At 42.2% G+C, this 144,179-nt stretch overlaps 1 protein-coding gene across 2 annotated transcripts; it reads right to left on the reverse strand.

Moving 5' to 3' along the window:
- Window positions 1-12,741: 12,741 nt before the first annotated feature.
- Window positions 12,742-85,006, reverse strand: nphs1 (NPHS1 adhesion molecule, nephrin). Of its 2 annotated transcripts, XM_013139446.4 has the most exons (30): window positions 84,957-85,006; window positions 78,317-78,423; window positions 67,384-67,587; window positions 64,835-64,957; window positions 57,265-57,387; window positions 56,798-56,879; window positions 54,529-54,632; window positions 52,924-53,048; window positions 52,661-52,832; window positions 51,132-51,289; window positions 40,132-40,273; window positions 39,443-39,567; window positions 39,147-39,315; window positions 38,829-38,958; window positions 38,121-38,293; window positions 36,009-36,149; window positions 33,820-33,960; window positions 32,518-32,642; window positions 31,918-32,080; window positions 31,202-31,358; window positions 26,189-26,340; window positions 24,542-24,653; window positions 19,021-19,202; window positions 18,750-18,785; window positions 18,382-18,504; window positions 17,833-17,878; window positions 15,637-15,769; window positions 14,981-15,050; window positions 14,713-14,885; window positions 12,742-14,478 (listed from the first exon to the last, which is right to left on the reverse strand). In XM_013139446.4, exons 2-30 carry the CDS (start codon window positions 78,375-78,377, stop codon window positions 14,356-14,358), a joined length of 3,768 nt encoding a protein of 1,255 aa, XP_012994900.2. In that variant the 5' UTR covers window positions 78,378-78,423; window positions 84,957-85,006; the 3' UTR covers window positions 12,742-14,355. The 2 variants fall into 2 exon arrangements, with proteins under 2 accessions (XP_012994900.2, XP_012994901.2); XM_013139447.4 differs by lacking the exons at window positions 12,742-14,478; window positions 14,713-14,885; window positions 14,981-15,050 and having other exon boundaries at window positions 15,685-15,769; window positions 17,811-17,878.
- Between the last annotated feature and the right edge of the window lie 59,173 nt (window positions 85,007-144,179).

Below are 144,179 nucleotides of genomic sequence, written 5' to 3' on the forward strand. Positions count from 1 at the left end.
TGCAAAACAATCAACAGAGTGGGAACTGTCCTTCACATTCATAATCACTTATATTTTTCTAGAACCTACAAAAAGAAAATGCTCTGATGAAACACCTTGGGCTCAATTCAATCAAACCTGTGTGGCAGTACTATGGCACTAGATATTTTTCCAAAGGTCAAATTCACAGACTAGTTTTGGGTAGTTTATAAAACCCTACAACAAATAACAGGGGTGTGAAATAAACCCAGTAGCAAGAGTGCCTCATGTATTCTAAAAGTAATATAAAAATCCACATGTGCTCTTGGGAGGGAACAGCAGACAAAAATGCAAAGGAAACATTATAACCACAAAAGGTATTAAAGATCCAAAGGAAGGCACTTGATTTTTGTCAAATTAAAAGGCCTTTATTGTATGGGTTAAGAACATGGTATACACTAACGTGTTTTGGCCACTGCCTTTGTCAGAATGTTTGGAACACAGCCAAAGATAGACTCTTATATAATAATTGAACACCTGTGTTAAAATGATTGGTTCGCATTGTCCCTCTCCACCCCTACAAAACCGAATTACAACAATAATCAACAGTATTTATTTTTTATTAATACAAAACTTCAAGAACATCTCCATCTATATAAAATCACATTTAACACAGTGCAGAAAACATTTACAAAGTTTTAGAAAAGGAGATAAATCTATGGCCTCATTTAGACCAGGATAACAGGGGTGTTGGCACGTGTCCCGATGTGTTAAGCAAAGAATCTGCGTAAACATGGCTTTGGCAGGTTTGAATGAATCCCAACTGTAGCTCAAAGAGAACACTATAAGAAGGACAATACTCTTAAAAAGTTGTGAGAACAGCCTCTGCACCCACTACAACATTACAAAACTGCAAGACACCAAATCAGGTCGATCACAATGAACAAAGGGGCCATGTGAGGCCCCCAAACAGAGAAGACAGTCTTTGCTGCAGTATTCACGGCTGGCTTAGGACTGGCCCCATGTAGTCACGTTTCTACTCCTCAGCCTACTTTTCCACCTCTCAAGACATATCACTGACAACATTGCATTTGTTTTATTACATTAACAACTGCATTCAAACCAACTCTCTGGTTGTAGTGCCCTCATTAGCAAATTTGACTTTCACTTTTGATTGAACAGCTTTTGAAATAAAATAGAAAATATATAAAAAAGGCATTTTAGATGGCACAATAATTTGAATAATTACAATATTAAGCACATGTATTTGGAGAGGAACTCCCTTTCTTCTTTGCAGATCCACTCAAAAATTGACAGGCTGAATGAAAAATGTTGCTACACAGCCATTTATAGGTCTCTCCAGAGATATTTGATCAAAGCTCTGACTGGGCCAGTCCAGGACTTTGACAGACTTGTACCGAAGCCACTTGTGCGTTGGCTTGGCTGTGTGCCTCGGGTCATTGTCCTGTTGTAATTGGAACTTTCACCCCAGTCTGAGGTCTTAAGGGCTCTGGAGCAGGTTTTCACTGTGGATCTGTCTGTACATGGCTCCATTCATCTTTCTAGTCTCCCAGTCCCTGCCAGTGATGAACATCCCCACAGCATTATGCTGCCTCCACCATGCTTCACCATAGGAATGGCATTAGCCAGGTAATGAGCAGGGCCTGGTTTCCTCCAGACGTGATGCTTGGCTTTCAGGCCAAACAGTTTTAATCAGACAATCAATCTTGTGGCTCACGCATCCAGGCAAACAAGTTTATTTATATAGCACAATTCATACACAGAAGTAATTCAATGTGCTTTACAATGAAAAAGAGAAATATACAAATACAATAAAACATTATTAAGTTTAAGCGCTCAGTCATAGGTACATTCTAAGATCCTCAGGTAGTTTATTCCAGTTATGTGCAGCATAACTGCTAAACGCAGCATAACTACTAAACTTTGCCATGTTTAGTTTGGACTCTGGGCTCTACTACTGTAGCTGACTGGAGTTTATAGATCTAAGAGCCCTGCTCGGTTTATACTCTTCAAACATTTCAGAAATGTATTCTGGCCTAAACCATTCAGTGATTTATAGACTAAAAGCACCACTTTAAAATCTATTCTGTAACTGACTGGAAGCCAATGCAAAAGATCTAAGAACCGGAGTGATGTGCTCTGTTCTCTTGGTCCTAGTTAACATTCTAGCAGCAGCATTCTGAATGAGCTGCAGCTGTTTTACAGTCTTTTTGGGGAGTCCAGTTTAGAGGCCTGAGGTCTGAGTCTATCAGAACACCAAGATTACACACTTGGTCCCTGGTTTTTAGGGCCCGAGTATCCAGCTCTTACTACTAATACCACTTCTCTTATTTTTGTTGCCAAACACAATAATCTCTGTTTTATCTTGATTTAATTGTATACAATTTTGGTTCATCCAGGTATCTGTGTGCTCTATGCAGTGACATAGTGAGTCAATTGAGCTGTTGTCATATGGTTCGAGTGCCATATATATTTGATATATCATCTGCATAGCTATGGTAGTTCATGTTATTATTTTGTAGAATTTGGCCCAGAGGTAGCATACAATATAGAGATTGAACAGAAGCGGTCTGAAAACTGATCCCTGGGGAACTCCACATGTCATAGCCAATCAGATTCATGATTGCTCATGGTCTTGGAGTCATTTAGGTGCCTTTTGCCAAACTCAAATTGGGCTGTCATATGTCTTTTGCTGAGGAGTGGCTTCTGATTGGCCATTCTACCATCAATGCCTTTTTGGTGGAGTGCTGTAGACATGGTTCTCCCATTTCCAAACAGAAACTCTATCAGAGTGGACATCTGGTTCTAGGTCACCTCCCTGACATAGGCCCTTATCCCCGATTGTTCAGTTTGGCCAGGTGGTAATTCCAGATATGTTCAATTTATGAATTAGGGAGACCACTGTGTGGCTAGATCTACAATGCTACAGAAGAGGCCATTGAATTCGAAATGGCTAACTGCTCCTGATGGGGCACCGCTGCAACCACTTCAGCCTCATCAGAGACTGCATAAAAGGGCCCCTGAGTAGAAAAGCATGGCAGATGAGAAGGAGAAGCATGTAGCATGTTAATGCTGCTGACTGCTTGAAAACCTGCAACCAACATATCAAAGCTTCAGGGAAGCCAAGGACTTTGCTGCTTCACATTCCCAGGTTCCATCTTCAAGTTTTGATTAATTCTTTTTTCTAATGAATACCCTCCAGGATTTAACCACTTACCCATTGTCTAATGTAACAATAATATACTATTATAATGTCCACCAGGCACAGCCAGAAGAAGGCGGGTCACACCCCAGAGTTTTCAGTTGATTGACAATCAGTATAGGAACCGTAACTCAGCACAATCTTTGAAGTTGTTGCATGTTGCGTTATATTTTTATGTAGTGTAGAATCAGTCAGGTTGTTAGCTTAGTTGTCGGCAAAGCCTTTATTACCTTTATTTAGTAATTATTTATACTTCGCCTATATAGTGCAGTATTTGAACAGTGACACAAGTTTGTTGCTTTGGCTCTGTACTCCAGCACATTGGATTTGAAATTAGATAAACCCTAAAGGGCAGACTATCATCTTTAAATTCAGGGTGTCTAGAATCATGAAAAAAGTGATTGTATTTAGCTCATGGTTGAAAATACTTTGCATTTGATGAATGCCTGAAGTCTGAGACATACAGCAGATATCACCAGACACTGGATATCTTCCCTGGTGATGCCCTGCCAGGCCTGTAATGCAGACGTCTTCAGTTCCTGTTTGTTTCTTCTGTCTCTTCTACAGCAAGTTAAACACATGCTCATTTGGATTCAGGTCAGGTAATTGACTTGGCCAGTCAAGAACATTCCACATTTCGGCCCTAAAAAACTCAGTAGTTTGCTTTAGCATTATGTTTGGTCATTGTTCTGTTTCAAGGTTAAATTCTGTCCAAAGGGTTTTGAGGCATTTGGTTTTATCATAGTAGACAAGCTGTGAAGCTCAAAACCAACTCCTATGCCCTACGCACTTGGGACATTTGTATACGTTACATCATCAATAAAGACAAGTGAGTGAGCTCTAGGGGAAGACATACATGACCAAAAAAATACATTTTAAAATGTACAATGGTCGTTCCAATATAACAAAGCAGGAACACATTTACCTTTGTCAACTACACTCACCTAAAGGATTATTAGGAACACCTGTTCAATTTCTCATTAATGCAATTATCTAATCAACCAATCACATGGCAGTTGCTTCAATGCATTTAGGGGTGTGGTCCTGGTCAACACAATCTCCTGAACTTCAAACTGAATGTCAGAATGGGAAAGAAAGGTGATTTAAGCAATTTTGAGCGTGGCATGGTTGTTGGTGCCAGACGGGCCGGTCTGAGTATTTCACAATCTGCTCAGTTACTGGGATTTTCACGCACAACCATTTCTAGGGTTTACAAAGAATGGTGTGAAAAGGGAAAAACATCCAGTATGCGGCAGTCCTGTGGGCGAAAATGCCTTGTTGATGCTAGAGGTCAGAGGAGAATGGGCCGACTGATTCAAGCTGACAGAAGAGCAACTTTGACTGAAATAACCACTCATTACAACCAAGGTATGCAGCAAAGCATTTGTGAAGCCACAACACACACAACCTTGAGGAGGATGGGCTACAACAGCAGAAGACCCCACCGGGTACCACTCATCTCCACTACAAATAGAAAAAAGAGGCTACAATTTGCACGAGCTCACCAAAATTGGACAGTTGAAGACTGGAAGAATGTTGCCTGGTTTGATGAGTCTCGATTTCTGTTGAGACATTCAGAGGGTAGAGTCAGAATTTGACGTAAACAGAATGAGAACATGGATCCATCATGCCTTGTTACCACTGTGCAGGCTGGTGGTGGTGGTGTAATGGTGTGAGGGATGTTTTCTTGGCACACTTTAGGCCCCTTAGTGCCAATTGGGCATTGTTTAAATGCCACGGCCTACCTGAGCATTGTTTCTGACCATGTCCATCCCTTTATGACCACCATGTACCCATCCTCTGATTGGCTACTTCCAGCAGGATAATGCACCATGTCACAAAGCTCGAATCATTTCAAATTGGTTTCTTGAACATGACAATGAGTTCACTGTACTGAAATGGACCCCACAGTCACCAGATCTCAACCCAATAGAGCATCTTTGGGATGTGGTGGAACGGGAGCTTCGTGCCCTGGATGTGCATCCCACAAATCTCCATCAACTGAAAGATGCTATCCTACCAATATGGGCCAACATTTCTAAAGAAGGCTTTCAGCACCTTGTTGAATCAATAGCACGTAGAATTAAGGCAGTTCTGAAGGCGAAAGGGGGTCAAACACAGTATTAGTATGGTGTTCCTAATAATCCTTTAGGTGAGTGTAAACAGTAGTCAGTCGCAAATTCATGTCTAATTACATGTTCTGTTTAGAACTGTTTCTACATTTTTGTGAATCATAAAAAAATACAGTATGTAGTCATTATTTCCCTCTGAATAAAGTCATGAAAAGCTCAAGATTATACTTTAGACAACCCCATTTAATAACCAGAGATCTCTTCATGTTAACATGATATGTTGAAGACTTCAAACCCAAACAAACATGTTTCTGTAAAACATTCAACGTTTTGTTACAGTGTTCCATTGTAACAGAATAACTGAATGTAGCAAAATCACCTAATGGTAACTCCCTCTCAGACAAACATGCTATGCTTAAGACATCAAACACAACCAAACATGTTGGCAATAAAACAAGACATTATACAATTTCTATACAATTTGTGGTGAAATTTTGAATGTAGAGTTGGCATTCTTTGGCCATAATTGACTTCAAGCGTTCTCTTCAGAGCAGCCAAGGCATCTCCAAGGCACGTTTATCATCGGTGTAACACCTCCTCCACCTTGTTTAAGAGATACAGTAGGGGGAAAACAAGTATTTGATACACTGCCGATTTGGCAGGTTTTCCCACTTACAAAGCATGTAGAAGTCTGTATTTTTATCATAGGTACTCTTCAACTATGAGTGACGGAATCTAAAACAAATATCCAGAAAATCACATTGTATGATTTGCAAGTAATTCATTTGCATTTTATTGCATGACATAAGTATTTGTTACATTAGAAAAGCAGAACTTAATATTTGGTACAGAAACCTTTGTTTGCAATTACAGAGATCATATGTTTCCTGTAGTTCTTGACCAGGTTTGCACACACTGCAGCAGGGATTTTGGCCCACTCCTCCATACAGACCTTCTCCAGATCCTTCAGGTTTCGGGGCTGTCACTGGGCAATACAGACTTTCAGCTCCCTCCAAAGAATTTCTATTGGGTTCAGGTCTGGAGACTGGCTAGGCCACTCCAGGACCTTGAGATGCTTCTCACGGAGCCACTCCTTAGTTGCCCTGGCTGTGTGTTTCGGGTCGTTGTCATGCTGGAAGACCCAGCCACGAACCATCTTCAATGCTCTTACTGAGGGAAGGAGGTTGTTGGCCAAGATCTCGCGATACATGGCCCATCAGAAAAGCATCCCCAAGGAATGATGCTTCCACCTCCATGCTTCACGGTTGGGATGGTGTTCTTGGGGTTGTACTCATCCTTCTTCTTCCTCCATACACGGCGAGTGGAGTTTAGACCAAAAAAGCTCGATTTTTGTCTCATCAGACCACATGACCTTCTCCCATTCCTCCTCTGGATCATCCAGATGGTCATTGGCAAACTTAAAATGGGCCTGGAGATGCGCTGGCTTGAGCAGGGGGATCTTGCGTGTGCTGCAGGATTTTAATCCATGATGGCGTAGTGTGTTACTAATGGTTTTCTTTGAGACTGTGGTCCCAGCTCTCTTCAGGTCATTGACCAGGTCATGCCATGTAGTTCTGAACTGATCCCTCACCTTCCTCATGATGACTGATGCCCCACGAGGTGAGATCTTGCATGGAGCCCCAGACTGAGGGAGATTGACCGTCATCTTGAACTTCTTCCATTTTCTAATAATTGCGCCAACAGTTGTTGCCTTCTCACCAAGCTGCTTGCCTATTGTCCTGTAGCCCATCTCAGCCTTGTGCAGGTCTACAATTTTATCCCTGATGTCCTTACACAGCTCTCCGTGGAGAGGTTGGAGTCTGTTTGACTGAGTGTGTGGACAGGTGTCTTTTATACAGGTAACCAGTTCAAACAGGTGCAGTTAATACAGGTAATGAGTGGAGAACAGCAGGGCTTCTTAAAGAAAAACTAACAGGTCTGTGAGAGTCAGAATTCTTACTGGTTGGTAGGTGATCAAATACTTATCCCATGCAATAAAATGCAAATTAATTATAAAAAAATCATACAATGTGATTTTCTGGATTTTTGTTTTAGATTCCGTCTCTCACAGTTGAAGTGTACCTATGATAAACAATACAGACCTCTACATGCTTTGTAAGTAGGAAAACCTGCAAAGTTGGCAGTGTATCAAATACTTGTTCTCCCCACTGAAGATATGCCACAATTTCCCTTTGCCATCACTCTGTTACATTAGTTGTGGATTGCATTGTAACTACAAAGGAATTCTTTGTTTAAATAAACTTATGAAGTAGGTATTTGCCATCTAAAATTAACAGAGGTATATTAAACTTTTTTCTAACAATGAGTAAAAATGCAAAAAAAATTTGTTTATTACCATGAAAAAACACATCTTATTAAGCTAATTAAATTCACCATTGGTATTTCACTCTATGAAGCAGTGCGCTCAGCCAGAACGTGTGTTCCTATTCGTACCACTGGGACCTTCTTCTGCACATAATACATCAAACCGCCCATGATATAAGAGAAGACAAATGGACGTTGACGTGGTGTATTGAGCTGTCAAACCTTCAATTTAGCAGATTACAGTTCCTCCCTACGCTTCGATGATGCATCGGCAGCAGGAGAGAACAGGCTTTTATTTGAATACCATCTTGTCACTTTGACAGGAACTTAAACAATTGTTCAGTAATGAGACAAACGTGTCTTGACAGTCCATGATGGAAAATAGCACATCTAATTGAGAGACAGCACCAGCCGGCTGGTGAATCATTGGGATTAATCTTTCTCATATCTGGGTAACAGGGTAGAGACAACTTCAGATGTCTGGCAGTGTGGGGAAATGTAGACTGTAGAGAAACAAAGATACTTGATCATTATCAATCGTGTGCATGATCTCAAATAGTCCCTCATTGTAAATATTTTCACAACTGTGTTCACAACAGTTATGCTTTCAGGCCAATTTGATGAGGATTTTCACAATACAGAATAGTAATGATACGCAATATCTGGGATCTCATGGGAGACCTCCAGAAATAGAATACATCCTAAAGCGGGCACAATGATCCTCATTAAAACAGGAACCAGTGGCTTATACTATTCCCATTAGAATGAATAAATAAAGAGTGATTTCTGTCTGTGCATATGTGTGTTTATATAGTATATATGCCTGAACTCGACTCATATGACAAATCAAGCTTGAGAGAGAATGAGGCTGTTGATTGTGTGTCTGTGTCTGTGTAGTATTGTAATGCATTTGTGGTAGTAAGTATGAGTGAGTTCAATGCAATTATCAGAAGGAACTAGCATCTACAACATCCTTTCAATAATTATATATATTTATTTTGAGTTATTATTAAATTGAGATATTGATCAATTACATTTTTCAACCACTTAAAAAGACACCCATTTTTTTGTTTTATTATTCATCAATGTGTTGCCACTGATATCAACCATCTGAAAGCACAATCAAATTCCAGCCAAAAAATATTGTTGATTAAGCTGTCATTTATGTTATTAGTCAATGCTTTTTGAGATTCTGCAAACACCACAGATCTGCAACATTTTCATCCATTTTTAAATATGAATGATTTTTATGATTTGTCGTTATGAGATTTTTATGGTTATAGTACAGTAAATGTGCATGTGTTTCAAATTTTTTGGTTGAATGACTGTTACATTTGTTTGTAAAATAGCCTTAACTTAAGGCTATTATCTGGAAAACAAAAGTAATACTGAATATGTTTAGTTGTCAAAGGTGCTACATAAACATGTAAAGGATATTTATGGCTGGTAATGACTGATCTTGATTTTTTAATACAGGTCAAGGATTAATGTGTCCGCGATGTCCTGTCCAGTTGAGCAGGACAAAAGATGAGCGACCTCTGGCAGGACCAACCCAGAGGCAGCCTATCCATAGAGAAAAGCAGGAAGTGTTTTCTGTATTTCCTCTTTTCCAACTGTGCCAGACACTGCCTCTCAAAAGTATTCAGCCCCTTGGATATTCCCACATTTTGTTGAGTGACAACATTAAATCAAAATATAATTTGGTGTTTTTACCACTGATCAACCCAAAGAAGTCAATAATGTCAAAATACAAAAGAATGTCTGTAAATTGTTGTAAATGAATTACAAACATAAAACCAATTGATTGCATATTTTGCAACAATTACAGCATCAAGTCTATCTGGGAAAGTATTTTTTTGCATATTAGTTAAAGTAATGTCATGTTAGATGGGACATTTGTGGAACAGCAATTTTCACAGCAGTTTCCTCATTTGGATTGAGGTCTGGGCTTTTACTGGGCCACTACTGGGCCAAAGGACATTTAAAGAATGGTCCCAAAGCCACTCCAGCATTGTTGCGCTATAAGATGAATCTAGTCTAAGTGTCCTGTGTGCTTTTGATCAGGTTTTCTTGAAGGACCTTACTGTAATTTGCTCAGTTCATCCTTTCCTCAATTCAGACTATTCCCATAGGCCTGCCACTGAGGAACATCCCCATAATGCTGCCATGACCATGCTTCAAAGAAGGGATGGTGTTCTCAGGATGATGTGTGGTGTTTAGAGTTGAGAACAGAATGGTCTTTTTTGGCCACTCTTCCATGTAGGCCACTTTTCATAACCATCTGGACTGTTGTTGCAGAATGCACATTATCTCAGAGTTACAATCATAGGCCTGTTGGTGGCCTCCCTTACAATTCCCCTTTTTGCCCAGATGGCCTGTTCAAGACAGATTCACAGTTGTGGCATATTCCCATTTTTTTATAATCTCCATTTTGAAATCCTTAATAATGGAATTTACTCCGCTCCAGGGTATATCCAATATCTTGGAAATGTTCTTATATCCAACATCTGATTGGTGCTTTATTCCGGATTTGCATTGAATATTCCTTCATATTCATGATTTCATTTTCGTTAGTAATTGTACTAACAGTGAGACCTCCCAGTGACAGGATATTTGACCTGAAATCATCTGAAACACCTTAATTGCACACAGGTGGACTCTATTTAACTAATTAAATGACAACTGGTTGCACCACAGCTCATTCAGGTGTGTCAATGAAAAGGAGGGGAATACTTTTTCAAATTATTTTCTGTTTTATTTTTGTTTAGTGTCTATACAATATTGAAATTTGAAAGCATCTACAGCATGGTAAACGTCTATCATTTAACAACTACAGCATGGAAAACGTCTATCATTTAACAACTACAGCATGGTAAACGTCTATCATTTAACAACTACAGCATGGTAAACGTCTATCATTTAACAACTACAGCATGGTAAACGTCTATCATTTAACAACTAAAGCACGGTAAACGTCTATCATTTAACAACTACAGCATGGTAAACGTCTATCATTTAACAACTACAGCATGGTAAACGTCTATCATTTAACAACTACAGCATGGTAAACGTCTATCATTTAACAACTAAAGCACGGTAAACGTCTATCATTTAACAAGCGTGGCTGACAGACTGTGATGTATTATAACTGAACAAGAAGAAATGCATGAAATGTTGTTTCTTTATCAAGGATTAATTTTGGGTAAATTGTTCTTTTTGGTTCTCAACACTTTTGTTTGTGAAGGGTACCCAAACCTCTGCGTAAAGTTGTGTGTTTCATTGGAATGACTGTCTGCGGGTCATTTTGGTTATTTTTGTATCTCTTTGGAAAGGTTAACTTCAACTGCCAATCAGGCATTTGCTATGCTACTGTAAGTTTAGCTACATCCAGATTTGTACCGCAACAGCACAAGGGGTTCTAATACTTTCTAGCAACATTGTATAGCTTTGCATTACACATGCAACAGTACCGGTACCTTGCACCTTAAATTTACCTTCATTGCACATTTAGTTTTGGCATTTGTACTTGCATTTGCCTTCATTGCACATCTATACATCCCACTTGTAACATACATTATACTTAATTGTTTCACTTGTAAATGTTCTGCCCTCTTATATTTGCACTTCTGGTTAGATGCTAACTGCATTTCGTTGTACTGTACTTGACTATAAAGTTGAATCTAATCAAATCTAATATCATAGATGATTTAGGGGGCTACCCTGGAGGTGTCCTAACTAGTATTTGGACTAATAATCAGACTCACCATTAATTGACTGTGACAGTTAAATGCTATTGGCCCTTATACTAGCGATATCCCTATGTAGATGCTGCACAGTTTCTCTAGTGCATAAGAGATACCAACTAGCATCAAAAGCCTTTCATAATGCAACCTGGCAGTATGACTGTGCAGCAACAAATTGGCCTCCGATGCTTACTCCTTGGGTGCTTTTCACCAACCATCTCCACATTTAAACATGTAGTGCCCTCTGCTAATATTGGCACCCTTGGTAAATATGAGCCAAATGGGATGTAAAAAATTGCTATTGGTGTTTATCATCTTATCATAAATCAAACATTCAATTGAAGTACAAATTCATTCCCATTCATAATTCTGAACACAGCCACATCCCCAGTTATAAGAGGGTGTGCACACATATGCAACCAGGTTATTTTAAGGTTTTAATCCCCCCCCCCCTCAAAGATTTCAGTTTGTTTTTCAACTGAATTGTCCATGTTATAGGTCACATTAAATCACAAGAACCTCACATTTTAACAGGGGTGTGTAGACTTTAAATCCACTGTATATATAACAGCCTTATCACGTTATTTTTTTCCCATCCTTGCCTTGACATAACATGGTTTGTCTCCCTCCCTCGACTAAAGCAGGAATTAAATATGTTAATTCTGTATTTTTTTACACTGTAAATTGCATAAATAGCCTAATGTTTTTGGTAACAGTACATACCCTAATCTGATGTCCTTTTCACCAGTCATTTTTATTTGTCTCCCGATCTCTTTAAATAAATCTATAATTCTAGGCTACTAGAAGTCACCTGAAACATGCGGATTGGATGGAGTTTGAGGTTATTACGTTTTGACTAAATATTTTGACATGCTTGGGTGCCAAAGAACTAGGATACACTTATTTTTTTATAACGTTACTCATCTCCGTGACGTTGGGACCTGTTTGGTCCTGCATGCAAGGTTGCCAGATTTCATTGCCAGTAAACATACATTCTCCTAAAGACTCCAGAGAAAATCAGCCAGCCCAAGCCCATTAAAAATAGCCCAATTGAGTGTAGAAAACACCCCATTTGGCAGGTGGGCGGGTGCTAATGTCAAGCCCTGACTACTGTACCTTTCAAAGGTTTGGTGTCCCTTCAAAATGTTTTCAAAAGAAAAGGAGATTTTTTGTCCATTGAAATAATATCAAATTGATCAAAATGGAAATGACACATTTTCAATGGAATACCTACAGTGGGGAGAACAAGTATTTGATACACTGCTGATTTTGCAGGTTTCCCCACTTACAAACCATGTAGAAGTCTGTAATTTGTATCATAGGTACTCTTCAACTGTGAGCAATGGAATCTAAAACAAAAATACAGAAAATCACATTGTATGGTTTGTAAGTAATTAATTTGCATTTTATTGTATGACGTAAGTATTGGTGGTGTCCTGTACACACACACACACACACACACACACACAGATATTACGGGAAATGGCACAAGGAACAACCCTGTGTGTTTTTATAGAGGCTGTCAGGACAATGTTTTTACTTTCAACCATTTCTAAATGCGGAAAAATGTAATAATTAAATGCATCTAAACAGAGCAAGGAGCAATGAACTTGAATGAGCTTGAGCTATCCAACTGACTCAGTAAAGCCAAAATAGAGGAATATCTGAGGATAGACTTAATACCTAAAGTTTAAACTGCATATTTCAGCCTCTCTCTCTTTTCTCTCACTCCTCTCACATCACACAGTAGGAGTAAATGTCTGCATGGTCTCTCTAACATATCCAGATGAAATGTAAAAGACAACTGGATTAGTGGGATAGAGGTCGCCTGTAGAGATGGTAGTTTTATCTTCTCAACACATTACCACACTCAATTACTGCCTTTATCATAGCCTTCAGATGCTCACCTTCTGCTGCAGGGGCAAGCTGTGAGGGCTCAGTACCTTATTTTCAGAGGCTGAGGAGGAAGTTGGGGGAAGGGTACGGAAAGGGGGAAGTTGAGGGAGAGAAGCTGGGAGGTGGAGGACGTTTTGGCAATGACCATGGGTTTTAATAATCCCACGCTTCATCTGTTGCTGTGAGGGACATGTGCCACAAAACAGTAGATTGTTCAAAAGGGTAAGCTGCCTTTGGCAAACAAATGCCTTGACGATGGTTTCCGCTTGGACAGCACCACAATTCCTGCTTCACGGCGCCAGCAGATGTCTATCTACCTTAACTCTGTGTCTTTCTGCCTGTCTGAGAGTAGAGTCTGTGCAAGATATACTGCAGTACTGGGTTAAGGGGTATTGAGGTAGGGAAAGTGTTTGGGGGAGGAAGGAAAACCTGCACACCCACTAAATGAAACACCTCTTTAAGTTTAATTTTTATTGTCATTTCTTCCCATCCACTTCTCCATCTCTCTTATTGCTTGAGTGACATTTATAGCAAAGGATTTTTTTTAGATAAATGTTTTGGATATAGAATGTATCTTGTTTATTTTTTTATGTAGGCATATTTGTATCTGCTGTAGGCCTAGTCATGGAGTATTATTGATTTTATTATAATCAACAGTGGACATCTAAGAAAAAACGTTATGATGAACTTCATTCTTTGGATAGAATATTAAATGCATGTACAGACATGGCATAAAAGCCCCTGGAGACAGCTGGGTAAGACATCGATGCAGAGATTATCTCACAAAGGGACTGACAGGTGCATCCTAGCGCTGGAGTGCAATGATTGAGAAACCAGGGTGGAGAGTCCCCCTGGAGGGTGGTTAGAGAACTGTAACAATCTGACTGTTCTTTATTCTATTGCATTTTTATATTTTTCTTTTCATTGTAATTTCATGGATTTAATTGTTTCTATATATGAACTGTGCTCTTTAAATAAACTTGCTTGTTTGCTTGCTAGATGGTAAGTCACTTTGTGTTGCTTGACATAAATACTGTAGTCAGTTGAAGGCTTATTCAAATAGTACCCAAAACCAGAACAGCAATTTGCAAATACGGTCTGAGGTTTGTCAACATACTTGAATCAAGGCCTAAGCTTTCTAAACTAACTCTCCTCTGAGCTCAAAAGGTAATTCGTAATCATTTTTCTGCGGGCGTTGCACAACAACTGGATCCATCCTTTTGCCTGGCTGCTGCAAGGTTGATATGCACGTCCCAATTCCCTGTAGGAGATTAATAATTTGCCATGAAGGTGAGAGACATGACAACAATCTATAGCAGTGTGGGCCACATCCTAACCTTAACCAACTGTATGGCACTCAAATTCCCATAACTTCCCATTCACATATTCTTTTTTTGCCAATGAAATAACTCAAGCTGATAAAACACATCCAAACCAAGGGGCCATCTCACAGATGTTCCATTCTATATACTTTGTCTTCTTTGTTTATGCTCACCTCTTGGTGAATGGGTGGTTGTGATTTCCAGAATTCGATTTGCCGTGGTAACCTGTGGCCGAACTGGGATCGGGGCAGTTGGACAGATGAGCCCAGTACATCCTGGTACATATACCAGTCCCTTACTTCTTCATACTCATGGTCTATGGGCTCCAGTGCGTTGAGACGGCCATCTTAAAAAAAAAAACGTATTTTAAAGTTCAATAGGGAGATGTCTCTGTGTTTGCTCTGGCACATTTTTCTTAGGTAATATTTTGATCTTTTTCACCTTGCCCTTCTGGGTGAGTGCAGAGAGATGGACGGTAATCACTGGTGGGGTAATAATAGTGGGAGCTCTCCTAGGTAAAAAACAGAGACAGATGTTGCACTGTACGCATGTACCCTGTACTGCCTGGTGAGATACCTGAAAAACATTATTTGATGTAGCCTGGACTACATGTATTGTTTTAGCTAACTGCAAATATACATATGGGAGGAGAATGTGTTTGAATTAGGGCATACTTTAACCACACTCAAGGGTTTGGTTTTGTTATAGTCTAAAGGAACATTTTTCTGCAGGGTTCAAAGCCTTGTTGGCCTTTTGTGTATTTTGCATGCTAATGTTGTGGTATCGATCTCCCTTTCATACCCCAAGAAAGTTAATCGTGTTTATTCGTTGAAATATTTTGTTTCCCTTGTTATTCCTGAATCCTCTGGTTCCCCTCTTCTCCCCCTCTTCAACAGATCTCACTCTCACTTCATCCTTGTCTACTTAACCTCTTTTCGCTTATCTCTTTCTTTCTTACTTAATTGTTCTCATATTCCTCTATAAACCCCTTCTTTACCCACCTTTATTTTGTCAACCACCAATATAACTTGTTTCTTCCTCTTTTTAATTTTGCCATTTATCTCCACCTCTCAACTCTTCTCCCCTGCTTCTCTCACCCCAGCATAGCTCTCATAGATGCTGCTGTCTGGTTCTGATCCGTTGTCAATGAGGAGGGTACGCTGGGCCGCAGGGTTCAGATGCTCTCTGACCTCATACCTGGTGGAGCTGCTCTCAGTGGACAGAGTGGACCTGGGTATGGATAAAACAGACAGAGGAATGATTAACCTCCAACGTTATATTTCATTTTTTGTTTCTTCCAGTTAAAAAACACAATATCACTATTCCAACTGCTAAACCACCCACATCCTCCCATCTCACTGTAATATCTTTATATTACAATTTTTAAATTAAGGCATATCAAAATCATCCAAACAACACCCACCAACCTCGAAATCGGGACCGATAATTATGAGTAGAGGGGCATCTGATTTTCCAGAAGGGGCACACATTGTGATAGGTACATTCATGCATTATGACAATCCAGCACATAATCAAAGAGCAAAAGCATAACTTCAACATTTGATGACTGACTTAGGGCTACGTTTAGTTTGTGTTTTCAACACAGTCAGGAGGTGAGTTTGCACCCCGGTCCAGGGGATGGCGGTGGTGGTTCTTGTGCCGCCACACTAACATTATGAAAACCTGCTCAAATAGGCTCTGTGCACGAGCGTAGTAACGAACATACGCTTTTGTCTAGAAGTCGGCATTGCAGTTTCCGGTTTACTTACTAATACTCATCCGCATTAGTAAACACCTAAACTAACAACAAGATGAGTGATGCTGTTGTACGGAAAAAAATATATATATAATGTACGTGACTCATTTAAGTTTCAAGGTACAAGTGGGGCATCATTTCAATCAGGAGAATGTCCTCTTTTTAATAAAATATGTCTTGCGCCATTCAATGACTTCAAATGCTAGACTAGAAATTGTCAGAAAAGGTGATTTTTTATATACTTCCACGTAACGCAGGTTTAAGCGCAACTAATACCATATAGGACCAGATGTTTACTTCCTATGCCAGTTGTTATTTTTCAGTTTTGTTGTGAAATGAGGTTACAGTAGTAAAATAAAAGAGGAGACCTGTTTTGGTGCTTTTTTGAGGCTATGGAATTTTAAGCTTCATTCAGGTTAGAAGAGGCTAAACGAAGGTTCGTTTCAATTCACTTACTATGACGCGCTAGCGTTCCAGCTCAGCCAGCGCTATTTTGCCATTTTGAGGCTAGGGTGAATTTTTATGCATTCTATTGTCCTGCCTAATACTACACTAAAAAGGAACACATCGCTAACTAGCTTACAGCATAGTAAACTACTTACCCTTGTAGTTGTGCAGATAACTCGATACGTAGAGTTTGAATCCCTTGTTCCGCTTGCTTGTTGGAGCATGGGACCAGGCATCAACAATTCGATGGACATCACTAATGCTTATTTTAGGCAGGTCTTGGAGACATCTATTAAAAACTGACATTTTGGGGGAAGCGTTTGATCGATTTAAGTAAACCAGAAACTGATATGCCGACATCTGGCTAAAGCGGAACTTCTTCCATACGCTTGTGCAATGAGCCTATTTTGGTCACTTCTCTCCTCCCACTTCTACAGCACTTCTCCACTCACATACTCGTGCAGACACATGAAATACCCCTCAGATATATCCACAGCATTTTTTAAACACACAGGAGCACATCACTTTTCCTTCCTAAAAGCATAAAGGCAATGGGACAACGGCACAATCGTACCCTAATCATATTATGATTCTATAATCAACTAGCTGCCCTCCCTCCCCTTCAAATGTCTCATGTTTTTTTTTTAATACGCTCTAGCCCAGGCAGTCTCTGACTTGGACCAATAAAAAGAAACTAGACTACACATTGACTACAGTATTGGCTACAATATTGGTTACCATGGTTTGGCTAGTACTATGGTTAGAATGGTAAAAGTAAGGGACAACTGGTTTACTGATGCCTTGTTTCCCATCAGTGCCAAACGGCATATTATATTTAAAATATTATAGTGGCACCTGTGTTTGTTCTGTTTGTTTGCTCCATAACTGCATTAATATTGTGATTGATTGGAGGGTCGGCTACATTACATGATCTACTCTCTATGTTTTGGTGCTGGGTGTGGTCTGTAATTAAGGCAGGGTTTCAGCTGCAACCTCTACCAGGGATCGGACGAACAGCCATTTGTCTCCACCCACAGGACTGAACTCACTACTGGGTACTGGACTCACACAGATTAGGATGATGACTCACCCATCTCCTTCACTCTTCTTCCCATCCACAACACCCTCTTTACTCTCTAGAGGAGACAGGGAGGGAGGCAGAGAGAGAGAGTAGGGATTAGAAATGGGAGAGGGGTAATTTAAAGAATTAAAAGAGGCCACAGAAATGAAGAGGCCTGAGAGTGGAAGAATGGAGAGGAGAGAGATGTGAGGTAAAGAGATCGGCAACCTGACAGTTTAGGAAAAGGACATTTAGGGAGACAGATGGAGAGAGGGATAAAATAAAGGAGATAAAGGAGAAGATGCAAGGAAGAAAGACGTGACATCCTTAAAGAATGGTTCCAGAGGGAGGTTGTTCAAGATAGAGGCAGATGGAGATATATTTAAAAGGAAAGGAAGAAGCGAAATGCTAAGTGAGACACAAAAAGAAATATAGAAAGTGAGAAGAATAAAAGCAGAAATGACAGCTCCATTAAGATGTCAGGTCATCTCTTTGGTAACCAAAAGGGTAGAGATTCCTAAGACAGTACTGACAAAGAAAACAGTCAAACAGGCTTGACAATGGTATTGGCTCATTTACCTGTCTGGCCCTGCTTCTTCTTCCATCTCAGACCCAGAAAACTTAGCCAGTTGAGGGCCAACAGCAGTGCCCCGCCAACCACTGCCAATATCACAGTCTGATACAGTGACAATCCACTCAATTCTGGGTTGGAAAGAGACTAAATCAGGAACGGAACACGTATGTTGGTCCACAATGCAAGATAAGGGATTACAAATATGAAAGCTGAAAATTATACTCCATCTGTCACTTATTCCCTCTCATTTCCTTAATTGATAAAAGACTAACACAAAGAAAGGAGATATCATTTAAGAACATGGCCATTACAGCTGCATACCCCCCCCCCCCCCCACACACACACACACACAAAAATGAAATGATAAACTTACCCGTAGTATCCACTTCTTGGAATGTTTCTTCCCACTCTGAGTTATATAACCATGAAAAAAAGGAAAACAATCCATGAATTTGGTTGTTGTACAGATAAAGCTGGGTTAAATCTCAAATTACATCCTATTCCACCTGTACCAATAGAATTTCTGTTTTACAAAATGAGGTCGGATTTCAATACCAGCTGAAGAAGTGTCCAAACCAAAGAATTCTGAAAGCTGTCCATCTCCTAAACACACAGGTCATTTTGTGAACCTGCTCTAAACTGACCCTCAGTGGTGACGGTGAGTACTGTGTTGTTGTCTGCATAGCTGCTCTCCCCAAGTGAGTTGAGTGCGTTGACAGAAAAGGTATATGTGGTGGCAGGGAACAGGCCGGTCACAGTGAAGATATTCGCTGTTGGGGGGAACACATCTATGTAGAGGAAACTCACAGAGCCAGTCCAATGGTACCTGTTAATCAATAGTATCTTAGTCCTTGGATTGTCTCAAACATGATTGGAGTGAAATATAATTGAACAATGATTTAGTCTTCTTCATACAATGTCTATAAAGACCAATATACACATGGGTTCCTAACAATCGCAAAACAATCACATTATTCTAAGATGAGTAATTAAGTTAATCACAGAATTTGCTTTAATGGAGCTGTTAATGTAATATACAGTTTTAATTTCATACAAGAGCATTACAGATAAAGAACACTTTCTTTAAGCTCAATATGGACTTGACGTGACATCACATTATTTTTAGTAGAATTTGTACATTGCTTTAGATATTTACAGTGTATTTTGAATGTTTTCAGTCCCACTTTCAAAAAAAGTTACTAGGCTGGCACCAAGCATAAGCAAAACATTTTGCAACTGAGTCCCAGTCTTAAGTTTCTGTTGAGAATAAGAAATAAAAATCTGGAAATGTAGTGGTGCATCAGCGGTGTTTATAATTTTATTTGTAAATGTTATTTATTTACCAGACACTCTTATCAGATTAACTGAGTGCATATATTTTTTGTAATGGTCTAAATATATTAAATAAGTACCTCATTAAATATAATCAATTATTCTGTTTCATATTTTGTATTAATTTAGAAAAAAATGCCAGATTATCATCACTTTGACATAATCTACTTTTATGTATTGGTCAGTGGCAAAAAAACCCTGATTACATGCACATTGATTAAATGCTGTAACACAATCAAATCTGGAAAAGTCCAAGGGGATGAATACTTTTGAGAGTCACAGTATATACAGTGCCTTAGGAAAGAATTCAGACCCCATCACATTTTTCATATTTTTTTGTGTTATACACAGAATTAATTTTTTTGAAATAATTTTTTTGCTATCTACAGTGGGGAGAACAAGTATTTGATACACTGCTGATTTTGCAGGTTTTCCCACTTACAAAGCATGTAGAAGTCTGTAATTTTTTATCATAGGTACTCTTCAAATGTGAGTGACAGAATCAAAAAGAAATTATCCAGAAAATCTCATTGTATGATTTTTAAGTAATTAATGTGCATTTCATTGCATGACATAAGTATTTGATACATCAGAAAAGCAGAACTTAATATTTGGTACAGAAACGTTTGTTTGCAATTACAGAGATCAAAAGTTTCCTGTAGTTCTTGACCAGGTTTGCACACACTGCAGCAGGGATTTTGGCCCACTCCTCCATACAGACCTTCTCCAGATCCTTCAGGTTTCGGGTCTGTCGCTGAGCAATACAGACTTTCAGCTCCCTCCAAAGATGTTATTTTGGGTTCAGGTCTGGAGACTGGCTAGGCCACTCCAGGACCTTGAGATTACAGAGCCACTCCTTAGTTGCCCTGGATGTGTGTTTTGGGTCATTGTCATGCTGGAAGACCCAGCCACGACCCATCTTCAATGCTCTTACTGAGGGAAGGAGGTTGTTGGCCAAGATCTCGCGATACATGGCCCCATCCATCCTCCCCTCAATACGGTGCAGTCGTCCAGTCCCCTCTGCAGAAAAGCATCCCCAAAGAATGATGTTTCCACCTCCATGCTTCAAGGTTGGGATGATGTTCTTGGGGTTGTACTCATCCTTCTTCTTCCTCCAAACACAGCGAGTGGAGTTTAGACCAAAAAGCAAAATCAGTCTCATCAGACTGCATGACCTTCTCCCATTCCTCCTCTGGATCATCCAGATGGTCACTGGCAAACTTCAGACGGGCCTGGACATGCGCTGGCTTGAGCAGGGGGACCTTGCGTGCGCTGCAGGATTTTAATCCATGATGGCGTAGTGTGTTATTAATGGTTTTCTTTGAGACTGTGGTCCCAGCTCTCTTCAGGTCATTGACCAGGTCCTGCCGTGTAGTTTTGGGCTGATCCCTCACCTTCCTCATGATGACTGATGCCCCACGAGGTGAGATCTTGCATGGAGCCCCAGACCGAGGGAGATTGACCGTCATCTTGAACTTCTTCCATTTTCTAATAATTGCGCCAACAGTTGTTGCCTTCTCCCCAAGCTGCTTGCCTATTGTCCTGTAGCCCATCCCAGCCTTGTGCAGGTCTACAATTGTATCCCTGATGTCCTTACACAGATCATTGTGGAGAGGTTGGAGTCTGATTGATTGAGTGTGTGGACAGGTGTCTTTTATACAGGTAACGATTTCAAACAGGTAATGAGTGGAGAACAGGAGGGCTTCTTAAAGAAAAACTAACCGGTCTGTGAGAGTCGGAATTCTTAATGGTTGGTAGGTGATCAAATACTTATCATGCAATAAAATGCAAATTAATTATTTAAAAATCATACAATGTGATTTTCTGGATTTTAGTTTTAGATTCCGTCTCTCACAGTTGAAGTGTACCTATGATAAAAACTACAGACCTCTACATGCTTTGTAAGTGCTTTGCAACAATAGGTGTCGGGTATACATGTGTCCATATACATGTGTTAATGTCGTGCATAAACAAGTGTGAATGATTGGAGTGTGAGCAAGTGTGTCAGCAAAGTCAAGGTTTTGGAAGTAGACACACTCTGTAGCTCTCCACGCTCCACTTCAACCTCCCCTTTCCTGTTACCCACAATTAGTTATTTAGTTTTACTGACATTGAGAGAGACATTGTTTTCCTGGCGTCACATTGCAGTGGGCCCGGACCTCCACCTTACAAGCTGTCTCATTGCAATCAATGATCAGGGCCACCATCGTTGTTGTCAGCAAACGTGATTATGGTGTTGGAGTTGGGCGTGGCAGCCGTGGGTGAACAAGGGGTACAGGAGGGGACTTAGCGTGAACCACGGAGAGGCCCTTGTGTTGAGAGTAAGCAGGGCAGAAGCATCCCCATCTGTAGCTGGCCCGTGAGGAAGTCCGGGATGAGGATGTTGAGGGTACGCCATGACTAGCCTTTTAAACAGAAATTATGTCTGCTCTGAATGTCTATCTGCAACCTTCAATAACATTGTACTAGAGAACCTCCCTCCCTCAGTCCTGAAAAATACAGTTTTCAGCAGCTTTAGTTATGTTCTCCACAGTTTTATAGCTGTCCACAACTTTATGTACAATAGTGTTTTTTTGCACCACTACACTGCAGTATGACCAAGCTAAATGCAGATCATTAGACAGCAACCCTATGAAAATATAATACTAACGTTGGATACAATTAATTACGTTCATTATAGCAATTTAGGAAAGTGATTCACATTCCTTGCTAGCAGGCTAACCTAAAGCCACCCTGCTTATGTACGCTGTAATTGCTGGAAGATTTCTCAGCATAGGGGCTAATCCATATCTAGATTTATGGTAACCACTGAAAAATTATACGGGACTGGTAAATAGAAGCCCATCCAAATTACATCCTCCATATTGCTATGTATTAAATATATTTTTTTCTCTACACTCTCAGGAGGATGAGCTCTTTCAATTTAAAATATTCTATATTTTGGGTAAAAACTGATTAAATACATGTTGGAAAGTCCACACAATTACACTAGCGAAGACGTTATTAAATCTGTAGTATTTTTTGTATTCTGTATTCTACTTAGAGAGCTATTGATGTCGATACTGCACCGTTATAATGGATTATTTTGTACTTGGTTAGACAAGCTGATTTTTATGGACATAATATTAGTGACGTAACTGTGAGGGTCATTTGGCCAGTATTACTTGTTAAGCCCATTCATAAGACTTGCTGCTCCATGGTGACATTTCCCTCTACATCGACATTCGGTTATGAACAAACAGGTTTGGGTTTTTATTATGCATGCATATATGATCAGGTGGGAATGAAGTGGGTTTATTTCAGAATGTGCTAAGTTTCAGGACCCGTAAAGACATGTACTCCACATAGCTAGAACGTTGTCAAGGTTGTGTAATATTTAGAAGGGGAGGATCAAGTGGAAATATTGTTTACGTTGGGGAGGTTGGTGATTTTATTGATACCTCTTTCAATAAATAACTACTCCCCGGCAGGTATCTTTTGTATTACTGGGCACAGCAACTATGGTGGTCTGCTTGATGCTAGTAGTTGTTGTGATGGACTGGTCCAGGGAGAGGCTGAAAATCTCTGTGAAGACACTTCCCCGCTGGTCTGTGCATGCTTTGAATATGTGACCTGGTTCAGGCATCTGTTCAACAGCCCTTCATATGATGCGCTGTTTATAGGTGTTACTCACATCAGCAACAGAGAATGAGATAACCTAGTCACAGTTGTTCTCAATTAAGGATCAGTGATATTTGCCTCAATGCTAGCATATAGCTCACCTGTTAGATCTGTGTCAATGGGCAGTTTGTGGCTGAGGCCCTTTTTAGCTTGCAAATCTGAGTCAGGTACTGACAGTTTTATGGATTGCCAGTACGTCTTATGAGATTTCTTGTAAGCCATCAGATTTTTAACTGCTTCTTAACAGCAGCTGCTCTGACATTTAGCTCAGTGTCGATGATGTTGCTTTTAATGTAAGGCTTTTGGTTCCGGTAAGTATGTATTGTCACCATGGGGTCATGACTTCTCATTCACATTTTTAATAAAGCCACTGATTGCTCTTGTAATCTCATCTGGAAGGACACTGGAACATTATTCACTTTGTGTTCTCAAATCAGTTTGATCTGACCGTGTATTTATTGACAATAACACCAGTACGTCCTTCTTGAGTTTTTGCTTTGAGGCAGACATCAGAAGAAAATAGTTGTGGTAAGATTTCCTGAAGGGACTGTGGGAAATGTCTTCCCATACATTTTTGTGAGTGAAGTAAAAATTATAGTCTTTTATCACCTCTGGTTGCACCATTAATATGTAAAAATGAGGGCAAACAGATTTTCAGTTTTCTTGCATCAAAGTCATTGGCTGCTAGGAATTTTATCTATGACGCACAAAAGCTTCAGAGAAGCTTTATGGAGGTAGGCATGTCCTGTCATTTTTCAATAAAGTGTTTGAACACTGATTATAGCATGGAAATTACTGATTAAAGCATAGAAATAGGAATGTGGTCAAATATGGGTCTAACAATATGGGTCTCTTATTTTTACACAGAAGGAAAGATATTTCCCAACCTTGATTTTTTTCACCTTAAAGATTTGTATGTCTTTTGCCTTTTTCCAAATGCTTTCTAACTTCTCATTATATTCACCTTTTCTATACACATCATGGCAAATGGGTATAATTGCTACAAATGTACTGTAACACATCACCACAACGAATCAACTAAGATGTCCACCCCCCCCAAACAAATCTAGCCTGGGGCCCGCAATTGCCAAGGGACAGCCCATTGGTTTACTGATTGACAACCATGTATTTTGCACATCATTTCTGGCCACATTGTAGTCAATACTCAATCACCTCACACGGAATCTCTGCACCAACCCTCCATCGAAGCCTGGGATCCATTGTAGAGTTACAGAGGCATGGCTGAAGCCGACCACACGGAACTCTGAGGGAGGGTCTGGGTGATCTGTGTGTTAAAGAGAGAGATGGAAGGATTGAGAGAGGGAGGGGGAGAGGGAATAAGTTGTAGAGGCAGAAAGAGGGAGAGTTCGGAGGAGAGGGGTTATAAATTATCGAGTAAACAATAAAGAAAGAACAAAGGAGAAAGAGAGTTCACCACTAGATGAAAAAGTGAAGCTAGGCTTGCAGGCAAGCAGGCAGCTTGGTTTGCCGAGTAAATCATTTCCATTATCAGTTCCGCTCATAAGATATGAGGGCAGAGGGGTCAGTCTTATTTGGATCTCTGTCTCCTTTAAATGCAAACTGCTGTAGCAAGCCGAATAGGGAAAGAAAACCTTTTCTTCCCCGCCCGGCCTTCTGATGATAAGAAAGAAAGTATTATCACAACCGCTGCGTCAGATTAATTATGAATATTCAAGGCAGTAAAGAAAAGGAGGGACAGAAAAAATGCTGTGAATATTGGATTGTATTTCACACTTTATTGTAAACATTAAATGTGTCCAATGTTGGCCGGGGGGCAACTACACTTGGTGGCTACCCAGAGCATGAGCATGCAGAGAAGGAAGTGCCACGCTGCAGTGTTATCTGATTGATAGAGAAGGATAAAGGGGATAAAAGAAAGATACTCCCTGGTAATAAACAAGGTAAGGGATGTCTGACTCTGAGGACTAACTCTTTCAATGGTGGAAGGAGATGATTTCCTCTAAAAGCTGAAGGGTTCATCCAGACCATTAGAAGGCTGTTGGAAAGGACTAATAAAGTATTGGGTAAGAGTGACCACGCACAAAAACATACAAACTCGGGGGAGGGAAGCTAAGTTGGTCTGTTGGTGAGCTAAATGAGACTAGTCTGTAAGATATGTGCTTTACGCCACAGCAACTGTCCTGGACCCTGTTGTCTGACCTAACCTCTGGCCTTTGACTAAAATCCTATGTATTCTTCACATTAAAGGCCTCAAAAGGGGTATATTTTCAAGCACTAAACATAATTTGGTTTATTTTAGTTCATTTTAGTACTAGCAACTATGTAGTCACCAACAAAAAATTAATTTGCCATAATTTCTTGCGTTCATAAGGAGGATCGAAAAATAATATATTTTGTACATTATTGGTCTCAAAGATAAAAAGTAACACATTTGGTACTGAGAATGTATGTACCCTGACAAAATACAGATACTGACCCAGCCCGGAATTTGCCCATGGCAGAGGCTATAACTAAAGAAGAATATCAAAACATTCATATAAATATTTACTGTGCCCTCCTCAATCCCACAGCATGATACTGCAACCACCATACTTGGTAACACTGTAGGGATAGAATGTCTTGTGGCATGAACAGTGTTAGGTTTGGTTTTTTGAGTAACAGCTTCTATCTTGACACCCTCCATTACAGGCCAATTTAATGAACTCTTGATATAATTGATTGGTGCGATATATAAATATTATCATAAAATCAGTTCACCAATTCACCAATAATTCATTTAGTTTTTTCATTTTGTTGTTAATTTAGTTTTAATGTTTTAAACGGAAAAAACTAACATACTGGTGCTGAGCAGTTGAATGTCGAGTGTGTCTTCTCCCAGAGAGTTGCGAGCTGTGCAGGTAAATACTGCGTAGTCCAGCGCTGCACTCACATTAACCACGGTAATGGTGCTGGTGTGTAATAAACCCTTCCTCACTGTCTTCTCCTGGTACCTGCAGTACACACACACACACATTCAATCAATAGCTATAGGCAGACAGCAGTCACTGTGATGACCTGCAGATGTGGACTAAGCTATCCAATTTCACACATCCAAGCAACATTATACATGGTATTTGCATAGTTTTAGGGTAAACCCAACATTAACTTAGAATGGTGAAATACTGAATGAAAGTAGTATGGAAACAAATCTAATTATCCACCATCATGAGTATTCTGCCACATTGTCATGATACAGTAATTTAAGTTCTAAATTGTTAGACATGCTTGCTTAAGGGATGTGTGCATGCATCTGGTGTGCATGTGCCTGGTGTACATGCGACTGGTGTGCATGCGTCTGGTGTTCATGTGTCTGGTGTGCATGCATCTGGTGTTAGTGAACTAGTCACATGAGTGTGTGTGTGTGTGTGTGTGTGTGCGTGTGAAAAATAAATAAAAAGATGCATTGTTTTCAGACCTCAAATAATGCATAGAAAACAAATTCATATTCATTTTTCAACAACAAATACTAATGTTTTAACTTAGGAAGAGTTCAGAAATCAATATTTGGTGGAATAACCCTGATTTTTTTATCACAGCTCTCATGCGTCTTGGCATGCTCTCCACTAGTCTGTCACATTGCTGTTGGGTGAATTTATGCCACTCCTGGCACAAAAATTAAAGTAACTCGGCTTTGTTTGATGGCTTGTGACCATCCATCTTCCTCTTGATCAAATTCCAGAGGTTTTCAGTGGGGTTCAGGTCTGGAGATCGGGCTGGCCATGACAGGGTCTTGATCTGGTGGTCCTCCATCCACACCTTGATTGACCTGGCTGTGTGGCATGGAGCATTGTCCCGCTGGAAAAAACAATTCTCAGATTTGGGAAATAGGTGTTATTCCAGAATAACCTTGTACTTGGCTTGATTCATTCATCCTTACAAAGACAAATCTGCCCGATTCCAGACTTGCTAAAGTATCCCCAGATCATCACCGATCCTCCACCAAATTTCACGGTGGGTGCGAGACACTGTGGCTTGTAGGCCTCTCCAGGTCTCCGCCTAACCATTTGACGACCAGGTGTTTGACTCGTCAGAGAAGATGACCTTACTTCATTCCTTTACGGTCCAATCCTTATGGTCTTTTGCAAACTTCAGCCTGGCTTTTCTTTGCTTCTCAATGATGAAGGGCGTTTTTCTAGCTTTGCACGACTTAATTCCTGCCCCTAGGAGCCTATTTCAAACCGTCCTCGCAGTGACACTTGTGGTGTTCGATGGGTGATCTGTAGTGTTGTTTGTGCGCCAGACATACTTTTTGGAATTATGGCCAAAATTTCAACCTTGGTTTCATCAGAACATAACACATTTTCCCACATGCTTTTGGGGGACTTGATGTTTGTTTTTGCAAACATCAGCTAGGCTTGGATGTTTTTCTTTGTAAGAAAAGGCTTCCCTACCCCATAGCCCATTTATATGAAGAATACAGGAGATTGTTGTCACATGTAGCACACAGCCAGTACTTGCCAGAAATTCCTGCAGTTCCTTTAATGTTGCTGTAGGCCACTTGGAAGCCTCCCTGACCAGTTTTCTTCTCATCTTTTCATACATTTTGGTGGGACTTCCAGTTCCATATTTTCTCCATTTGATGATGACTTCACTGTGTTCCATGGTATATCTAATGCTTTGGAAATTATTTTGTACCCATCTCCTGACTGATATCTTTCAACAATGAGATCCCTCTGATGCTTTGGAAGCTCTCTGCGGACCATGGCTTTTGCATGGAGATGCAACTAAGAAAATGTCAGGAAGATCCTACTAGAACAGCTGAACTTGATTTGTGATTAATCAGAGACACATTACATGATGCAAGGCGAAGCTCTCGATTTACCGGTCAATCTACGTTCCTACTCTCACCTATGGTCATGAGCTTCGGGTCATGACCGAAAGGACAAGATCCCGGATACAGGCGGCCGAAATGAGCTTTCTCCGCAGGGTGGCTGGGCGATCCCTTAGAGATAGGGTGAGAAGCTCGGTCACCCGGGAGGAGCTCAGAGTAGAGCCGCTGCTCCTCCACATCGAGAGGGGTCAGCTGAGGTGGCTTGGGCATCTGTTTTGGATGCCTCCGGAACGCCTTCCTGGGAAGGTGTTCCGGTCCCGTCTCACCGCTGGAGGGACTATGTCTCCCGGCTGGCCTGGGAACGCCTCTGTGTCCCCCCGGAAGAGCTGGAGGAAGTTTCTGGGGAGAGGGAAGTCTGGGCATCTCCGCTTAGACTGCTGCCTCTGCGACCCGGCCCCGGATGAAGCGGAAGAAGATGTATGTATGTATGTACATTACATGATGGCAGGTGTTTAATGACTTCTATTTAACATGATTTTGAATGTGATTGGTTATTTCTGAACACAGCCACATCCCCAGTTATAATAGGGTGTACACACTTATGCAACCAGGTTATTGTAAGGTTTTTATTTTTCATTTTTCCCCCTCAAAGATTTCAGTTTGTTTTTCAATTGAATTGTTCACATTAAAAGTGCTGTTCTGACGTGATTTATCTTTGTGTCATTCTTTTACATCACAAAAACCTGGCATTTTAACAGGGGTGTGTAGACTTTTTATATCCACTGTAAATAGAAAGACATCTGAGCCTTTGGAATGTTAATGTGAACAATATGATCAAAGATCAGTGTTGCTGGTTAAAAAGCCTTATGGCCTGAGGAAAAAAAACTGTTTGTGAGTCTGGAAGTGCATGCTCTGATGCTCCTTTAGCATTTACCAGACGGCAGCAGTGTGAAGAGACCATAGCCGGGGTGGCTGTAGTCTTTGATGATGTTCTATGCTTTCCTCAGGCATCGTGTATGGTAGATGCTTTGCACGGAGGGGAGATGGCAGCCGATGACGTGCCCTGCAGACTTCATCACCTTCTGGAGGGCCTTGCGGTCAGCAGTCTTCACCACCCTCTGGAGGGCCTTGCGGTCAACAGACTTCCCCACCCTCTGAAGGGCCTTGCGGTCCGCAGACTTCACCACCCACTGGAGAGCCTTGCGGTCCGCAGACTTCACCACCCACTGGAGGGCCTTGCGGTCAGCAGTCCTCATCACCCTCTGGAGTGCCTTGCGGTCAGCAGTCTTCACCACCCTCTGGAGGGCCTTGCGGTCAACAGACTTCCCCACCCTCTGAAGGGCCTTGCGGTCCGCAGACTTCACCACCCTCTGGAGGGCCTTGCGGTCAACAGACTTTACCACCCACTGGAGGGCCTTGCGGTCAGCAGTCCTCACCACCCTCTGGAGTGCCTTGCGGTCCGCAGACTCCCCCACCAGTCCTGGAAAGTGGTCATGCATTCCTCATTCCAGGGTTGAACTAGCTGAACATTTGGTTTATCCTGTTTTAGGCATTGTCTGTAGGAAGGGAGAATGTGTGATCTGTGTGATCAGGGGGGTTTGTAGCTGTTCTGTATTTGTTTATAACAACGGTCAAAAGTCTGATTCCCATGGGTAGGAAAGTTAATGTGCTGGTGGTATTTCGGCAAAACTTATTACATATTTGCCCTGTTGAAGTCACCAACAACAATAGAGGCTGCCTCAGGGTGAGCGTCCTCTAGTCCATTTATTACTCTGTATAAGTCCTCCAGTACACGCGTTTTATCCGCCTGTGGGGGTATGTAGACTGCTGTGATTATAGCGGATCTGAATTCCTGCGGAAAGTGGAAGGGCCGTATTTTATAGTTAGGAGCACCAGGTCTGGTGAGCAGTGTGTTGAAAGTAATGCAACAGCTGAACCCCAGCGAGAGTTCACCATAAAGCAGACCCCTCCGCATTTACATTTACCTGACTTGGGAGTTCTGTCCTGCCGAAAGATGGAAAAACCAGCTGGGGTAATGGCCGTGTCAGGCACCATAGGGACTAGCCAGTCTCAACAAAAACCAGCACACAGCAGTTCACAATGTCCCGTTGAAAATCTATCTGTGCGTATAGTTCATCCGTTATTCCATTATTCCCTCCATTATATCCATTATTGTCCAGGGATTTAACATTTGCGAGTAAAATGCTTGGTAATGGCAGACTGCAGTAACTTGTCCGAGATCTACATAGGATACCAGCACATTTGCATTTCTTCTGTATTGGTAAATAAATTGGCGGCAGGACAAAGGAATCAATGCAAGCACTCCGGTAAGTATTGAAAAAGTCTGTATTCAGTGATTAACACATACAAAAGTGTTAATCGATCATACTGTATGAGCAACAGTGCAGCATGAACAATAATAAAAACAAAATAAACAGTAATAAGCAAAAAACTACGTAGTGAATGCGGGGCCATTGTGCGACCTTTCTCTACGGCCATAATTAAATGTGAATCCACTATATTAATTATGGGACAGGTTGAAGCACGCATGAAACATTCACAGAGATTAAGATATGAAATTACCAGGAAATAAACACTGCATTGTAATTTTTTACCTGAAATGCACAGTCCTATTTTTGTACTGGAAGTTGACTAGGAGTATTAATCAGAGGATTAATCTACAGATTAAATGGACATCAAGGTGTTTTTTTTGTACGTATCTTTGAATAGTCCCTCCATGCTCATATTTGGGTTAGAATGCTGGTGGAAGGGAGACGTGGGACTCATGCATCTCAAATAGAATCCTATTCTATTTCAGTGCCTGGCAGAATAGACACTTGTTGACTCATGCAAGCAGATTAGATTACTGAACAGTGGTTGATCAGCATGTACGTGTACATTTATTTTGCAACACCCATGCATGCAAGATATCTTGTCATTTTTATGTGTAAGTGTGCGTGGGTCTGTGTGTGTCTGCATGCCTGTGTATGTACGTGTGTATGTAACCAGTAGAATGTGAAAACCAGATGGAAAGTTTTCACCTTGGGTCTGTGAAGTCCATGGGCACACCATTTTTTGTCCAGGAGAAGTCAATCCGCGGGATACCCTCTCCCTGACACACTACCTCAGCTGTTCCAGTGCCATCACCTCTGCTCGCCACCTTATTCCACTGAGCCCCTTTGTGTAGCTCTGGCCTAACTACACAAGACAAGACAGACACACTTCCAGATATCACACTGTACATGTACAAACAAAAGGATTGACAGATACAGGGTAATGTTGAAAAGTATAATGTTGTGGGGATGATTTTCAGCAGCTGGAACTGGTAGGCTAGTCAGGATCCAGGGAAATGTGAACGGAGCAAAGTAGAGATGGATCCTAGATGAAAATCTTTACCAGAGCACTCGGAACCTCAGACTGGGGTGAGGGTTCACCTTCTGACAGGACAACGTTTTGAGTCCTTTTGCAAATGTGATATTCTTGGCTATTTTTGCTTTTTCATCATGGGTTAGTTATTAATACAAATCCATTTTAGTCGGTAATGTAACAAAATGTGGAAAAAGTGAAAGAGCCTGAACACCTTTCAAATGCAATGTATACCACATATGCAAATGCCACAGATCTACACAGAAACAATTCCTTGGGACACAGGAACCAATAGTTAAGAATCCCTTTGCAGCCCTTTTCCACCCAATCGCAGGGTTAATTTTTTCACACCGTGCGAGAAATAAATCTCGGTAGAGCTTCCTAGACTCACAGTGTACCACCAGCAGGACGTCCGTGCTGGCGGGGGGTGCTATGTTGTTGTCGGCTGTACACTGGTAGCGTCCTGCGTGAGCTCGACTTGCCCCTTGGATGGTCAGGAGTCCGGTGGCCTCGTCTTGGCTCTGCTCCCCGATCTCCTCCATCTCCCCATCGCCCTGAGGAAGACAGAGGAGTGAATGAGAGGAGGACGGGAGGATGAGAACAACATAAGGACAGCCAGCATGCCTTTATACACCCCCAAACCCTCAAGTGCAAATCCAGTAAAGATGTACAGTCCCAGAAGACGGATAAATAGAAAGTTAAAGAGTAAAAGAGAAGTGAGGGCAGTAGATACGGGACACAGAGCGTACATTGACAAATGTGCCCTTTATGCACTGGTCGGTAATGGAAGCTATATTTCTGTTTTCGGGCCCAATGTGGAGCTGGAAGCCAGTAGAGGTAGGGTGAAAGAATCGTTAGAGCTGGTGAAATACGCACACCGCTGCTTTTAAGAACGGTATTGATAAACGGTAAGAAAGGCTCAAATAAAAGAAAGCAGTCCAGGTGAAGGGAAATAAAAACAGGAGTAATATGCTTATGTGGAGGCTCTCACCAGCCATTTCCAGGAAAACATGCCATCCTCAACTATGGGGTTGGCGTCTGCAACACATAACAGGTCTGCAGTCTCCCCTACCACCACATACACTGGGTTCACCTCCATCTTCACACTAGGTGCATCTGTGGGAGTAAGCAAAAGAAAGAAGAACTTCAAGGAAGACAATTCTACTTTAGAACTTAAGTCACCACTCACTGACTCCCAAATCTCTCTTAAATTATGTGTTAATATACTCTATGCATCACGGATCCTACTAAGACATCACGACTAATTACCTTTCTCTAAGTGAACCAACAAAATATGCTATGATCACCCATCAAATTAAATCACGGTATGCTTTTTTTACCGTCTATTTTACTGTCCTGACTCCCTACTGTTACCCGCCTCTGCCGAACATTGAGTCCCCACATAAACTTTAAGAGGGACTGAAGTCGGCAGGCATGGCTTACTTTTCCTAATTTATTATATCCTGGATATAGCTGCACTGTGACATTCCACCAACATACTGTACTATAATGCCTCCTTATCTAACTGGCTTTGTGCTCTTCTCTTCCTCTCTGTATAATGTAATTACAGCTATAGCAGCATTAGTGCCCCAACGTCCATGTTCATACCTAGCACACTGGTGCAATCACCAGAGTCACTTAATGTCTTCTCACATACCCCTGAGTCATCTGGCATTTAACCAGAAACGACACTGTTAAGTGGGCTACAGCGCCACCCATAAAAGGTATTACAGCCCTCCATACATTATGGATACCTCCAACTGTCAGGTTCCATCAGATCAGGAGAGAGCCGTCTGTACATTAGACTTGTACTGCACTGTGGGTTTCAGTGGAACATTCAGACCTACATTCAGAACACGGCTATTATTTAGTCATTAAAAGTGGAAGCAGCCCTAAGGGGACTGGGATTTGTCAGGCGGTTGGTTCCGGGCTGACATGACCGCCGTGGTATAAAGTATAGTGTATAAAACGCTTTTGTGTAACATTGGTGACTCTGTGAATCACATTTTGTGTGGGGCCAAAAAATGTCCTGAACCCTGAAGACGTTTGGTTCACTTGCAATTGTTGAGACCTGAACTAGTTAAAAATAAGCAGACCTTAGGCAACACAGGGACTAGGTTCTGGTTTCAATAATGAGGTCTTTAGAAAACTTTGATAAGTTTCCATCATTAAAACCGCACCTTACAATCACTGTTGCCGAGGGTTGTGTTTTGAGTCTACACCTGAGCTTAGTGGGCTAACAGTACTGAGTGGCCTTGAAAGACCAGATTCAATGGCAGTGGATCAGACTTACACTGTACGTCAAGAGTGATGGTGGTATTTTCGGACCCAACCTCATTGGTACACACCACAATGTATACCCCAGAGTCTCTCCTTGTCACATTCCAGACCTCAAATGCTGTGTTCTCAATAAAGTGGTAACGTGGATCCCTTTCTGGAACACACAAGCCCACACAGACATTGAACACACCCATGCATATTTTAAATGCATAAACCACATGTCCTTAAGCATCTCATGACCTATAAGTAACATCTAATGGTGTTTTATTGACTAGCCCAGCGGTTTTCCTGCAGAAACAATAGCCCATATTGTCAGACCAACACTGTGCTGCAACAATGACTGGATAACCTTTCCAGACAGTATGTGTGCTGGGAGGGGTTAAGGTGAGGGTTTAGGGCCGGGAACGTGATTGCAGTGGCTTAGAGAGGACTAGAGACACACACAAAAAAGACAAGCTATCTTAAATTAAAATTGCCATCTTGAATAAAAATAGCGCCATTAGGGCAGGGGTGTCTAAACAATGTTGCCTTGAGGGCTGCTTTTGGCCTTTAACAACGTCCAGGTTTTTCACATTAAAAATTTACAAAAATGTTCCTATATTCATCCAGTATTTGGAACTGGCTGTTTTATATTTAGCTGATAATCAGCATTATGGATACATTTTAATATTTTTGTCATTCAGCCCACAAATTCAAGACTAATGAAGTGACATAATGGCAGGTGAATTACTGACTCCATGCTCTTGACCATTAGGCTCCTGCCAAAAACTCTAGGAATGTTGTGTAATGTCCATTATAGTTTCTTTACAGTTTTGATTATTTATTTTCATTTATCAACATATTTGAGATTCACCCACAATCAGATTCTCTCCATTAAAATGACTAAATTCTTTCATTATACCACACCATTTTTTTGGGATTTGCAAACAAAAAGCACAATCCTTTGGCTAGAAAGCTGAAAATCAGAGTAATCAAATAATCCACAGGGACAGAGCAGTGAATAGGGAATGTCTTTGAAGGACATTAATGAGATATTCCATCAGTTTTACGATTTATTCTCTATATAGTCTAAAGCAAACCCTAGCCCTTTAAAGATGCAGAAATTCATAGAGAAATGCAGTGATCTCCCTGGTCAAAATACAAGGAGCAAGACTCTTGATCCAGTGCATTTTATAAAACATTGTGTGACCTTCTGTTGCCCTACGAAGAATGTTTGAGAGATCTGGAAGAGGTAAGGTCATAAAGGTCAGTTTCTTTCCTTAACACGGATCAAAAGGTCTGTGGCCAAACGACATACAACTGTGGGAAATCTATTCCACACAACCCAGATTGGCTTCATACCCAACCGTTATTTATTTTTCAATCTTAGACTTTTGTATATACTTCACTCTCCAAGGTTAGCTAATGTGGATCTTGTTGTTATATTTCTTTAAATGGAAAATTATTTTGATCAAGTACAATGGCTCCAACTTGTTGTGGTACTTTCAAGGTGACACTGGGGATTGGTTTATTAAATGCATCCAACATCTATACAGGAAAATCAAAACCAAACAGAAACTTGTCAAATTGGTCCAAAAAAAAAAGTGTCAAACTGCAGAGTGCTCTCTGCTCCATTTCTTTGTCATGTGTTCTAACCTGCAAAGCTATTGGTCTGGAATTTTTGAGTTCCTCTTTGATGTCCTTGAGACTGGACTTGAAGTATTAGGATGGAGGAAAGGTAGCGAGGGAGGAGGAAAGATGATGGAGGGTTTTTGTCAGAGATGGGGCTTATCTGGCTGTTTTTATTTCAGTTGTAAACCAACAAACACCTAAGTCTGTTTGTGTGTACCGTACAAAACATTTGTGAAAGATTGGAGTTGTTTGGAATTGTTTTAAAGTATTTTGAGTTTGTTACCCACCTCCCCACCCCATCACCCAATGAGGTCAAAAACAGTCCCTGGTGTGGAACAGTAGTGTAGCCTAATGGTCAAAAGAGTTGGGTCAGTACATGAAAAAACTGGAAACAATTTCCCCTAGCCGACAAGGTACACAGATCTGTAGTTTTGTCCCCTGAGCAAGACAGCTAACCCTAATTGTTCCCAGGTCATTGCTGTAAATAAGAGTATGTTTTTAGCATACTTACCTGGTAAAATAATGGTAAAAAATGTACAGTTGTTGGCTTTGCTCTACAGAGTCCGTATGCTGGCTGTATAAAGACATCACCTTTGTGCAATTCCTCCTTGTGGAACAGCCATTTGCAGGAGATGTCGTCTGGATTGCCAGAAACCAGTAAGGGTAGGAGCGCTGCTTCATCCTCCACTACCTGGATATTCTTTGGCTGGTCCGGGCTGAACTCGGGGGGATCTGACACACACACACACAGAAAAAGGCAGGAAAAAAAACACTAGACTTAAAGAAAGCATGTCAGCCATGAAAAGCAGTGCAAATTAAAGAGAGAAGAGAATCAGTGTACTCGACAAACTGACTGAATTCACACAGGAGGCCGTATTTTGGTTGGGAGGGAGTGTGTAAGGGAGGGGGGGGTGTAGAGAATGAGGCAGTGAGCAAAAGGGACACACATTAAAACAACGAGTGACAGTAGTGTTGTCCAGCAGCAGCTGCAGACAAACACAGTGACATCCCTTCATGCTCATATTGAGCAGTAGGCTTTGAAAAGCTGTCTGCAGCAGGCAAAACAGAATCAAAGAACAACATGGCTGTGCTGCAAAGTACACCACCAATTAGGACCCACTGCCACAGAACCTAACACAGCAACAGTAACAGCAAAGGAATACAGTAACACACAATCATCCCCACAAGCAAACAGCACAAACAAAACTGCCTGCCATGCACACTGCCGTGTCACATCACAATCAAACTTCCAGCCACACACACCAGCACAGATTTTCTTTTTCTCCTACTCATAACTGTACAGAAACATTCTGAATACTTTAAATGAAAAGTTACAAAATTGTCTGGACTAAATACGACAGGAGTTTACCTGGCATGTTTGCTAAAAACTAGCACACATCCCATCCACATCAAGAGACGAGCACAAACCCCATCCAAATGATCCAAAAAAATGTAACCCACTTAGCTCGATTGTTAGATGCTTCATTCTTCTTCCACGTTAATATGGATATTCTGCTGCAAATAACAACGTCTCGTTTGTGTACTTTCATCAACCGGAAGCCCTACAATCGCGATCACAAAACCTCTAGTTGACGCGCCGGCGCGTCCAGGTCACACATTTTAATTAATTGCTCTGGAACGGTAGTAGTTAGAGGCTTCATTTCTTTTCCAGAGAAAAATAAATGGCCAAACAACGAAAGAAGTGTAATAAATTATTATGGAGAGCGAGGATAGTGAAAATGGGTCTGAACATTCAGACGACGAAAAGTGTCAGGATGGAATCGACCCATTTGTACAATAGGGTAAGTGTAGGCTAAATGCTATTCCATGATAATGTTTATTATTATTTTGCATTGTTTTAGTGGAATTACTAGGCCTATATGATAACTTGAAATAACGGTACAGTAGCCAGTTGCTCAAATGTGCACCTATGTTGTGTTGTGTAGAGTTTCACCTGTGGATATAACCATCCAAAGGAAGACAGGACACATTCCTGTTCTAATCTCCACCACTTCCAGATATGGCACATTTAGGGATTTCCAAAGGCACCCGCTATTCAAGACACCCCATAAAAAAATAAATGACAAAAAAGAAAATTCTGAATATCTCACATTATTACTCATGTAAGTGTCTCAGAAAATGTATTTTCAATACATCCTTCATGTAGCTGAGGGACTGTAGAAACCCAGAATATAAAGCCCTTCCTTCTACTATAAAGGATGACAGTTTTAGAAGCCAAAATGTCAAGATAATGACAGGCGGATTTTAAAACCCTAGCTCTCAGAGAGTTAAATGTATTGTGAATCTCAACAGATGATTATAATATCATATACATGATGAAAAAATAATAATATTGGTAGCATGATTATATAGGATTTGTAAAAAAAAAAATATTCTTCACATATAATGTTCCAATAATTTTTATAACATAAATGCTAATATATTTATTTGGATTTGGCAAGTATTTGTGCAATACATGCCTAAGAGCTAGCATATATTCTTGTCAAACCTTTCCCTAGACTTCTTACAGGTTAAGACACCAATGTGCCATTTTGTTACTTGGGTGTATTTTTTTCTTTAACTGGATCCCCAGTGGAACAATGGAAGTATTCACAGCAAAAATTTGTCTTCAAAAATTGTGTACAACACAAAGAAAGAAACGTATGTATGCAGCCCACATCAAACATACTCAATCCTACTCACATAGGACGTTGAGCTTGTAGAAGGTGTTGACTCCCTCAGACAGCAGAGAGCTGTAAGCCTGACAAGTGACTCTCTGTCCATGGTGTTGGGAGGACAGGGGGTGTGACAGAGTACTGCGCACTAACACGCCCCCAAAACTTGCAGCCACAGGAGCCTGATCCACCCCTTTCAATCTAAAAAGGCCAAATAAGTGGTGAACATTTGACAGTATAAAGTCAGCATTCAGGTTGCAATCTAAAACATGTAATGTTAATCATGATGACAAAATAACAACTTTCGCTTTTTTAGTATGCCTAGCTAGGACAGCTAACTGTTGTCTTTTAAACTGGCCCTCCAGGGGCTCCACATTGATTTAGGTGGTAATTCTCCTCAGATGTCATTACAGTAGTATAAGTCATGGCAGAATGGGTAGAATGGTAAGAAATAAGCTGGAAAACTGCACAGAATATATCTTCCTTGTGTTAAAACAGGTAGAATTACATTAATAATTTTTTTTATAAAATGGCAAAATGTGTCAATGCTTCAAACTGCAGAAAACACATTGAAAAAAGGAAAGGTGGGGGCACTAATTTGTTTGCCCCAAAACCAAAGTCCCCCAACCAAATCTCATTTAGTGCCTTAAAAAGGCTAAAGGTGGATAGTGCAGACAGCAGAGCGCAGACTGTAATAAATTGCCCACAGTCCGGCTGCCGTTTATCCTGCCCTCACCTGGTCGGGCCCAGGCTCCAAGAGATATTGACCTCGGGGTTGCTGATCCCAGACAAGCATTCCAGACTAAGGTTCTGGCCACGATGAAGCTCCTTCTGCTGGGCGATGATGATCACTCTCATCGGAGGAACTGGGCAGGGTTAAAGAAGGCACAAGAAGGCACATTACCAGCTTCGAAGCTACTGAAGCTGGTAATTACATTTCTTTGAATCTACCTATTGTCTTGAATGTACCTAATGTTTTCTTCCTCCACTATTCAGGACCATAAGGGGCTGGTGACAAAACACTTAAACCTGCAACCTTGCATGTCAAACTTACACTGGACCATGAGATTGACACTGGCAGAGAGGATCTTTTCTGCCTTATTAGTGGCATCACAGCGGTAGGTAGCCATGTTGTCACTGGGCTCGAGGATTCGGACCAGTTCCTTGGACACGCCCTTATCAAAGGGCATCTGTTTTGGGTTGTCTGGTAATGCCCTACCATTCTGCCGGGTGATGAGAAACGTATGGAGGACATGAAGTTGTACAGACCAAGGGCATGGTTGACTGCTACAACGTGTTATAATTTACACAATCAACTGTCTGGTATAGTATTTTCACACATGTACACACCTTGTACCAAGTCAGGTTTCCTTTGGGGCTACCACCGCTAGAGAAGCAGATGAGGCGAACAGTAATTCCAGATCTCAAAGGAACCTTTGGAGGCGGAGTATCCAACCACACCTTCTGAGGAGGGTCTGAAGGGGGCGGGAGGGTTGTATAAAGCACAAACTGACATTGTTACTGTACAGGGCATCATTGTGTCTAGCTGTGCAATGTTTGTTAAAGGTTGTACTTGATAGCAGCTAACAATGTGGTTACCAAGCTCTTTCAACTCTTTTGTTGAGCCTATTGCCTAAGGGTCAGCTCTTGATACTGGCCTGGAAGTGGCTAGAAGTGTACATATAACCAGTACTAGGAAAAGGTTATTTAGTGTATTGTCAGAGAAACACCCCTTCTCGAATTCTATAGCCTACTTGAAACACCATACTGTGTTTCAAAGGTTATAATATTGCCATAGTTCTTTCAAGAATTAGCATTTAGCCCAATATAAAAATGAACAATTTATCACTTCCCAGCTGGACAATTTAAAGTGAAACAAATTATGCTTATTTAAAGTAAAACAAATTATGCTTATTTAAAGTGAAACAAAAAATGCTTATTTAGTTGAAATAATTAGACTTTTTGAAGAACTATAGTTTTTTTGTGGGATTATCATTGCAGTTATTTGTTTGATATCACAGTTCTACTAAGAGACTTACAGAAAACAACAAGGTTGGAGTACTGGCTTTTGGAGAAGCGTGTGCCCATGTTGAAGGCTTCACAGGTAAGAGGCAGCCCGTTCTCCTCCCGTGACACAAAATGGGTTAGGTTAGACATGGTTGTCTTTCCTCCGTGGTTTCCCTGGGAAAAGGGCAGAACACATCACAATGTTCCGAAAGTAACTACTGTCCTTGTACATTTTCTCTGGAGATAAATACACACTGAGCAGCTCACAGGAAATGCAATAATAATATTGTTTTGGGGATGGAAATGAGCTCTGTGTCTATTTAACTCTAGTGCATTACACAGTGCCTGGTCGCTGATAATTAGCAAAACCTGTTCAAAATGTAATCAAACACCCATTTGAACCTCTGTGATGCGAAGTCATGCCCCCTAGGTTTATCAAGGTTATTATTGAGATCATAAGTGCAAAAACCTTTTGCAGAGAGACACAAGAAGGAACGCTTTAACAAAGAACCACGGCTGATGTGTCACTCTTTATAAACCCTCAGACATATTCTAACACATTAAAGCTGGATAGTATATAGCTGTAAATTCTTGATCAAATGAAAATGCATTCTTCAAATGAACAAAAAGCTGGGATAATGGTTTTCTCAACTCCCATGTCAGCTTTTATTCACTTGTATCTCATTAACATACGCAAAAACTGAGAGAAAATAATACAGGAAAAATTTTCAAGGCACCACTTCTTTGCGGTACCTACAATATGTCCTCTCAGCCCTATGTTCTCTTAACCCTGTGTTCCCCCAGTGATTATTACATTTCAGAATATCCTTCATTTGCAAGGTAAATTGTGCTGCTACTACAAACTTAATACACAGACTGTTCAGGTGGCAGATATCCTTGTGGTTAGAGCATCTGACCAGTAAATGAAAAGTACATATATTGAGTCACTGAGCCGACATGGCAAAAAACCTGTAATCTCTTAATGAGCAAGACAAATAACCTTAATTGCTAAAAGGGTTGCGGTAAAAAATGCCTGAGGCACTGGCTGGGCCGTGACCCAAATCTATGAAGGTTTCTCAGGGAGAGTGGGATATTCTCAGATAAAGCATCTATACACAAATATACTTTATGTGATGTATATATAGTGTAAATACAGTTATGTCCAGAAATATTTTGACAATTTTCATCATTTTGTCTCTGTACGTCACCACAATGGATTTGAAATGAAACAACCGCTATGCAATTGAAGTGCAGACTTTCAGCTGTAATTCAAGGGGTTGAACAAAAATATTGTATGAAACTTTAAGGAATTGCAAACATTTTCATACAGAGTCCCATTATTTCATGGGCTCAAAAGTAATTGGACAAATGAACACAATCATATATAACATTTTCATTTTTAATACTTTGTCGAGAATCCTCTGCAGGCAATGAATGCTTGAAGTCTGGAACGTATGGACATAACCAAACGCTGGGTTTCTAGCTTGTTGATACTTTGCCAGGCCTTTACTGCAGCTGTCTCCAGTTGTTGTTTGCCCGTGGGTCGTTCTGCCTTAAGTTTTGCTTTCAGCAAGTGAAATGCATGCTCAATCGGGTTGAGATCAGGTGATTGACTCGGCCATTGCAGAATATTCCAATTCCTTGCTTTAAAAACTCCTGGGTCGCTTTCGCAGTATGTTTTGGGTCATTGTCCATCTCTAAAGGGAAATGCCATCCAATCAATTTCACTGAATTTGGCTGAATCTGAGCAGACAATATACACTTCAGAATTCATCTGGCTGCTTCTGTCTCCTGTCACATCATCAATAAATACTAGTGACCCAGTGCCATTGGGAGCCATGCATTGCCATGCCATCACACTGTCTCCACCATGTTTTACAGACGATGTGGTATGCTTCAGATTATGAGACGTTCTAAGCATTCTCCATAAATTTTCTTCCCATCATTCTGGTACAGGTTGGTCTTAGTTCCATCCGTCCAATGAATGCTGTTCTAGATCTGGGCTGGCATTTATACATGTTTTTTAGCAATGTACCATTAAGGCTACGATGAGTTCTGAGGTATTGTAGGAGATTCTTGAACAGAACTTCAGGATATAAGCCAAGGGGCTTGATCGAAAATTTATCTTCCAAAAAGACAAATTGTCCCAAAGCATTCAAGTAAATCTACCAAAGAATGGCTCAGGAGAACAAATAATTGTGTTTTGATTTGGATAACTCAAAGTCCTTACTAAAATCAAATTAAGATGCTGTGGAAGGAACTGAAACCAGCAGTACATTCCAGGCACCCCTAAACCATCACTCAATTGTCTGTAAGGAGTTCTGTAAGGAGGAGTGGCCAAAATTCCCTTAAAAAAACTGGCAATAGGAGATGGCTCCTAAGGGAGGTGCCACAAATTATTGAATGAAGGGGTTAACACCTTTTTGCACATATGAAATCTATGTTTTTGTTAAGCAAACCACTTTTGTTTGAACAATGAACATGTTTCATATGTTTTCATATGTGTCCTTTAATTGTAATGTCTTGATTATGAATTGGGGTTTGTGAGTTTATTATAATATTTTATACCAAAATAATGACCATCCCTGTAAGGTTCACATACATTTAAGCAGCATTGTAGGTTTGCAGGATCATATGGAAGAGGGTACATTTCCACATTGGAGTGAGGCAGGGAGCTCCAATGCTGAATATTTGCTCATGGACAGAACAACAAATTTTTCACCTTGCAGGCTCTGATTTCATCCAGAGTCAAGTGGAGCAACACATAGTGCATCCAGAGTCAAGTGAAACAACACATAGTGGAGCAACACAATGCATACAGAGTCAAGGGGAGCAACACATTGTGGAGCAACACAGTGCATCCAGGGTCCAGTGGAGCAACACATAGTGGAGCAACACATAGTGAATCCTGAGTCAAGTGGAGCAACACATAGTGGAGCAACACAGCAAATCCATAGCCAAGTGGAGCAACACATAGTGGAGCAACACAGTGCATCCAGGGTCATGTGGAGCAACACATAGTGGAGCAACACAGTGCATCCAGAGTCAAGTGGAGCAACACATAGTGGAGCAACACAGTGCATCCAGAGTCAAGGGGAGCAACACATAATGGAGCAACACAATGCATCCAAAGTCAAGGGGAGTAACACATAGTGGAGCAACACAGTGCATCCAGAGTCAATGGGAGCAACATATAGTGGAGCAACACGGTGCATCCAGGGTCAAGTGGAGCAACACATAGTGGAGCAACACAGTGCATCCAGGGTCAAGTGGAGCAACACATAGTGGAGCAACACAGTGCATCCAGGGTCAAGTGGAGCAACACATAGTGGAGCAACACAGTGCATACAGGGTCATATGGAGCAACACAAAGTGGAGCAACACAGTGCATCCAGAGTCAAGTGGAGCAACACATAGTGGAGCAACACAGTGCATCCAGGGTCAAGTGGAGCAACACATAGTGGAGCAACACAGTGCATACAGAGTCAAGTGAAGAAACACGAAGTGGAGCAACACAGTGCATCCAGGGTCAAGTGGAGCAACACATAGTGGAGCAACACAGTACATCCAGGGTCAAGTGGAGCAACACAGTGCATCCAGAGTCAAGGGGAGCAACACATAGTGGAGTAACACAGTGCATCCAGGGTCAGGTGGAGCAACACATAGTGGAGCAACACAGTGCATACAGAGTCAAGTGAAGAAACACATAGTGGAGCAACACAGTGCATCCAGAGTCAATGGGAGCAACATATAGTGGAGCAACACGGTGCATCCAGGGTCAAGTGGAGCAACACATAGTGGAGCAACACAGTGCATCCAGGGTCAAGTGGAGCAACACATAGTGGAGCAACACAGTGCATAGAATCAAGTGGAGCAACACATAGTGGAGCAACACAGTGCATCCAGGGTCAAGTGGAGCAACACATAGTGGAGCAACACAGTGCATCCAGAGTCAAGGGGAGCAACACATAGTGGATCAACACAGTGCATCCAGGGTTAAGTGGAGCAACACGTAGTGGAGCAACACAGTGCATCCAGAGTCAAGTGGAGCAACCAAGGTGGAGCAACACAGTGCATCCATAGTCAAGTGGAGCAACACATAGTGGAGCAACATATAGTGCATCCAGAGTCCAGTGGAGCAACACATAGTGGAGCAACACAGTGCATCCAGGGTCATATGGAGCAACACATAGTGGAGCAACACAGTGCATCCAGAGTCAAGTGGAGCAACACAGTGCATCCAGGGTCAAGTGGAGCAACACATAGTGGAGCAACACAGTGCATCCAGGGTCAAGTGGAGCAACACATAGTGGAGCAACACAGTGCATCCAGAGTCAAGGGGAGCAACACATAGTGGATCAACACAGTGCATCCAGGGTCAAGTGGAGCAACCAAGGTGGAGCAACACAGTGCATCCATAGTCAAGTGGAGCAACACATAGTGGAGCAACACAGTGCATCCAGAGTCAAGTGGAGCAACACATAGTGGATCAACATATAGTGCATCCAGAGTCCAGTGGAGCAACATATAGTGCATTTAGAGTCAAGTGGAGCAACACATAGTGCATCTGGAGTCAAGTCCCTCACAAACCGTACCACTGAGTATGTGGTCCTGGGGTCGCCCCATCAATTCCCACCGGACAAACTGAAATTGCAGACAGTTATGCTTTAAATGTGGCGAATAAATCTCCCAACGAAAGGAGCTCTTGTATGTATGTCAAAACATCCGTAGACAAGTACTGAAAACGGTTCATTCTCATGTGTCTGCACAAGATTAAAATCTCTGTTTCTTGAACATGAGAAAGGTGAACTGAGGTGTGCATCGCCGCCTGTACGCATAATTTTACCACCACCCGTCAACTATATGTCACTGACAGTTTAGTTGTAGCAAGCAACCTAACTATTCTGTGGAAGATCTTTTTTTTTTACAGAAATCTTACATCACAAACATTCTGGGGTTTTTGGCTGTGGGAAAAAGACTGGGAGCCCTGCTTTAGGTTGTATTGCAGTAGATGCAGGAGAATTCTAGTAGTTGGCAGACTGTGAGCATCTTAACCTCTTAAATGTGTAAACATAGAATCTATAATGTGCATATCATTAGGGGATTCTTCGATTAATACGGACGTACTGTATCCCATCATAGTAGTTAAGTATACCGGTTACTGCCAGAGACAGCTCCATGATATTGGATATTTCCTTCCTTCCTCATAAGTGTAACCGCTTATTCAGACAAAACGGAAGACGCGGGAAGGCAGAGATCCATGCCGGTGTTTAACTTTGTTACATCCCTTTTCAACTTGTTACATCCCTCTCAGCTGTACCGTTTTTCAATACTTAATCTATCCTCAGGGATATGGTTTTATTAGAGTTATTTTCTTCATGAATGCATGCTTATCATTAACGGTAGAAGCAATTTCATGAGCGCTTCAAGTACAGCTTGGGGTTGTTTCTCAATATGCACATCAGATAAACATGTTTTTTCAACTGAGGAGTCATAACAAAACCTCTTATATTATGGTAAGTACCCACAAGCCAATGAATAAGCATACTTAAAGAGTATTGTTTTAGAACACTTTATGTTGTACGTTAGTACACTAAATAGTATTACAATAGCATTTCCGTACTATTTAAATAGTAGTAAGCACAGTGTAATATATGATTTGAAATATAATTTCAGCACACCTAAAATTCACTTAGAATCTATTACCGTAATTAAGAAATTCCAAATGCACTTTGTTAGAATATAGTTCCTTATGGATCAACATAACAAATTTGAGTAACTGAATATCATATTTAAATACTTGAGGAATTTCAATATACAGCTTTGGAAAAAAATAAGAGACCACTGCACCTTTTTCTTTCCTTTCCAAAAAAGTCTAAAAAAGTAAGAGACCACAGCAAATTGAACGCTTCTGTTCATCAATCTAAACTTTACTTTTCAACTTTTTTGGAAAGGAAAGAAAAAGATGCAACAGTCTCTTATTTTTTTCCGGAGCTGTATATTGGACAGAGCAAGTTAAAATTAAATTCTTTTTACTATGGTTGACAGAGTTGAAATGAACCAATTCAATAAGTAATGTTGGTTTTCAGAAAAAGTTTTGAAAAAAAACCTGTTCCTTTAAATGGTCAGTTGATACCTCTACTTACATATGTATTTAAAAAGCACAAAATATGACATTAAAAATAATATGTTTTGTCTCATCTCTCAAGAATCAGTGATATATATGTTCAGTGCACTAAAATACAATTTGCAAACATGCATTATAAATATAATAAAGAAAAAAGTTAGTCCATTTTAACATTACTATGTCAATAGTGCTTAAATACTACTTCTAATGTACAACATATACTAGAGTTCAGAAGTTTGGGGTCACTCAGAAATGTCCTTGTTTTCCATGAAAACATACATAGAATGAGGTTGAATAGCAAATATAGCAAAATCAATAAGAAATATAGTCATTGACAAGTTTTATTGAAATAATAACTATGTCCTACATACTTTGCTTTCGTCAAAGAATGCTCATTTGCAGCAAATACAGCCTTGTAGAACTTTGTTATTCTAGTTGTAAATTTCTTGAGTTAATTTGATGAACACAATTCCCATGCTACCTCCCACACATTGAATTGGCTTGATGGGCACTTCTTACTGACCATACGGTCAAGCGGCTCCCACAACAGCTCAATAGGTTTAAGAATCCGATTACTGTGCTGGCCACTCCATTATAGACAGAATACCAGCTGACTGCATCTTCCCTAAATAGTTCTTGCATAGTTTGGAGCTGTGCTTTGGGTCATTATCCTGTTGTAGAAGAAAACTGGCTGCAGTCAAGAGCTGTCCACAGGGGATGGTGTTGCAAAGTGAGTTTGAGTGATAGCCTTTCTTCATCAAGATCCATTTTACCCTGTGCAAATATTTCACTTTACCACCACCAAAGCACCCCTAGACAATCACATTGCCTCCACCATGCTGGACAGATGGCGTCAAGCACTCCTCCAGCATCTTTTCCTATGGTCTGGGTCTTGCGAATGTTCCTCTTTGTGATCTGAACACCACAAACTTAAAATCATCTGTTGATCTTATTTTTTCAATCTTCCTCTGTCCAGTGTCTGTGTTCTTTTGCCCATCTAAATCTTTTTCTTTCATTGGCCCGTGTTTTTTGTGAGTACTATTTAATGAAGATGCCAGTTGAGGACTTGTGAGGCGTCTGTTTCTCAAACTAAACACTCTAATGTATTTGTCCTCTTGCTCAGTTGTGCACTGGGGCCTCCTAAAACTATTTCTATTCTGGTTAGAGACAGTTTGTGCTGTTCTGTGAAGGGAGTAGTATACAGCGGTGTACGAGATCTTTGGTTTTTGGCAATTTCTCGCATAGAATAGCTTTCATTTATCAGAACAAGTTTAGACAGATGAGTTTCAGAAAGAAAGTTATTTGTTTCTGGCAATTTTTTGCCTGTAATCAAACCCACAATTGCTAATGCTCTAGATACTCAACTAGTCTAAAGAAGCCCAGTTTTATTGGTTCTTTAATCAGCACAACAGTTTTCAGCTGTGCTGAGATAATTGCAAAAGAGTTTTGTAATTATCAATTAGCCTTTTATTATGATAATCTTGGATTAGCAAACACAACGTGACACTGGAACACTGGAGTGATGGTTGCTGATAATTGGCCTCTGTAGGCCTACATAGATTTTCCATAAAAAATCTGCCGTTTCCAACTACAATAGTAATTTATACAACATTAACAATATCTTAACTGTATTTCTGATTTGATGTTATTATAGTGGACAAACAATTTGCTTTTCTTTCAAAATCAAGGGCATTTCTAAGTGACCCCAAACGACAGTGTCTGTTTAACTACAATATTGTATTGGACGGTGTTATAGTATGACATGACCAGTCCTGCGTTCTCAATATATGAGAAAAGTTGAGAAAACATTTTATACTGTATCTAAATTTGGTCCTTAAAACATTAAATTCAATAACACTTTGAAAGAAATTATGAGCAGACAAAAACAAGAAAAGCAGTGGAACTAAGTAGAGATTACTTAAAACACCTGGACATTTTCTACTGTGTAATTCAATCACAATATGCATATTGATCATTCATTATTGGACAGTGTGGTACGAACACACCCGAATCTTGTGCATCAGTATCAGAAGACAGCCAGGACAGCATGTATGTTTTCCTACCAAATGCCATCGGAAGACTGCCCTGGTCAGTCATTGGTTGCTTTTGATTATCTTCTTTCCTCCTCTGACACCTACTTTAATAAAAAACCCTCCTTGGCCCTATACACCTACAATGTGTCCATTACCTGTGTCCTACCGCATTACAATAGATATTATGAAGTCAATGTTAAATCAATGACTTGTAGAATATGTACACTCAGTTTATTAATTGTTTTGATCTGTTTGGACATAATGCATGTGTAAGATCAACACAAGCTGGAAGATGACAGACATTCAAAAAAGCTTTAAAGTTTGTATCTAATTTGTTTCAAGCAACTAACACAAGAACATTACTTGTAAAAAGTGTGTAGAGATAGCAAAACATAATTTATAACAGTGGGTGTCAAACTCATTCCACAGAGGGCCTATATTGGGGTAGGCAAACCAATTGGTTTCATATTAAGACAGGCAACGTGAGCAGAGTTCCAAACTTATAAGTGACCTCAATTAATCAAACAAAAAAGTACACACACGTGAAGACTGAAAATCCAGAAACTTGGACCTCCGGAGAATGAATATGACACTTGTGATTTACAGATTCTATATAGCCTTAGCAACTCTCAAGACACAACTACCTACTATAGCTTGTTTATCTAGCTAACATGGCCCAAGACACGGAAGCCTTATTAGCTAGCAACTTAACCGCTAGCTAGCATTCTAGGTTGGAATTTCCAGCTATATATTCTGTCTGATAAAAATATGTTATTAAATGTCCTAGGCTAGTGGCACCGGAGCATGATGTGGGTAACACCAAGTAAGTTAACCATAATAGTGAAATTCTAGTTTCAACTTCTAAATAAAAAATCTCACATGCTACTTGGATGTATATCTGTCGTGTCATGGAGAAATGTGGCCAACCACTTTTTTCATCTCTCCATGTCAGCCAGTGTATACCCACATCATTAAAAAGTGGTGTCAATATTTGAGTTTTCTCCAGTGCTCCACACAGTATCCACATTTGCTATGAATAGCATTCAATAGCAACAATGTTTTGTGAAACAATAGGCTCCATTTCTAGTTTGACAGTCATTGAAATTATAATGCAAGCTAACAATGTAGCTGAACCAGCCAGTCAAACATTCCTAACTTCATTAAAATATTACAGTTTCTGCATTTCACTGGTAGAAGTCTACACCTACATTTCTTGGTTGTAAGAAAACTATAATATCCGGAATTCATAGTGATGCCCAGGTCTTCTTGTAATCAGGAATAATCAGAAGCAGCCATTGTTTAGCAACATTAAAAAGACTAGCTAGCTAGCCAACACTGGAAATTCTGTAACAAGAATAGGAACCTGCCAGCCCACGATTAAAAGGGATGAACATTGTTGTCCCTGGCTGGATTCAATCCGCTGTCTTTAACCACTACAAAATGTAAACAGCGTGTAGTAATGCAAATGATACATAGGTAGAGATGGGGTGTCCGTTTACTTTGGCACTGTCAAACCAATTTGTTGAAACTTCAGGGTTCTCAAAACTAGTTCCCTATATTATTAACTGACATCCAAACCAACAATAGGTATAACAGGGTCGCTACACTACATTCAACACATTAAATTAGAAAGAGATCACTGTAGATGACTAGATAATAGCTATACAGAACCTAAAATGAAAACAATTGCAGTTGAATAGCTAAACTCTACGCTATGTGAACTAAGCTATGTAAATCAAACCCAGAGAAATATGTTCATTGTCGTTGCAGTTCCTCCATTGCAAAATCACCATAAACCTGTTTTACTTCAAGCTTACTATAATGTAGCTTTTAAAGCTAGTAGCCAGTGAAGTTTTAGACTATCCTGAACAAATCCTAATACCCACTTTGTTTTGTCTATGGTAAGGATCAAACCCTGGTTGACTATGTTATAGTCTGCGTCTCTTATCACTACGCTATTTAACAATGGTTAATTAGTCAGTTAGTCAAGCACTCACTCACTCAGTAAGAGACATTTGCTTCTCTTGGCCGTCTCCGCTTACGCGGTTGGGCAAAAACTACCACCCTTATTTTGAAAAGCCATCATTCAAAGTTGGGAACAGGCTGGCAACAGGGGAATAGGGGGAAGAATGTTACTAACCAGTGAAGCAATCATAATGTATAATATGATCCACCAAATACTAGCTGACTAGCTACTGTTGCAGAGCTAGAAACTAGCTGTAGGTTTTCATGAATTAGCACCTGCTCCTGCAACATGTTCTTGTTAAGAACAAGAAACGCCTTTTGACTTCCTACGTCATGTGTCCACATCACACACCCAGCCACAAAGTGTTTTCACACTGCAGCAAGCATTGGCAGAAGTGTCTACGTAACCTAGGAAGGTGTGTGTAGACGATGCAAATCTGGTTGACAAGTCTTGTTAATCTAATTTAAACTGTCATGCATGAGTTGGCCCTAACACAGCCATCAGTACTAATGGGGTGATGCAGCTCACTTGGAAATAGATTACATATTTAAGCATCACTCCAGTTGTGAGGATATCTATGGAGTGCAATAGGAACTGCACATGGTTCAGGTGGAACCTATTGCTGTTGGACTCAAAAGGCTTTTCTCAAATGTTGCTGAATATCTACAAGTCAGTGTCTGAAATCAGAGTATTTCGATTTTGGGTTGATTTTCAAAGTAGTTTTGAATTCAAAGTATGAAATGTCTCCACTAAATACTTTTTGTATGTTACTTTGTTTAAAATGTTAGTTGTAGTTGCCTTACAAGATCTTCATTTCACAGAAATATATACAGAATATTTCCTTTGCATGCAAAAACTCTTACAGTGTAACAGTGTATGTGTGTGTCAGTAAATGCTGTACCCTACCTCTGACACGGTGACAGTGTAGTTATTGAGTTCCTTGAAGCCCAGCCACCAACGTATTTGTACAGGCGGATTACTGGAGGACGTGTAGCAGGACAGGGTCACCTCCTCCCCCTCTTTTGCCTCAAATTTCCCCAGCACCTTGACATTCTCTGGTTCAACTGACATATGCAGACGCACACACACACACACACACACACACACACACACACACATACACACACACACACACAGTATAGAATGTCAATACAATGCTATGTGTCATGATTCATGTTTTATTGCATGAATAGAAGTCCACCAACATCACTGTAAGAAGTCTTGTCCTCTGAGGCTTTCCACTCATTCCAAGCCCATACTAGTAACCAAACCATGACTAGAGCAAGCTATACTGTGAGAGATCCTAACTGGCACAGAGGATGTGCAGCTGAGTAATTAGGCCTGAAGGGATGCAGTAAGAAATATGAATGACTAAGCAGGCAGACATGTTATCAGAATATTATATAGAATTGTACATTATATTACACACTGAAGATATTCACTGGAGATATACATTAACCCTATACATTGTACTCAAAGACAGACAATGGTTCTCCAACATCTCCTGGGAATGCTCCACCCGTATCACTATTTTGTTATTAGATTCCTAAGCTACCACCCAGAACTAGCTCTTCTGAATAAAGTAGCCAGGGTCTTGATCATTATTAAACAAGTTTATTCAGGTGTGCTAGCTTTGGAATAAATGTAATGCATGGAATGATTGGAGATGTTTGAGAACCACTGTGTTAGTTTACACACACCTTAAAGCAATGCATCATATTCAAAACACACCAGTTCAAATTATCTCTGCTCCCCAGATAAAAACTAAACTGGCAGGAAAAGGAGAGATACTGTTTTTGAAATATAGGTTGATAGATGCTCTGCAATTCGTTTCAAATGTGTATTGGAATAGCGAGTAAAATGGCTTTGGCAAGGGATAAGAGAAGAGAGCAGTTGAGATGGTTGACTGACGTCATGAGACAGCAAGCGTTGGGGGAAAATAATAGTTGTGTGAGGCAAAGGAAGCTTAATTCTCTGTTTGTTTTCCATTTGGCAGAGAAAATAAATCTCCAATGCAGTGAAGTAAAAATGTATAATTTATTACCTGTTGGCAATATTATCACCACACAAAGTGCAGGTTTTATTGCCTTGGGATTGTGCAATGAAGTGATTCTGCTAAATTAGCTCACTGTAAAAAAAAAACATAGCTGGGACTCAAATCTGTTTCTGTGTGAAACATGGGCCTGGGTCATAATTGGCATTGGTTTCATCAATGATATTGGCCTTCAAATTTGTGTTATTGTAGTGGTTTGGTATTAAGACTGGAACAATGTTAATGTCATTGTTTTAGGAATTAATTTAATTGCTAACTGGAAATATTAGGTTAACACCCGAAGGAATTAACAAAAATATTCCATTACTTTTTTGCAGGTAGGTCTGTGTGTCGTCTCGCATTTAAGTTAATGTACAGCACGTCTAAACTGTAGGTGACTCACAGAGAACGGTGATCTTGCGGCTGTCGAACAAAGGGCCAGGGGACACATAGTTGACGCTCTCACAGCGCAGCTCGGCCTGGTTGTCCTGTGGTTCAACATGCAGGCTCAAGTGGCTGCTGGCCTTCTGCAAGTCTGTGTCCACCTGCCAGCTGGTAGACAACACCTCCCCATTCTGAGAGGAAATATAACGACGGTAGAGCATGAAGAGTACAGCAAAAAGGACTGGTTGTAAGCCTACACTAAGCAGGGCATTATCTCTGTACCTTGGTCCAGTGGAGAGTGGCCAGTGGGTTTCCTCCCTGGGACACACAATCCAGCCTCAGTGTGGTCCCTCTCTTCACCATGTCTTTACTGTTAAGGCCCTGGATAACTGGAGGCTGGGGTGGGACTGATGGTGAGAGGAAAAGAGAGAGATGAAGCAACATATTGGGAGAGGATGACAGTGAGGAGGGAGTGTGAAAGAGAGAGGGAGACAGAGAAGGAAGAGAGATGAAGCACCAGAAACAAAGAAGATGACAGAAAGAGAGGGGAGAGAGAAAGAGTGAAAGAAATGCATTGGGATGAGTGGACACTTGGCTCTATAAACAAGGGAGGATCCTCTCTATTTGTCAAGACAGGGACGATAAATCGGCCACATTTAACCCTGACTGCATGATAAGAGCTCTAGCTCTGATGAAAGCATTAAGTATTAAGGGAGCAGTCCGCTAGATCAACTCCATAAAGCAAAATAACAGATGTTTAAACAGTAAGAAGGCAACGTTTGGAAATATGAATAAATTACAGCCCCCCTGAATAAAATATAGGCCGTAAAATAAATGATGGGAGGACTGGCCTTTGTTATTGCTGCAATCAGTTTGGGAGCGGCAGCAGCGTGTGCGGCGGTACGCGGACCCTGGTCCGGCATGACAAATTGCCACCTCGCTAACAATTTGGCTGGCTGGAAATGGCCACAGCGCTCCCGGCTCTGATGGGCTGGCATGCTGAGTAAGGACTACTGCTATGGTGGCCGACGGGTTCTGCTACATTAGCACTTACAGTGGAGGGACGTTGTTTACAGAGTGGATGGATATATAAAGATGGCAACAGAGAGACAGGCAGGCAGACAGGGAGAGAGAAAGGCTAGGAGCATTTACAGTTATGGGCAGTAGTTAAAGTGTAAAAGATAGTACAGGATGGCGTCTAATAGGGGAGGCTGATTGACAGAGGTATGAGTTTTGTCGACAGTAATAGCTAATCAACAGGGAATCTAGACCTGGGAGAGAAGCAGGTGGGTGGACATCAGGACAATCAGTAACTCAAATGGATTACCAGTTTTGAGGAAAAACTAGAACAATAGTAAGGGTTACCAAATGGTTTCAAGCTATGCTGTTTCCCCAAATAGAATGAAAAGTATTAGACTTCTACAAAAAGTAAACAAACACCAAGCCTTTAAACTATTTGGTGTAGGTTGTTTTTACAATATTCCTGACAATTATATTCATCGGTAGCAAAAGCCCAGTGTTTAGATTTTGGGCTTAGTCTTCACTCCCAGGCTCTGATGATGTCTTGGAGTTTGGACTGCACTGATGCCAGTAGAAGTGACAGGGAGTGGGTTGGCTGCAACAGAAAAGACATTGATGCTTTCATGTCAAACCCTAACACTCCAGGGTGCACAAAAGAGAAATGAGAAGACCCCAGTATATGCGAGTTTGCCTGCAGTGAAAATCTGCTTAGAATAAAGTGGAGCAGAGGATATTTTCCCTAAGGCCAGCCCTAGGGTTCATCTCTACATTAAAAGGGTGTGGCTGGTGAAGGGGTGACGGGAAGCAAATGATGGAAAAGATGGTGGTGGTTGGGAGTCCATAAGGATGGGAATGACACATACTCACAGAGTACATTCATCACCAGGCTGGTCTCGAGGGCCTGAGTAAGAGCTGGGTTCTTCGTACGACACACCAGCTCCTTCCCATTGTCTGAACTGAAGACCATAAACCTGCAGCGAATGGGGAGCGTGTGTACGTGTGTGTGTGTGATGGAGGGGTGTGTAAGGAGGGGTGTGTGATGGAGGGGTGAGTGATGGAGGGGGTGTAAGGAGGTGTGTGTGTGTGATGGAGGGAAGTGTGATGGAGGGGTGTGTAAGGAGGGGTATGTGAGGAGGGGTGTGTGATGGAGGTTTGTGTGAGGAGGGGTGTGTAAGGAGGGGTGTGTGATGGAGTGGTGTGTAAGGATGGGTGTGTGATGGAGGGGTGTGTGATGGAGGGGTGTGTAAGGAGGGGTGTGTGATGGATGGGTATGTGATGGAGGTTTGTGTGAGGAGGAGTGTGTGAGGAGGGGTGTGTGATGGAGGTTTGTGTGAGGAGGTTTGTGTGATGGATGGAGGTTTGTGTGAGGAGGGGTGTGTGAGGAGGGGTGTGTGATGGAGGGGTGTGTGATGGATGGGTGTGTGATGGAGGTTTGTGTGAGGAGGGGTGTGTGATGGATGGGTGTGTGATGGAGGTTTGTGTGAGGAGGGGTGTGTGATGGAGGGTTGTGTGATGGAGGGGTGTGTGATGGAGGGTTGTGTGATGGAGGGGTGTGTGATGGAGGAGTGTGTGATGGAGGAGTGTGTTAGGAGGTGTGTGTGATGGAGGGGTGTGTTAGGAGGTGTGTGTGATGGAGGGGTGTGTGATGGAGGTTTATGTGGGGAGGGGTGTGTGATGGAGGTTTATGTGAGGAGGTTTGTGTGATGGATGGGTGTGTGATGGAGGTTTGTGTGAGGAGGAGTGTGTTTGGAGGGGTGTGTGATGGATGGAGGTTTGTGTGAGGAGGGGTGTGTGAGGAGGGGCGTGTGATGGATGGAGGTTTGTGTGAGGAGTGTGTGAGGAGGGGTGTGTGATGGAGGGGTGTGTGAGGAGGGGTGTTTGAGGAGGGGTGTGTGATGGAGGGGTGTGTGATGGAGGTTTGTGTGAGAAGGGGTGTGTGATGGAGGGGTGTGTGATGGATGGGTGTGTGATGGATGGGTGTGTGATGGAGGTTTGTGTGATGGAGGTTTGTGTGAGGAGGGGTGTGTGAGGAGGGGCGTGTGATGGATGGAGGTTTGTGTGAGGAGTGTGTGAGGAGGGGTGTGTGATGGAGGGGTGTGTGAGGAGGGGTGTTTGAGGAGGGGTGTGTGATGGAGGGGTGTGTGATGGAGGTTTGTGTGAGAAGGGGTGTGTGATGGAGGGGTGTGTGATGGATGGGTGTGTGATGGATGGGTGTGTGATGGAGGTTTGTGTGATGGAGGTTTGTGTGAGGAGGGGTGTGTGATGGAGGGGTGTGTGATGGAGGGGTGTGTGATGGATGGGTGTGTGATGGAGGTTTGTGTGATGGAGGTTTGTGTGAGGAGGGGTGTGTGATGGAGGGGTGTGTGATGGAGGGGTGTGTGATGGATGGGTGTGTGATGGATGGGTGTGTGATGGAGTTTGAGGAACAGAAAGACATGAGGTAGCATTGTATAATGGAAATGAATGTGGAATGAGGTGGTGGTTGATAAGGAACAAGGCTATGGGTTAACATCAGCACCTCAAAGTTGACCTCTTAAGACTCTTAACTGTGCTGTTGAGCCTTCTATAAAAACAGACAGACAGAATTTTAACCCCTAAATATAATAAGAAATGCTGGGTTTTTTTCCCCCAAACCCTTAACAAACCACCCTGGCCTAACATTGTTATCTAGTGGAAACTCCAGATGTAAATGCTTCTGTACAGTATATTAGTACAATTATAAGTACTATAATCTATACAAATAGAATAGCAAAAGGGTTTAGTTTAGAAACCAGGCTATTCTGTGATGTAGCTGAAGTATATACTTAATTCCAACTACATCACTGTTATCTCTGCAGACGACATGGGGTTATTATCTCTGGAATAGAATTCGGGAGCTGGATTAGATTCTTATGCAGTGGCAGTGGATGTATGTACCGCCACCAGGTGAATCAGATAGGATTAGATCTGTCTAGCATCTGATGTGTAATTCTGTGTTTATGACAAAAGCAAAAGCATCGAGTAACAGTTCACATTCGGCACCAATGCATTACACTACACTGTATCTCTGTGGGAATACAGAGTTATTTAATCAGGGATTACTCACAAACTCTCTCACACACACAGACACTGGAGACAGAACGACAGGAACACATACTCTTTTCTAGCGTGCGTGTTCTGGAGCTTATCCTCGGAGCCAGGCATAGTGAAAGACTCTGCACCTGTCAGCTCAACTCCATCTGAGAGAGACAGAGAGGATGAGGAAGAGGAGGAGAGAGAGACAGAGAGGATGAGGAAGAGGAGGAGAGAGAGACAGAGAGGATGAGGAAGAGGAGGAGAGAGAGACAGAGAGGATGAGGAAGAGGAGGAGAGAGACATAGAGACAGAGAGGACGAGGAAGAGGAGAGACACAAAAAGACAGGGAGGGAGAGTGGCGTATGTTCAAGACAAGGAGATGGTTTAAACTGTGATTGCAAAAACAGATGCACAAGCCACTCATGCTGTTGGTTGAAACATGTCCATTGCAAACACGTTTCCAACTCCGTGCCGATGATGTAAGACCAAGTCTCCTCTTTCCCTATGGGAAATGATAGCGTTATGATGCAGGTGTGCTCGATGACTAACCTTTAAACAGATGGAGGACTGCCTCTGGTTTGACGTCCGGAGTAATGCATGTCACTGTGTAGCTCATCCCTGCTACCCATGGCTCTGGGGTCTCCAGCTCAAAATAAAGCTTAGAGGGAGGAACTGAGGGGAGAACAGAAGACTGTTGACCAACACCGTTGTTCTGGGTCACCACCAGATATGCAACATAAATACATACTGGGATGGGCCGAACCTGTGTTTACAGAGTGGGTAATTAATGCATTCAAACATTGGAGACCATTGGAGGAAGACAGTTGTATGAAACTCAGTTTGTTATATTCTTGGAAAATCAGTGGCTCCATATCATTAGCATAGTGCATAGTAGATAAGACCGTAATGTGCATACAGAGATGGGTTGGTGATGAAACGAGGCAGATGCTAATCTGTTATAGCACCAAACTGTTCTCAGATCACCCCCCAGCTGAATACGTGCTTACACAGCAGATCAAAGCACTTTCCAATACTTTTCTCTTCTCTCTGTCTTTCCGTTCTTTGTGGTCATGGAGGGAATCCAGATAAAGAAAACTTTGTTGAAGAGAGTGAAAATTATGGAGTGGAATTCTGAGGGAAACTAACACCAGATTTGCCAATCGACAAACAGGCTTAAACCCCAATAAAGCGTAACCAGTTCACATATAAAACCTGAGATGTGTCACAGACTCATCAGTAAGGCCACACCAATCAGATTCTTTAAACTCTTTCCACTTTAATTGGCTTTTTTTTGATGATCACTTACACTCACATCTTATCTGCTTTTCACTACTGCAGCTGCTTCCTGTTATGTTTTGGACTGTTTTGCCCCCATCCTAGCCTTCACCTGTTTAGGTGTTGTTTTCCTTTCTACTAGGGGCAGGGGTCTCAAACCGGTTCCACGGAGGGCCGAGTGTCTGCAAGTTTTTAGTTTTTCCCTTAAATTGGTTCCCAGTTCAGACCTAAACAACCAGGTGAGGGAAGAAACTAAAGAATTAGTGACTTAATTAATCAATCAAGCACAAGATGAGAGCAAAAACCTGCAGACACTCGGCCCTCCATGGAACCAGTTTGACACCTCTGTACTAGGGTAATTGGTAAAGCATACCATGCACAATGAAGATGGTCACCAGAGCTATCCAGAAGTATTTTGTTATATTCTGATAAATGGTTAAATGAATGTTCAAACTGCCTGCATATACTCCAATACACAAACTATCAGGATAGGATAAAAACACAGAATGAAAGAGGGAGATTGAAATATTAGAGGACAGAGATCTTTTAACAGTTATTTTACCAAGCTGTACACTTTATGTGAGTGGGTGAGAGCTAACCGAGCCCACAGGAAACAAAGGCCATTTTTACTTCTCAACTGATATCAACTGGCAGCATGACTCAGTGAGGATATATAGAAGAGAATGACAAGAAACATACAGAGAGAAATATATATTTAAGAGGAAAAAAGACAAAACAGAGCAGTAGACAGAACTACAATGAATCTGCTTTTGTTTGTTTAAGTAAGTCATTCAGGGGAAGAGCTATCTGTTTCATCAAGGAGTAATTCCCATCACCACCGCTGAATGCAGACATGAATGCAACGCTTATGCCTGGCTACACAGAACACGAGCTAGTCAGTCATTCAGTCAGCCAGCCAGGCGGTTTGCTCTGACTCGGGGTAATTAATCTAGTGCCACTGGGAGGAGCTGTTGCCACTGGGAGGAGCTGTTGCAGTGTAAAGTAGAGTAGCCCTATTGGCTCCAGCCCCGCTATTGAGACAGATGAGATGTGGCTGCAGCTTCAAACTGATTTAAAGGAAGCAATTGGATCTGTGTGGACTGTGATGGGTTACCCAGAGCACTGCAGAGGCACACGCTGAAATAATGACATGCATTTATTTGTGTGTTTTTTTTTCCCCTCCCTCTCCAGTCTCCACTTCTCGGGACGCCGAGCCAATGATTGGGCCGTGCTTTTATTGACAGGCCCCTGCACTCTCAATCCCATGTGATTCACGCCGCCGCATCACTTGTTGTGCTCCAGGAGTGTCTTGCCGGCTAACAAATCTCCTTAAATAAGAATAATGATACGTTGGCAAACGAGCTGGGCAGGTATCTAATTTTTCCCCTCTCCCTTTTCTCGTGCTCGCCTCCTCTTCCGATCTCTCATTCACTCCGTCATCCCCTTATCCCCCATCTTCTCGGAGCCCTACTCCCCCCCTCCCTTTCTCATTCTCTATCACTGCGGTTAAATCTGCGGAGGGAGGGGCAGCGTGGCGTGTTGGGATTTAGAGTGCTGTATCCAACACAGCCACTCAGGCGGACCATGTGACCCCAATGAGCCCCACCTGAGTTCCCCCATAGCTTTTACTAACACACACACATAAACACACAAATCCACACACGCATACACACTAACACACGCTTATTCACTTTTGCACACACAAATACATATGTGCACACACACAGACACAGACACAGACACACACACATAGACAGAGATGCACTACTCTTTGTTCCCATCAAGGCAAGAGACTGCGAGCTGCAATGTTTGATCCATTAGATAAATACAGACAAATGAATTTGATAAGGTAGATAAGAAGGTGATTGGCAGACACACTGACATGCACACGCACCCACTTCAATGTGTCTAAAACACAAACGGTGGCCCAACCAGGAATCTACATTGCCAAGCTTTCTAGAACTGATTGCTCTGTAAGTTATCTGAACAAGTTGTCTTGAAAAGGAGGTGGGGATGACAAGAAGGTAACTTCATAGAGAACCCAAAAGATCCAGTGACCTGTATGATTAAGTGTATAACAAAAAAAAACAAGAGAAACACAGTTTGGAGAGTCATCCTTGACTGTCACACACACACACACACACGACACAGATTGACTCTTCTGAGGACATGTGCCTGTGTTGACTCACTAGCTCAAACCAGACATACATGCATTTATACACGGGTATGTACATATGAGCAAGCAACACACACGCACACACACACACACACACGAACACAATGGACTCAGGTGTGGGAGCTCTGAGGCTGAAAGACATTGGAGCAGTCCCCTTTCATCCTCTTCCCTTGTTCCTCATCCCTCTCTCCCCTTCTCTGTTCTCCCCAGTGCAGAGCAGGAAGTGGAGCAGGTGTCCAGGACTGAAATAGCTCCTCAGTCAATCTTTCTCTCCTTCATCTTTTAGGCACATTACATAACAAGGAACATCTTACTCAACAACCACCCCCCCCAAAAAAAGAAATCCCCTATCTCTTGTCACACAGAAACATAAATGGCACCAGAGACATAAAACAACAACATGGCCTAAACTCCTTCTCATTCTGGAAGCAAGACACATACTGTACCTAACTAAGGCCTTACTGCCTCGGGCAGCTATACCCATTTGCTCACTGTGTTGACATAGACGGGCTTTCGCACAGGCAGATAGAGCAAACTTATACCTATTGAACAAAGTGACTCTGCCCTCAATTTTGCTTTTGTAAGTTCCACCATTTACGAGTTATTACATTATTCATTACAGTGGCAAAATAGAAAGCTCATTATATATACTTTTCTAGCGCTAAACTCGTTAGCCAACAGCCAGAACCTCACCCCTTTACCATGGCAGCGTTTGTTGTGCACCTCTTTAACCTCCAACTAACACTGATAACAAGCTTAACAACTCCCTTTGCCCCAATCCTCATATCCACTCCCACAGAAATACCTTAACGCAGCTTATGTATGAGTAATACATTCTTAAAAATGAGGACACATCAAACAAATATATTTTGAATAATATTTGCAGGATCTGGTTACAGGGAGGCCTGCGCTTAAAGGGAGAGAGAGAGAGAGAAAAGGGAAAGAATGACTTGTTAATTAATAGGATTAAATGGTAAAACTAATGGTTTCAAACAGGAGACAGTGGCTGTGTCAGGTGTTGGGGTATTCTGACAGGCGCGTGGGTTGGGGATGGGGCTATACATTACAGGAGGAGGATGCTGGGTTGGCGGAGGGGTTGTTATTGTGCTGGATTACTAGCTGCCACTCGATTTGCCTATTGCCATAATCCTCTATCTAAACTCGGCAGGAAGGGAAAACACACAGGAGTTATGTCTCCCCTGGTAGAAATGTCTCAAAAGTGTCTCTTTGTTAGCACCAGCGCGAGGACTTAATGACATTGGTGTGCTTCCCTTTCAGCTGTTAGCTGCCTGCAGTAATCCATCTTCAATTAACTGGTCTTGATACCCAAAACCCACTATTCTGACGTGAAGAATCCAAACAGAGGGCAAGGCTTGGTTTTTCTTTCTGTTTTAAATTGTCTTTATCTTTCTTTCTCTCTCTATTTCACGTGTCTACTCTGGTCCCCATTCGCACTATTTCTCTCTGTCTCTCCCTTTCCCTCCCCCCTCATAAATGGTCATATAGTGTGTTATAATTGTGTTATATTGTTTTGATGTGTGTGTTGATTGGAAAGTGTAATCACAGGAGCTTTAGCAGTCTGGAGGAAGTCTTAGCTCATTGTAAGGCTTATTTCACTCATGGGTTGTATAATTCTGGCTTTGCTTCTAACCCAGTATACTCATAAACTTACCATAGTCGGGAATGTGATTAGGTCTCAGCATTACACAGGGCACATCAGTTCATTTCAGCTTGGATGGTTGGATAATTTAGCTGAGATATTGAAATAGGAGATTTCTAAAATGTTCAACCTTTTAAAAGGACAACGTGTTTTACACTGCAACTTAATAAACCATCAAAATTGTGTGAATAAAAGTTGTATTTATGTAAATAGCTTTACAACTGTGATTCCAGTTGATTTTATTAAAAGTACATAGTGCAGTTTTAGATATAACATGTGTGCATGTTAGCAATTGTGAAAGGTCTTCACAATTACTATAATAATCTGTGTGATGTTGAGCCTACATAAGACAATCTTACAGTTGATATTTGCAATGGATATTCAACCTAATTTTAAGGTTGAATGAATATGTTGCATTAGTTTTTGAAAGACATAACTTTTGGCTAATAATTGTATAGCAAAAGTGATATTGAATTGTGTTTCTGTAACATAGCCTGGGGGCAGGACACAGGAGCAGGGAGAACTTTTAATAAATGAATTAAGACATAACAAAATTACATCAGACCAACACTACATAAGGAACGGAATCCAAATAATGACCAACAGGATACATTAGGAAAGGAGGAACTTAAATAGGGACAGTGATCAGGAACCAGGTGAGGGCGATAACAACAAAATCAGGGACAGAAGGTGTTGGATTTCACTGTTTTGTTTGGCATCACAACTAAACTGGAAGGAGATTAATCTAATGCATGGATAGATACATTTGAGCCACTGGCTTATAATTCTATTCTTTTGACTACTTCTGGTTTAGTGGGAGACAGGAATCTAACAAATTATTAACTTCTTTTAGGCACTTTACTGTATTGCAAAATTGATATTGAATTGTGTTTGGATGTCAAAACACTCCCTACTTTTGAAGATCGTCTGTGCCCCTGACCTTTTACAAATGAATTATTTATAAGTTGGATTCACATCACCATCTCAACCAAAGACTGATAAAAATTGTAGATTATACTTTACATTAACAAACCCAAGCCTAGGTATTTTAACTTTTCTGTTGAACCCTGGCTTAAACTGAAACAATAGATTTTTATGACTTTGCAAATGCTACAGTATATAGGCCAAAATACCAGATGTATGTTGTTACAATGTATATTATATTTGCTCTGTTGTTTCTACCCTTAAAAATGTAATAGAATAGCAAAAATGTTATTGTTTGAAACACTGCCAACATTTTCAACACACATTCTCTACAAGATATGCCAGTGTTGAAAATTGGTTGCCGTGACGTCATCATGAGGTCAAACGTTCACCCTTGAAACAAAATATAATGCTGATAACCTTTTTCAAAACAAATGTATTTTCCATAAACGTTAGATACCATCTCACAATATGTTGAGGAATTAAGCTGAAACACTGATTCATAAGTTTGTCAGGATGTTAGAGTGGTGCTGAACCAGACCATGTGGGTCCCCAGGACCACGACTGAGGACCACTGCTGTAAAGCCAGGCCTCAGGTCTGTGGACTCAGGAGAGAGGTCTGTATGTCCGTCGTTCTATTTGAGTGTTTGGGTAAATCTATTTGTCAGGGAATGTCAGGTGCTGGATACATTCCATGTTCCCGCGAAGTAACATGCAGGGATAGAAGCTGTGAAGTGTGGGATTGTTTGGATCTGAGCATGTTGGACAGACAGAAGAGCTAAAGGTCTTGATGAGTTCAGTACCCTCCAGCCAAACGACTACAAATGCATTCTCCTGACACCCTGACCTCTCTGATCTGAGTCTGGTACCTCATTGGAATCTGTGTGGATTGTCTTAACACACTCTGAGTGAGAGTGTGGATTGTCTTTACACACCACAGACTTCTAGTCACAACAGTGATAAATGTGTGACTGAGTCCTGCTGTAGCTGCAGGTGTACAAAGGGAGAGCCTGCTGAAACATGGGGGAGTGAAGAAAGCAGGGGTTCAGGCTTCCATCCTTTCTCACTCAAACTATTCCATTGATGTCAGAAAAAACTGCTCCCTTCCCAGGAGAGAAAGGCAGCAAGAGTCACCAAGGCAACCACCCCCCAAGTAAACACACTTCTCCATGGTCACCAAGAAGAAAGACACACAGAGGGAGGAAAGGAGAGAATGGAGAGAATGGAGAAGAGGGAAACTGAATACACTGTGGAGGGAGAAGAAAAGCTTTTCCAGAGTCACTGCACTCTCCACATATGGCCTGGCTCCCACAAGCAAGAAGCCAGAGAGCCAGCGCTGGGAGAGAGAGGGAAAACAGAGTGAGAAAGGAGAGATGAGCGAATGAGAGAGTGTGCTGTTCATCATAAAATGACAACAGGCGGCCTGGTGTACTCGCACAATTACATCCATTCCTGCCCACGTCTGTGTGGGAACTTTTCATTCACTCCCATTCTCTTATGATTTACTTCGCCAGGAACCACTGACACACAGCAATATTAGTGGCTGTTAGGGACATGAAGTGTGTATATGCGTGTGAATGTTTGAGTGTGTGTGTGTGTGTGTGTTTGTTGTTGTGAGCGGACCCTTGTGTTAGTACTCTTTTATGTCCATTTTAATATTTTATTAACAGATTCTAAAAGGTATTATTGAGATTATAAGAGATTATGAATTTTTTAATATTATATATATATATATTATTTTTTATTTTTTTAATGAACACCTTCATTTTATTTAAATAAGCCTATTGGCTGATGATAGTCTCCATGTGAATAGCAAAAAAGACCACAACTCCATATTGGAGGACCTTCCAGTAAGTGCTGCTGCAACAGTTCCTGTCTTTACTGGATTAAAGCTGCCTATCAATAGTGAATGAATATTTAACAAATCACCTCTTTAAATGTAGATTACAGGTCAAGAGGTCCAGTGTGTGGCTCAGCCTCCGAAGATTTGCATACATACTGTACATTATTGGCATGCTTTGTCTTGAATAATATGACCCACCACCCATTGTGCCCACCCGTGGAGTAGCAGTGGTTTTGCTCACTTTGCACATTGATCCACACTGTATGGGAGATGATCGCCCGGCTACTATCGGACTGGCCCACTTGGCATTCGTAGGGGCCGTCATCCTCCAGTTTAGCGTTCTCAATCTGGAGATGGTACTGTCCTGGAGAATGAAGAGACACAAAGACACAATGACAAGTGTCATTCATGTAGTAATGACACATTATCTTGTAATTGCAAGGCTTTATACAATGAACTGTAATTACAATGAGAGGTGGTCCATTTAGTCTCTCCACCACTCACTCTTCATCTGAAATTGCTCTCATTGTGCACATCCAATGCACATCTATGGACATTTACTTACTAAGCCCCTTGTATCTATGGGGCACTCTTTCTAAAAACCACTGTGCTTTGTGATGTGGATTACTTTCAACTGAGAAAATATGGTTGAATAAACACAGATGTTTTGTTTGTGAAATGAAAGACTTGAATATCAGTAATTCTGACAGATTGTGTGGTTGGTAGTGAGCTGTAATAACTCTGCGGCATAATGGCTCCCTGCCCTATTGTTTCCTACAGTACGCAGGCTGGTAGGATTCTAATGTATCTGGCACCAAGACAAAACACAGTGAAAAGAGGACAGAGAGATTCAAGTATTGACATCTGACTGCAATGGGAGAGCAACAAATACAGTACCGAGGAGGATTTTAACCTAAGTTACAGACCGGAATCTACTATGTTTATACTACAAGAGGATTCAATTAATTAAATATTATATTTGGCATTGGATACTCAAGTTCTGGGACTTTTGGCGTGCAACTTGTTCTCACGCCTTGTTGGTTTGCCATTAGGCCACGTTAAGATTGAGAAATGTTTTCTCATAAACACAAACAGTGAAGTGGGATATACTGGCTTGTGTAGTGGGTGAAGGATGGTTCCTGTAGATCTGTGTTGAAGGGAATATGGTGTGTATTGATTTGGACAAACAAAGAGCCTCTCCATCTTTATTTCCCTCTTGATAGTGTCTCGCAATCCAAGGGTTAATTTGTTTGACTGATATCATAAAATGTGTGGATTATAGGATGTTATGGGTCCGGGAATCTTTTTTTCCTTCTCTGACTCACAATGAACTAAGAAAAAAAAAGCATATTGGTGCTAGAAAAGGATGTGTAAACCGAGCTGGCAAGATAAAACCAAACAGCAGCACAATCCACATCTATGCAATCATACTGCGGGGAGGGAAGACTTTCTATTACAAATAATTAGACATCTTTCCTGAAATGACTTACCCCAAAATGCAGCAATCAGCTATGTGTGCATGGGAGCATGCACGAGTGATGGTGACAATCAGGGAGAAGTGTTGTCAAGTGGCGTCAAATGTTAATTCTTGTATATTTGGAATCCATAGTTGAGTACATGTATGAGAAACACTTTTCTTACAGTGTATGTGTGTGCGTTGTTTATGTGTGTGTGTGTGTGTGTGTGTGTGTGGGTATATGCCTATGCCAGTCTGCCAGTCTGCCAGTCTGTACCTAGATGTCTGTAAGCTCTGATGTGCCACTCTGCTTGTGGCACCGTGGAAACACATCATGTGTCTCGGGGCTGGTTGATCATGAGCAGATGTTATGATCTTATTTGGGATTGACTTCTAATTTTTGATTACTTTTTATAGACGCTGTGTGCAGATCCGGCTGCACGTTTTATTCTCATCCACATTACACTGAGCCAAATGCTCTCTGTTCCATCAATTCCCCTTTATTTACTTCTAAGGAGGACAATAGTGGTACATGGAAGCCACATCTCAGTCTTTGCCAGGTCCCTGTAGTAAATTCATTCATGCCTATCACTGTGTCTTATGTATATATCAAAACAATTAGAGTTTAGGGCTTACTGTGATTGTCTGTCATGTATCCACTATTCAGAGCAAGCATGTAAATGGTCATTCTCTTAGGGAACAACCAATCATTTGAAAACCATGAAATTAATTTAGTAGTTAGAGCAATGACACAATGTGGGGACTTTTGGCCCCTTCGTACTGTTTGTGTGCATTGTTAAATGTGTAGCCTGCATTCTGTGACTACGGTCTCCGTGAGCCTAAAGACTTTTCTGAATAACATTTATTTTGAATAAATCTCCCATTTTGGTCTGGATGTGTTATCTTCTGGATATTTGCATGATTTAGAAGTAGAATCAGTATCATTCTCCAGTCAGACATTGCTTTGATGACATGGTTCATTTGTCTGCATATAAAGTACATGATACATGACAGCACCCTATACAACCAGTGGCCAAAAATCTAAGTCAAACAAAGAGATTTCTCTTGGTTATATCATCATCTACATATCAGTGTTTTTACTTGATAGCTTGTGTGCATCTGCTCAAACTATAAAAGCTCATTTGTCCTTGGGCTACTACCGGTTCATTGAAGAACATCATAAAAAATAATTTTACAACCCATTTCTTCTATGCTAATGAAATGTTCTTACTTTCTCATCAGTCCTGATGTCAACTCTAAACTTAGCTGTATGTCGGCATCGTAGTTCAACTATAGCGGTACCTCCAGGTCCATAGTCCAGGCCAGGGTCTCACCTCTATTAGGGTCCCCCACCATGCTGTAGCGAGGGAAACCCGGAAGTCTCCGCTCGGGCCCCAGTACAAGGCCCTCCTTCACCCACTGGACAGTCCCTGAGGGTCTCAGGACCTCACATCTCAGCACCACCTTTCCCCCTGCACGCACTGTAATGTTCTTGGGCTGGATCCTGAATGCCTGCTGGGCCTCCACCTTTACCACACCTAGAGAAGAGACAGACAGTGAGAAAGAAACGGCTAGCAGAATGATGAGAAAAGACAGAGGGATGGGTTTTGGGAATGGACCTTTCTCTGTATTTATTAATAAGAGGGAGAAAGTGAAAAGATGAGGAGGAAGATGGGACAGTTTGGAGTGTAGTGGATCAGGGCTCACACACTCGGTAAACACTCAGCTGCACAATGCTATGACTGAGGAGGCCACACAGTAGTCAGGCCCCATTATTCATCACTGCATGCATTTTATAGATGGGAAATTGGAGCAATTCTGTCAATAGTGTAATTACCGCGAATTAAGCCCCTACTCACCCCAGGAGACAAAGATTGGAAAGAAGACAGGGGGAAAAGGGAGGAGAAAGGAGGAGGGGGGATTCACTGTAGTCTCGTCAGCTAATTCTTACAGATGAGACTAATGTTATTTGGTTTAATCCCATCGTTTATTATAAGTGGTGTTGGGGGGGTCCACCCTTCCCCTTATGAAGTTATAAGCTAAAGTACTCTATGCTGCTGGCAGGAAGGGAACAGTGGTGGTCAGCCAGCCTGTGGAAGATAGAAGACAGACTGAAGTGAAACAAGACCATAAGTTAATTAGTAAGGTTTTCTTACTACTACTGTGTCTGGTTGTCCCACCTACCTCTCGTAAGATAAATGCAGTAACTCTATGTTGCTTAGGATAATAGCATCTGCTAAATGACTCAAATGCAGCTTTTCATGCAAATTGCTTTTTGTAATTTGAGGCTCTAATGTCTAAGTGTGCACTCTCAGAATCAAAGTTCCAAAAGGGTTATTTGAAAAAGTATAGGGTTCTACCAAAGATATTCAAACTGGTAGAGCCATGAGAGATGTTTTTAGAAGACAAGGTTCTTGTAAGGAAAACAAAAAAAAACTGTTTTGAATATTTTGTAGGTAAGAAAGATTCCTTGGAAGGCATGAATATATTTCCCAGCATGCTCTATTGCATTGTGATTTGCAGAATAATTTGCTGTGTTAAGTGCTTTTACATGTACAACCCCGTTTCCAAAAAAGTTTGACCCTATATTTAATTGATAATAGTACAAAAACAACATATCAAATGTTGAAACCGAGAACTTTTACTGTTTTTGGAAAAATACATGTCCATTTTGAGTTGGATGCCAGCAATATGTTTTAAAACAAAGTTGGGACAGGGGCATGTTTACCAGTGTGTTGCATCACCTCTTTTAACAGTACTGTGTAAGCATTTGGGAACTGAGGAGACCAACTGCTGTAGTTTTGAAAGTGGAGTGTTGTCCCATTCCTGCTTGATGTAGTATTTCAGCTGCTCAACAGTTTGTGGTCACATTTGCTGTATGTCATTTCATAATGCGCCAAATGGTGTCAAAAAGGGACAGGTCTGGAGTGCAGGCTGGCCAGTTTAGCACCCAGACTCTTTTACTACAGAGTAATGCTGTTGTAATATGTGCAGAATGTGGTTTGGCATTGTCTTCCCTGAAAAATACATTGTATGGGTGGCAGCATATGTTGTGAAGTGCATGTCACCCATGCCATGTGCACAAATGCATGCCCATACCATTACGGATGCTGGCTATTACGCTGTGCACTGATAACAAGCTAGATGGTCCTTCTCCTCTTTAGCTCAGAGGAATGCGCCGTCCATGATAACTGAAAATAACCTCAAATTCTGATTCGTCAGACCATAGGAAGGTTTTCCACTTCACCTCAGTCCATCTAAAATTAGCCAGATTTATTTGGGGGGGTGGGGGGGGGGGGGGGTAAAACATTGTCTTTGTACTATTTTTAATTAAATATAGCGAAAAATGACAGTCCCAACATTTTGGGAAATGGGGTTGTATGAAAGGATAGTGATGTGGATGCTGCCCACAGCTATACATGGATATAGCTAACTAGAGAGAGACCATACCTCATACAAAGCAACCAACCATCCTTTTTCTGGAAGTTGACATACAGTTAGGTCTGGAAATAATTGAACACTGACACAAGTTTTGTGATTTTGTCTGTTTACCAAAGTATATTCAGGTTACAGTTATATAATGAATATGGGCTTAAAGTGCAGTCTCTCAGCTTTATTTTGAGGGTATTCACATCCAAATTGGAGGAAGGCTTTAGGAATTGCAGTGCTTAAATATGTAGGCACCTCTTTTTCAAAGGACTAAAAGTAATTAGACAAATGACTCAAAAGCTGTTTAATGGATGGGTGTGTGCTATTCCTCCATTATTTCTTTAACAGTTAAGCAGGTGAAAGGTCTGGAGTTGATTCCAGGTGTGGCATTCGCATTTGGAAGCCGTTGTTGTAACCCCACAACATGCAGTCAAAGGAGCTCTCAATGCAAGTGAAACAACCAATCCTTAGGCTGCAAAAAAAAACTAAAAAAACATCAGAGAGATAGCAGGAACATTAGGAGAGGCGAAATCAACAGTTTGGTACACTCTGAGGAAAGAAAAAAGCATTGGTGAGATCTGCAACACAAAAAGGCCTGGATGTCCACAGAAGACCACAGTGGTGGATGATCATAGGATCCTTTCCATGGTAAAGAAAAACCCCTTCAGAACATCCAGCCAAGTGAAGAACACTATCCAGGAGGTAGGCATATCATTATCCAAGTCTACCATAAAGATAAGACTTCACAAGGTGCAAACCATTCATAAGCCTTGATAATAAAATGGCCAGATTAGACTTTGCCAAAAAAAAACAAAAGTATGGAGAAGGCTTGGAACGCTCATGATCCGAAGCCTACCACATCATCTGTAAAACACGGTGGAGACAGGGTGGTGCCTTATCACTGTAATTTATGCTGTATCACTGTAATTGTTGTAGCTACAACACGGAGAACTATCGTCTTCAGCAGAGTTAGAGGCTCGGATTCAGACGCAAATGTCAGGCAAGAACTATGTTAGTGTAGAACTGGAAAAAACTGCGTTTGTGCCAACAGGAAGAAATTACAGTGTTGTTAGACGGGCACAGCTCCTGCAGCCGGGCAAGAACATTCTCTTGGTCACCGAGAAGAAATGCCGTCGACCAGTTAAACCTGTGTCGCTACAAGAGCCGACTGACATTTTCAACAGGTTTTCCTCCCTGGAGTCGGAGTCAAGCCGTCTTCGGATGGGATTGGCAAGCATTTTCTACAGGTGGCTCGGAAATATTTTGTCATCGGAGATTCCATTACCCGCAGTATTAGACTAAAGAATCAGCCGGCGATCGTACACTGTATCGTGGGCATAGTCACCGACGTAACCGCAAATCTGGGGTTGGTGCTAGCGAAGTCTAAAACTGGCAAGTATAGAGAGTACAGAGATATGGTTATTCATGTTGGCACCAACGACGTTAGGATGAAGAAGTTAAGAACCAGAACATAGCATCAGCGTGTAAACTAGCTAGAAAGATGTGTCGGCAACGAGTAATTCTCTCTGGCCCCCTCCTAGCTAGGGGTAGTGACGAGCTCTACAGCAGACTTGCGCAACTCAATCGCTGGCTGAAAACTGAGTTCTGCCCATCGCAGGAGGTAGAGTTTGTAGATAACTGGCTCTCTTTTTGGGACTCTCCCAGAAATTAGATCAGGCCTGATCTGCTGAAGAGCGACGGACTCAACCCTAGCTGGAGTGGTGCTCTTCTTTTATCTAGGAACATTGACAGGAGTCTCACTCCTATAGCCTCACTATGAGTGGAGTCTGTCTGATAGCATAGCCAGAGTAGTTGGTACAGTTTTACCTATTTCCAATGTGATTCGTTCCAGGCTGAGAAAAGTTAAACAAGGTAGTGCTAACAATAGCAACCATATTAAGATTTCCTCCACCTCGGTCACAAATAAAAATGACTGTATCACTCACATGTCTCAGGTCCAATGCACTGCCACAATCATACCTTAGATTTAGTCCATTCACGAGAAATAGATATTGTAGATCTAATTATTTCCCCCACAAATCCGGGATTATCGGATCACTGTCTTATTACATTTACCGTTAAAACAAGTAATCCACTTCCTCCGCAAACCATGAGTTTCAAAAGCCGTACTATAAATTATCGGACTACAAATAGATTTCTTGCTGTGGGGATTTCTTTAAGACTGCAAGGGAAGCTCCACTTCCCCTATAATGTCAAAAAAAATTATGGTCAAATATGTACTATTGTGTAAACATTTTATTAACAAAAAATGCGTTAAAACACGTTCATCTCTAAAACTAGTTAGTTCAGATTCAGCTACAGGTCGGCTGACTCGATTTTGTTCTCATATAATCCGGCAGCGTCACAGTGCATTTCCCTGTTGAAGCCGAGCGTCCATTGACTTCAATGGGGCTGCTTAGAACAGTTTTTTTCAGTACTCCGAAAGTAGACGGTGATTGGATAAATGCTGCGATTATGACCCGCTCACGGATGCTCAGCGTCTCTGGGGGTGAATGAGGAGTGGGCTGGCCCGGACTCCGGGCTTCTGCGTGATGATTGGAGGATCTGACGATCTGTCAAACTGCATCTCCTTTTGACTGACAGCGGTCTGTACTATAAGAAGTCACTGAAGCAATTTCGCGCTCAGTCCCATCGCAGATTTCTCCAGTGTATTCGAAAGACAAACTGCTGCAATATTTCTTGATATTTGTTTGGCAAAATTGCTAGCCGATTTGCATCATACATTTCACACAATTATAGGCTACACCACAATCCTTGTTTCAGTTTTGCAGAGTTTAATATATATTTTTTAGATCATTCATTCATATACAGTAGTAGGCTAGGCTAGCATCGTACACGGGTGAAACTGCGCCCGATGGCAGACAGTGCTAATATTGTCGACCTGATTTTAGCGAAGAAAATTATATTTGTAAAAAAAAAATATATATATTGTTCTGTTACAAAATTAAATGTTATTGTCTGGGGTCAAAAAGACCCCAAAGATCCCGAGTTTCACTACAAATGAAGACCATCAGAGGGTTATAATTTAGGCCAAAAATGAACTTTCCCTCTTTGAAAGACCAGCAGCCGCCACTGATTTCTTGATATTCTTACAAGCTCGCTCATCAACAGAGTAAATAATTCCACAAACGATCTAATCGAGGATCTAAACTCAACACATCAAAATACTTTAGATACGGTCGCACCACTGAAAACAAAAGAAATACGCAACAAGAAACTTGTTCCCTGATACACAACCAATACTAGAGCACTCAAGCAAGCCTCCAGAAAATTGGGGCGAAAGTGGCGCTCCACAAGTTGGAAGTATTCAGACTAGCCTGGATAGACAGTACACCACAATAAGGAAAAGCACTCACATCTGCTCGATCATCGTATTTTTCCAACCTGACTGAGGTGAACAAAAACACTATCAAAAATGTCTCTCCGATACATGCAGTTGCAATATAACAAAAAAGCAAAGTTCAACAAGTGAAGTCGGTCTTCACTTTAGCTGTAATGAATACAAGAACTACTTTGATGAAAAGATCATCATCATTAGAAAACAAATAACTGACTCCTCCTTAAATAATTATAGTCCCCAAAGTCTCAGTTGTCCTGAGAATGTCCTGAACCTCCCTTACCTGGTGTCAATGGGGGCACTTGAATATTTTGATCCTGTATCGCTCGACTCATTCACTTAATTAATAATGAGTTCTAAACCCACAAATTGTTAGCTAGACCCGATTCCAACAAAATTACTTAAGGAGCTATTTCCTGTGCTAGGTCGGCCAGTTTTCAACATAATAAATTGCTCCCTTTCCCCCGGAAATATCAAACCTCCCGTTCCTCTCAAAAATCTTAGAAAAATGTGTTTCCCAACAACTGAATGCCTTCCTGAAAACAAATAACATTTATGAAATGCTCTGGTCCGGTTTCAGACCCCATCATAATACTGAGACTGCTCTCATGGAGGTAACAAATTACCTGCTTCCGTCCTGTTGCTTCTTGATCTTAGTGCTGCTTTTGACACTGTTGATCACTCCCTTCTCTTAGAGAGATTTTAGGACCCAAGAAACAAAGAGTGTTGTTAGCAGATCTCACTGTGAACCTCGACGGCTGCATGGTCGTATCCCAAAAAACTGTAAGAAACCTTGGCGTTACCCTTGTCCCTGAACTTTCCTTTGATGAACATATAAAATATGTGTCAAGATTTGCTTATTTTCATCTTCAAACCTTGCAAAATTCAGAAACTTTCTATTAAAAACAGATGCAGAAATACGAATCCATGCTTTTGTTACTTCCAGATTAGATTACTGCAATGCTCTTCTTTCCAGTTACCCTGACAAAACAATAATTAAACTGCAATTACTGCTGCACACGGCTGCTCGAATCCTAACTAGAACAATAACATTTGAACACATTACTCCAGTACTAGCCTCTTTACACTGGCTGCCTGTTAGGGTTCGGGCTGATTTTAAGGTTTTATTGTTAACCTATAAATTAATACATGGACTTGCTCCTACTTACCTCGCTGAAATGATCCAGTCATACATACCTACACGTAACCTACGCAAGATGCAGGCCTTTTAATTGTACCTCGAATTTTGAAACAAACAGCCGGAGGCAGGGCCTTTGCTCATAGAGCTCCACTACTGTTGAATGATTTGCCAACTAAGGTTAGAAATCTCAAACTCAGTGCAAACTTTCAAGTGTATACTAAAGACTCATCTCTACAGCATGGTCTATGATTAAGTGTAGTCTGGCCCAGGGGCGTGAAGGTGACCAGAAAGGCTTGATACTGTCCACCCTTACTGTCTTGCCAGGTGGGCTCTCATGGCCATTGGGATGCCCTCCCTCCAATGCCAATCGGGGGCGGAGTCACTGGCTTGTTTTTGTCTCTCTGTTGTGTACTTGTGCAATTGGGCTGTACTCTGCTGGCAATACCCTGCCCTCTTTCAGGGTGGATGCGGTTGGTGGAGGTCCCTTTGATTGATGTTTGGCAATGTGGGTGGATTGATTTCCTGCCTGTTGGGCCCTGTCCAGGGCCTCCCCCGGATAGGGCCACAGTGTCACTGGACCCCCCTGTCTCAACCCCAAGGTCTTACGCTGCTATATTATTGTACTGGGGGAGTAGGGTCAGTTCTCCTTCTCCACTATAAATCCCTGTAGATCTAAGGAATGCATTTTCTAAATGTTCCTGTCTCCTGCCGTTTTAAACTTAGGAGGAAATGATGTTTTGGCCCACAACTGAGGAGTACCAGGCTTGAAAGACCAATTTCTGTCCCTGTCCAAAGTCCTCCTGGTTGTGTTGCAGATCAAGACGATACCTGATGATTTCAGCTGCCACTGTGCTGATACCACCCTCTCCCCCGCGTTGTCTGTCTCCTTGTCCATCTGGTCATGCTTCTGACCTGTACTAAATTTAAATAGACTCAGCCCACATGCATTTATTAATAATTACAATTTGTACTCTTAATATGTTTGCTCAGCATAGCCAGAAGAGGACTGGCCACACCTCTGAGTCTGGGTCCTCTCTAGGTTTTTCCTAAATTTGATTGATTGATTGGTGGCATAGGCATGCATGGCTTCCAATGGCACTGGGTCACTAGTGTTTATTGATGATGTGACAGAAGACAAAAGCAGCTGGATTAATTTTGAAGTGTATAAAGATATATTGTCTGCTCAGATTCAGCCAAATTCAGGAAAGTTGATTGGATGGCACCTCACTTTACAGGTGGACAATGTCCCAAAACATACTGCAAAAACAACCCAGGGGTTTTTTAGGCAAACATTTGGAATATTCTGCAATGACCGAGTAAATCACCTGATCTCAATCCAATCGAGCATGCATTTCACTTGCTAAAGACAAAAGACCCACAAACAAACAACAACTGAAGACAGCTGCAGTAAAGGCCTGGCAAAGAATCACAAAGGAGGAAACCCTGCATCCATATGTTCCAGACTTCAAGCAGTCATTGCCTGCAAAGTATTAAACATTTACATTTTAATTACGATGGTGTTAATTTGTCCAATTACATTTGAGCCCCTGAAATAAGGAGATGAAAATGGTTGCAATTCCTAAAAGTTTCATATGATGTTTTTGTTCAACCCCTTGAATTAAAGCTGGAAGTCTGTAATTCAATTGAATCTCAGTTGTTTCATTTCAAATCCATTGTGTGTAATTGTGTCAGTGTCCAAATATATCCGGACCTGACTGTAGATAACTGGAGAGTTAATCACCTGGCAAACCAACAATCTTTTGTTCAAACATGAACATAGGTAACTCGAGTGTAACCATTTCCATGTTAATCTCAGGTGGGACTAATAAAACCCTGGAGGACTTGTAGCAGGATCAAATGTTTTGAAAATGAATTAGCCAATCATAAAGCGGTTTTGTGAACTGAATACACAACAACGCCAGTCATGAGTAAGAAGGAGCATTCTCAAATCAAGGCAACATCAGTCACATTGTGTCAAATTTGAAGGGCAGAACTGGCCATTGTAGATGATGCAAACATACTGTACAAACAATCAGACACAACAAATCTATTTACATGTCAGTTTAAATAAATGGATACACAGCAATACATTGTTCCAACGACTGGAAAAATACAGTTTAAAAAGAAAAAGGAACAATATGAATTATTCTCTTCTGCATGGGTGAAAAATACTGTAGGCCAGACAGGTAAAAACTCTTTAAGCCATTGATTTTCTTTCCCCATGCACGTAGTTGGCATGAGGTTGACCTTGATAATGGCTTGGGATTATGCTATGGATCTGATGCTACCCACACAACAACATGGCCTCCGCTTTTAGGATGAGAACATGACAGCAGAAGAGAATGATACTCTCTGTAATAATTGCATGTTTAAATTATTAGCATCAAAACATTCAGCAATGTTGAGAAAAGGCAGGTGTAGGTTATGAGATGAGGACACTGATGCTTGGTTAACATAAATGCCTGTGGGTTTCTCTGTGAAGCTCTCCAATTGAGGAGAGTGAAGACCTCTTTAACTATTTGTTAAATTACAGACATCTACATGCTTTGTAAGTGGGAAAACCTGCAAAATCGGCAATGTATCAAATACTTGTTCTCCCCACTGTATTTTTCATTAAAGAAAATCTATGTTACATTATATTGCAAGATTAGCTTGGATAATGTCATTTGGTGTTATTAGTTATATCTTACCAATGTGACGTAACTGCATAATAATAATAATAATGATCTTTCATAATAAGGCCAGTATTCGTTTTACTGAGCAAAGTACAGTTCAATTACAATAAATAGTGGCATTCATGATTTTTTTTGACAAAAGTAAATCCAAAATGAGGTCAGCCAAACAACTTCAAAACAACCCAGTGAAGCAAGCCTTTTCTGTATTGTGCTTGTTATGTTGGTAAAAAGGAACATTTTTAGAAAGTTTAATAAGCACAATTTTGACATAACAGTGTACAGTGGATATCAGAAATCTACACAAGGTCAGTGAGATACAACACCGTGATTTCCACGACACTACCTCCTTTAGAGCACAGACACCAGTTTTGTTGTTATTACCCTGTGTTCCTTATCCCTGTCCCTATTTAAGTTCTATCTTACCCATTTTATCTTATCTGTCATTTTTTTGGATTGCCTGTTTTTGTAACATTGTTCTGTCCATGTCTGGTTTTAGTTCTGTTGCATCTTAGTTCTTTTATTGAAAGTCCTCCATTTTCCCTGCGCGTGTGCCCTGCCTCCTACCTACAAAGTTACAGTCACATTCCAACTCATGTACAAAGTATATTTTGCCATCAGTTGACCAACTGTTCCTGTAGGATTTCCTCCTTGGTTGCATATTGCAGAGACAGAACTAGGGAACCTACTTTTGAAAGCTATACATCAAGAGTGAAATACTTATGGTTGCAAAGGCATTACATGTATCATGGAACAGTGTGAAAACCATCATTAGGAAGCAGGATGGCACAACCAGGAGATGACAAATTAATAAGACAAAATATATGATTGGACAAGGAGAAATCTGCACAGGGAGGCTACAAATAACCCAATGGCAACCTAAAAACAGCTTCAAGAATTTCGGTCAGGAGCCCACACTGCATATTATTATCATTTGGGACTGCTTCTCTTTGGCTGACACAGAGGTCTGGTCAGAATAGAGGAGACAATGAACCCCTTCCAATATCAAGATAATTTGGCCTGAACCCTGCCAAAAATTTCACCTTTCAACATGACAATGATCCAAAGCCCAATAAAACAACGAATGGCTTGCTAAAAGGAAGATCAATGTCTGGGAATTGCCCAGTCAGAGCCCTGACCTCAAAGCTGTAGAAAATCTGTAGATTAACTTAAAGACGGCTGTGCACAGGCTATCCTCTAACAATTTTACTGAGCTTAAAAATGTCTGCAAAGAACAGCGAGATAAATTGCTAGATCCAGTTTTGCTAGGTTGATATATATATATATATTTTTTTTTTTAGGCGGGACATGTATGTCTTTGCAACCAAGTTGCATGTGCAAGGCATTCTTTTTCACTTGAATACAGATGATTTCAAGAGCTTATAATAGTTGTATTCGCCTGCCATTATTTGTCTTGATTTCAGCCTTTACAAAAGCTGCATTTTCAATTAAGGTGTGTACACTTGAATGTTTTAGTCGGGTTTAAAATCCAGGAAACACTGTCGCATCATTGGTATTGACATGATTTAGGGAAAAAGCAGAAGATATGTAATAGTCTTAGGAATTCCATTAGCAATGTCTGAAAATGCCACATTGGTGTGTTACTCAAAATTAGGCCTTGCTGAATTAGAAAGGAAAAATAAGTCTAATGTGGTCAGTCATCTTACCCCATAGCAGAATGAGGACAAGAAGTGGACTAGGCTTGCAAGTGGTTGACAACAAACCCATCTTCAACCGCAGACTCCAATCATCCAATTGCTGCTCTTCCAGAATCCTAAATAACAGAGAAGACAGGTAGTTCTCAGTCAATTTTATTAGGTTCAAAGTTAGGTTATTGAAAGTTATTTCATACAATTACAGAGCAAATTAAAACTATTCCCAAAGCCATAGATACATATTGTGTCAGAAAATTCTGTGTCAAAACATATTATATCCATATTGTGTCTGAACCTTCTTTACTATTGTTGTTAAAGATATACTTTTTATTGAGTTTCATTTTAATTAATACATATAAAATTAACTGAGACCTAGGACTCTTTTGTAGTTCAGTCCTAATTTTCAACAATAATAAAAATATATACAAAAACCTGTACAGTGTCTTTGGAATGTATCCAGATCTCTTCACTTTCTCCATATTTGTATGTGTTATGGACTTATTATACTAATTTATATTTAATTATATTTATTTATGTTTTGCCAATCTATACAGCATACCGAATAATGACATGGTGAAAAAAAAATCTTTTAGCCAATTGAAAAAAAAGATTAACTGAATTATCTCATAGTATTAAGACCATTTATTCATTACTGAAGCGCCTTTGGCAGGATCACAGCTTTGAGTTTTCTTGGGTATGCCTTTACCAGCTTTGCATAACCTGGTTTTGGACCAGACATAGCCCTTGGCATTCAGGCTTAATAATTAATTATTTCTCTCATCAAACCAGCTAAACTTTTTAGAATCATCAGATTGACTATTGGGTTTTTGGTCTCCTTCCTGACCAAGGGCATTCTAGCCTGGTTAATTAGTTTGGCCAGGCCGCCAGCTATTGGAAGGGCCTTGGTGGTTCCAAACCTATTCCATTTCATAATGATGGAGCCCACTGTGCTCCTGGGAAGTCTCATTGCATTTTATTACCTTCCACAGATCTATGCTTGGACATCTCAGAGGACTGCAGAGAGTCCCTTGAACTTTATAGTTTGGTTTTTGCTGTGATATGCACTATTTTTTCAAATCTCATATGCTGGCAATACATTTGGATGTCTGTATTGTATCAGAAAGAAGGGATTACAGTGGATATAAAAAGTCTACACACCCCTGTGAAAATACCAGGTTTTTGTGATGTAAAAGAATGAGACATAGATATATTGTGTAAGAAACTTTTCCATTTTTAATGTGACTTATAATGTGAAGAATTCTATTTAAAACAAAAAAAATCTATATGAAAAAGAAAAACCTTACAATAAACTGGTTGCATAAGTGTGCACACCCTCTTATAACTGGGGATGTGGCTGTGTTCAGAAATAACAAATCACATTCAAACTGATGATGAATAGAAGTCATTATACACCTGCCATCATTTGAAGTGACTCTGATTAATCACACATTCAGCTGTTCTAGTAGGAATTTCCTGACATTTTCTTAGTTGCATCTCAGAGCAAAATCCATGGTCCACAGACAGCTTCCAAAGAATCAGAGGGATCTCATTGTTGAAAGATATCAGTCAGGAGAAGGCTACAAAAGTATTTCCAAAACATTAGATATACCATGGAACACAGTGAAGACAGTCATCATCAAGTGGAGAAAATATGGCACAACAGAGACATTACCAACTGGACATCCCTCCAAAATTGATGAAAAGACGAGAAGAAAGCTGGTCAGGGAGGCTTCCAAGAGGCCTACAGCAACATTAAAGGAACTGCAGGAATTTCTGGCAAGTACTGGCTGTGTGCTACATGTGACAACAATCTCCCGTATTCTTCATATGAATGGGGCTATAGGGTAGGGTGGCAAGACAGAAGCCTTTTCTTACAAAGAAAAACATCCAAGCCTGGCTGAAGTTTGCAAAAACAAACATCAAGTCCCCCAAAAGCACGTGGGAAAATGTGTTATGGTCTGATGAAACCAAGTTTGAACTTTTTGGCCACAATTCCAAAAGGTATGTTTGGCGCAAATGCAACACTGCACATCACCCAAAGAATAATATACCCACAGTGAAGCATGGTGGTGGCAGCATCATGCTTTGGGGCTGTTTTTCTTAGTCAGGGTGGAGGAATTCCAAATACCAGGCAATTTTGGCACAAAACCTTCAAGCATCCGTTAGAAAGCTAAAGATGAAGAGGATGTTCACCTTTCAGCACAACAACGACCCAAAGCGCACATCCAAATACACAAAAGCATGGCTTCACCAGAAGAAGATTAATGTTTTGGAATGGCCCAGCCAGAGCCCAGACCTGAATCCAATTGAACATATGTGGGGTGATCTGAAGAGGGCTGTGCACAGGAGATGTCCTTGCAATCTGACAGATTTGGAGCGCTTTTGCAAAGAAGAGTGGGCAAATATTGCCACATCAAGATTTGCCATGCTGATAAACTCCTACCCAAAAAAACTGAGTGCTGTAAGAAAATCAAAAGGTGCGTCAACAAGGTATGGTTTAAGGGTGTGCACACTTATGCAACCAGGTTATTGTGGTAATTTTTTATTTTTCCCCCTCAAAGATTTCAGTTTGTTTTTCAATTCAATTGTTCACGTTATAGGTCACATTAAAGGTGGAAAAAGTTCTGCCATGATTTATCTTTGTCTCATTCTTTTACATCACAAGAACCTGGCATTTTAACAGGGGTGTGCAGACTTTTTATATCCACTGTATCATGTCCAAACCAGTCAAAATGGTGTGGGGAGGCATGGGAACAATGAAATGGGAAAATCTTTCACACAGTATTGAACACAAAAATAGAAGATCAAGCGTCCATTAACACCATCAAAGTTCCCATCAGACTGCAAGGCTCATCGTGGGTGCACTAGTGTTTTCCCTAACACAAATTCCAGTAGTTACCTCTCCGGAAGGAACAGAGTGACATTCCATCCCCTCAGTTCCGTCCTCTCAGAATCTTATGTTCAGGGCTGTAGTACGCAATAATACATCCAATAACAGGCTCTATGGTGATCTCAAATCCAATATTACTTGCTTCTCTTGAAAAGGGTCCCTATGTGCATGTTAAGTTAGTTTGCAATCCCTTCAATTTATCTGCCTTGGTGGAACAAATAATAGAGATTTACTTAATTGAAAACTAAAACATTTCTCATCTGAATAAACAAAATGAATTAAAAGCAATGGCTTTTAGAGGCATCTCCCCTTGGTCGATTAGTTTCACTCCAACAGGCTTTGATAAGAATTAGCTCACACAATTAGGTCTGGCTCCTAGAAACATTGGTGCATTTCAGAGCCCCCCAACATACACTTTGAACACACAAAAGCAATTTCCTCCCTCTTCTCAACATTAGACCCCTTTACTGAGCTCTCAAAAACTCATCTTCCATTTCTTTCTCTCTCTGAGTTTAGTCTTTGCCTGCATCCAACTGCACCATAAGCATTTCAGCCTCATATAATTTTCCAGCCCAGCCTGTTTCTCAAATCTGAGCTCTAACGAGCGAGAGTTGAGTGCTTGCTGGTTTCTATTTGCGTAATGAAAGCTCACCATGCCTTCCTTCATGGTAAAAGCCAGTGTGTCAGAACTGCAGGGCCCCAAATGGGATGGGAGACAAAGAGTTGAAATGGGTTAGGAGAGGAAGGTCAGCTCGGGACACATTACTCAGCGCTTTTCTACTGTACATCTTAATGAGAAGAGCCTCAGCCTACTACCTCTGACCTCATTTTACGTCCCCCACACAAACACCACCCTGCTATCCCAAGTTCTTGGTTTAATTACTGGGGAACTAAAGCGAATCTTAACAACAACAAAAAAGCTTCATATTAGGGGTATGGTATTTAGCCAGTAAGAGCTGTTCTTGTTGAAGACTCATCACAGAGTGCCAGTACAAAGCACAAACCATGGCATATTGGTAACATACCATAAACCCATGACATGCCTTATGGCTATTGCAAACCAGGTACTGACACTGTGAATAGAGATGTACCACAAAATATATACACTACCATTCAAAATGTTGGGGTCATTTACAAATGTCCTTGCTTTCCATGAAAACATTCTATGAAATGAGTTTGAATAGCAAATATAGCAAAATGAATAGGATAGTCATTGAAATGTTAGAAATAAGTATTTATTTAAATAATAATAATCTTAATTTAAATAATAATTGTTTCTTTCAAACTTTGCTTTCTTCAAAGAATCCTTTAATTGTAGCCGTTGCATATTTGCAGACCTTTTGGATTCAAATTGTCAATTTGTTGAGGTGACCTGAAGAGATTTCACCCCATGCTTCCTGAAGCACCTCCCACAAGTTGGATTGGCTTGATGGGCACTTCTTACGTACCATATGGTCAAGCTGTTCCACAACAGCTCAGTAGATTTGAGATCCGGTGACTGTGCTGGCCACTCCATTATAGACAGAATACCAGCATCTTTTAAATTGTTCTGGGTCTCACAAATGTTCTTTTTTGTGATCCAAACAATTCAAACTTAGATTTTTCTCTCCATAACACATTTTTTCAAATCTTCCTTCCATCCTAAGGTCAGCATCCTAAAGTTGCCTCTTCACTATTGACATTTTGACTGGTGTTTAGTGAGTACTATTTAATGAAACTGCCAGTTGTGGCACTGTGAGACGTCTGTTTCTCAAACTAGACACTCTAATGTATTTGCTGTTTTGCTCAGTTGTACACTGGGGCCTCCCACTCCTCTTTCTATTCTGGTTAGAAACAGTTTGCGTTGTTCTGTGAATGAAGTAATACACAGCATTATAAGAGGTCTTCAGTTTCTTGGCAATTTCTCGCATTGAATAGATTTCATTTCTAAGAATAAGGATAGACTGATGAGTCTCAGAAGAAAGTTGTTGGTTTTTGGCCTGTAATCGAACCCACAATTGCTGATGCTCCAAACACTCAACTAGTCCAAAGAAGACCAGTTTTATTGCTTCTTTAACCAGCACAACCATTTCCAGCTGTGCTAACATAATTGCAAAAGGGTTTTTGTATTGATCAATTATCTTTTTAAAATGATAATCTTGTATTCGAAAACATTCGAAAACAGGTGCCATTATGCCACGGTAGTGTACATTTTCTTGGTTGGTTCTGGGCACAGGTATTTGTAGTGCTGTTTCAGTTGGATTAAGTCTGATTAACTCATGTTCATGTGAATTCATTCAGGAAAAGGTTATCAATGCACTTGCATAGAGACAACAATACATTTGCATGTGCACACAAACAAACACGCACTCACACACACAATCAAAATTCACAATGAAACACAAACAGACAGCTTCCGGCTGTTGGCTAATCAAACTCTGTATTCTTCATTATTATCAATGATTAAATATATAACACAAAGCTTGCAAATGCATGCAAGTAGGCAGTACAATGGAATACATTAACAATTACTAATCTGTCTTCAATCTTAACTGAAATCTACTTTTTTACATTTACAAACTTTATCTACCATCTATATTTCACTGAGAACAACAGAGTTCGTAAAAGTTAATGTAAGCCTCTTGTGCTCACCAAAATGGTAATCATTGTGGTAACTTTTCCTGTATAACAGATAGAACATACAGTATACTCACACTGCCATAGTTTTTGACCTTGTAACTTTCCACAGATGCAAATGAGAAAATTTGATTTGAAATTTGATTCGCTTTCTGAGACAAGCCAGCCGTTCTCCTCAACAGGGAATTGGAGAGAGCAGGGGCATTGAGCGTGACCCCGACAGGTAGATTTTTAATGGCTTCTTTCATAACATCATCAAACGACTCAATACACTCAATCCTGGACCAATTTGATGCGAAACCCCATGAAATCACTCAACGTGCAGAAAATGGAGCCTCAACCTCGTGCAACCATGCAACTGAGATAGGGTCCTACATCTTAATGCCAGCTCGCCCACACACCACCAATCTCACCATTAGCCTGTGGGCCCAATTACAGGGCCTCATAGGGGAGGTGTGTTGTGAACCCATTACACCACCAACAATCTGCAGCAGAATCAGTTATAGGCCTGCCCCGACCCAAAGATGCAGATTAGGTTATCCGCATGGCTTAATCGAATCCAAATCATTAATTGTGCATGAAAACATGTTGGTCCTCTGACAGTTTGATTAGCGTTGCTGTGTGAGCTTTGCGTGCCTGCCTGTTTGTCCAGATGCAAATAGACAGAGCAAACCTCAAGCCAAGCCAAAGATGGACAGGCAGGCGGGCCAGATTGCATCAGCCTTGTCCAGCAATTTACCATGGCAGCTCGACAGCATGTCTCAGGGAAGCTCTTCTCACCAACCTGAGATTCGTATTTGTCTGTCTGTCTGCTTGACTTGGTTTCTGTTTCTGCTCTGTGGAGTCGTCAACTTCAACTCACTGTGCTTCTCTCTCTACCTCCGCCACATGCACTCTCACTCTCTCTTAGAGAAAGTTGAACCTCTAGAAGTGATGGGAATAGAGAAATAGAAAAAAAAAGAGACAGAAGGAGAGAAGACCTCCTTTCAAACCTGCACCAACTGACTCATCCTTATCTGTCTGCTGGGAGCTCATAGAGGCTGTGAGAAAAGTGTAAGAGAGACAGTGCATCTCATAAAAAAAGCCAATAGTCTTTGAATAGGCAAAGGGATTTGCATGAGAGAGAAAGGGAAGAACTGTGCTTACCTTTTGAGCAATGCCGAGGCTTCTGTTTGTCTCTTCTGATCTCAAGATGCGCAGCGTTGAAATGAAAAAATGTCAATGGAACTCCCTCACTTCCTGACTTTCCATGCATCTCCCTTTTCTTAGACAGTGAAAGACACTGGAGGAAGAGGGAGAGGAGTGTGAGCGTGGGGGGTTCATCTTAAGGGAAAATAGATTACAAGAAAACAGCTGACAGCAAAAAAAAGCCTTCCTTTTAGATGTACTACTTAGGCTAAAGGTTGGAAGTAAGGAAATAATAAAATTTCATGTCTGGAACGATATTTAACATTTATAGTAAAAAGCTTCAATATGCTTAAACCAGAGCTGTAATAAGCAGCTAAAGACTCAGCGGCGAATGTGATTCCCCTGCTCTTCCTATTCTGAAGAAGATTACAGAACTTCCAGAGTCTGGGGTTTGAGGGAGCATGGGAACCCTCAAAGATACAACAGCAACATGGATGTTTCAGCTGCTGCCGTTTTGTAACATTTATGCTCATACATAATGAATGGGACAGCGAGTATCCACTTTACTTTATATACTGAATACTCCTGGGGGTATTCCACTGCGCTGCTGCAGAGAAGTAGATGTTATACAGAATTTATTTTCCACTGCAGAATTTTAGATTTTTGGTGGAAATATTCAAGGCACATGTATATACACACAGCTCCGGAACAAATTAAGAGACCATTGCACCTTTTTCTTTCCTTTCCAAAAAAGTTGAAAAGGAATGTTTTCAGTGAGGAACAGAAGCATTCAATTTTCAGTGGTCTCTTAATTTTAACCCTTCTGTTTCTCACTCAAAACTTTCCTTTTCGACTTTTCTTGGAAAGGAAAGAAAAAGGTACAGTGGTCTCTTAATTTATTCCGGAGCTGTATATATATTTCAGGGGTCTTTCAAAAATGTACATATAGTTTTTTTCTATAAACTATATTCACTGCTCGTTCATTCACAGCCAACTGTTAGGAACATAAACCATATACAGCAACCATTGACTGTGGTGTAAATATGATTTCCACCCCTTCTACAGGCATGCAGCAGGGAGGGCAGCAGCACAAAGCCCTTGCAATGTGTGTGTGTGTGTTCTGTGCTGTTGTAGGGGGTTGGGTTGGAGGGACAGATGCTAACAGCTGGGCCTTGTAGTTAGAACTGGCCCCTCAGACAGTCATTAAATACAGCATCCTTGGGCTGAAAGGTTAATTCCCCTTCTTGGAGGGGGAGGCCCAGAGGGAGGCAGGGTGGAAGGCAGGGAGGCTACGGGAGGTGAGTGGAGACAGGGGAGCCATGGAGTACCACACTGCTCACACAAAAAGCACTGTCAGCGCCATGGCTACTGCAGGAGAAAAATATAGATAGAGAGAGAGTGAAAGATAGATAGAGAAAGATATGTAACGAGGGTGGTAGTTGGGAAGATACAGATGAGAGATATTGAGAGAGATGAGAAAATCAGGGGGAAACACAACTGCACTAACCTGTGTCTGTTATAAGTTATAAATGTTTTCCATTTAGTATTTTCTTTATTTTCATGTATTTTTTTTACACTTGCTTTAGAAGAAAAATGAATAGAAAGACATGGAGACCAAGACAAATGGATAGATAGAGTGTGTGAGAGAGAGAGGGTGAAGGGCAAAACGGGAGACAGAGATTGAATCAGTAAAGTGTTGGGAAGTGACGAACTACAGACATCTGAAGTAAAATACCATGGTTGAATTGGAGTTGATAACAGAAATGTAGGACAGGTAGGGGGAAAAATAGTCAATTATGAAAGGAAAACTAATTAAATGAAAGATAGGGAATGGAGAGATGGTTATAAGGAAATAAGGAATGGAGAGTGACAGAGATAAATTAGCAGAAAAAGGGAGGACAGAAGGAGTGAAAGTGAATGTGAGAGTGTACATAACTGAGCTGGACTGGGATCTTGTGTGGAAAAGACTCGATGTGGTTGTGTTCCTGAAATTCCTTGGTCAATTGCAAAAAAAAACCAAAGGACAGGAAATAGCATGACTCTAGGCTGAAAAAAGTAGATGACGGTTGATGGTAGTTGAGAATAACATAGCTGATGCCAGAGTATAGTGATTTTGTTGTTTTGCCATCTATGATATTATATAATTTCTCTATAGCTAATGATGCCAGGTGATGGTGGTGGAGTTGCCTTCCTAACCCTGATTTGTGTCCTCAGCACAGCCTGTCTGTAACCTCAGCCTGTCAGTAATCTCAGCCTGTCAGTAACCTCAGCCTGTCAGTAATCTCAGCCTGTCTGTAACCTCAGCCTGTCAGTAACCTCAGCCTGTCAGTAACCTCAGCCTGTCAGTAATCTCAGCCTGTCAGTAACCTCAGCCTGTCAGTAACCTCAGCCTGTCTATAACGTCATCCAACCCTACAACTAATGTGTAGCACATAGTCTGCTATGTGATAGCTGTGGGAATCACCCATTACTCGGCCGACTAAGGTCCGTCATGTTCTTCATGGATGTTCTGCAGCGTTGTGTGAAAGAAATGTACTGGAGGGCAAGCAGTGTGCCCACAACGGGGCGTTGAGCTAGGCCTTCCAAATGCCATAGAGCTTCAGACATTTGTGTTTGTTCTACCAACTGGTTATGCGGCCTCAAAGTATGCATTTAATGGTACCTCGGTTGTAGTTTGTGAGTCCTCCGGACATGGTGAATTTCTTAAATTCAGGTAAATGAGGTGCTGTGGCTCTTAACAGTGATGTAGGTGTGGTTGAACCATTCCAGGTCCCTAATGACCTTCCTGCCACGGAACACCTTTCTACAGAAACACATTGGATTTGTAGTGGGGGGCTCCCTTGTCTTGTGAAGTCAACGATCAGCTCTGTGACGGAGATGTTGTTTTCCACTGCGCTAGGGCACTAACCCAATCTCTGTAGGCCCACTGTCATTGGAGGTGAGACAACCTACTACCTTTTTATGGTGAGGTCGGGGGTGAAGTTACTTTTTAGGGGTTACAGTTAGTGGTAGCATTTGAATCAGACAAATTTTGACTTAGAAGGGAAATATATTTCGATGTCCACATTTGTATAAAATAGTTTTGGGATATATGTCTGTGGGTTATAGAAAGGGTGACATTTGGATCAGGGTTTTTAACGTGACAGATTAAAGTGGGCCACTTGTCACCACCAAAAAAAAAATTAATCATGAAATGCAAACAGCGGCAGCTTGGGCGAATCGGCTTAGAGTAAAGTGCAGAGGCAGACTGAGACAGACAGATACAGAATCCAATATGCGATCTCCACCAATAGCAGGGTTAAACTGTTTCCGCCTGCTAGGTCTGTTTTATGAAAAAATCCCTCGGGCAACCCTACAGTGTCTCCTTAGACCTGCTACAGGGGCCTCTGTGTCTCTCCATACACTGAGCTTCAGAATTATATCACAACTATGTTGGGCTTCTATTAATTACAACAGGCTAACCTGCATAGGCTATTTTCCTGGTGATTTGTGGGTGTCACGTTTCGAGTAAAAAGACATGGTCTCAGCACTTTTCCCCAGTAATTCTGGATTGCAAGCAACCATAGAAGATGGAGGTCCCAAAACGACCTTAATAAAATACAAAGGAAAGAAGGCGACATGACAGATATAACTACAACAGCAAAGTATGAATGAATAAGGGGGACTGGAGTAGGCAATCTGGGATAGCTAGTCAGTTAATCTGCACTAGCAAAGCTTGTTAGACTCTCTTGTTGTACTTGGAGGATACTGTCGTCCCTATAGTGCTGAGGATCAGTGATTCACTCAAAGCTGTTTTATTTTCAGTGTGGTTGTGTGTGGGTGTGGGAGTGGGTGTGGATGTGTGTCCGGTCCTGTTTTACTTTCTGAGTGAGGACACGATGGTAATCCAGGGAAAATCTTATAGTCAGGACAATTGGCCAGTCCTCACATTAACAATTCGCTTTATCTGACTTGTGGTTAAGTTTAGGAGTTTTGGTAGGTGAAGGTTAGGCATGAAGGTTAGGTAAAGGTTAGGCATCAAGATTAGGCTATTCAGGGTAAAGGTTGGGTAAAACAGTTATTTTTAAAGGTACAAAATTGATGGTTCTCACCTTGATATTAAAACCCCTGTGAGTGTGTGTGTCAAGAGTTCCTTTCCTAATTCCCTGGGGTGTACCAGCCATGTATGAGCAGGTGGAGGGACAATGTCCTCTATCCCTATCTCTCTTCAGGACCTTACTTCCTCGCCCATCTTCTCTGCCTGTCTTTTTATTCCTCTCCATCCATCTCACTCTCCTTCTGGTCTTGTCCTGCGTTGGCAGTTATATGAGTGTCAGAGAAAGAGGAGTTTTAAAAAAAATTATTGGTAAAAAAGTGGGTATACCCGGGCGAAAAAAGTAGGCCCCGTTGTCCTTTCAGCAAAAGGTATGTAAACTTTCAAGCAAAAAAGAAATTGGGGTAAACGGTGATTACGTGATTTTACCCTCGGCAAGATCACTAAGGGAGAAGTGTGTGTAGGATGCATTATGTGTGTGTGTGTGTTGCAATAGTGGTGGTACTGGTGGTAGTGGTGGTGGTGTTGGCAGGGTTGAGTGGGGCAGAGGGGGAGGTTGAGGCAACCAGCTGTGGTGACCAGATTGGGAAAGGATTATTCCCCAAATCTGTTCCATTTACCCCAAACCCCCTAACAAGATTGTGTATTACAGCTATTTAATACACTGATATTGTCAGATGCGTCAGATGAGTCAGATGCTCAACAGTAAATAACACACCATCCTCCACTGGACCAATCAAAAGGAAGGTCAAGCCTTTGTTTTTTCACTCTGGCAGGACATTTAAATGAAAACACCATACGACATTACCATGGCATTAGCATTACATTTGTGAGGAGAGCATAGGGCTAAGGTTTAGGGAGAGGTGAGAAAGTTTATTAAATATCTTGACTTTAGATATACAGTACTATGAAACTGCAAAAAATGTATGAAATTACCGAACCATCTACATACTGAACAGTATAACTAAGTAGCATTAGTAAAAAAAAAAAAAGACTAAAGAGATTCAGACATTAATTATGCTTTGGCATTTGAAATTAAAAGTATTATCAAGTATCTGGCCTTTGGAGCTCTTCTGAAACTTTGTGTAGGAGGCAAGGCCACAATGTAAGACTAAATGTTACGTACATACTCTTAGACAGTTTATGTTTTAACAGTTGATGAGGTCAATCATTCCCTGGGTCTGGAATGCCTGAGTGTGTATGTGAAATAACAATTGTACCATTTAATCAGGCATGTTTACTGAAAACACGTTCTAATTTACAGGCACGGCCTGGATATAATTACGGGTTAACTGCCTTGCTCAGGGACAGAGCAGCAGATGCTCTAACTGCCAGGCTCCCGGCTGCTCCAGAATGTCCACCAATGTCTAAGACACTATAACCTTATAGGGTACAATGCAGTTCATCTTATCTGGCAAATAAATCAGACACATCACAATAGCAGCACTTTGAAGTGGCATGGACACCATGTATTATCGGACCAGAGTCCGAGACACCAACACAAGTTAAGCTATGCCACGGTTCCTCTCAGAGGAAGGTAAACCCTGCTATGGTAACAGATTCCTACGTGATGTCATGAGGTAAGAGGCTGGCTGGGGATCACCACCACAATATTATTAGGTCATTCAGAGAACGGGTGCCAGGTCAGATAATAAGACTCTATTCAGCTGAGTGAAACGTATGGGAAGGAAAGTGCTGACACCTCCCTCTCTCTTTTTCTCCCTCACTCTCTCACTCTCTCATCCAACTCCGAATGCTTACTCCACGCCAGTAATAATCATGCGGCACCGTCGGTCCACGGCCCACAAACTTTAACATTTGCTGTTTCTGCCGCCCCATCTATCACCATGCTGGGCTAAGATGGAAGGATGGAAGGAGGACATTTTCTGTTTCCGCCGCCCCATCTATCACCATGCTGGGCTATGATGGAAGGACGGAAGGAGGACATTTTCTTTTTGTGCCGCCCCATCTATCACCATGCTGGGCTATGATGGAAGTAGGACATTTTCTGTTTCTGCTGTCCCATCTATCACCATGCTGGGCTATGATGGAAGGACGGAAGGAGGACATTTTCTGTTTGTGCCGCCCCATCTATCACCATGCTGGGCTATGATGGAAGGATGGAAGGAGGACATTTTCTGTTTCTGCCGCCCCATCTATCACCATGCTGGGCTATGATGGAAGGATGGAAGGAGGACATTTTCTGTTTCTGCCGCCCCATCTATCACCATGCTGGGCTAGGATGGAAGGACGGAAGGAGGACATTTTCTGTTTGTGCCGCCCCATCTATCACCATGCTGGGCTATGATGGAAGGATGGAAGGAGGACATTTTCTGTTTCTGCCGCCCCATCTATCACCATGCTGGGCTATGATGGAAGGATGGAAGGAGGACATTTTCTGTTTCTGCCGCCCCATCTATCACCATGCTGGGCTATGATGGAAGGACGGAAGGAGTGGAGGGAGAGATTCTTTAGATGTAGAGATGGAGGACCATATTGAAATTTGAGGTCATAGAAGACAATGTGTTGTGCCCAGCCTTGTGTATCCGTTTTTTTTTTCAGCCTCATCAGGAGCCACCCCTCATACACTTCAATATCTAAATCTGCACAGGACAGGCAGTGACCCACACAACACAGAGAGAGAGAGAAAGAGAGAGAAAGAGAGAGAGAGAGAGAGAGAGAGAGAGAGAGAGAGAGAGAGAGAGAGAGAGAGAGAGAGAGAGAGAAATTATACCACAAGCTATGACAGGGATGAGATTTGACATGGCCACACAAACTGGGTGTGCTCTCTGAGACAAAACAGAAGGATTAGGGAAAGATTGAACGCAACTGAACTAAATCCAGAAAAGCTAAAATGAGGCAAAAAAACTAAGCAGGGGCAAAAACACTGTTGACTAAAGCCAAGAAGGAGCCTTTGCATAAGCAATATAGCGGTAAAATCATGCTGTAAAACATACACAGTATAGTATATTACTTGTTGACAACAAACAAACGTGTTCATAGTTTCCACCCACCCACACTGACACACAAACGCATATATGTATGCACACATACACACTTACACGCACGCACACACCCACACACATTCACCTCAACCAACAGATGGGGTTTTGGGTCTGCTAAGGTGGAACTTGCCATCCTCCCCATCCCTCCATCCCTTTTTCAGAAATCCATTTTAATTAACATATCAGAGATCCAAACGAGGCTAAACCCTTCTCCTACTCTCTCTAATCTCCACCAGTTAAAACTGACCAGGCATGGAGCCCACATAATCAGCCTGGCCGATGGTACCACAGGGACTCATGCATCTATCCTACGGCACACTGCAAATGTTATATTCTGGACATACATCTCTGCTATAGCTGCTATATCTCTGCTATAGGTGGCGTACCCTAAGTATGAGAATGTTCTATATCAAGTTGAATGTCCAAATATATTCAGATCAGTTCTGTTCTATATTTTGTTAATTTTGTCCAAATAATGTGTGTAACTACATTGAAATACTGGTAAATTATAGTGAGAAAAGCCAGTGTTAGGCCCAGTAAAAGAGTAATGGCTTGTATTTTTCTGCAGCTAGAAAGTCTTAGAGATATGATGGGACCATGATGGCATGCCTCACCTCAAACCCCAAGTACCATTCTCTCTTTTGCCTTCTCCTTTTATCAATCTTTTCCTCTATCAATTCACCACACCTAAAACACACTCCATTTTTTCATCTCTCTCCCTTTCAATTTCTAACCCTATCACTTCACCACCCTTGAACACACTCTCTCCTCCCAAAATATAACTCTCGAACTCGAAAAAATCAAATTCTCCATTTCCCTCACGGCCTTGCCAACCTGTTAAAACACACTCCTTGCCTCCTACTCTCCATCATCAGTGGAGGTGTTTGAGAGGTGACTGTCAGCCCGCCACCTGCAGTCTGGGCTCAGCTCTCAGCTCTCTGCCTGACACCCCCCAGAGTCCTGTCAGGGAAAGTTAAGCTGCCTAACAGATGGAGCCTATTGTCTGGGGAGGAGAGAAAAGCAAAGGGTGGCTGTGCAGTGGCAGCGCATAGCATGGAGCGTCAGGCAAAAATAGGGGAGGAGAGGAATGGGTGGGAGGTAAGTGTGTGTGGGTGCGTGTGTGTGTGTGTGTGCGTGTGTGTGTGTGTCTGTGTGTGTGTGTGGGGGGGTTAACACTTGATGGTTAAAATCTGTTAGACCTGTCAGTGTGTCAGGAAGAGTGTTTGGTTAATAGAGTCTCCTGGAATGTTCCTCTGCTGGAGTTTTAATGAACCCTGAGCCAAAAGGACCAATGAAGCGTGCTCTTCTTGCCAAAACAAGTCCCTCAGCCTGACCTCCCCTGACCCTCCACCCCTCCTACGCCTTTGGTGGGGGTGTCTCCATGGTGACTGATTCAAGATTCTATAAAGCCAAAGATGTTGCATGTGCTTGCATATGTTTTCAAGACGGGGGGGTGGGGGTGGGGTCTCCTGTCTCCCTTTCTTTTTAGATGTTTGTTGTTTCACGTCCCTGAGAGAAAAGGCTGTTTGTAAGAGATTGTGTTTATGCAGCCTTTACCCAATTACTCCCCGTTCCTGAACAGACATAATTCTCCTTTGACCATCCTTACATGGTCCTTATTATGGTTCAAATGTCTTTTGTACAGGCTTGAACCTCATCAATTTTTAACACAGGCCTAGTCCATGTTAAGAGGAAGAGAGTGTTTGTGTAAATGTATGAGTTAAGGACTAATTAAGTGCCAGGCCACTAATGAAGGATCTTTTGTTTATGTTCTATATCATTTGTTTAATCTGAGAAGGCTCAATATGGTGAGGTATGTCACGTTGCTATGCACTCATTTAAATAAGTAGAAACAAAAGGCATGAGGAAAAGAGAGGGGGGATCCACTCCTAAAGATATTCTTGCTTATCTGCAAAATTGTGAGAAAACAAACATACCTTTTTTCTAAAAGGGAAAAAATAAAGAGCATTCATTAAATTTGCTTCATCAAACACACACGGTCGATAGAATTATCCAGCTGCTTTGATCCTGGCAGTAACTGACATTTAATAGTGGACAGATGCTGGTGATGATGCAGTTTTTCTTTAAGCTCACATACTGAACATTCCCCCAAGTCAAATTGCTCTTTCTCCAAAACATGACTGTTTGCACAGTGCCATACAAAATGTTTGTGTTGAACGGTAATGTATTATTATTCCAATTTCTGTACTTTTCTAATTTCTGTAACTTTTCTAAGCCTATGAAGGAGATGTTAGAAAATGTCAACTTTAAAACATGTGACTTACATTTATCACAGAAAATGAATACAGCATTTACAAACAACAAGTGTTCCCTAATCTATTATTATACACTGCTCAAGAAAATTAAGGGAACACGTAATCAACACAGTATAACACCAAGTCAGTTAAACTTCAGGGATATCAATCTGTCCTGTTAGGAAGCATAAGCGATTGTGACTCAATCTCACCCATTCAGGTGCAAATGAAAGTGACAACAGATGCGCTGGAGAGGCAACAGCAAGACAATCCCCAAAAGGGGAATGGTTTTGCAGGTGGTGGCCACAGACAATTGCTCTCCACTTATCCTTCTTGACTGATTCTTCGCAAGTTGTGTTTGGCCAGTGTCCTTGTCACTATTGGTAGCATGTGGCGGTACCTGCAGCCCATTCAAGTTGCACAGGCAGTCCACCTCGCAAGAAGGTTTGCTGTGTCTTCCAGTACAGTCTCAAGAGCATGGAGGAGATACAAGGAGACGGACGGAGAGCTGGACAGGGCCGTAGAAGGTCATCAACAGTACCCGGCCTCATGTGGCCAGAGTGTGTAGGCAGTTCCTGGATGACGACTGCATTGATGCCATTGACTGGCCCTCATGTTCCCCAGACCTGAATCCAATTGAGAACCTCTGGGATGTTATGTATTGGTGCATCCGACACCACCAAGTAGTGCCACCGACTGTCCAGGAGCTCACTGATGCCTTGATCCAGGTCTGGGAGGAGATCCCCCAGGACACATCCGCCATCTCATCTGGGGCATGCCCAGATGTTATAGGGAATGCATAAAGGCACGTGGAGGCCATACACACTACTGAGTCACATTATGAGTTGCCGCAAGTTGGGACAGCCTGTGATTTCAATTGTTTACTTTGGTTTTCGATGTGAGTTTGAATCCAGCCCTCAATCGGTTGGTGATTTTGCTTTCCATTGACCGTTTTTACATCATTGTGTTTTTAACGAATTACACAATGTACAGTAAAGATTTTTGATCTTTAATATTTCCTACATCAAGACTTCATCGAGATGTGTGATTTAAGTGGTCCCTTAATTATTTTGAGCAGTGTAGTTACAGAACAGATAATCGTTGTTTCAAGTTCGATCAGATCATTTTAGTGGGGGCATAAAACCAGATGACGCTGCACCTAGGCTAGCTCAACCCTGCTCTCCCTGAGTAAGAGAGTTGCGTTCATAGACAGTCCACCAATAACGTCAAGCAATTTATAAACTTAAAAGAATATCTTACATTTTAATAGTTTTTCACCTTTAACATTTATAGACCAGTGTATGGCTATACACCAGAAAGGATAACCACTTATTTCTTAGAGTTAGTTATGTTATTAATACATTGAAAAGGCCAAATTATTAACGTTTTAAGAACAGTTTTTTTTAAGAACAGTTTTTGTTAAGAACATGTTTTCATCTCTGGTTTTTACCCATATTTTGCCCCCAAAAATGTCACAGTTTTCCTTGGCACCTTTCCAGTTTGCAGTGTATCCAGAAAGTGGTTCAATAAAAAGTCTTAAAAATATTATGCTTGGGTCTTACATGGTAAAGAAACAAGACTGAATCGGCAATGATTGCTCACTGCCGGTGAGCATTCCTGAACCCAGTGGTCTAATGGTGCCATTCATTACCAGTCTTATTAGAATAAACACAGGCTTTATGATGTAATAATAAGCAAGGTGTGCACGCACACACACGCACACACACGCACACACACACACACACACACAAACAGTCATCACTGGCAGGAATTAAAAGTTGGCTGAGAAACAACCACGCATATCCACACAGAAATGAAGCAATCAAGGTTAGTTAAATGATAGTGTGGGCTGTATAAACAGTGAAAATAGTGCAGAACATTACCAGCAGAGTGTGCCTGTGCATTCCTGATTGAGGGGGTCTATTGGTTCCACTTGTAAGAAGCAGTTGAGACCATTAATGTTGGGGAATGCTTGAACACACTCACCCATTCTATGATTTTCATTGGCCTCGATCTACATGCTTTGCATTTTGAAGAGTGATTTACAAAACAGTCATCAGCTATTGGATTATATTTAAGTAAACCAATGGTTTACATACATGTATTCATGCGTGTCCTGGCTTTGTACAAACCCATCAATTTCCGAAACCAATCAGACAACACCCATGGGTTTCTGTGACCAATCAGATGGTTCAGTAGCTGTGCAACTGGAGGAATCCTCACAGAAGTCTTCCGTTCCAGACGTCTTGAGGAAAATGAATCATTGAACTCTCTAAAAACAGACATGCAGCTGGAGGGGGGAAGTAGAAGTTGGGGTAAATGTTTGGGTAAAGTACTGTAAGTACTATTGGTGGTACATGATCTGTGTGAGCAAGCAAGGAATTGAGGGTGAAGGGGGGACTGAGCACTACCAGCTGACATTCCTCCGCAATCAGGAGACTAATTGATTATAGAAGCCAGCGAAGTGTGTGTGTGTGTGTGCTTGCTGATGGCTGGCTGGACGGATGAGTCAGATGGTTCCATGGCATGTGCTGCAGTGTTTCTGGGAATGCACACGTTGACATGAATACCAGAACATTTTAGCTGAATCTAATACTGATCGACAAATTTGATAATTCTTTCTCCAAAGAAACATACAGCTCCGGAAAAAACTAAGAGACCACTGCACCTTTTTCTTTACCTTTCCAAAACCTTCCTTTTTGAGTGAGGGACAGAAGGGTTAAAATTTTCCTTTTTAACTTTTTTGGAAAGGAAAGAAAAAGATGCAGTGGTCTCTTAATTTTTCCGGAGCTGTATTTAAAAATTGTCATTTTGCCTATATTTTGTAGAGGGATTCAAACTCAGACAAAGGTGTTTCCGTAGCTGAGCCATTAAAACATGTATATGTACAAAAACACAGACAATTTCTGTAGATGCACAGCGAAAAGTAGAAAAGTTGGACATCAATGCTTTCAATTTGCATATATACCCCAGAACATTTTAAAATTACCTAAATTTTACCTAAACCTAAAATTATTTTAAAATGTCTTCAAGATAATGAAAAACAAGCATCTCGGTGGACACTAATATTCTTTGTTTCATATTACAGGAAAATAAACACATCTATGATTGATTGGATTAATTAAGTCACTGAGGGAAGAGGGTTATATTCCACAGTATTTCACTCTAATTACATGAGATTGGTGCAAAAACGCACCTTAATAACATAGATGTATTTTAATTTCTCAAACATGCTTATCAAATTTACCCAATTTGCTTACACAATATATTAGGGCTGTCAAAGGTAATTAAGCTTGAATGCGTTTTTTGTCGTTGGTAACACATTTTTCTTATTTGATCCTCAGTTTTTTTGCAACAGCATACCACTACTTATTATTTATACTTACTATTTATTGACACTTTATTGTCGCTTGTCAGTTCTATCAATATAGCATTGGGAAGTGTGCATTCCTGTTGTGAGCAATATAATGCCACTAGTCAGTGAATCCTGCCTAACTGTGCGTTATAGTAGGCTACTCTCTTAGTACTGTAGGGGCGCTGTTTCAAGTTGGACATCTGATATGTGATTTATACTGTAGTCTGACATATCTGTTGGGCCTTGATCAAGCGCCCAACGGTAGGAGATAAAGTAAAACTGAGTTCTCAGAAAACAGCAATTTTCTATTTACATGGGCTCCAAAGAGATGCTGTCATTAATTGAGATAATTTACAGGACGGTCAAATGGACTGACTTGGAAAAAATTATTTCTGTGCTAATTTAATCAAGTCAAGCACTGTCCATAGTTTACTTTTACAAAATGCACTGCTTGTTAAAGAGAAAAGTGTATATTTAGGGGCAAATTATATCATATTCTAAAATAGGTAGAATTCTACACAAAAATATTCTCCATATCTGCCATTAATATAAGAATATAAACCTTTTACATTTCATCATTTGATTGTATAAAGGATTCTTTTGATGTTTTAATGCTGCCTTTTTTTTCAAAATATCAAACAATTCAAAACATCCCCATATTGATATTGAAAAACCAATGTGACTGGTGGATTCAGATTTTTTAGGCAATGCCCATTGCTGATAGATGAATAATAGACGAGTACACAGCCAAGCAATCTCAATATAATAACATTAGGAGTAGAACGACCTGCACTAAATAGCTCAGTGACTTTTAAACTTCATAAGATGCTACAGTACCTTTCCAACAGGTCAGTTTAGTCAAATTTCTGTCCAGGTAGAGCTGTTCTGGGCAACAGTAAGTGCTGTTGTTGTGAAGTGGAAACATCTAGGAGCAACAACAGCTCAGCCGCAAAGTGTTAGACAACACAAGTTCACAAAAAGGGCATGTTAAACGTATCTCAACTCACTCCCGAGGTCCAAACTGCCCCTGGAAGCATAGTCATTACAAGAACTCTTCATCTGGAACCCTATGATCACAAGGTACCAGGCCAAGTGTTGGCTGGAATGGAGTGAAGCTCACCACCCTTAGACTCTGGCATAGTGGAAATGCCTTCTCTGGAGTGGTGAGTCATTCTTCACCATCTGTCAGTCCGACTGATGAATTTGACTTATATGCCAGGAGAACACAACCTGACCGAATGTATAGAGCCAAATGTAAAGTTTGGTGGAGGAGGAATAATGGCCTGGCCCTGTTTCTCATGTTTTCCGGCTAGGCCTCTTCCCTTCCAGTCACTGGCAAAACCACTGGGGTGGTGAGAGGTGTAAGCTGCCACCCTAAAACAATTATTGTCTGGAATGTCTGCTATAATATATTAATTTTTTATTTTATTGAACGGTATCATATTTTTTCTACTTTAGTTGTTAATCTCTATGGTAACCCGTTCAAATATCTTTGAGTCCCCCCTTCCTCGTAAAATGGTTGAGTCCCGGAGTCCATCCGCTCCTGTCACCATGCTGCTCCCCCTCCCTTCCAGTGAAAACACTGTGGTGGGTCCATGATACTCTAAGCAACAGAGAAATCAGGATGGCACTAAACTAGCCTAGCAGTAATGAAAGAAGGTACTGCTGCAGATGTTAACAAAATATATGAAATGTTATAATACTGCAGTAGCAGCAGCCCTTTATTATAGTTAAGATACTGTATATCTGATATTGTCAACTAGCTAATGTAATGCAATCGTCAATATTATTCATAAAGTTAGCCAGCTACAGCATAATTTGCTGATGAAGTAGCTTGTAGCTAGCTGCCATCATTGCAATGTAATGCTTGTCCTGATAGCTAGCTAGCAAAGGGACATTGAACAATGTAGCTTGCTATGGATAATTAAATTGTTAATTTCATCTGTGGAGAAAGTTTAGGTTTATCTACATGAATTCTAAATTAGAGATTTCTGGACATCTGTATAACATCAAAAAATGTGAGCTGTTGTCATATGTGATTAACAGTTGTAATTAAAATGTTGTAAGTATATTAAATTGATACTCTATTTATAACCTCAGTAGCCTATATTCAGTGTTTGTATATTTCAAGCAATATAAGTTTGTCTTCAGTGTTTGGTACGAGTCTTGTATTATATATGCAACTTAAGAATTGAGGCAAAAGATGCATAATTTTGCTTTGAGACATTGTTTGTATTATTCAGCCAAGTGCAGAAGCATAAATCAATGCAGCCTGAAAATGAATGCCATCAAATTGTAGAACATGTATGATATTTATTAGCAAGACATTACACTGTCCGTTTTCAGTAGCTGGATTTGTATAAATTAAGTGGACATAACCAACAATAGAATGATATACCACTCTTGAATTTCAACTTGCCACCCTTCTGATAGTCAATCAATAAGCTTAATTTCACTGTGCCTAATTATGAATATTGATTAGATGGAGGAGATGGCAATTCACCAAGTGTTATTATTATTCCAGATTGTGGAAACTGATAAGGCTGGTCATACTTTGTCCTGATTTCAGCCAATAATTTAGCCTAGCTAGTTGTATATACCAATCTAAACAGAAACCCTATTAATTATCTGTCTCATAGTGTAAACGGACCTAACATATAATTACAGTTAAATGGTGATATTCAGTACTTTATCAAAATTATTGTTAACTCATTTATGATAACCTGACCTGAGCTATTCAGCACTGGATAAGTCAAATGTATCTTTGTCTCCTTCATTAAATGTGGTGACCATCTTATGACAATGCGATACCAATTAGTTTTAAGAGAATGGGTCACCTGTGGCCATGTCATACACATTAGCGAAAGGATGGAGTTTCGCTTTCAAAGAACACCTGGAACTTTTTTCCAGTTTATTTTTGATTTGATAAGCTTATTCATCTTCCACTGCGGTATCTCTTCATCTTCCTTTTCTCATTATCGCCCCATTTTTCCTATCACTCTTTCATTTTATATACTTTTATTGCTCTCCCTTTCAGTCTCTCTCTCCCATCCTCTGGCCCTACCCCTTGCTGTCTCTCTTCATCCCTGTTCTGTCTCCCTTTCTTCTCACACCCCTTCCTCTGTCTTAGGCTTTGCATCCCACACCATACTTTCTCTACTCACTGCAATGCACATCGTTTCAATATATATTTTTATTTGGAATTTGCAGTGTTACAGATGACAGACGTTTTGGTAAGTCAATGTTTGAGCCTACTAAATGAATTAATATGATACATTAGGACTGTGCAACTAACTTTAGCTAATGTGAGGGGCATGCATGGCTGATTTTGCACATAGTGTAATGTTGGAAATACAGCTTATCTCTAACACAATTGCCATTCATGCATGTATTATAAAACTGCAGTGTGGCCATTTCCCCTGGTATCAAGGGAGTTAACGTGTGCCTGGAAAACATTCCCCCATACTATTCCACCACCACCAGGCTGTACCACAGACAGCATGCAGGCCATGGATAATTTTCTGTTTGTGGACAGGCCTGTTAGCTCGCACAATTCACGACATTCTGCTTTGAACACTCTCATCAATGAGTTGTTATCGCCAACAGCGCTGCTGGCCGGATGTTTTTTGTTGTCGCACCATTCCCAGTCAACACTTGACACATGAATGGTCTCCCAGAAGGGTGGCTATTTCTAATATACTGGAACAGGCACGCCTCACACCAACAATCAGATCGCACTTGATGTTGTTTGTTTGACTAATTCTAACATTGCTGTCTTTTAGTATTTCACAATCACCAACACCATTGCTCCTATGACCAATACACACAAAAACAAGGAATACCATATACCCCACCTCATTAGCACTATTTGTCTGTTTTCGCACAAATCTCTTTTCTATTCCCACTATTCCCTCTCTTTGTAAAGTACCATTGAGACCATGTTGTCATGTACAAAACAATGCCATTAAAAAGACAAATTGCAATAAGATCACTCTAAACAAAAAGTTGTCAACAAATAATCAGGATGTTGGAATGAATAAAAGTACATATTATATGAAATAATTTCTTTCATTTTATGTAGAAATCAGAAAGTACACTTGATGGTGGTAGACCACAGATGGCTAATGAGGACCAAGAACTAGCCATTGTGCAAATTTTTTGGGAATCCAGCCAAGAAGAATAATTTAAGACAAAAAGAAAATTTCTGGCCCCGGTCAATTGTGGGATGCTGAGGCAGAATAAACATTCATTTTTATGACTATAACCCAATACCAGTCTAAAAATAAATTTTCCCACTTGTCTTCTTGGGCTGAATTTAATTGTTGGTGAATGTCAGGGCAAAATAAAATGAACAATAATGGTATTGGTGTATTTTCTGAACACTTAAATATACATCAAAATAAAATGTGCAATCTATATTATCATGCAACTTCAACGTTTATGGGGGGTTTCTGGAACACATTAGGGTTATTGATTCCTTAATACCTTTTTATAATAGTGTTTTCAATTCCTCTCACAAGTGTGCAGTTCTGTAGTGTCATAGTATGCGATGCTCTTGTGTGACTCTGAGGGCAAAGTTTCAGTTATCTGCCAAATAATGTGAAAAAAATTGCACGTTTTTATTTTTGCCCCATGGCAAATGGTGTAGCATTACGGAATGTGCTTTAAAACAACAACAAAAATGTTGCACTGCAACAAGCGTCATATGGAGTAACGAACATCAAAAATAACTGCTTGTTTGTGAACTGCACATTAATTGTGTATTTGTGTTATGTCCCACCCACTGAAACAACCTTAAATGAGTAATGTTGTTTACCAAGTGTATAAAGGCAGCCTGTGTGTCTACATAGTCATTAAAATAACAATGAAGAATAGTGATGAATTGTAACACCCCTCCCGACGTGGTGTTCGGCGCACGTCATCACCGGCCTTCTAGCCACGCCGCTCCTCCTCCCACGGCACTGTCATGTCTTGTTATTGCACGCACCTGGTGTCGATTCCCTCATTAGATCGCATGTATAAGTTCCTGTGTTTCCGGGTGTCTTTGTGTAGTATTGTTCTATGTCCTTTGACTGTACCGGAGAGTGCGTATGCACGCTTGTTTGCGCTTGTGCGCTTTTGTTTTGCGTGCCATTTTTCAGTGTGTGTTAGATACAAAGAAACGTTCATCGCCTCCCTGCATTTGGCTCGCCTTTTTTCAACGCACTCCACTACACACACCTCGTGACAGAATACCACACCCAACCGAATGGAGTCAGCGGGGAGCGACCTACTACACCAGCATGGGAACATGATCGCGTCCCTGGGGGAGGCCGTGACGGAGATGGTCCAGGCTATGCGGCGGTTGGAGTCGAGGCTGCCATCTGAGCAGCAAACCCCGACACACACCCCGGCTGAAGTGCCCCTGCCATCGTCTCCACCGTCACAGACGAGGACCATTCAACTGAGACTTCCCCAGGGATTCGGCGGGGACGCAGCCCAGTACTCTGGGTTTTTGCTCCAGTTGGAGCTCTACTTCCCCTCCATCAGCCCTCACCCGGGGGATAGGGAGAAGGTGTCGGCCCTTGTCTCCTGCCTGAGGGGCAAGGCGTTGGACTGGGCCAACTCCGTTTGGTCCACTAACGAGCCGGAGTTGGCCCATTACGGGGCGTTCGTCGGCCTCTTACAGGCCGTGTTCGATCATCCGCACGACGGCGGAGGTCAGCGAGCGTCTTGTGCACCTCAGGCAGGGGACGAGGAGCGTGCAGGCCTTCGCCCTGGAGTTCAGGACCCTGGCGGCGGGGTCGGGCTGGAACGAGAGGGCACTTATTGATCATTTCCGGTCCCACTTACAGCCTGACGTCCGTAGGGAGCTGGCATGCCGGGACGCCATGTTGACATTTGACCTGCTCGTCGACATGGCGATCCGGCTAGACAACCTGCTAGCCACCCACGGACGCACCGGGAATGATCAGCACCCTCCGGCACACCCCGTCACCAGACCTGAACCCATGGAAGTGGGAGGCGCCGCGGTCTAAGGAGTGTTCCTTTTGTGGGAGGAAGGGACACTCTGCCTCCTACTGTTTCCAGCGGGAAAGGGCAGAGTGGAGGAAGCCTGACACCCCTACACAGAGTCAGGTGACTAGACCACACACACTGTCAGGGCTCTCTGCGAAGCACATGACACTTTTGGTGGCCTTCCCTGATTTTCCTGCTAACTCCCAGTGTAAGGCGCTCGTAGACTCAGGCGCAGCTGGGAATTTTATGGACAGCGGTTATGCAGAAAGACTGCGCATTCCACTGGTGCCGTTGTCTCAACCTAGGTCCATTACGGGCTTAGACAGCAAACCACTAGGCACTGGTCTCGTTGAGAACGTCACAGTGCCCATCACTATGACTGTACAGCACGCCCATACTGAACAAATTGAATTCCATGTTATCCACTTTCCCTGTGGTGCTGGGTCTTCCGTGGTTGTCGGGACACAACCCAACTATTTCCTGGTCGCAGAGAGTGTTGACAGGGTGGTCTCAGGGGTGTCAGGAGAGGTGTCTAGGTGTTTCCGTTGGTGCAACCTCGGTGAAAAGTCCAGACAGTGTCTCTGCAGTGCGCATTCCCCCGGAATATGACGATTTAGCGCTGGTCTTTTCTAAGGCCATGGCTAGTCGTTTGCCACCACATCGGCCCGGGGATTGTGCTATAAATCTAAAGGGAGACGCTGTGCCGCCTTATTGTCATGTGTATCCCCTGTCGCAGGCTGAAACGGCAGCGATGGAGACCTACGTGGCCGAATCCCTGCGGCAGGGGCAGATCCGCCGTTCCACCTCGCCCGCCTCCTCAAGTTTCTTTTTCATGAAGAAGAAGGATGGATGTTTGCGTCCTTGCATTGACTACAGGGCGCTGAATAAACTGACGGTCCGTTATTCTTATCCCATCCCCCTTATTTCCCAGTACATCGAGTCAATGCATGGGTCACACTTCTTCACGAAACTGGACCTCAGGAGCACGTAGAACTTGGTGAGAATCCGAGAGGGAGAGGAGTGGTTGACAGCCTTCAGCACCATCACGGGGCACTACGAATACCTGGTGATGCCGTATGGGTTGATGAATGCTCCGGCAGTGTTTCAGTCCTTTGTGAACAATGTGTTTAGGAACATGCTGGGGCGCGGAGATGTGGTTTACATCGACGACATCCTTGTGTATTCCACTACGCGTGCTGAGCATGTGTCTCTCGTTCGCAGGGTGCTGAAGCGGCTGTTGGAGCATGGCCTGTACGCTAAAGCAGAGAAGTGCGCATTCTTCCAGCGAGCCGTCTCCTTCCTCGGGTTTCGGATTTCCGCCGATGGGGTGGAAATGGAGGTCGATCATGTGTCAGCCATGCGTAATTGGCCCGTTCCTACCATGGTTAAGGCGGTACAGCGGTTTATTGGGTTTGCCAATTTCTACAGTAGATTTATACGGGGCTTCGGCAAGGTAGGAGCTCCTATCACTTCCTTATTGAAGGGTGGGCCGAGCCAGGTCACCTGGACGGCCGAGGCAGACGAGGCATTTCGCACCCTTAAGAGAATGTTCACCTCGCCCCTGCGCTTTTTACTCGCGGAAGCTCAGTGAGGCAGAGCGCAACTATGGCGTCGGTGATAGGGAGCTTTTGGGTGTGTTTCGAGCCTTGACTGTTTGGAGACATTGGCTCGAAGGGGCGAGACACCCGTTTGTAGTCTGGACCAACCACCGAAACCTGGAGTATATCCGGGCGGTGAAGAGACTGAACCCTCGTCATGCTGTCATACGTGTCGGGTACAAAAAACGCCAAGGCAGACGCGCTGTCTCGGTTATGCGACGCGGGTGTAAGGCGGGTAGATGAGACACTGATTCTGCCCGCCTCGTGCATTGTGGTGCCGGTTCTGTGGGACGTGGACGCGGACATTCAGCGGGCGTTGCGTGACGATCCTGGGTCTCCTGGGTGTCCTGCGGATCGTCAGTACGTCCCACTGGATGTTCGTGACCGTCTCATTTACTGGGCCCACACGTCCCCGTCCACGGGTCACCCGGGCATGGACCGTACTGTGTGCTGCCTAACCGACAAGTACTGGTGGCCTGGCCAAGGATGTGAGAGTGTACATGTCCTCCTGTTCTGTGTGCGCCCAATGTAAGGCACCTAGACACCTTACGGCGGTAAGCTACATCCTTTGCCCGCTCCACAACAACCATGGTCTCACCTGTCCATTGATTTTTTTTAACAGATCTACCCCCCTCACAAGGCAACACCACGATCCTGGTTGTTGTGGACCAGTTTTCAAAGGCCTGCCGCTTCCTTCCCCTCCCCGGTCTCCCCACGGCTCTGCAGACCACTACAGGGTGCCGGAGGACATTGTTTCTGACCGGGGCCCCCAGTTCACGTCTCAGGTCTGGAAGGCCTTTATGGGCCGATTGGGGATCTCGGTTAGCCTCATTTCCGGGTTCCACCCCGAAGCTAATGGGCAGGTGGAGCGTGTGAACCAAGACCTGGGGAGGTTCCTGCAGTCCTATTGCCAGGACCGGCCGGGGGAGTGGTCGGAGTTCCTGCCCTGGGCAGAATATGCCCAGAATTCGCTCCGCCACTCCTCCACTTACTTGACCCCCTTTCAGTGTGTCCTGGGGTACCAGCCGGTCTTGGCACCCTGGCAGAGCCAGCCCGATCAGGAATACTTCCAGAAAACATTGTCGGTGAACACAATCCACCGTGCCATTCGCAGTTGCCGGCTAAAACTCTATAGGTCAAAAAATAAGCTGTATCTAAACAGGATCCAGAAGCGCAGGCGTTTTCTCTGGGCCAAGGATAATTTAAAATGGACTGTGGCAAAGTGAAAAAGTGTTCTGTGGTCAGACTAATCAAAATTTGAAGTTCAATTTGGAACTTCATCTGGACTAAAGAGGACAAGGACAACCCAAGTTGTTATCAGTGCTCAGATCAGAAGCCTGCATCTCTGATGGTATGGGGTTGCATGAGTGCGTGTGGCATGGGCAGCCTACACATCTGGAAAGGCGACAGGAGTCTCACTCCTATAGCTTTAACATGAGATAGGGTGCAGGTCAGGCTGCAGGCTGTTAGCCAGCCTGCTAGCATAGTGGAGTCTGTCAATAGCATAGCCAGAGTAGTTAGTACAGCTTTACCTATTGCCACTGTGACTCGTTCCAGGCTGAGAAAAGTTAAACAAGGTAGTGCTAACAAAAACAACCTTATTAAGATAAAGCCTTCCTCCACCTCGGTCAAAAATAAAAATAATTGTATCACTTCGCATCTCAAAATGGGACTCCTAAATATTAGATCTCTTGCTCCAAAGGCAGTTGCGGTAAATGAATTAATCTCTGATCATAAACTAGATGCTATTGGTTTATGTGAAACGTGGCTAAAGCCTAAAGAATTCACTGCCTTAAATGAGGCCTCTCCTCCTGGCTATACTAGTGATCATATCCCTCGTGCATCCCGAAAAGGAGGGGGTGTCGCTAATATTTATGACAGTAAATATAAACTTACTCTCAAACATATCACAGAGTTTCATTCTTTCGAAGTTTTACTCATGAAAGTTAACCAGGCCGATAAATCATTTTACATAGCTACTATTTATAGGCCCCCCGGGCCATACACATTGTTCCTCAGTGAGTTTCCAGAATTCTTGTCTAACCTTGTAGTCATGGCAGATAGTATTCTAATTTTTGGCGATTTCAATATCCATATGGAAAACCCCCATGATCCTCTTCAAAAAGCCTTTCAAGCCATAATCGACTCAATGGGTTTCATCCAACATGTCTCAGGTCCAACACATTGCCACAATCATACCTTAGATTTAGTCCTGTCACGAGAAATAGATATTGTAGATCTAATAATTTACCCCCAAAATCCTGGATTATCGGATCACTGTCTTATTACATTTACCGTTAAAACAAGAAATTCACTTGCCCCCCAAACAATGAGTTTCAAAAGCCGTACTATAAATTCTCGGATTACAAATAAATTCCTTGATATTCTTACTAGTTCGCTCTTAAATGACAGAGTAAATAAATCTGTAAACGATCAAATCGAGGATCTAAACTCAATACTGCGAAATACATTAGACATAGTTGCACCACTAAAAACTAAAGAAATACGCAACAAGAAACTTGCTCCTTGGTACACCGACAATACTAGAGCACTTAAGCAAGCCTCCAGAAAATTGGAGCGAAAGTGGCGCTCCACCAAGTTGGAAGTATTTAGACTAGCCTGGATAGACAGTACAGTACAATACCGAAAATCACTCACGTCTGCTCGATCAGCTTATTTCTCCAACCTGATTGAGGCGAACAAAAACAATCCAAAATTTCTCTTTGATACAGTTGCAAAGTTAACAAAAAAGCAAAGCTTAGCATGTGAAGTGGGTCTTCACTTTAGTTGTAATGAATACATGAACTACTTTGATGAAAAGATCGTCACCATTAGAAAACAAATAACTGAATCCCTAAATAGTTATGGTCCTAAAAATCTCGGTTGTCCGGAAAATTTCCGGAGCCTCCCTGATCAGGTGTCAATGGGGACACTTGAGTTTTTTGATACCGTATCGCTCGACACATTTACAAAATTTGTAATGAGTTCTAAACCCACAAACTCTCAGCTAGACCCGATTCCTACAAAATTACTTAAGGAGTTATTTCCTGTGCTAGGTCAGCCAATGCTGAACATAATAAATTGCTCCCTTTCCTCCGGATGCGTACCAAACTCACTAAAAATTGCGGAAATTAAGCCTCTTCTAAAAAAATCTAATCTAGATCCCGACATATTAAACAATTATAGGCCAATATCGAACCTCCCGTTCCTCTCAAAAATCTTAGAAAAATGTGTTTCCCAACAACTGAATGCCTTCCTAAAGACAAAAAACATTTATGAAATATTCCAGTCTGGTTTTAGATCCCATCATAGTACTGAGACAGCACTCGTGAAGGTAACAAATGACCTTCTAATGGCCTCAGACAAAGGTTCCGCATCCGTCCTGTTGCTTCTTGATCTTAGTGCTGCTTTTGACACTATTGATCACTCCCTTCTCTTAGAGAGACTGGAAACCAATATTGGGCTACGTGGACATGTTCTAGCCTGGTTTAAATCTTATTTATCTGAAAGATATCAGTTCGTTAGTGTGGATGGCATATCCTCTGACAAGTCAAAGGTATGCTTTGGAGTTCCTCAAGGCTCGGTTCTGGGCCCATTACTTTTCTCACTATACATGCTCCCTCTGGGCGATGTAATCCGAAATCACAATATTAACTTTCACTGTTATGCTGATGACACACAGTTATATATTTCAATGAAGCATGGAGAAGCCCCTAAATTAGCTATTTTGGAAGCATGCGTTTCAGATATTAGGAAGTGGATGACAGAGAATTTCTTGCTCTTAAACTCAAATAAAACAGAAATGCTCCTTTTAGGACCCAAAAAACAAAGAGCGTTGTTAGCAGATCTCACTGTGAACCTCGACGGCTGCATGGTCGTATCCCAAAAAACTGTAAAAAACCTTGGCGTTACCCTTGACCCTGACCTCTCCTTTGAAGAACATATAAAATATGTCTCAAGAGTAGCTTATTTTCATCTTCGAAACATCGCAAAATTAGAAACTTCCTATCAAAAACTGATGCAGAAAAATTAATCCATGCTTTCGTTACTTCTAGATTAGATTACTGCAATGCTCTTATCTCTGGTTATCCAGACAAATTAATAAATAAACTTCAATTAGTGCTGCACACAGCTGCTAGAATCCTAACTAGAACAAAAAAATTTGAACACATTACTCCTGTCCTGGCATCCTTACATTGGCTGCCTGTTAGGGTTAGGGCTGATTTTAAGGTTTTACTCTTAACCTATAAATCAATACATGGACTTGCTCCTACTTACCTTGCTGAAATGATCCAGCCATATATACCTACACGTAACCTTAGATCGCAAGACGCAGGCCTTTTAATTGTACCTAGAATTTCTAAACAAACAATTGGCGGCAAGGCCTTTTCTCATAGAGCTCCACTCCTGTGGAATGATCTGCCAATTAAGGTTAGAAATGCAAACTCAGTGCAAACTTTCAAGTGTCTACTAAAAACTCATCTCTACAGCACGGTTTATAATTAGGTGTAGCCTGGCCCGGGGGCGTGAAGGTGACCAGTAGGCTTGATACTGTCCACCCTTGCTGTCTTGCCAGGTGGGCTCTCGTCGCCACTGGGATGCCCTCCCTCCAATGCCCTTCGGGGGAAGAGTCACTGGCTTGTTGTTGATTCTCTATTGCGCACTTGTGCAGTTGGGCTGTACGCTACTAGCAATACTCGGCCCTCATTCAGGGGGGTTGCGGTTGGTGGGTGTCCCTTTGGTTGATGCCTGGCAATGTGGTTGGATTGATTTCCTGCCTGTTGGGCCCTGTCCGGGGCCTCCCCCGGGTAGGGCCCCAGTGTCACCGGACCCCCCCGTCTCAGTTTCCAAGGTGTTACGCTGCTATATTATTGTGCTGGGGGACATGAGGGATGTACTACTAACTTTTCTCAGTTTCCTCCAATTTTAAATTTTAGAAAGAGATGAGGTCCTGGTCCACACCTGCGGATTACCTGGTTTGGGGGGACCGTTGCTGTTCCTGTCCTTGTCCACCTGGTCATACTTCTGACCTAGTCTAAAATCAAATATACTCTGGATTTAGCCAAGAGAAATTTATTTATTATTCCAATTGGACTCTTAATATCTCACCCGGCACAGCCAGAAGAGGACTGGTCACCCCTCTGAGCCTGGGTCCTCTCTAGGTTTCTTCCTAAAATTCGACCTTCTTAGGGAGTTTTTCCTAGCCACTGAAATTCAACACTACTGTTGTTTGCTCCTTGGGGTTTAAGGCCGGGTGTCTCTGTAAAGCACTTTGTGACAACTGCTGTTGTAAAAAGCGCTTTATAAATAAATTTTGATTGATTGATCAATGCTGACAGTTATATCCAAGTTCTAGAACAACATATGCTCCCATCCAGACGTCGTCTCTTTCAGGGAAGACCTTGCATTTTCCAACATGACAATGCCAGACTACATATTGCATCAATTACAATGTCATGGCTGCATAGAAGAAAGATCCAGGTACTGAAATGGCCAGCCTGCAGTCCAGATCTTTCCCCCATAGAAAACATTTGGCGCATCATAAAGAGGAAGGTGCGACAAAGAAGACCTAAGACAGTTGAACAACTAAAAGCCTGTATTAGACAAGAATGGGACAACATTTCTATTCATAAACTTGAGCAACTTGTCTCCTCAGTCCCCAGACGTATGCAGTCTATCACAACGATGAACGGGTGGGGACCCAAATGCGGACACAGAGGCAGAGGAGGGCGGTCCAAAGTATTTATTGAACAACCAGGCAGTGGGCAGGCTCGTAGTGGTGGACAGGCGGGGTTCGTTATCGGGCGTTCAGATGGTCGAAGGTACAGGAGTGGGCAGGCAGGCTCGTGGTAGGGGACAGGCAGGGTTTGTTGTCGGGCGATCAGATGGTCGAAGGTACAGGATAGGGCAGGCAGGCTCGTGGTGGGGGACAGGCAGTGTTCGTTCTCGGGCGTTCGGATGGTCGAAGGTACAGGAGAGGGCAGGCAGGCTCGTAATCCGGAAAACAGGCAAGGGTCGTAACCGGGGAATAGAAGGACAGGTAGACTGGCTGATGAACACATAGAACGCTGGAAACGACTGTACGGGACAAGACGATCTGGCAACTGCCAAACAGAGAACAGGGTTTAAATACACGGGGCTAATAGGGAACCGGGAACACCTGGTGAGGGGCGGGGACAAAACAGGTGAAACACATCAGGGTGTGACAGAACCCCCCCCCCTACGGACGCCACCTGGCGGCCGACCCGGGCGCACACCCGGCTGACCGGGACACCGACGATGGAAGTCAGCGATGAGGCTCGGGTCGAGGATGTCCCTAGCCGGCACCCAGGAGCGCACCTCCGGCCCGTAGCCGTCCCAGTCAACCAGGTATTGGAAGCCCCGGCCCCGGGCCCGAACCCCCAGGAGACGCCGAACAGAAAAGGTTGGGTGGCCGTCCACGAGACGGGGGAGAGGAGCAGGCCTAGGGAGAGGAGACAAAGGACAGTTAGTGACGGGTTTGATACGAGACACGTGAAAGGTCGGGTGGACACGGAGGGAGCGGGGCAACACTAAGCGAACAGCCGAACGGCTGACGACCCGAGAGATCTGAAAGGGCCCGATGAAGCGGGGAGACAGCTTGCGGCTCTCCACACGAAGGGGCAGGTCCCGGGCGGACAACCACACCCTCTGGCCAACACGGTAGCGGGGTGCTGGGGTCCTGCGGCGGTCGGCCTGTCGACGGTACCTGCCGTTGGTGCGCAGAAGGGCCGCACGGGCCCGCTTCCATGTCCGGCGACAGCGCCGAACGAAGAACTGGGCGGATGGAACCCCGACCTCCTCCTCCTGCTCCGGGAACAACGGAGGCTGGTAGCCCAGAGAGCACTCGAAGGGGGAGAGCCCAGTAGCGGAGGAGGGTAGGGTGTTGTGGGCATACTCAACCCATACCAGTTGCCGGCTCCATGTGGCGGGGTTGTGTGAAACCAGACACCGCAACACCGTCTCCAGGTCCTGATTGGCCCTTTCCGATTGGCCGTTTGACTCGGGGTGAAAACCGGAGGAAAGACTGAGGGAAGAACCAATGAGGGTGCAGAAAGCCCTCCAGAACTGGGAAGTGAACTGAGGACCCCGATCGGAGACGACGTCAACCGGCAGACCGTGGATTCGGAAGACGTGCTGTACCATCAGTTGGGCCGTCTCCTTGGCCGATGGCAGCTTGGGCAGGGGGATGAAGTGTGCCGTTTTGGTGAACCGGTCCACCACCGTGAGGATAGCGGTGTTGCCATCGGAAAGAGGCAGGCCCGTGACGAAGTCCAGGGAGATGTGTGACCATGGGCGACGAGGGACCGGAAGCGGTTGCAAGAGACCGGCTGGGGCTTGGCGTGACGTCTTGTTTTGGGCACACACCGTGCAGGCGGATACGAAAGCGGGGACATCCACCCCCATGGTGGGCCACCAGAACCGTTGACGGAGGAAGGCCAAGGTCCGTCGGGCGCCGGGGTGGCAGGTAAGTGTCGAGGAGTGGCCCCATTCCAGGACTTTGGACCGGACATGGTCAGGCACAAACAAGCGGCCCGGCGGCCCCCCCCCAGGATCCGGATTTAGCCGTTGCGCGTTCCGTACTGCCTCTTCCACCCCCCAAACCAACGACGTAGCCAGACAGGAGGCAGGAAGGATACGCTCAGGCTCTTGGTGGTCCGCAGCAGGTCCAAACACGCGGGAGAGCGCGTCCGGTTTGGTGTTCTTTGAGCCAGGCCGATAGGAGAGGGTGAATTGGAAGCGAGCAAAGAACAGGGCCCATCTAGCTTGGCGGGAATTGAGCCTCCGGGCCGAGCGCAGATACTCAAGGTTCTTGTGGTCAGTCCAAACGAGAAAGGGCTGTTCCGCCCCCTCCAGCCAATGTCTCCACTCCTCCAATGCAGCCTTGACTGCAAGCAATTCCCTGTTGCCCACGTCGTAGTTGGCCTCAGCAGGTGTCAGGCGGCGGGAGAGGTAAGCACAGGGGTGCAGTTTCTGGTCCTGGTCCGATCTCTGTGACAGAACGGCCCCTACACCGACGCTGGAGGCGTCCACCTCCACTACAAACTGCCGGGCCGGGTCCGGGTGAATCAGGATGGGGGCCGAGGTGAAGCGCTGCTTGAGGACCGCGAAGGCACGGGATGCTGCGGGGGACCATTGGAAGGACACTTTAGTGGAGGTCAAGGCGGTGAGCGGGGCAGCCAACTCACTGTAACCCCGGATGAACCTCCGGTAGAAATTGGCAAAGCCAAGGAAGCGCTGTAGGTCCAGGCGTGAAGAGGGCTGTGGCCAATCCGTGACGGCTTGGACCTTGCCGGGGTCCATCCGGATGCTACCCGCAGCCACTATGTAGCCCAGGAAAGGAATGACGGAGCGGTGGAACTTGCACTTCTCAGCTTTAACGAAAAGACGGTTCTCCAATAACCGCTGAAGGACCTGTCGTACGTGGGAGGTGTGTTCCTGGGCAGAGCGGGAGTAAATCAAAATGTCATCCAGATACACGAAAACAAAGCGGTTAATCATGTCCCGGAGCACGTCGTTTACCAGAGCCTGAAAGACAGCCGGAGCGTTGGTCAGCCCAAACGGCATTACCAGGTATTCATAGTGTCCACTAGTGGTGTTGAACGCCGTCTTCCACTCATCTCCCTCTCTGATCCGTACCAGGTGGTAGGCATTGCGGAGGTCCAGCGTCGAGAAGATCGTGGCACCCTGGAGCATCTCGAATGCGGAGGCAAGCAGAGGGAGTGGATAACGGTTCTTCACCGTGATGTCATTCAGGCCCCGATAATCTATGCAGGGACGCAGGGTCTTATCCTTCTTGGCCACAAAGAAAAACCCAGCACCAGCAGAAGAGGAAGACGGTCGGATGATCCCGGCCCTGAGGGAAGTCCCCACATACTCCTCCATGGCCTTTGTTTCGGGTCCGGAAAGGGAGTACAGGCGTCCACGGGGGGGCGACGTGCCTGGGTGGAGGTTTATGGCGCAGTCGTATGGCCGGTGTGGTGGTAGGGAGGTGGCCCGGGCCTTGTCAAAAACCTCCTTTAAGTCCCAGTAGTCAGTTGGGACGGATGACAAATCGATGTCCGTGGACAGGGGGGCGGCCCTGGTCAGAACCTGTGGAGCGGCCTTCAGACAGTGTGCCAGACAAAAGGGGCTCCAACCTGTAACAGAGCCAGTAGTCCAGTCAATGTGGGGGTTGTGTTTCACAAGCCATGAGTGGCCTAACACTATGGGAACATTAGGGGAACGTAAGGGCAGGAACTGGATCTCCTCACTGTGGTTACCAGATAGGGCCAGGGTAACAGGAACTGATATCTCAGACACCCGCCCAATAGAGCGGCCGTCCAGGGCTGTGGCCTCTATGGGTGGGTGTAAGGGGCTTGAGGGGATGCCCAACTGCGCAAGAAGGGAGGTGTCAATAAAACAGTCATCAGCCCCTGAATCAATAAGAACATTGACACTCAGGGTTTGGGAACCCCAGATAACAGTGGCAGGAAAAGGAAAGCGCGCAGTGGGTGCCCACCGTGTCTTGGTCTGACTCACCCGTATCCCTGCTGTTACGGGTGAGCCCGTCCCTTTTAACGGACAGCTGGCGGCATAATGTCCTTGCCCTCCGCAGTAGAGACAGCTGTGACTGAGCATCCGGCGTTGACGCTCCTCCGGAGTCAGACGCGCCCTGCCCAACTGCATGGGCTCAGGTGTAGGGGCTTCGGTTAACCTCGTTGAGTCCCGGAAGGACTCGGGTGGTGTCGTCAGACCCAGTGACGCTCCACCGCCCAGCCCGCCGGGATGCGGAAGTGCCTGGGCGGGTTGACGGTGTCCTCTCTCCCGGCCCCGTTCCCGCAGTCGGCTACCTATTCGAGTGGCCATGGACACGAGACCATCCAAACACGTGGGCACATCTCGGGCAGCAAGCTCGTCCTTGATGGGGTCACACAAGCCGCTGTAGAATGTGTCGAGTAGCGCCTCAGAACCCCACGAACACTCCGCTGCCAGGGTACGGAATCTGATGGCGTAATCCGGCACGCTACTGTTGCCCTGCCGGAGTCGTAGGAGCTGGCGTGCCGCTTCCCTGCCGGACAGAGGGGCATCGAAAACCTTCTTTACCTCCGCCGTAAAGGCTGCTAGGCTGTAACAGACGGGCAATTGTTGGTCCCAGATCGGCGTGGCCCAGGCCAAGGCCCGCCCGGACATCAAGGCAATAATGTAAGCAACCCGTGACTTCTCCGTAGGGAACAAGGACGGCTGGAGCTCGAAGATGCGCGAGCACTGGGACAGAAAAGGAACACAATAACTGGAGTCACCAGAGAACCGTTCGGGGGCAGGTAAGTGAGGTTCCCTTTGGGGTATCGGGGGGGGCGTTGGGAAATCGGGAGTAGACGGGGCAGGAGGCAGGTGGGGAGCTACCTGTGCGGGCAGGGCCAGGGTTATTCTCTCCAGCCTTCGCAGCAGGCATTCGTTGGCCTCCTGTTGGCGCACTCTCTGCTCACGGAGTTCCTCAGCGATGCCGTGGAGTGCCTCCTCGTGTCGACCCACGACGACCCCTTGGCAGGCCACTGCGTTGTGTAGATGTTCCAACTCCGCTGGGTCCGACATGGCCAGATCGTTCTATCACAACGATGAACGGGTGGGGACCCAAATGCGGACACAGAGGCAGAGGAGGGCGGTCCAAAGTATTTATTGAACAACCAGGCAGTGGGCAGGCTCGTAGTGGTGGACAGGCGGGGTTCGTTATCGGGCGTTCAGATGGTCGAAGGTACAGGAGTGGGCAGGCAGGCTCGTGGTAGGGGACAGGCAGGGTTTGTTGTCGGGCGATCAGATGGTCGAAGGTACAGGATAGGGCAGGCAGGCTCGTGGTGGGGGACAGGCAGTGTTCGTTCTCGGGCGTTCGGATGGTCGAAGGTACAGGAGAGGGCAGGCAGGCTCGTAATCCGGAAAACAGGCAAGGGTCGTAACCGGGGAATAGAAGGACAGGTAGACTGGCTGATGAACACATAGAACGCTGGAAACGACTGTACGGGACAAGACGATCTGGCAACTGCCAAACAGAGAACAGGGTTTAAATACACGGGGCTAATAGGGAACCGGGAACACCTGGTGAGGGGCGGGGACAAAACAGGTGAAACACATCAGGGTGTGACACAGTCTGTTATAAAAAGAAGAGGGGATGCCACACAGTGGTAAACATGGCCTTGTCCCAACTCTTTTGCCATGAAATTTAAAATCAACTTATTTTTCCCTTCAGTTTAAACATTTGATATGTCATCTATGTTGTATTCTGAATAAAATATAAACTTCCACATCATTGCATTCTGTTTTTATTCACAATTGTACAGTGTCCCAACTTTTTTGGAATTGGGTTTGTATTAATCTGTGTTGCAAATAAGATTCTTGCAAATTAAGGCCGTCATACATGTTACTGGTAAAAGTACATTTTGTCAATCAAATATTTCCTGTTAGTAAGTTAAGTCTTGGGTGGAATTACTCCATTGCAACTAAGCCACCAGGTTAGTAACAATTGCTTTCAACTAAAATCTAGCTAGCTAGATTGGCTGCTAACTAAAGTGCATTACTAAATAATAAAGTTCAAGTCAAGCCTAATGAACCATTAATACAAATATACTAAAAGTTGTAGTGTTATTATATATTGAAGGTTAGTTAGAATATAACATTATCATTAGCATATATTACATGTCGTTATGCTGTACTGTACTTGTACTATAATAATAGGATTTAGCTGGCTAAGTAGCGAGCCGTTTCGCTAACCTTATTGCTATGTGCATGCGGAGCTAAGATGATGAGTTTTTGAAAGCATAGATGGTTGCGTCTTTGGGAATAAAAAGACAACATATCATGATGACTGTGTTGCCTATTTTAAATGTAATTTTGTGAAACTGTGGCCAGGCATCAATATTTTTTGACTAACGACTGAAGACAAAAGTCTTACGAAAGAGTAGATTAAATGTAACGGAGTAAAGAGTACGATTTATTAAAAAATAATACTTGAGTAAGAGTTAAGACTACAGCCCCCAGAAAGTAACTAGAAAAGTTATTGTTTCTCTGAAACTGTATTCTTTTACTCATATGTGTTACTTGTAATGCGTTACTACCCACACCTGCATATGTAGATACACAGGATTTGGTTAATGTTAGTGCTAGCTTGTTAGTAAACATTGAAAATGTAGCTTTGTCGGCTCCCTTTAAGAAATCCACATTTTATGAGGGATTATAAAGACAAGTGTTATCTTTACCACTGGATTTAAAAAAAAAACAGTACTAACGAGAGATGAATGCATGTGTGTGTCTAACTAAGCTTGAATCCAATGAAAACCCATATAAATAACCCACCAGATTAGTTGGTCTCTACACATTACCATGTGAACTTATTATGAAACCAGACAGCTGGCGTATTTTCTCTACTACCACCGCCAATTAAATATGAGAATAATTTTCTACCATGTGCTGCATATGTTTAAAGGGTAAAATGGTTATTAGTTTATGAAGAATGTAGAAGGAATGGTCTTAACTTTAATTTCTATTGGATGTTCAAATGAAATAAGTTCATATACTGTATGCCAGTTATAATAACTTTATAGATTATACTTTGGTTTTATAAGAAATATATTTCAGGGAGAGGTGTTGAAGGGCACACTGTGGCCATGCCAAGCTTGTCAGAATGGGAGATATCCACCTTGAAGTGGTGGAGTTATTCTTTGCTTTAACACAAACTCCACATTGTGGATTAAAGTTAATGGGGTTTATAAAGCCCATATGCCTGGAAAAACCCTTCTTAACGAGTCCAGCTGTTCGTGGGTGTGATGGAACTTTGTCATGTGATTATTTTTGCCCTCATTCTTTTTCTGTTTCTGCTAGCATTTCAAAAAGAAATCAGCAGAATCAGGTGAATAAGCAAAAACTAGAAAATCGGTCAATATAAGACAAAGGTAAAGACATTGCGGGTGTGTTTGTTTTGATGTACGAGCCCCACAAGCTATGCTATCAATGAAAAGGTAAGCTTGAAGTAGCTGGTCAAGATGGAAAATCAACTCCAGTCGGTCCACCTACAAATTAATTCCTTGCTAATTGAAAGTTGGAGCTAAAAAATGATAAAACATGTTCTACATGCAGAAGAGCAGGACTCAGGACACAGGAGCAGGGAGAAGAAAGGAATTTTAATAAAATATCTGACAAAACTAAAACAATACAAGAACAGAAAAACTTTACAAAAGAATCTGAATCCAAAAAATTGACTGAAAAGTGAACAGTGAAGAAGGAACTTCTAGGTTTAGTGGTAGGTATACTGATCATGGAACACGGATTAGGGCAAACTCAGAGTTTAGAGAACCTATACATTAGGTTAAGTGGTCATTAAGTGGTCAAAGTGAATACATAATATAAACACACTAATCAATATACATTCATATTAGCTTTCATAAGTACCAGATTTTCAAATCCCATTACTGAAACTGACCAAAAAAATTATCTAGTAATGAAAAATTTTAACTCAATTTGGAAATAACAGCACACAGCTATTATGAGTCAGCAAACAATTTGTCACATCAGTAAATCCCATTCATGCCTCCATGTTCATAGGTAATCAAATCTCTGACTTCTTTCCAATTTGAGATTTTTTACTGTAATGAGATGGCCAGGTAGGGGAAAACACAGATATCGATGCAGTGTTTAAAAATAGCAACCTCATACCTAAGGCATAGAGGGGATTGTTTACATTATACTACATTTTCTGAGACATTAAAACCAGAAAAGGAACCAGGCAAGCCTAGTTCAACCGGCCCGCAATTAAAAGTGATGATTAATATTGCCATTACTGGTTGTGAACCCAGGTCTCCCACATGAGGCAGTGTCTTCAACCACTACGCCACAGTTATATACATTGACTCAGTCAAAAGACACCATTAAGCATTGTGTTGAACTGACTAACATTTTTTAAGAAATTAACTCCACCACGTATAGCATCTATGAACTGTGGGGCTTTTGCCACTGGCCATTTGAACAGCTTATTAGCCAGTAATAGATCTTACTAGTATCTACTAACTTATTATTTGGAATAGTCATAAGAATTTTGTAACTTCTAGCGAGACTAAAGATGAGCTGTGCGCTGCCAAAGCTATTTAATTTCATTGCACAAAAACATTAGTTTTTCTTTCATTTGTGAATGACATTGATACAATAATAAATTGATCAATATAGGTGACGATAATTGACTTTTTAGACGAGAAAAAGACAAGAGAATCATGGAAACCTTTTACTGCCCAATGGCTTTTCCTCTAGCCTATATTGCCCCAGAAGTAATCGCAATAATGTTAACCGTAAACCGTTTTAGTTTAGGCTTACTATAACGTAGCTACTGAAGGTTGTGACCAGCAAAGTGTATGTCTATCTGGATCCAAAAAGCATGCACGGATGCGATCTTCGAAAATCCACCAGAAATAGTCGCAATAGATCCGTAAACAGTTTTATTTTAGACTATAACAACATAGCTACTGAAGGTTGTAGCCAGCGTCTATCCGGAACAAAGCATAATTTGTATCTCAGTTAGTAGTTACATTTTATTTCTTTACATCTTCCACTCAATACAATGAAACACATTTATAACCGTCACCAGCCTTCATTTTGGCTGCATTGAATTACAGGTCACAGTTTGTTAGCTAGCGGTTAGCTGATATTTGCTAGCTAGCTAACATCAACCAGTGTTTGCAGCTGTTTGAATTCCAGTCAATGAGAGAAGCTTGCAATGCAATGTATGTAGTGTTACTTAGCTGGCAAGGTGACAGTGTTCGTGTCTACCATCTGAAAGGAACCCAATGCATGTGGCTAACGTCCAGTAAGTTTGTTTTATGTTTGGAAGGGTTCACACACAATAACTGTATTCGCAGAGCTCCAGTAGCGAACAAACCGAGAGTGAAAACTAAAACAGTATTTCAGCGCTACATTTGGTGTTCCCCTAAAGAATAGCTCTTGAGAACATTTTATGTAATTGTCCCCTCCGAAGTTGGTATCAGATTCTCGCTCCTGGGCAGAGGTATTGTCCTAATTGCAGAGCAGGTTGAATTTAATTTCAACACAAGACCCACAAGCAGGCAAACAAGCAGGCAGTAGTCAACATCGATACAAACAAAGGAAATCCAGAAGTTCAAAATATTACCATGGGAAGTGAAACCAGACAGCTGGTGTATTTTCTCTACTACCACTGCCATTTAAATGTGACAATCATTTTTTGGCTGTGCTAACATAATTGCAAAAGGGGTTTCTAATGATCAGTTAGCCTTTTAAAATGATAAACTTGGATTTGCAAGCACAACTTGTCATTGGAACACAAGAGTGATGGTTGCTGATAATGGGCCTCTATACACCTATATAGACATTCCATTGAAAATCAGCAATTTCAAGCTACAATAGTCATTTTTCAATATTAGCAATTTATACACTTTATTTCTGATCAATTTAATGTTATTTTAATGGACATAAAATGTGCTTTTCTTTCGCAAACAAGGACATTTCTAAGTGACCCCAAACTTTGTACATGCCACTACACATAAATATACACTCACCTAAAGGATTATTAGGGACACCTGTTCAATTTCTCCTTAATGCAATTATCTAATCAACCAATCACATGGCAGTTGCTTCAATGCATTTAGGGGTGTGGTCCTGGTCAAGACAATCTCCTGAACTCCAAACTGAATGTCAGAATGGGATAGAAAGGTGATTTAAGCAATTTTGAGCGTGGCATGGTTGTTGGTGCCAGACGGGCCAGTCTGAGTATTTCCCAATCTGCTCAGTTACTGGGATTTTCACTGGGATCCCACCGGGTACCACTCATCTCCACTACAAATAGGAAAAAGAGGCTACAATTTGCACAAGCTCACCAAAATTGGACAGTTGAAGACTGGAAGAATGTTGCCTGGTCTGATGAGTCTCGATTTCTGTTGAGACATTCAGATGGTAGAGTCAGAATTTGGCGTAAACAGAATGAGAACATGGATCCATCATGCCTTGTTACCACTGTGCAGGCTGGTGGTGGTGGTGTAATGGTGTGGGGATGTTTTCTTGGCACACTTTAGGCCCCTTAGTGCCAATTGGGCATCGTTTAAATGCCACAGCCTACCTGAGCATTGTTTCAGACCATGTCCATCCCTTTATGACCATCATGTATTAATATGGGCCAACATTTCTAAAGAATGCTTTCAGCACCTTGTTGAATCAATGCCACGTAGAATTAAGGCAGTTCTGAAGGCGAAAGGGGGTCAAACACAGTTTTAGTATGGTGTTCCTAATAATCCGCTGAGTGTATATTCAATGTTCTTGCATCATTGAAGTTGCACAGACCACCTGGTGCATCACTTTTATCCTAAATGGAATCTCCAATGTTGAATCCGATAATCAAATGCATTTAAGCATGGTAATGGGACAGATAGCATACAGCACGTCACTTGTAACCATAGCACAGCTTTTCACACACTGTAGAAAATGGTAGCTCTGAAACAATGTCCCTTTGTGTTCTGCCTGGTAACTGTTGAAACAACACCTTCTGTCTTTTCCAGTGTTAAGCTAGTGTGTTATATGGCCCCTCTCCAGGGGTTGGTTATAGATGCAGGTGTCATTAGGTATTATTAAGGGAAAACCATCTGTGGCGGGCTGTTGTGGGCACCATGGGGGTTTGTGTTGTGTATGAGGACAGGATTGTGTGTGTGTGTTTCAATTTGTGTATAGTGTGCTCCTGTGTGTTTCATGCCATACAGCTGTCACCCCCTCCCCCGAACTAACTCTCCCTTCACTGTTAGGGGATTATAACGGAGTCTGGCTAATATTTAACTAATGACTGTGCCTTGCAGCCTTCCTCAACTGCCTCCCTCAGTCTCACCAACTGCCATGGCCAGTGTCATTCCACACAGCCAATGCCACTGAAGTGTGGCTTGGTAAAATAGAACAGGGAGAGAAGGGCGCATGTGCTGGGTCAGGAAACAAATAAAAATAATCAAGGAGAGAGAGAAAGCGATAGCAGGTATGCAAGAGGGCGAGAGAAAGAGAAAGAAGGAGAGTAAGTGAAAGATGGAAACGGGCACAGAATGATGTGTGGGAGTGCAATGAACACAACAGTCTTGGAGAATGCCATATGCTACCTTGAGGCAAAGATAGTCTTGTGAGAGTGAGCAGTACCTGGAAATATTGGAACAGTAACTGCTTCTTCTGGCTCTCTTCCATCAGCACTGCTATCATATCTCTGGTCTTGTTTCTCCACTCCTGCCACCTTCTGCATAAACACTAGAATGACGGATGGACAACAGACTGACAAGTAGAAGAAGAGAGATGGTGATAGAATGAAAGGGAAGGAGGGAGGAAATGTTAGAGTTAGGCAAAGAGAAAGACAGAGAAAGGAGTGAGTAAAGGACTGATAGGGAAAATGAGTAAGGGTAAAGTTTAGGAAGGGCAGAGCGCGGAACAAATACAGACGGAGTGAGAACGAGGTGGGGAGGGATATAGATAGGGGAGATGACAACAGTCTGAAATGGAAAGAAAGGAGAGAAAGATTGCAATGGACAGAGGGAAAACGGTGAGATGGAGGGGTTAAGAACATTCCAGGGTTGAGTGGGAGAAGGTGAGATGGACTGGTTAAAAACATTCCAGGGTTGAGTGGGAGAAGGTGAGATGGAGTGGTTAAGAACATTCCAGGGTTGAGTGGGAGAAGGTGAGATGGACTGGTTAAGAACATTCCAGGGTTGAGTGGGAGAAGGTGAGATGGACTGGTTAAGAACATTCCAGGGTTGAGTGGGAGAAGGTGAGATGGACTGGTTAAGAACATTCCAGGGTTGAGTGGGAGAAGGTGAGATGGACTGGTTAAGAACATTCCAGGGTTGAGTGGGAGAAGGTGAGATGGAGGGGTTAAGATCATTCCAGGGTTGAGTAGGAGAAGGTGAGATGGACTGGTTAAAAACATTCCAGGGTTGAGTGGGAGAAGGTGAGATGGAGTGGTTAAGAACATTCCAGGGTTGAGTGGGAGAAGGTGAGATGGACTGGTTAAGAACATTCCAGGGTTGAGTGGGAGAAGGTGAGATGGAGGGGTTAAGATCATTCCAGGGTTGAGTAGGAGAAGGTGAGATGGACTGGTTAAAAACATTCCAGGGTTGAGTGGGAGAAGGTGAGATGGAGTGGTTAAGAACATTCCAGGGTTGAGTGGGAGAAGGTGAGATGGACTGGTTAAGAACATTCCAGGGTTGAGTGGGAGAAGGTGAGATGGAGTGGTTAAGAACATTCCAGGGTTGAGTGGGAGAAGGTGAGATGGAGTGGTTAAGAACATTCCAGGGTTGAGTGGGAGAAGGTGAGATGTAGAGGGATGGAGGGGCAGACACTGTGTAGCCACCACAGTAGATGAGAGAGAGTTGTGCTGCCAGGCAAATGTAGTATTAGTCTCTTCAATAATTAATCTCCCTGCAAGCATGTTTAAGGAGCTACACTACACATTGACCCATTTCTCCGAGACCACTCAATACGCTGTGTTGCTGCTACCCCCCCCCCCCCCCCCCCCCCCCCCCATTTACGAAGTAATGGAGAATGGCCCAGGTTCACTGGGTCAAACCTACTGATTTATACCCACATTCCCAGAATTAATCATGGGAGTTTACTCTCCTCTTTCTTACTTTCAGTTAACTCAAAGCCCTATAGAAACCATGCCGAGGGAAACAGAGAGAGAGAGAGAATAGAAGGTGTATAATGTCTCTCAAAAGGCCTCCTTGCTTGGCTAGCTGTGTCCTGGCTGGTGAAATATGAAGCTACTATCTAGGGTTTTTGCTCTGAAAAGAGTGTCCCAACTGGGTTCCTTCAGGGCTTTGATGCTCACCACCACAAAAGCAGATGGTTCCATCCTGGTCTTAAACAGTTCTCCCTTTATCCAGCCCTATCCGGGCCTATTAGCCCCCTGCCTGTGCATAGCCAAGCAGCCTCTGCTTAGGCCCCAGGAGGGTTGTTGAGCCAATGGAACTTAGTCAAGCATCACTCATTCAAGGAGGGTCACACTGGCTTAATTGGCTTGAATGGAAGTCAAATGATTGAAAAGGCATGAGGACAGAATAAAATCTAGATAGGAGTTGGATCAATACTAGACTGTTGGTCCCTCCCTCCGCTCTCCTATACTCTGCTATCCACTTGCAAGTTATAAGAAACAGTGGACAGCATGTGGCCAATATTTTTTCTGGATTCTTGTAAAAACAGAGTGGTGAATAGAGAGCGCTTGCATGTGTGTCTCTGAAATAACATGGTCAAATCAGAGAGAACCTCCCACTGTCTTTTCTGTTCTTCAATGCATCCATTTTTGCCCCTAGTCAGTCCCTGAATCAGGCTTGATGAAGGTTTCATCCTATGCAACAATTACTTTCTTAGAAACAGGAAGGTAATCAGTGGCTTAAAGGCAGATACAAAATGTACATTCTCTGAAAACCCATCTGCACTTCTACAGGCAGTTGGTCTCTCACCACTCTGCTCAGTCTCTTCTGCTCTCTCTGGCACAAGCCAATTAATTGCCTGGAGTCAGAGTTGACTAATTGATTACATGGCGATAGTCATTCAATTATCAATTAAAGAACAAAAAGCAGGAAGGAGTGGCTAGGCACATTGAAGTTTGCTAAATGTGGTCGGCTGCGATTTGGCAGCACAGTTGCTCCAGTGTATTTGTTTATGTGAAGGGCTGAAAAACACAGGGAAGAGGGAATGGAAAACATGGAAGAAGGAATGGAAAACACAGGGAAGAAGGAATGGGAAACACCGGGAGGAAGGAATGAAAAACAGGAAAGAGAAGGGAGAACTAATTATTTTGTTGTTTAACATTACTCTAATGTCTGAAAAATTTACTGTAGAGGTGGATTAACATTACTGTCTGACAAATGTACTGTAGAGGTAGATTAACATTACTGTCTGACAAATGTACTGTAGAGGTGGATTAACATTACTGTCTGAAAAATGTACTGTAGAGGTGGATTAACATTACTGTCTGACAAATGTACTGTAGAGGTGGATTAACATTACTGTCTGACAAATGTACTGTAGAGGTGGATTAACATTACTGTCTGAAAAATGTACTGTAGAGGTGGATTAACATTACTGTCTGACAAATGTACTGTAGAGGTGGATTAACATTACACTACTGTCTGAGAAATACACTGTAGAGGTAGATTAACATTACTCTACTGTCTGAGAAATGTATTGTAGAGGTAGATTAACATTATTCTACTGTATCATATAGCATATAACTGTATGGCTTTTGGCACTGGCCGTTTAACAGCTTATTAGCCAGTAATAGACTTTTCTTGTATCTACTAACAACTTGGAATAGTCATTAGAATTGAGCAATTGCAAGCGAAACTGAAGAAAAACTTTGCACTGCCAAAGCTATTTTATTTTATGGCACATAAACGTTAGTTTTTCTTTCATTCGTGAATGACATTGATACAATAACAATATATCAATATAGGTGACGATAACTGACTTTTGCGTCAAGTGAAAAGACCAGAGAATCGTGGAAACCCCTACTCTTTTGCTGCCAAGTGCTTTTACCCTTGCCTATATACCCCAAAAAGCATGCACGGATACGTACTTCAGAAATCCACGAGAGATAGTCACAATACCGTATAACCGTAAAAAGTTTTAGTTTACTATAACTTAGCTACTGAAGGTTGGAGCCAGCAAAGTTTTTGTCTATCCAGAACCAGTCCAAACACATAATTTGTTTAGATTGGGACGGGAGTAAAACACGGGACCTATTGTTCGGTAGTCTGCATCTCGAACCATTACGCTATTTAACAAGGGATAGTCGAGTCACTCGCTTGCTCACTCACTCAGTAAGAGACATTCGGTCATCTTGGCTGGCTCCATAAGTGGAAGAGCAAAGTTTTGCGACCCACAGATATCAACAGATGCTGGGTATCTTTCCTGGTTGTGCTCTAGCAGGTCTGTACTGCAGCCATCTTCAGTTCCTGTATGTTTCATGCCTTTTTGACTTCAGTCTTGTCTTCAACAAGTAAAACACGCTGTGCTATTGGATTCAGGTCGGGTGCTTGACTTGGCATGTCAGAACTATTTCATGTTTCGGAACAGAAAATCTCCTTGGTTGCTTTAGCTATATGTTTGGGGTCATTATCCCACTGTAAGGTGAAGCACCATCCTATAAGTTTTGAAGCATTTGACGATCTGAGTAGACAAGATATTTCTGTGCGCTTCAGGATTTATTCTATCGCTAATGTTAGCATTTGCGGTCTTCATCAAATATGAAGACAATACATTTTTCCAAACCTTTGTAAGCTTAAAAAAAAAAAAAAAAGTATGTGTAAGTTGACTGAAAACTTTCTCATTTACAACTACAACCTGGGAGCAATTAGGGTTAACTGCCAGATTGTTCAGCTTGCAGGCTCTGTTATTTGATCTAGCAACCCTTTGATCAGATGATCTAACCACTAAGCTACATACCGTTGAGAAAATGCCTTCCTAACACCCATAAGAAGAAATTGGGCATTTGGATGTTAAGGCTAACATTATTACACATATTTTTCAGTTTCATGAGAATATAAACAGGTTTGTGGTGTTATTTTTAAACTTCTATTACAAAACTTGAAACTGATTTCCCTTTTAACACAGCTTTTCTTACACTTAATCCTAAATTCTTCAGATTTCTCCACTGTCAGACTTTTTTTACATGGTTTCTACCATGTCAATTATCTCATTCAATGCAAGGCATATAAGAGACAGTGTCAAACATAAAGCTTTATTCTTGTATTCTAAAGGTCGATCAAAAATGGGAGGATGTTGAAACTAAAATTTTTTCTCTGGGGAAGGCAGTGTGTTTTTTGGGGGGGGGTGGTAGAGGAGAGAGCAGTTAGATTTTTAGGGTGGGGTTAAAGAAGTTTTACAGATTTTCTTAATTTAAATTATTCCATCCTTCCCCTTTCTTGATTTATGGTATCTTCCTATATTTCAGCGATAATGGAAAAATCTGAGCTGCTTTAAGTAGCCTATGTTTTAATAAATGTTCAAGCAGAAATGTGCTATGTAGTTTGTGAGTGTGTGTCTAAATCGAAAACAGTGCCGACCCCCCAAAGGCATGGACACTACAAGACCCCTGAAGGTTTCCTGTGGTATCTGGCACCAAGACATAAGCAACAGATCCTTCAAGTCCAGTAAGTTGCGAGGTGGAGCATTGTGGATCTTGTTGGTCCAACACATCCTACAGACGCTCAATCGGATTGAGGCCAGGGCAACACCTTGGTTGAGGAACATTTGTGCAGTGTGGCAGGGCGCATTATCTTGCTGAACGATGCCACTGCCATCAGGGAATAACATTGCCATGAAGGGTTGTAATTTAAGGCAGGTGGCACGTCTCAAATTGACATCCACATGAATGCCTGGACCCAGGCACCCCATAGCCTCACATTCCCTCCACCGGCTTGTTCTCTTCCCACAGTACATCCTGCTGCCATCACTTCCCCAGGAAAACAGCACACACGTACACGACTGTCCACGTGATGTCAATGAAAATGGGACTCATCGGACCAGACAATCTTCCTCCACTGCTCCAAGGTCCAGTTCCAACACTTGCGCGCCCATTGTGGGCACTTTTGACGGTGGTACTTTTGACAGGGGTCATCATGAGCACTCTCACCAGGCTGGAACTACGCAGCCCCGTATGCAGCAGTGTGCGACGTATTACATGTTGTGACACATTCCTCCTGCAACCATCATTAACATGTTGTGTGACTTGTGCCACAGTGGGCCTTATGTCTGTTCGGACCAGACGGCATGGCCTTTCCTGCACTTGCGGATCGATAAGCCTTGGGGTTTTAGCCGCCCATTTGTGGTTTGTCCCTCCTCAGACCACTGTCGTTAGGTACTCACCACTGCTGACCGGGAGCACCCCACAAGCCTTGTCGTTTCAGAGATGCTCTGACCCAGTCATCTGTCCATAACATTTTGTTCCTTGTCAAAGTCGCTCAGGTCAAAACTCCTGCCCATTTCTCCTGCATCTAATGTTGACTACGAGGACTGATTTTTCGCTTACCATCTGATCAACCCAGACATTGACATGTGCCCTTGTTAGTGGTCATAATGTTTTGGGTCATCATTGTATATGCAGACAGATGTCATTATAATGGTACATTATTTCAAGTTATGAAGCTATCATAGTAGTTGATTTTTAAAAACTATATATATAATACATTACATTTAAATGTTTTTATTTTTTTATTAAGCTCTTGAAAGGCCACTGTAACATAAGAATGAACCAGATAGGGACACAGGCTCTGTTTGAACAGTGTGGTCTGGATTAGTCTCTCTTTCAATTTTCTTCACATTGTAAAGGTTTCCCTCCAACAGTGTGTGTCTATTTTTGTGTCTGGTTGAGGGGCTTCTTGCTACCACCCCACTCCCTCCCTATTCTATCCCCCCTGACTAAGGTTTGTTTACTTGGCCACGGTAAAGGAGAGTTGTCCTGTGAGCTGTGAGCTCTGCAAACAAAGCATCCATGTGCCAAGGTAATTTCCCTGGGCATACCTCACACAAGCCTTCTACCAGTAAAGACAGGTGATAATCAAAACCTGAGCCTGGGAAACCGAGAATACCACACAGTCAATAGGATAGCAGCAACCCAACCTCAGGAAAGTAATATTACTCCGCCCCGACCACCACCTCATACTCCTCACCAGACTCTGCTGTAGCAGTGTCTTTTTATGTCAGCCTGTCTGAAATAAGCCCTGCTGTATCTGTCATTATGGTTCCACACACACACACACTGACTACTCCTGAGATGATGACAAATAAAACTCCCCCGTGCTCCCAGTCCACCCCCTGGGAGCAGTCCAACAGTACCCAGGCCGGTAGACTACAGCTAGCTGGAGGGAGTGGAGAAGAGCAGAGGGGGCTAGAGGAATGTGCAGGCTCTGCAGGGGTTGGTGAAGGGGTAATAAAGGAGACACTGGCATGGGGATACAAACGTGTACTAACAGAAGCATCTCCATCACTGTGACAAGGCCCTCCTTGGCCCAGCATGCCCCAGGGTGGGGGGGCAGGGGGGGTCTATGGGGTTCAGAGGGAATGTCCAGATGGTAGCATCTCAACACCGGCGGGGGGCCTGAAGCTTTTATCTATGGAGGACTGTGCAGCCCTCCCTCGCCAACCCCCGCCAGGACCAGCCCCGGGCCTCACACATCCACAGGGCTAAACTTAAGACAGGAGCAGTGTTTTCCTGTCTCTTTCTTGCTTTCAGTCCCGCAAAATACACACGTACAACCACTTGTGTACACACAGAGAGAAAAGCATGCATGCATACCCACGCTAAGGCGTCACACCCTCCGTTTATCATCCAGCATAAAATGACAAAGTGACCAACAGACGCTATGTGCTCAGAACCTTAAGGGACTGAGAAAGCTTAGGAGGACTTTCCGCAAGTACATGCTCATCTCCCCTCAACCAACCACCACCCTTCATATTTGTCAACTACCACCAAAAGCCCCCAAAAGTCCAGTTTGGCTCCCCGTTTGAGGGGGAAAGCTGGTCCAAAAATATAGCCTACTTGGAAGGGCCTTGGAGACAGTTATGCCAGAAAGACGCTGAGATGCAATCCATTCGTAATGGAAACTCTGCCGAGTTACAAATCCACAACACTCTGCCAGACTAGGGCTTTGTAAGTGATGTGCAAGGACAAACCATAGGCAGAAAGAGAGAGGAGCTAAGCTAGAGATGGATTGGAAGTGAAGCCCGGTGGCGCCTGGAGTATAGGCTAGTGGGTGTGTTGAGTGCCTGTATGGAAAGCTGATCGTACATGTTTGTTGTCACTCAAGACCTATTGGTGTGGCCTAGAGAGGTCCAGTGGTCTAAGCCTCTGACTCTGGTCCTGCTGCAGCATAGGTTCAAATCTGCTCCGCTGCTCTTTCAGTAAATAATAAAATAATTCCCTAAGAAGACTGCTTGGATGTGCTATGTACCAATGTTGTATGTGCTGGCCAAACTAACTTCCCACTGGGCAGCTGTATCAACTGCGTTTTTATTATTTTAATGAATCATGGTTAATTCAGCCAGGGAACCCGAGTGGGCATTGGCTCAGCGATGCATCAGCTGACGTCGGGTTCGCCCCCCACCCCCCCCCCCCCCCCCATCACCGTAGCAGCCACCTGTTTGTTTTCTGTTTCTTTTTGGTGGGGATTTGGTACCTGTGTACCTTGTTCATTGACCAAGGTATTGCTACTGATATTATTACATTGTTAATTTAATGTACTACAGATTGCACTGAACCAAGACTTGGGGTTTCCTGTCTGAAATTATATAAAATCGACTGTACATATCGATAAGGAATCATCCTATTAGCTAATAAGGTCTGGGTAAGCAAGTTAATTGAAAATAGTTTCCATTTTTTACCATGATTGAGAACACATTCTAATTTTCAGCAATGACCTTGGAGTAATAGGGCTTAATTGCACTGCTCAGGGACTGAAGGGCAGACATTTTTACTTGGCTGTGCTCCCCTAATCCTAACCTTAACTTAAACTCTAACCATAATCCACATATCTCCCGCAAAGAAAATCTAAACCTAACCCTAACCATAAACCTTGATGTATAACATTTACCATAACCCTAATTGTAACCATAAACCTTGCTATACTTGTGAGGAAGTGTGTGTGTGTGTGTGTGTGTGTGTGTGTGTGTGTGTGTGTGGAAGGGGGGTTGTTCTTTCATCCTTTGACCCAGTTTCAGCAGAGAGTAGAGCAAGGGACATGAAAGACATGGACCTCCCCAAGGAGGTAGGGGTCATGTGCAACCTGAACAAATGGGCACACATTGACTGGCATAGCCATGCACTGGAATGGAAAAACACATTAACTCACACACAAAAACAAACACACACAACCAAACACGCATGAATGGACAAACACAGACACTTCAGTTTATTTCATCCACATGCAAAAAACAAGTGTCATAAAAGAACACACAAACCCATGTGTGAATACTGTTTGTCATGCATAAATGACAAACACCCTCATGACCACAACACATTGATACTGCTATAACAAATTGTGAAAAACTAAATGTCAGCCAACTCTTCTACTACAAACAGTACATGGGTTTATACAGGTGTTACAAGATATTGCATTTTGAAACATAATCCTACAGGGACGGAAATGGTACCCATACAAGGTTACCTATTAAAGCTGAAATATGTAACTTTCAAGAACAGGAAGTATTTCTGCTTAATTTTCCCAGAAATCTCGGCAGTCGCTGTTGTGACGTCAGTTTACCCCACACATTATCTGTTCACTTTGTTCAGTGCATCTAAAAATGCATCTTCATCCGACCAGGTGAGTTGACTTGATCCACAAAACAAGAGTAGTCACTTCCATGTTTTTTTTGCCTCAGCTCTTTGTTTGATACGTTAAACGCAACACTTCCTGTGCAGGGGAAAATTTTCCCACCACTGCAAAAGGCGAACGTTTTTCTTTCCTTGGCAGCAGTACATGGTATACAGAGGTTTTTCAGATGCCTGGGACCATCTGATATGGTAGGAATTCATCCACAATCCAGATTAATAGAATGGCAATGATTTAATACAAAAATGCACATATTTTAGCTTTAATAAATGTATGTCATAATGAGCAAGGGGAGATGAATGTTGGTCTCAAAGACAAACAGAAAGATGTGTGGGTCTGTCTGTTTTTCTGTGTGTTTGTCTGTGTTTCATTTCTGTCAGATTTTACAAACTCTACCCTTTTAGCCGGTTTTATATCACATTTAATGCAATTCTACTAATTTCACCATGGGACAGTGAAAGACAAAGTGTAGTTTTACTGCAAAGTTTCAACATGTTTTACCTTGATGAGATGGACTAAAAGTAATCAACTGGGCCCAACTGAATGTCAGGGACTCTGATCGGTATTTGACAATAATCATTGTTAAAAAAAAAATCCTGCTTATTGTTAACTAATTGAGTGACAGACATAAGAAGAGAAACAGCTTTTGCTCTACCCCATTGATACTGCACTTGATGTATTCTGTACGTACTATTAATAGTAGTCCCTATTCAGTTAATATTCAAATACATATGTCGTTGATTCATTGTATACTCATATTTCCTGCCATACATTAAACAGACGAAGGAAGAAATAACAAAGAAAACATCACCTCAAACTTTTGTCCCTAACAGAACATTTGAAAAATGTTTAGGAAGATGATGTCATCAAGGAATTGAGCTGACCAATCAGCAGACTAGAGACAAATGAGCTGGCCAATCAGTGCTCTGCTTACATTTTATGATATACACCTTCACCATTCTGTTGCTGTGGAATGCCCACATAATTCTGACACAGAAAAGCTGCTTTTTAGCTAATTGAAATGGGAAGGAAATTTATTTCACTCAGTAATTATAGGTAATACTTCACAGATTTCTGGAAACACTGGCTAGTTACTTTACCAGGAAATATTTTGCACCTGCCTTGCCCAGTAAAAATATGATCTGTTGCTTTGGGCAACAGGGATAGGTAGTTGGACAGCTGTTTTAGTTCATTATCTATCTAGTTATTTTTCATTAAAAAAACACATGGATAACTAAATCAGTAACATGGATAACTAAATAAATCCTAACAATACTGAGTGTGACTTCAGTTTCTACTCATTGTTTTCAGATTGGTTGCATTGGCGTTGCCATTTATCAGGCTGATACTTTCTGTTGAAAATATAAATAAAAAAATGGTATTCAAGTGTTATTTTAATTATATTTAAAGTGAAATTATTTCCTGATAACTGTGGTTGTTGTGTATTGTTCCATAGTCATCCAAGTCTTAGTGTAGGTTTATAGTGGCATGTAGGCACTGATGGAGAAATATAGCTTCCCTTTACGTAGGGAAAGAATGCTCCATGACGCACAAAGCACCATTACAAGAGAGAGCAGAGCCACCCTCAGGCCAAAAAGACCATCAAACAAAAGGGTCAAGTTATTCAGGGAAATCCCATTGTTGCAATCTATTAGCTTTATCTGTATGTCAAACCCAATGATATATTTTTTTACTCCTAAAACCAACATTAACTTTAAATGTTTTTTTGTTGAATAAAACATTACATCAAATGCAGAACTTGTAGATAACTTCAATTTACATTTACAGTTAATTGAAGTATTTAAATGTTTTTAGTCATATAGAAAATTTTAATTTGTACTTCATAAATGCCAATAAACACACCACACAAATGCCTTCATTCACAGAGACACATCCTCTATTTTCTGTAGTGTTCTGCCTCTTGCCAGGTCCTCATGGCAAATTCCAATGTATTCTTAATTGATCTGCCAGGTTAAAGAAATGTTAAATAAATAAATAATGAAGAAAGATATGTAGACATGTATTTATAGTATCAGCCAATGATGAAAAAAATATTCCACATGGGCTTGTAACTATGTTCGGATCAAACAAAAGTATTTCAGGTCAAACAAAAGTAATTAAGGAAAATAAAGCATGACATGTACCACACGGGTATGAAGTGTCATTCTGCACAAAGACACCTAGAGAACCAGCCCCTTGAAACCTTGACAGCCTATCTCCTCCTACCTTTTCTATCGTTCCTCTCCTTCCCTCACTCCCTCCCTCTCTTTCTCCTGCCCGGTTGAGGCCTGGGAGCCCATCCATATGTGCCAGAACCTCGGCTTTCAGTGCTGCTTAGTGGGAGGGGGACTAGAAGAAGGGGGATGTAGGGAGGTCGGGAGTATAAAAGCCCCTTTCTTCTCCTCCCTTGCCTCTTCTTTTGAGGCAAGAACAGAGGGGTTGCCAAGGCGATGAGGTTGGTCTGTCTCCCATTGCGTGTTCTGGGAAGAGCTGCAGCTTGTTCTGACATTTACCCAGCCTGGGTTAGAGAGGGAGGGATGTAAGGAAGAAAAGACAGACAGAAGAGAGGGAGTGATAAAAAGAGATGGAGAAGTGGGGGATGGAGAAGGCAGTGGTATCTGGAACATCTTTACTAATCTCTGTTCAGACTTATGCTGGGTCCGCTCATTCATTTGGTCTGTCATTCAGACATGGAAGAGTGTCAAAGACAAGAAAACATAAGATAAACACACATGGGTTTGGCCTTAGACTGAGAAGTACACAAAAGATACAGCAGGACATGGTGGTGGGCAAAGCTAGCTGCACAGAGTGCTGTGACGCTTTGCAGTCTTGTTTTCCAAAAACAGTGTTCACACAGGAAAGGTTATAGTTGAGTAAAATAACTCACAGATAGATGGCAGAAAGTTTCTTTTTAGTTTGTTTGTTTCTTAGTTATTTTGTCTGTTAATCTGGGTTTAGATGTGAGGATAGTGCTTCACCCACGCACCATGCATCCCGCCATGGAGACAGCCCAGCCTGCATGCTTCCTAAGCCCGTTACAGTGACGTCAAAGGCCCCTGGCAACTCAAACAGCCGCCACAAGTCACAAACGGCCCCTCTGTCATATCAAAGTGCATTCAAATGCAATCTGTGTTTCCGCTTAAAAGAGCCAAACAGTGCTTTTAGACATACTATGTCTGAGCAACAGAGGCTTAGAAGGAAATGTGTGGCGTGGGCAGAATACACAAGCTATCAGGACAGCGCTCAGCGCTCTTTCTCTACATTGTACAAGACACCTTAAATGGTACTTTTCTATTGAAATAGTTAGTGTATGACAACAAACACAAAGAGGAGAAGAAAAGGAGGAGAGAATTCAATCCAATATGTTACAGTGGCTCTGGTCTGGTCAACATCAAAGATCCCATGCATTGTTCCTTAAAGTGTCAGTAGTTATAGTGCTTTATGAACTTGAGAAAGACTATGCTAATGTGGAGTGTTTATGGAGAGATGGTGGAAGTACATAAGGCCCTCTGTCAGTTGCAAATGAGCTGTGTATTTCCTGGGCAGCTAACACCAGGACTCCAGCAGAGAGATGCAGTCTCTATATTTTAGTCTCCCTCTGATTTTCTGGATATCTAAATGAAGATGATTGGGTTCTACAGGAATGCAAATGCTCAAGGCTACAGTTATCCTCCTCTCCCTTGAGAGTGAGTTCACATGCACGCACGTAAACACTTGAAAAGTGCACGCCCAAACACGCACAGGCACGCACAGACTTTCCCCTCCTTTCTCCCCTCTTCATCTCTCCACATCATATGCATATTGATCAGCTGAGTTCAATCCTGTTGTAGAGCTACATCTCAGGGCTTGTGAGATACAGAGCGGGACATTCCTACATGACGAGTAATAAAAGCAGTAGCGGCCTATAAGTGATCAGGAATACAGTAGCTGTTGTTTTAGTAATGTTAGCTGTGCTAGTTCTCATAGGCGATGGTAGCCACTTTGCAAGTGGCACTGGTGAGAGTAGCTATGGTCATATGGGTAATGGTAATGTCAGCCTTTGTAAGTGAGTGAGTGAGAGGGAAAGAGGGAGAGAGTGGAGTGACACGTGTTCCCTCATCATCTTATCAGTAGCCAGAGGCCCTGTTCCGTACACAAATGGGGGTCTCTGACTTGTTCTTCTCCAAAGTGCGTCCCTTCTGAGTGAAGCAGAACTCAGGGAGAATTTGAAGCGTTAGGCTAGAGAGATGAGCCCAGAGGCACCCTGAGACTAGTGATTACTTTGCCACCATTAATATATGCTAATACATTCATCTCCAAAAGCACCCATGATTATTTAGAGTTCCTCAGCAACTGTTTTAGATTTCACTCGCTTGCCTTTTTATGCAAAATCTTTTTTTCTCCTTCTCCTCCATCGGCGGAATGGGCTTGCAGAGTTGCGGCAGATAAGGGGGAGAGAGAGTAGAAATTCTGAAGATCATTGAATACTTTGCCCTCTATGTTAATGTGCCCTTGATGTGAGAGTGAATGCAAATCCAAATATGTCTACTTTTTGAGCCCCCCCAAAAAAGGAAAAATATAGATAGTATTCACTCACATCTTGCAGTTTCACAAACTTCTAATGGGAAGTATAGAATACATTAAAATAACATTTCCGTCTTCCTTCTAGCCTTTTAAATTGCCTTTTTGTTTCATTAAAAGGGTGGTTGCACTCTCTCCTCTCATCCGTAAAAGCCAGTGTGTCTCTATTTGTGTTCTGAAACCAAATCCCTAGTTGTTCCTGGTGTCGGGCGGAGCAGGCAACATCATGGTGCCGTGATGCTGCCGTGGCGTTGTGCTTGGCTCTCGGAGAGGCTGGCGTTCCGGCTGGCGTTCCGGCTGGCCTGCATCCTGGCCCAGCTGTGGCAGGGCTGTGAAGCAGCAGCATCAGGGGATATCAGTGTAATACCAGGCTGAATATGTTAGAGCATATTCCCTCTAATCCTGATCACGGTGTAATCGGAGGAGACTCACGCTCTTACCACTCTGAAAGGCCTGTGGACACATGCGCACCATGAGACCACACCACCAGAGAGACTGTGTGTATGTGCTTTCCTCTTTGAAACCAACCCACAACTCTTGCATTGCAAGCTCCATACACCACCAAACCACAGCTACATGGGACCTCAGTGTGGACAAATATAACTCATGTATTTAAACCAAAACAATATCTTGCCAATATGAGGGAATGTTTGTGACGGCTATATCACTATAGCCAGCTTAGAAATTGTTATTAGCAACCACAGTGAAATAACTTACTGTACTCTGTAAGACTTTTTCTGGGGCATTATTTCAGAGAAAGGATAATGTCAAATATCTCAAATATATCCAATAAGTGTTGCTGCTATACAGTTAGGTACAGAAAAATTTGGACACTGACACAATTTTCATAATTTTGGCTCTCTATGCCACCACAATGGATTTGGAATGAGACAACCGACATGTGATTGAAGTGCAGACTTTCAGCTTCAATTCAAGGGGTTGAACAAAAACATCATATGAAATGTTTAGGAATTACAGCCATTTTCATTCTCAGTCCCCTTGATTCAGGGGCTCAAATGTAATTGGAAAAATGAATACAATCATAAATTAAATGTTCATTTTGAATACTTGAAAATCCTATGCAGGCAATGACTGCTAAAAGTCTGCAACACATGGACATCACCAAACGCTGGGTTTCCTCCTTTGTGATGCATTACCAGAACTTTACTGGAGCTGTCTTCAGTTGTTGTTTGTTCGTGGGTCTTTGCCTTAAGTTTTGTCTTCTGGAAGTGAAATGCATGCTCGATTGAGTTGAGATCAAGCCATTTCAGAATATTCTACTTCTTTGCCTTAAAAAACTCCTGGATTGCTTTTGCAGTATGTTTTGTGTCATTGTCCACCTGTAAAATGATGCAAATTCAACTTTGCTGAATTTGCATGAATCTATGCAAACAATTATGTTCCTATACACTGGCACCAGACTTGCCCTCCAATGGATTTAATGTGTTCTCATTCCAATTACAGGGCCTCGAAAGAGTCCTGTATTGTTATTTTTCGTCACTACCTCCCCGAGTCGGGTGTGGGTAATTTGCACGCCTGCTACCATCCTTGGATGGGGTAGCCATTTCTCAGGCTCCCTCTCTGGAATCAAATTCATCTGGCTAAGTCTGTCTTTTGTCACATCATCAATAAACACCAGTGACCAGTGCCACTGGAAGCCATGCATGCCCATGCCATCACACTGCCTCCACTTTGTTTTACAGATGATGTGGTATGCTTCGGATTATGAGCCGTTCCAAGCCTTCTACATACTTTTTTCATCCCATCATTCTGGTAAAGGTTGATCTTAGTTTCATCGGGGCTGGATTTTTAGTTTTTTTTTGGTAATGTCTAGTCTGACCTTTCTTTTCTTGAGGCTCATGAATGGTTTCACCTTGTGGCGAACCCTCTGTATTTGCTCTTGTGAAGTCTTCTCGTTATGGTAGACTTGGATAATGATATGCCTATGCCTAGTATTCTTCATTTGGCTGGATGTTGTGAATGGGTTTTTATTTACCATGGAAAGGATCCTACCATCATCCACCACTGTTGTCGTCCATGGACGTCCAGGCCTTTTTTTTTGTTGCAGAGCATCCGTGTGTTCTTTTTTTCTCAGAATGTACCAATTGGTTGATTTGGCCACTCTTAATGTTCCTGCTATCTCTCTGATGGAATTTCTTTTTGGAGCCTCGGGATCCTGTTTCACTCCTTTGACCGCATGTTGTGGGTTCCCAGCAACAGCTTCCAAATGCGAATGCCGCACCTGGAATCAACTCCAGACCTTTCACCTGCTTAATTGATGAAGAAATAATGAAGGAATAGTCCACACCTGTCCATGAAACAGCTTTTGAGTCAACTGTCCAATTACTTTTGGTCCCTTGAAAAAGAGGGGGCGACATAATAAAGAGCTTTAATTCCTAAACCCTTCCTCCAGTTTGGATGTGAATACCCTCAAATTAAAGATGAGAGACTGCACCTTAAGCCTATATTCATAAATCAACTGTAACAAACCTTGTGTCAGTGTCCAATTATTTCCAGACCTAACTCTATATTAAGATATACTTTTCCTAATTCATGAATACATTAGGCTGTCATTCATTGCAGTTCTCCTCTGTCAATGCAGGAGCACTGAAGTTGTAATTTATTTCACATTTCATTCCAAAAACATCAATGCACATGTTAATCAATGCACATGTTGAATCACCACACCTACCTGGGAGTGTCTTGCTTTATTAAGTGCAATTCAATGTTTATTTACCCAATAAATTGTTTGTTTATTTGTATTAATTTATATGGATCTGTGAGGTGTCCTGTCCACTTGCAGTGGAATGTTTTGGCCAGGTTATAACTTTGAATTGGTTTGTAGCTTACTTTGTTGAAATTAAAAGAAAAAAAATGTAGCTTAGGAATTTGTAAAATATTTTAAAACATTCCTATATTTGTATTTTGGAACATACAACATTTTAGAACTTACCAAATGTTATTAACAAACATTTGAAAAAGTACCAAAAACCTTTTTGATTGTTTAAAAATACTATTAATAATAATCTTAAAACATTTTGCAACATCCATGGGAAAACAATTGGAAAAAATAAATTCCTGGAACCTGTTTTAACATTTCTGCAACAAGTTTGCATTTGTCTGCAACACTGACTAGAACTTTACTAAAACGTCTTTGTAACCTAATAAAACTGAAAAAAGTTCTGAAATGTCCAGATAGATGAGGAGAGTAGAATTTAATGTAGATAGCGAGGGAGCAACAGGGAGTGGACTTAGATAATCTTGAAAACAAGCCAGGAAAAATAAGTGTGATGGGCAAAATAAATCTGAATATTTCAAAAAAGGAAAAGAAAATAGTCAGCATTGCATAGAGATTTAAAAAGGATTTCAAAATCTGCCGGGATTTGCTGAGAATTTGGAGAAGATATCTGGAAATGAGAGTGCTTCCCAGATGCGCTGGGAAGAGCAGCATCTGCAGCATTAATTATAATAGTACCCCCCCCCCCCCTTCAGCCCCACCAGCACACCCCTACTTCTCCACCACCTGTTTCCTTTCCAGGGTACTCACCGTACGTGAGTGAAATCCAGGATTCCGTATCCATCCACCAACCGCAATGACTGATGCAATCAGAGAGTAAAGCCCAGTGAGGGACCGCCCTGTCTGTCTCCCTCTCTCCCTCAACTCCTTCGCTCAATCCTGCTGTCCTCCCTCTCTCCGTCAACCCTCAGTAGGTATCTTGATGTCCAATCTATTAGTTAGTGAGACACAGAGCAAATAAAGAGAATCTTTCTACTGAGATGCTATTGCCCTGTGCTGTATTTTGTTTTTGTCTTGCTGCTGAATTGAATTCAGTGACTCAGTGGTAGTATCACATGGAAAGAGTGCCTTGACCTGTGCGGGGAAAGACTCATTGACCTGTTGAGTGGAAATTGCTATTTGCTGCTTCAAAACCATGTAAACCAAAGCTATTGATTTCTGTTCACACACTAGGAAAAGAGGTTATCAAACATCTTCCCAGATTAAATCTAACATACAAGTGTATGAATATTTCACAACCACTGCCTATAGGGACCAATATGGGTCAAATAACAACCTTTAGATTGGGGAGATGTAAGAGGCATCCTCCTTTTTATCCAGATAGGTCAGTAGGACATGGTAAGCTATCCACACTTGAAAACATGCTGGGTTGTTAAGATGACCCAACTGCTAGGTGGCAGGCATTAGATAACTTAGTCGGGTTGTTTTCTTTAAAAACTGCTGGGTTATTGATGCTGGGTTTTTGAGTGGGCATGTTCACAAGAACATGGGTGTCATTTAGTAGAGGCATTGTTTTTAGATGCTTCTTTTTGGCCATCTGTGTTGCAACATTTAATTCCGTTATCACATTTTAAAGCTGGACACTGACACATTTGTAGCTTCAGTGAAGCATACAGAAAAGGTGTGTGTGTGCACATCTCTATGAGGGGAAGTGGTAAATAATACATGTCGAAACAATGGATTCCAATGTAGTTTGGAAATGCAAATAATATACATGATATCACTTGTGTCTAAGTGCTTGGATATGTAAATAATATTATCATGACATACATTTTAGAATTATAATGTGCTAATATATTAAAGGAAATTTGAAATGTCTTGTTTATAAAATGCGGCCCAGCTGTAAGGTAAACGCAGGATGAAAATAAAAACCAAATATCAAAATGAAGGTTAAATTAACCCATGTTTAGATAATCCCAACAACTGACTGAATCAAAGTAATGAAGCATGCATTCTGACCACTATTTGCCCAGTGCTGCGTTACAAAATAACAAAAATTGGGTTGTATTTAGCAGAGCATTTTTTACATTGCAAGGTCCAGAGGTCAACACAGATTGTGCAATGTCAAAGGTTTTGGCAAGAAAGATTTGCAAAGAGGATTTGTGGTGGAAAAGCATGAGATCAAGACTTAAAGTCGGCCTATTTCTCTCTAAAGTAAAACTAGTAAAGGCCTTTGGGCTTAACTGAATGGATCCCTTTGCAGGGGTGGGGATTGGAATGTCGGACCAGGGGGAGTTGAGAAAGCATTTATACAAGCCTCTTAGCATTGAAGATCTGTCCACCACAGAGCATGCACCCAATCACGCTCACAATCACACTTCTGCAACTGACGAGTTTCACATTTCGGCTCAACCCCAGCCATCTCTTCTCCTTTCAACTCCCTTGCTGTACCCAGCCACTACTGGGCTATTTCAACAGGTCAATTAAATAATTTAGGTGCAATTTCGTAATTACTGTCAAAGGTGTCTCAATCAATGGTATGGATTCCAGAAGTCAAGGCCTGGTCCAACCCATGTCTGTCAACCAGAAGCAAAGCTGAAAAACCGAAACAATATTCAGCAAATGTCTCTCCTATAAAGAGAGATTACTCTTTGTCCAGAGCATGTCTGTTGAGCCAAACATTGTCACGTGCTTGGATAACTCCAGATCTGAAGCTAATAAATATGCGTCAACTCCGCAATCAAGACATGGTCATTCTTTACTGTGCCAGATGTCGGCCCTTCCCTGCATTAATTTCCATACCTCCACCCCTGTTTTTATCACAATGCTTCGGCTAGGTTCATGTGGGACGCTTATTGCGTCTGTAAAATAGAATAATAATAGCAATAGTTGGTAGCGAGGAAAATATATAAACTGCATTTCCCTTTTTTTCTGACCTCCCACTGAGATGCTTTAATTCTCCTGGTGATGTCGGGATCCAAACAACTACAACGACTAAACAAGATTAGCAAATTGGACATGCCAGTAAATCTTATCATATTGGAGCAGAGGGGGAAGCAGGGAAATAGGACCAAAGCAATGGTGTCAACAGGGGCCAAGACAAAGGCAGCCGCGGACACATGAAACTATCCATCCTCCAAACAAACCTTTGATTTTTATTCAACTGCTGTCATATTTTTTCTGTCACAGATAGTGATTATATTGTCTGGCAGCAGAAATGTAAACTTTCTTCTACAAAGGCTTGCAACTTGGTCAGTTCGACCGTTCTAGATATTTCCCTTTTCAGTAAGAGATAGAGGCGTCAACTGTTCTAGAAAGTTCCAGGTAGAGGTCAAGTCGACTGATCTAGATATCTCCTCAGTCAAAGATAGTGAGTAAACTGTCAAGTGGTGCTGGGAGGCTCACAGTGAAGCATGGAGAAACACATCCCAGTGGTGGTTCCCACTTAGTTTTCTCCCTGCATCAAAAACATCTAACTGTAGAGCATCATACTTCATACATTTATATACTGTTACATTTATATATAGAGAAAGTTGATGAGGACAATGTGGGGTGGCGATGGTGAGCTGAGAATGGTCTTTGAGCTCAGATACCAGACTAATTGTCTTGCTCAGTGTAAAAGCATACAACACAAAGTCTCTGGACGATAAGCAGCCTAGCGCCAGATTGGAGGCTTAGCAAGCGCCCACAGGAGGGGGTTGGGTTGTGAGGTACAGATGGATGACAGACTTGGGCTGGGCCTGAGGAAGGCTCAATGGCCATGTTGGTCTGCTAATGACTGTGGGCAATAGAGGTTGATAGTTTAGCTGAGAGGTAGGAGACCCAGAGTGGATACAGATGGGAGATCAGGGGCAGGACTGGAGTGTGTCCTGATGGAGGGAAAATCCATGATGGCTGCTTTGCTTCTCTAAAACTACTGTAAATCATGTTAACCATTATCAAGGCAAAGATTTTGGAGATGTTTCTTCAAAGGGCAAAGTGGATATTGGATTTGGGGTTTTGACATATTGTAAAATACACTCTGTGTAAACTTAAGTATACTTAAGAGTAACAAGGGCAAATATGATAAGGATTTAGCCATGTCAAATTGTGTTGGACTTAGTACATGAGGATGAAGGAACAACAATATCTTTGACATGAACATGAAAAAAAGATTATGAAGAACAGGCTAAGACATGACTAAAATAAATAAAAAATATAGACGCTGATCTCTTCAAATCCCAGTGTATCTCATGGTAAATATGCGTAATGTGGATTAGTCTTGGGATAGTAATGCTTTTTTTCTCCTTTTGGCTCTATTCTCGAACAGTTTGGATTTGAAATCAAACAATTACTAAAAGGTTAAGTATAGATTCTCAGCGTTTCTTTCAGGGTATTTGTGCACATATTGGTTTCGCCATTTAAATGAGCCGTTTGTAAGATTTCCGTCATAGAAAAGCAGAAACAACGCCAATTATATTTCTAAGGGTATTGGGGAAATGTTTATTGGAAATAAAGTATTTCACCTATATTTTGTAATTGTAGGCAGATTCACGCTAGGTACTGTATTAGGCAGCAAGGGAACATTCTGTCCTCAAAGTTGATGTGTTAGAAGCAGGAAAAATGGGCAAGCGTTAGGATCTGAGCAAAATTGACAAGGGCCAAATTGTGATGGCTAGACGACTGGGTCAGAGCATCTCCAAAACTGAAGCCCTTGTGGGGTGTTCCCATTCTGCAGTGGTCAGTACCTATCAAAAGGAAGGAAAAGCGGTGAGCTGGCAACAGGGTTCATTGATGCACGTGGGGAGCGAAGGCCAACAGACGGGATCAAACAGAAGAGCTACTGTGGCTCAAATTGCTGAAAAAGTTAATGCTGGTACTGATAGAAAGGAGTCAGAACACATAGTGCATCGCAGTTTGTTGCGTATGGGGCTGAATAGCCGAAGACCAGTCAGGGTGCCCATACTGACCCCTGTCCCCTGCCAAAAGCGCCTACAATGGGCATGTGAGCATCAGAACTGGACCACAGAACACTGGAAGAAGGTGGCCTGGTCTAATGAATCACGATGCCTTTTACATCCAGGTAAGTGCGTGTGCGTCACATACCTGGAGAACACATGGCACCAGGATGCACAATGGGAAGGAGGCCGTTTGTTAGCTCTCACGTGGATGCACTGAGCAGGCTAGATACTGAGCATTCGGAAAAGAACTGTCAAAAGACCTGTGTAATCAGGTAATGGAACTTTATAAAGATGGAAAAGGACATAAACAAATATCCAAATCCTTGCAAATGCCAGTCAGTACTGTTCAATCACTTATTAAGAAGCAAAAAATTCAGGGATCTCTTGACACCAAGCCAAGGTCA

This window comes from Esox lucius, chromosome 20 (genome assembly GCF_011004845.1).
Source record: "Esox lucius isolate fEsoLuc1 chromosome 20, fEsoLuc1.pri, whole genome shotgun sequence".
In the NCBI taxonomy this organism is placed as follows: domain Eukaryota; kingdom Metazoa; phylum Chordata; class Actinopteri; order Esociformes; family Esocidae; genus Esox; species Esox lucius.

Excerpts from the sequence above, each read along its gene's own strand:
- nphs1 (XM_013139446.4), bottom strand. The coding sequence starts at position 78,377 with ATGGGTTTGTTGTCAACCACTTGCAAGCCTAGTCCACTTCTTGTCCTC. Across the intron at positions 64,958-67,383 it reads GGTGGGGGACCCTAATAGAG|GACAGTACCATCTCCAGATT; the intron begins GTGAGACCCTGG and ends TTCATTCTCCAG. Across the intron at positions 56,880-57,264 it reads AGTCCTCCATCTGTTTAAAG|ATGGAGTTGAGCTGACAGGT; the intron begins GTTAGTCATCGA and ends TGTCTCTCTCAG.